The sequence below is a fragment of the Tympanuchus pallidicinctus genome, unplaced genomic scaffold (genome assembly GCF_026119805.1).
Source record: "Tympanuchus pallidicinctus isolate F22 unplaced genomic scaffold, pur_lepc_1.0 scaffold8, whole genome shotgun sequence".
Taxonomy (NCBI): Eukaryota; Metazoa; Chordata; class Aves; order Galliformes; family Phasianidae; genus Tympanuchus; species Tympanuchus pallidicinctus.
In genome coordinates this window covers 45159979-45304157 of record NW_026294802.1, presented here as the reverse complement: position 1 = coordinate 45304157, position 144179 = coordinate 45159979, and the positions used below count along the sequence as shown (strand labels likewise).

Sequence of the window (144179 nt, the reverse complement as noted above, 5' to 3'; positions counted from 1 at the left end):
AAAAAAGGGTAAAAATCATCTGATTAATAACGTACATAAGTTCTATGGCTCAAGGGAAAAGTGGGTAAATTCCACTCCTCTTGGCATTGTCTATACAACCTGCAAATTCTGTACAAGGATCATCTTATTTGTAGAGCACTAAGCAATACAGAACAAATAGATATGCAGATGTAGGTCTCCCTACAATGAAGTAGAAAGATCAAGAGATTAGATGCTTCTGGTCTGGAATTTACATGACGAACTGCTTGACAAGTTCTGTGAAATTCATTATATAAATTATTCAGTAATATTTTTCTTTCTTTTGCCAAATTTATAGAGATGGTAGAACAATTAGTAAATTATTCAGAGATAGATGAATCTCTCTTCAGTTCATTGGCACTAAAGCACTCTATATTGTATGCAGAATATCATATTCATTAGCAAGATTTCAAAAGTTAGTTGCAAATTAAACTGACATCTTAAAATTTTTTAAGTCATACATATGTTTATACAGGTATTATTATGAAGCAGATTCCTGCAACTCAACATGTCAGAAACATTGAAACAGAAATCCTTCTTTTACAATCAGTAAGAAAATTAATTCTGTCATTACATCTTGCATAATTAATTGCTTTTTTGTTCTTTGCTAGATGACCTCTGTAGGAAGATCTGTCTTGAATAATCCACCATCTGACCTTGACTTGGAAACTGTATTTTTAGGCATCTAGTACTAGGTGAGATGAATTTCACCAGATACTTTGGAACCAATGGACTACACAAATTCATAGTCTAATCAATAGTATTCATTATGAATAATCCAATAGTATTTTAAAAATCAATAGAAAATGAGATTTCCAAAAGTCCACAGTATTTCTGCTCCCATTAAAGTGAAGGGGAGTTTAACCAGAGACTTATGCGAGCAATAGAGAAGCAGAAAGGGGATCCTTTGAAGGCATATCATTTGGTTAACTCAGCAACATCAACTCAGGACTGAGTACTTTAAGAAGCCTTACCTTGTATCATAAATTCTTAAACCTAAACACATTCTTAGCTATTTCTGTGCATTTCCAAGGTGTGAAAATTAGTTGCATTCGTAAAGCTACTTTAGATTCAAAAGTTTTGATAGTCTTACAGAAACATAACCTAAATAAGAAAGCAGTAGTTTCTGACCCCTCACCAATCACATTCAAAGAATTAATTTCGTTAGAACAAGTCTTAAAATATTTCTCATTATTAGATCTTACTATTTTAACTGACGTGTAATTTCAGATCATACAGACTAAATGTGGGCTAGGTGTGCAGTAAAGCTGGTTTGACATCACTGTGTATAGAGAGCAAAGAGGACTATATAAATTGCCTTTCAAGCAGTACATTCCTACTAGGACAAGACTAACGTATCTGAGATGACAGACAATGAGGTCACGGAAAGTAATGTTAAACCCAACAAATACATTCTGATCAAAACCATTTTCTGCTACAGCTAGAAATGTTCATAAATTCTACTATATATTTATATCAATTCTGCTATACTCTATTATATGATACATGCTATCATAATGAGCATGATTTTTCTTATCTTTGGAGAGACTACAGTGTGGGACATTGAAACCCTACCCTTACAATTCTTCTATTCAAACTTAGCATAACAGACATGTACCCAGCTACAATACATGACCAGAGATTGACCTTCTGTGTTAGCCCATTTTCAGTGAGCAAAACCATTCTGCTGCAGCAGCTGATACAGAGTACTCTTTTAACTGATCTAAAGGAAAAAAAATCTCTGTAAATGCAAATCCAGATCTGCAACTACGGATCCAGCACAGTGCAGCAGTCCTCTGTTTATAACCAAACACATTGATATTCAATAAACAGTGCTGCATAAAATTTCATCTCCCTGTAGGGAAAAATTTGAACTTACTTTATTATTCCTTTGGAATATTTTAAATGAGAAAAAAATGAAGATAAACTGCAGTTGACCCTAGGCATTATAAATGTCATTAAGGCTCTCACTCTGTTAGGCCCATCTGTTGCTTTTCAGGCCAGCTATTCATTAACCTTATTAGCACCAGCCCCTGTAGCCTTGAGTTGACATTTCCCTGGTTAATATGGAAAGCCCATTTCCTAGCACACACGAAGAGACTAATTAAAGAATCTGTATGAATTGTCTAACAGATGCAGTAGGATAGAGCAATAACTGATCTGTGTTTTTAGAGATTCAACAAAAAATTTGTTTCTACAGGTTCCTAATGAACTGTATGTACTTATATATGAACGTGTAGCTTTGCACAGCCATTCTCCTAACAAAATAAGCAGAAAATCAGTCTTTTTGGCATCAGTAATAATCTATATCTGTTACAGCAATATAAGTCCAACTGGTGCACTATCAGATTTTGTACTAGATTTACTGATGAGCCAAAAAAACAACAGCAAATGTATTCACTCAGCAGATATGCTGAGTAGCTGAAAATTATATGAATACATAAACTGTTTATCACAGTTAACCCATTGATATGAAGTCACAATAAGGTGAATGGTTTGGTTTTTAGCCCCAGAGCTTTTTTATGCTGGGTATTCATGCCATTTTTCACTCCCACAGGGAATACTGTAAGTAGCTTAATTTGCAGAATGTGTTCAGAAGGAAATATTTTTTCTCTCTACATTTTAGATTACATACTGCAAGCTCAATCAAAATTCTATACATTTCTAAACATGCACACACTAGAACAAATGTTTTGGGAAGCAAACAATAGGAAATCCTTCCATGTCATAGTCCAGGTGACAAAACCTGACATTATTTCATATATTCAAAAGTAATTATAAGCTCTTTTCCGTCAAGAGGTTGTTTGCAATTATTTCTGAAAATCCTAAAAGTGAAAGTGAATTAATAAATGAGTTAAACTAGACAGGAGTAGTTCTTCAGTAGCCTTCCTTACCATCTCTTTGGCATTTCTGATTCGTCTTGTACCTGTGGCAATAGAAGGTAATTTTCAGATAATTTTTTCCCATAAGTGAAACGTCAGGGCAATTTATAGAGGTACCCTATTTCTTCTGACTGGTTTATTTAGTTAGAAGAAAGCCTTTTAGGATTTTAAGGTTAAAATTAAGACTGTCCTTTCTAAAGACACCCAATTCAGCAATTCAGCATTGTAATTAATTAAAAATAAGATCTGACCTACAGACATGACTACAGTTACGATTGGTAGAACATACTAGAAAGCATATAGCTGTCCAAATCCCTTTGATATGAAAAAAAAAAAAAAAGGAATAACAGACACATATGGTATGGATCTTATGCACAAATCAGTGAAATCAGAGGAAAGATTTGCAGAACATTCACCTTGTTTTGGAATGCATTGATTGTCTTCCATAATGGCACATATCAGTGGTAACATTACCACTGCACACTTCCTGCTATGGTTAACCCAGCAGGTAGCTCAGCACCACTCTGCTGCTCACTCATTTCCCTCAGAGGGCTGTAGGGGAAAATCAGGAAGATAATAACACAAGCACTATTGAGTTGAAATAAAGACATTTTACTAAGTAAAGAAAAAGCTGAACACACAAGCAAAGCAAAACCAGGAACCTCCCACCATCAGCAGATGATGTCACATCCAGTAATGCTGGGCTCATCACATGTAGTAGTTTCTTGGGAAACTGGCACCTGGTTCTGACCCCTCCAAACTCATTGTGCGCACTCAAAGTGAGAGATAGTGGAAACTCAAAGGAAATCATTAAGAATAAGGTCTGAGAAAAAAAAAAAAAGAGAGAGAGAAAAATAATCAATTTTTTTCAAATCTCAGAAAAAGTTTTAGATAACCTTCAGATCTGATTCAGGAAATATATTAAGAAATGCATTTATGAATGCCACTGTTTTTAGTTGGTAATAGTATTTTAATTGTTAGTATTAACAATGCCTTATAACACGTTAAAAAAAAAAAAAAAAAAAATTGACCAGAATTTCAATGAGATACAGAGATTAAAAAAACAGAAAGTTTCTGAGTGCTCCAGTGCATTCACTTCTCTGCAATGTGAGGAGCAGCAAGTTGAAACTTGGTAATGGAAAAATTTTCACAGTTCTGGTGCAACAGATGTTTTTGCAAGGGCTTAGATTCCTAGAGGTAACTACATCAGCTCCTTCATTCTAACAGAACAGCACATTACCCAGCAATCACATAGCAGCCTTTATGCGAGATTTCACATAAAAATGTAAGGCACCAAAAAGAGCAGTTCCACTTAGCAAGCTACTGTCTTTTTCTCCAATGTAATTATTTTTATTTTGTCCTTCATATGCAGCTCTTCCAATTTATGCAGCTGTGACAGTACATTCATCAATTTACTGGCATAAAGTTTGAGCTTTCCTTTAACTTGCATAATGCTACCTCACAAGTCAGTTCCTAATTGAAATCAAAATTCCTTTTACAAAGCCCTGTACATGCAGAAGAAAGGGCTCTGAGCTTTATCCTTTAAAATGGAACAAAGATAAAATATAGGAAGCATGAGAAAAATGAACATTCTTATTCTCATTTAAGATGCCTTTTTTTTCTTGTTTGTCTGCAGTCCTTTGTTCTGTGTCACAGTAAGGTCAAGCACAAAATAGCACCCAACTAATTCTTGTTAGTGTTACAAATTATTTAAGTAATATTAAAATTGAATACCATACGTTTTTTTCCAATTAGAAGTAAAAGTAATCTGTTTACTACTAGCAGCAAATAAAAGAAAAAAAAGTGGAGAATGTGAATCCATTTCAAAACAATTGCTCACAGACCTCTGACTCTACTGGAATATAAATATTTTCTTTGGAGCACTGGAAGTCCATCTCATATCCAGGAGAATTTAATACGTATTTCTTAAATAATCTATTTCAATGCATATTTCTCAAAGTCCACAGAAGCTCCTTCTACCTAGGAAAAGTAGAGGGCATGTATCTCAATTTTACAGAAATTGAAGAGATAGCTGTCAAGGTTTTAAGAGTGGAGGGAGCAGGTGAGTTTGTACTGCTTATTGCAAAAAAGCAACCCAATAACATCAACAAAGTCTTCCTTGCGAGCTAAATTATGTAAATTGAAGAATGCCCTTACTGTCAGCAGGTATATTATTTTGCAGAAGACAGACAACTGTGTTAATCTTCCTTCTGCTTAATCCCTGTCTCTTCACAAATAATCGTGTCGACAGTTTAAACTGATTTAGATGTGACTGAAATCAAGAAAAGGAGATAGTCTCAGGATGCTGGGGCTGATGCAGGCCTCCAAGAGGTAATTTTGTTTGTGCTGGAGAGAGAGTGTGGGAGAGAGAGTAAATCTAACAAATCTAACAAAGCAGCCCTCTGGCCCAGCCCTGAGGATCAAATCCAATTCTACCAAGATACACATTAAGCCCTGTCTATCACAGCTTTGCCCTTGAAAAGACAAATAATGATGAGATTCACCTCGTTGTGCTTGTCTCTGGAGGGAAGAGACAAAAGACATTTAAGGAACCCGAACTACTGCTCATTTTGAACATCTTTTATTATTTAATTCTTATTATCTTAGAGTGGGAGTAAAAACACAGTTAACTCTCTTAGTTTAACCACTTGCTGCCCCCTAAGTGAGAAGTAATAATCAATAGAGTAATGGATGCAGTCAATAACTGCGAAAGCTGTGGTCAGTATAACAGTGAATCATGCATTATGCATCTTGACCAAATTATTTATTGCAAAGTGCAGCTTCTGTATTTCTTTCTGGAGAAAAAGGACCAATTTCTAATTAATGCTATGCTGAAAATCACTGTGGAAAATGTTCTCAAAAGAGTGCCGTGAACCAAAAAAGCTCCAGTGCAACTTTGAATATTTAATTTCGTTGTTTTCTGATAGTACAAAATTTAGATTCACTCATTTTCCTTCTGTGCCTGGACTCCATCAAAACCTGTTCTTTTGCACCATTTTTCAGTACTCAATAGTTCAGTTTTAGATGAAAGAGGCCCTTTTCAATAAGGATTATTAGCATGCCACTCTTGAAGTTTTTAAAACAGAAATTCCATCATTTAATCAATTTAGCTTTAACTCTTATCTGATCAAATTAGCATTTGCTACACTACACCTAAATAACAAAAATAGTCTTAAAAATAATCTTCAATGCAAAGAAAATTACAATTACCTAGGTGGTCTGCATGATCACAGCTTGCATTTCTTTCTTAGAGGAAAACCAGAAAATTAATTAGTTAATGTTAGCGATACTCTTTGAAGATGAATAGCTCTGTGAAAATGCTAAGAATTATTACAGTTATTAGATAGCACAATTAGCCACAGCTCACAATTAAAAAATTGAAGTAATTTCACTGAACTACAGGAGATGCCATTGTTTGCAATTTGTTGGATCAGCTCCTCAGAGTCCATCTGTTGCATAGAGGGGAAAGGCAAAAGAAAAGCTGAGGTCATCAGTGTACAAGACCATGAGGCCCTATAGGAATAATCAAAAGGGTGCAGAATTCAGCACCCAGCAGTGGCCGCCAGCCATGCTTCAACTGAGGGCTGTGAGAGCATAATCCTTACTGTCCCATTTCTGCTAAGTACCTCCTTCCTTTCTATCGAGTTTCTCCCCCTTGAAATGAGAAGCATAGAGGAAAAATGTGGGAAATGCAATATGGGAAATGGAGTTTGTGTTTCTATTTTCTTTAGAACTTTTTAGTCTCCCTTGAAACGCTCCTAGTCAACTTCATCTCAGAATATTTCTGAGAAAAACTTGGATTTTGACAAAATAGCTTTTTAGTGTCAAACAAAAATGGACCTTGTCAAAATTGCTCTGACCTATTCTAGATGTAGTAGCTCACTCTCTGGGCCTTGAAGGTGCCTCTTTCAGTCGGCACTGTCTCTTTACACACAATAACTCTGCTGTATTTCAACACTTTTAGCTGTTTGTGTCCTGTGGAATATGTTTTCATGTTATTCAACATGGTACTGTGTGGTAATTGCCACCTAGAGATCTATTTTAAGTTTTTTAAACTGCGTTTACAACATCTGCTGTAGAATTCATTCTCAACCAGGTTTTTTTATTTCATGAAATACTATTTTTTTTTAATTTCTTAAGTGTTTTAAGATCATAGGAATGAAAGAACTAAGGATATAAAATACAAACCGCGAGTAATAATATTAGCATATAGTTCAGTGAGAATTAATTGACAAATTTAGATTCATTTTCAGTCAGCCACCTTTCCTGGAACTACTCATAATTCAGATATATTAAATGAATCCTTAAGTGTGGTATTTTATGGACTGTTGAATATTCATAATTTAAACTATACATTTTCTTAAGGTTGCTCAAAGGACCTGCATAGCAAAGTTTCTATTCACTGATTGCTTCATCATAAACCAAGAACTGATTGTGTTTGCAAAATCAGAAATGAGCTTTTGCCAGTACTTTCTCATCAGCTTTAAAATTCACTTAGAGAAAACACATTGTTGAGTGAACTACACTGTCTGTATACCTGCAACAATATTCTAACGTTAATGTGCAAGTGAAAAACAATTCCTGACAGCAAGTATAAACTAATCCCTTGCCATGGCCACCTTGGAGTTTCACTTTCTTTTTTTTTTTTTTTTTTTTTTGTGTGTGTGTGTTTACTTTTTGAGATTAATATAACTTTATATTGTGGGATTTCTTTCAGAAAGTGTAAATGTTATGAATGACTGTGAGGTCTTCTCAGAGACAGTGTTTCGAGTGCAAAAGAAACTGTCAGTGAGCAAAGATACAGACTCTTGAAAATGAAAAAATCATCCTGGCAATAGGGTTTGTGTTTGCCAAGATCTAGGAAATTTAGTGATGATTAAACAGTGTAAGAGGAAGCCTCAAAGCTGACTACATTACTGGAAAAAGTAGAAAGCTGTCACAATCCTGCAGCTGTGAGCTCTTTCTATCAAAGAATGATCTCTACAGAAATATCCAGTGCTCTGTACTGCACTGGGGAAAAACGATTAAGGGCAATGGCCACCTTATGTTGCCTGTGGTAAATGAAACCTCTTTAGAAAGTAAAGAATTTAGAGGTGGATGTCTGCAGCAGCTGAGCAATTCCAAGCCTTGTAGCACAAAACAGCCACACTTTATAACAATGGCATTAGACAAGAATGCCCTCTGGGGTCACCAGCCATCTTATTTGCCCTGATGCTACATCTATAACTGGATGCTGGGTATTGAAAGATTAATAATTCACCTTTCCAAATACAAGTAATAAAGGAGTTGTCTCTAGCTCAGAGTAAGGTGCAATAGCACAACATTATCATGAAATTTCATTATCATGAAATTTGATCAGCCAGTGTTCTTGCTGCCTGTTCATCCCTGAAAACTCATCCTCATGAGACTGAGTGCAAGGGCTCAGGGTTGTGAGAAGGGGAAAGTGTGCACTCACTGTTAGCTCGTGGCACAGTCAGTCCCATTCTGTAGGGAAATAAGAGATGTGATCTCTCCTGCTAGCTTTTTTGCTAGCTTAACAATGTGCAACATCTTCTAAAAAAGGAGAAATAGAAGGAAATGGCCCAAAAGGTCAAAATATTTTAAAGAACCACTTGTATAAACACAGATGGCATTAACATGCCACTAAAATGTGATGATAACACTTCAGTGGCTAGGAGGACAAGGAAGGTGATTGTTGCCCTCAACTCTGCTCTTACGAGGTTCCACACTGGAGTATTGCATCCAGGCTTGGTGCCCCCAGAGCAAGGATATAGAGCTGTTGGATCAAGTCCAGTGCAGGGCCATGAAGATGATCAGCGGGCTGGAGCACCTCTCCTATGAAGAAAGACTGAGGATTTGGGGATTGTTCAGCTTGGAGAAGAGAAGGCTGTGGAGAGACCTCAAGGTCTTCCAGTATTTACAGGGAGCTCATAAACAGGAGAAAGACCAACTTTGTACACATCCTGATAGAGGTAGAACAAGGGTGAACACCTTTAAACTAAAAGAGGAGAGATATTAGGAGAAAAAATTTTTCTCAGAGAATGCTGAAGCACTGGAACAGATTACCCAGAGAAGCTGTGGATGCCCCATCCCTGCGGCACTCAAGGCCAGGCTGGATCAGGCCCTGGGCAACCTGAGCTGCAGGTGGCAATCCTACCCATGTCAGGACAGTGGAACTGAATAGCCTATAAGTACCCTTCCCACCTAAGCCATCTGATGATTCTGTGATTCTATGACAACTAAATAATACATATGTAACCATCTTCATTTCATTCCATTGCATCATTAAAAATTCCAGAGCAATTTGAGTCTAACATGTAAAAGCAAATAACAGTAATAACAGTGGCCCTCATATTACAGCATTAAGCCTTATATTTTGATTTATTACTACTACCTTTGCCTGACACTAACTTCTTCAAAAAAGCTGTATTGTATGCACTTAACTGCATTTTTGCATTAAATGCATTTTATGCATTCAAGTAGAACTCCACAATAACTGAAATATAACTTGTTATTCCTCTGGTCTGGAATGCTTTATATCTTATGAAAATGTTAATTGCTTAGTAACAATTTTCTTCCACTTCTGCAATAAATGTTATCCTAGGAAATTTTTTATTCTTGCAGTGTGCCACACATAGACACTTTTTAAATAACTCTTGCCCCTTTACTCCTCACTGCTGAGACCTCACCTTGAGTACTGTATCCAGATGTGGAGTTCTTCATACAGGTGAGACATGGACCTGTTAGAGAGCATCCAGAGGAGGGCCACAAGAATGATCCCAGGGATGGAACATCTCTCCTACAAGGACAGGCTGTGAGAGAGATGGGGCTGTTCAGCCTGGAAAAGACTCCAGGGAGACCTGAGAGCAGCCTTTCAGTGTCTAAAGGAGGCCTATAAGAGAGAAAGAGACAGACTCTTAAGCAGTCTGTTGTGATAGGATAAAGGGAAATGGTTTCAAACTAAAAGAAAGGAGATTTAGATTGGACATAAGAAAAAGTTCCTTTACAAGTGTGGTGAGGCACTGGAACAAGTTGCCTAGAGAGGAGGTGGATGCCCCATCCTTGGAGGCTTTCAAGGTCAGGCTGGTCAGGGCTCTGAGCAACCTGATCTACCTTCAGATTTGTATGCTCTTTTGCAGGGGAGTTGGTTTAGATGACCTTTAAGTATCCTTTGCAACTCGAATGATTCTACAATTCTATGATTCAACAACATCAACAGAAAAACATCTTTTCATTTGTCCCATTTTCTGATATTTAGAGCTTTTTTTTTTTTTTTTTCCATCCTGCTACATTTTAAGGTTTTCCTATTCAGTCTGATTTTTGGCTGAATTTGCTCATTCTTGTTCTGGATATGCAACTGTCTTCATACGGGCAAAATTTAAGAACACTAGCCTGTTCTCTGCATCTCCATGAAGTTTTTATGCTTGTATTCATTATATTATAGTGTGTGAGATTAGAATACAATACTATTTAGATAGCCATCTGTCATAACTAGAGTGTAGTGGCAATATCACAATTTACTGTGGTTTCCTGACACTATTTTCCTAATTTTGACAAAAACTACATCTAATTTGTAAAGTGCCAAAACTTCTCCACTCCCATAAAAGTCCAGGCATTTCCCCTAATTCAAACTTAAGTCACTGCTTTCAAGCTCCATATACAAATAAAACCAAACTATGCATATGCATGCCAGGAAGATATTGGGTGTAGAGTGTTGCTTTGGCATTTGCAAATCTAACCCTCCCAATGTTACACACCCAAACCATCACTCTGAGAAAATAATCAATTTATGATACCAATTAGAAAAGTATCTCAGCATGTTCTCATGTAATAAGATTCACCAGAAGAAATAGCCTGCATGGAAGACAAAGAATACAACTTGCACTGAAAGCCATGCTCCAATAGGAACTGTCAAATTCTACTAGCTTGATCCTCGCAGCAGCTCCTGAACACTGCATGGAAAAATTTGTTCACAAGTATATCATGGAGGTGGGAGAGGGGGCTGACATCTTAAGATTATTCCATTATCCAAGTAGGTTTCTGTGCTAATCACAGATAGTAGCAAAAACAGTCTAGTTCTGTTTCACAGAAATAATGAGATTAAGAAAGGATTCTTTCCTCCTGTGCATGATGGGAAAAACCTAACTTCATATCTTCCTGATCACACTGTAAGTCTTAATAAAGTGATAGAAGTAATTACAGATTATTAGTGTTGATGCAATGTTCTTAGATTTCTGTAAGGCCTTTGACTTAGTACATTTTGATTACGAAATTAGAGCAACACAAAGCCAATGAGAAATTCATTAAAGGATTAAAGCTGTCTAATAGTTTGTTAAAGGGGTATGAATAGCTCCCAGCTTCAAGCATCTATCTGATCTGCTAGTTCTTTGGTTCCCTTCGTTCTTTCTACAAGCAGCAGAGAGAGAAAAAAGAATTTCCATAGAGGGCAAAAATGTAACTGATGCACTCCAAAATAGGCTTTTGAAGAACTCACTGCTGTTCTCTAAGGAACTTTGGGAAACTAATAATGGAAATAATTGAAATTACAGTGCATCAGGAAGAAAAGGTAAAATATCATCATTACTGCATCAAGAGTGGACAGCACTGTGCAATATATCTGATTAAACAGAAGTAAGAACTTCTGGTAAGAATTACCAACAAACTTGTGGCGGACATAAAAGTATGTGTGAAATGCAAGCATTAGGAACAGATCGCCAATACTGCAGCTGAGCATCATCATGAACACTTAGTACAGCTTTTGTATTTATTACTGAATTCTATACAGCCAAACTTACAGAATGGAAAAATCTGCCTCCTACTACTTATCTGAGAACAGGAGTATTGAGAGAGCTAACCATCTGAATAGAATTTCCAAGTTAAATTGTGCTCAAAAATGGTCGCATAAACTTTTTATGAGTGAAGAGGGTCTTGACTAGGAATAGGTAAGATATCTGGCAGTGGTGCAAACACCCACTGGAATATCATGCTGTCCAGTTTCAAGACTTGCAATAGGATGATAATTAAAAAGAAAATGCTAAATGAAGCTTTACTGACTGGAAAGTGCTTCTCACAACAAGTGTGCTGCAATAAACAATTTATTCTATCTGTCTTTATAAAGGAAAGGCTAGGTGATGGCACTCCCAAAGTCTCCACACCTACATGTCAAACAGGCATTTCATAAGAGAAGATTCATGAGCTTAGCAGGTTATTCTGTAATGTGATCCAATGATCTTGATGAAGCAAGCCAAATTCAGATCAAATACAAAGCATTAAAATTAAAAACTAATAAAACATTAAAATAATTTGCTACAGATTGTGGCAGACATCTCTGGAAACACTTTCAACAAGATTGGTCATTGCTTTAAGTGGAACATTCTAGTTCACATGGGAATTAATTCAAAAATTTCCAATGGACTGTGTTACACAGGAGGTTGCAGTAAATGATCACAATGGTTACTCTTGGTTTTTATAATCTATGACTCAAGCTGCCTAGCTGCAGGTGCACAAGGTAATAGACTAAGCTTCTCCTGTTCTTACACTGACACCTCCTAATTGAAGCTCCCAGCAAAAAGACTAGTGAAATAAATACTCATCCTGACATAGGTGGTTGGTGCGTTGGTGGTTTTATGTCTATATATCTTGGGTCAGAATTAAAATTTCCAACAGACGGGTAGTCTAAATCTGAGAGTATGTGGTTAAAGTGTAAAACACTCATTCAGCCCTTTCAAGAGTTGCCTAACACTAGTGAAGCAACTGAAAATGTGTATATATAGTAGCCAAAGTTAGAGATCACTGTGATAGGAAGAGTTAAAAGACTGATAAGCCCGGCCATTTTCAAGCTTCAAAATAGAACTTAACTAGACTGCCACTCATTAACAGCACACATGCCCAACTCTTACTATCAATTTTTATCAGTACATACTCAAAATATTCAGTCCTTAACAATTGTATCCTAAATAAATTGTGACTACACAGTACTCTACTGCAGTACGGTTAGCTAGATGATAGGAATGGTCCTTAAAAGGCTTAGCCACCTAGACTGAAATGATCAGGTCTAAGAACTCTTCATCAAATAGTCACCAAATATCTCTTAGGAACTTGAAAAAAAAGTATTAAGTTGAAAGCACTTGACTCAGAATTTTTATTTAAAAGAGAACAGTGCTGTTGTACCTGTTGGATCTTTCATGGGGAAAGATAAGATTGCCCGATGACATACTGTAATGGTGAAAATGATAAAAGAAACAGATAATCACTTTGTTAATTGGTTATCATAAGAGAACTGTCCTTCAAAACAGCCATCAAGTAAACAAAAGATTTCAGCTTTCTTAAGTGGCTGAATAAGCACCAGATTAAAGCACCTGGGCAGCTCCAGCATGTTTATTCTTCTCTCATGCATATGTTTCCTGATCTGCAGGTATTTTCATTTACATTGGGCTAAGACCTATTCAAATAATTAGGAGACTTTTTACTGAGTTATTTTGTCCTTAACACTATGTGAAAAGGATAAAAACCACCAGAAGTTCCAGCTTTCTGCATTTACCACATGGTATTGCTTTATGCTGAACAAGATAAGGAAAAGCTTTCCAAATACATAGCACACAAGTACCAACACAAGTGCTATTACTGATCAATTACTGCTAATCTAAAACCTCAGTTCTGGTTGTAGGGATGGAATGTCTTCTAGGTACAGTGTTTGGTTGTCAGTACCCACAACTCTTCTGTTGAACAGAAACACGCCTCGTTTCTGCACTACAAGTGAGTGTCCAGTGAAGACAAATCCAGGAGAGCATCAAAAGTTTTGGTATACTGCATACTTTAGATTCAAAACCATAAAACTCACGTTCAAAGCGTAGATCTCTGCAGCACCCCAATGAGGAATCAAGAGTGACAAACTCGTGTGCTCCGAGTTAGAAAATAGTTTTTCCATTGGCATGATGAAGGAAAAGGATCAGCCAAAAAGGTAGGAATTAATTCAGCATTTACCATTTCATCATCGGAATGGCAGCTGATGTTCATGAAGAGACACAAGGAAGCATTTAGTCATAGAATCATAGAATGGCTTGGGTTGGAAGGGACCTCAAGGATCATCAAGCTCCAAACCCCTGCTGCCGGCAGGGCCACCAACCTCCATATTTAATACTAGACCAGGCTGCCCACAGCTCCATCCAGCCTGGCCTTGAACACCTCCAGGGATGGGGCATCCACAACCTCTCTGGGCAGCCAGTTCCAGCACCTCACCACTCTCTTGGTAAAGAACTTCCCTCCTGATATCCAACCAAAATCTTCCCTCCTTCAACTCAAAACCCTTTCCCTTTGTCCTGCTATTAGCTACACTTCTAAAGAGTCATCACAAGAAAGCTCAAGACAGGATAAGAAATGTATTAAAGACACTACAAAAATTCCCATAGAATTGGTATACCTTAACTAATAATCTTGAGATTCAGTTTTGTCTACAAATTACTTAAATAAGCTGTAGAAACACCTTAGCAAACAGTTCAAGAAATTTCCCTGTGTTCTTATTTGAAAAGGAAATTGCATACTGGTTGACTTAATCCTTTCAGTTGCTGTAAATTTTCAGAGACTTTGTTGGAAAAGGATCAGAATCAGTTTTTCACATTCACTTTTCCAATGATCTCGGAATGTTGACAAGAAAAAATAAAAGGGAAAAAACTGTGCAAAGGCCATTGCTGTTCCCAGTGCATGAGGAACTGCTCACAGACTGGATGGAAAAGAAAGATAACCTGTTGTGCACACGTACATGCGAACACACAGCATTTGTGTATAGAAGTGTGTGTATATGTAGACAGATATCAAAAAGTGTACTTGCTACAGACAAAGCTTACCTCAAACAGACCACCAAGGGAATGCAGTCAGAAAGGAAGGAAAGAAGAGAAGTGCTGGAATTAGAATGTTTTTGAGCACCCTGAAGTTAGCTGACAAACATCCATTCCAAGCGGATTCAAACACTGCGGCATGCAGCAGTGGCAGACACTTGTGGAAAACAGAACAGTTTGCAACAGTAAGATCTGATGCAATGCAGTAGCTAAGGTAACATCCTTGAATTTAAGAATCAAAACAAAGAACTCAGGAAAAAAAAAAAAAAAAAAAAACTGAACAGGAAAAAAAAAAGATGAAATAGATGTGGTACAGCATACATAGCTTATTAAGTCAGTCACAATATTTCTGTTTTAAGCAGAGCAGCTACTGTTTTTAACCACAGATTTATGGTTTTTAAACAAAACTCCCGATCTCATGCAGGGTTAACCTGGATTTTAAATTCTCATAGAAACAGTTTCATATATTAGAGAAAACTCAATAGTTGGAAAATGGATTGTTTTTCTTCAGTGATTATTTTATTCCATAGATCACAGAGTTGCTAAAGGCAGTGGGACGCTCCCCTGTGGTGCTTTTTGCTTGGTATTTGTCAAGTGAGTTGCAGAATTGTTCATCCGCTACTAATAAACAATCTCATTAATGCTGTCTGAGCCCTGCTGCCTGCTCCAGCAAATCTGTCCAAACCTTCATAGCCCAGTCACCTTTGCTGCAACGCGCTTTCTCCCTGGCGAACAGGGAGAACTCCTCCTCCTGCTGCATTCCATTCCTCCCCCACTCTCTCTTCATGGTCCCAGCCATTAAATTAACACAAAAACAACGATGTAGAGAAACCAACATATCAATTTCAGAGGTGCACACTGCTCTCACAAATTACATTACACTATGCGATACAAACCATATGATCCAGGGACTGATATTTTTTCATCCCCCTATTATTCACAGGCTTTGTTACTCAATGCAAACAGTTCATTTGAACTCCAGAGAAAGCTGATCTAAAAGCAAGGATTCAAATCTCATTCAAGTGTACCTCTTGGTCCCCAGTTTAGGAAAATCACATTAATTTGGTCTGTTAAAGCTTAGAGTCCCTCCAAACACAAATAAGTCTCACGACTAACTCATTCCTGTTTTCTAATTAGTCAGCCTGGCAAAATCTACCCCTGTGAATGTTAGTGTGATGGGTCCCTAGAAACTTCCACTCCAGGTGGAAGACAGGTGAAATAATTAATAGTTTTCTGGAGAAGGCCCCAGAAGCATTTAACTAATTTTGTATCTCTTAATAGACAGGTAGCTAGATAGACAGTTCTATTTTTCTAAGATAAGACCCTTTGCTTTGAGAGTTTAGAAACTTTAGCTTGGTTTGTTCTTATTCAGCTTTTGTTTTCATCTTGTGCAGAGCCTTTACAGAGTGTATGTGTAAAAGACTACAGTTCAAAAAGATGTTTATCTGAGTTATCGAAGTATGAGAATAGGAACTACTAATGACAAAATGACAAGTCAAAATACCCTTATAAGGAAGGTCTACAGATGTAAAGATATTGGAAAAAGTGTTTATAGCATCTTTACAATGGAAATTTAAGATCTGAAGGCTTTGAAGCCTCGGGAGTGAACAAACCCAATGCAAGAAACATCAAAATAACAAGGAACTGTTACACAGAGTGTTTCTGTGCAGCCAGAAATCTCATCTCCTCTGTTTTGAGACCTGACCTACACACAAAACATCCAGATGACAGATTCCTTTGGGATTAGGGGCAGGCATTCATGTGTGTACGTGTCACATCATCCTTTTGCTCAGACTATGCAGGTACTGAAATTTCAGAATCCTTCTTGTACAAAATTGTGATGACAGACAGACACTCCTATCTGACTGAGATAGAGTGAATTCACAAAAGGTGTTAGTTCTTTCTAAAGGAATAGGAAAATAACTGTTTAATGAGGAGCTGGGTAGCATAGCTTTCCCTTCAAACCTTGCTCACAGCATCTAGGGCATCTGGATTTTTGCAGTCTTGCCCAGAATTATTCATACACATCAAATCTCATTTTATTCTTTGTAAAATATGTGTGGCAATTTGCTAATGCCAAAAGGGGGAAAAGGAGATGATTCCTTACCATTAGATTCAAAGTCTGCTTCAGTAATGAGAAGCAGAGATTTAAAAGAAGTGAGCTGAGTTCCATTAATGACATTTCATAAACTTTCCTTCTGCATTCTCATCCGAAACTCTGTCCTGCTCTGTACAGCAAACCAAGCAGCTGTCATATGACAGTGACACACCTAGATGTAAAATAATTCACTTGAGGCAGACAGAATAGGAAAAGCTTCATGTTCTGCTGTCATTCCTTTCTAAAACACATTTTTATACAGATTTATAAAACATAGAAGAGTTTTTCAAAATAGTTCTTCTTTAAAGGAGTAACCACAAGTGTGCATGCATGATGATTTTCAGTAATTATCTTTTAATGAATATATGTCTCTTCAACATAAACCTTGGGGAAGTTTGAAATAGACACTCAGTGACTAAAATTCATCATGAATTGAATGTAGGTACATAAAAAGTCCATGAAGCACATGACAAGTCCTGGAAAGAAATCCAATACATCCCACATTCTTCACTGAATGAGATACTTCTGGTATAATTGAGTGATCAGCTGACCAACCAGGTTTTTCATTACTCATATCCATCACAAAATCTTAAAATTCAATGAAGATGGTCCCCTCAGCTGTTACTACAAAGCAAACAATGAACGTACCATTAAAAAAAAAAAAAAAGTTTGGTCTTGTTTGCTTTAATTGTCTCTATTTGCAAAAAGGAACACTGCAAAAGGGATTAATAAAACACAGGTTCTCTTTTCATTTTATGAGGTTGCTGACCATCAGGGTGAAATAATCCTCATGAGTGATTATACTGAATAACCAGATAGTCAGTTATGCCATTTCAATAAAGCCTAATCCAAAACAGTCCACCAGAAGGAGACATAAATTAGGAAACAGAGTTACCATCAAATAAAACAATTTATTCCTCACACAATTTTCTTGTTATTGCCACTGTCCATTTTTTTTCTCACCTTTCCTGCTCATTGTGCCAAATCCAATTTCACTTTATTTGATCTCTTCCCTTATTTCTGTGTTACGCATTGTTTAATCATTTTCACCCTTTCTAAATATCATCTCTATTCTTTTTTTTTTTTCCTTTGCAATTATCTGATGGATTTCCTGCACTCATCTCTTTCCTATATAATTATTGTCTTGATTTCTGCATTCTCCTCTATACATTGTCTAAATATTGTTCACAATCTTCCATCATGAACATGCACTTCTAATACAAAAAATGTTTTTTTAAATTTTTCAGCTCAGTCGCATTCAGCTATGCTCATACTACATTGTTCTGATTCCTAGGTTTCAATTCCAACAGACATTAGCAATGTATGACTAAGTTGTTGTTAACATGCTAACCTTCTCAATTTAAAAAAAAAAGTTCACAGACAAGGAAGTCAGATGTTTGATACAACTAATGTTAATGCTTTCAGCGACACTGAGCAAATGAAGGGAGGATCTCTATTAAATATCAGCAACTTAGCAAAGATTGTATTCTTCACTTTTACATTGGCACAACCTTTTAACTTTCAGTTTTGTCCAGATTTGCACTTGCATGGCTTTGATGACTTTGAATAAGGCAGTCCTACACTGCACACTGAAGCCCAACAAGTACCTCTGTGCTTCTGCACTGACAGCTACATTAGGTGACATGCTGGCAAAACAGCTCAGGTCTGGAAGCAGTAAAACTGCATCTGGGTGATGCTGCATCTGACTAAATAAGCTCCATCTGCCTTACATGACTGAACTACAGTATAACACAGCTACACTTCACTCCTGGACCCCTGGGTCTGCTCTGGTGCCACCCATAGGCTTGCCTAAACCAGTCCAAGTATTTTTTACTTGATACAGTTGAGCTTCTAAAATGACCAAGGACAATTCTTCATCTCGCTGATGGCTTTTCATTACCTGAAAATAATCAAATTTAAATCCATATCAATAACAGTGATATAATTATGTAGTACTTAAGGAATAGCTAGTTAGGTTTAAATATACATTTAAAGAATATATAAAGAATATATATATATATATATATACTTTTTACTGTTGCTGTGTGAGAAGTATATGAACCCTAAAATAGGGATGTCTTTCTGACTAGAAACATAATGGAATTGCCCTGAATTCCATCTGGAAAACCATCACTGAGACACTATGGCTTAGAAATGGCCTGAGGGAACGTGTGTCTGGGGATCATCTCCACTATGGTCCGCTCTGTGGGCTGCAGGGCAACCTCTGCTCTGGTGTCTGCACTTTCTTCTCTGACCCTGATGTTCACTGGGTTGTATCTCACTCTATTTTTCTCACTCACCGAGGTGTTTTGCCCTTTCAACAACACATTTCCCCAAAGGCACCCCCATGCTGGCAGAGCGGCCCAACTTTGATACTGGAGGAGCCATTGGATCCAGCCAGAACCAGAGGTTTGGCATGGAGCAGCCTGGCCTCTCCTCACAGAGCAGTCCTGCAGGGGCACAGACACACAGCACAATATTTTTAAATTAAATTCAAATCAGCCCTGTGGTGGAGGCATGTGCTGTCTGTTACTGCCTGAATGTGAACACAGGGACATTAAATGTGCCACCTCAGAGCTCAACACCCCAAAACGTGACAGAACAGCCTCAGATTATAGCTTGTTGTCAGCCAGACAATTATGTAGAATCTGTCAGATTTATGTGATTTACACTGGCTAAGGCTGTGAACCATGAATAGAAGCAGCATTATTTGAGGGTTATGCAAAAACACAGCTGAGCAGATTTTTTTGCCATTTATTTTAGCATCTTTAGATGTTTTTGTCACTTTGTCCATGACCACAGAGAGATATACTTATTACTTCAAATGTTGTATTTATTACATTTTCATTCCTTTGATTTGTTTAGCTCACAACAAGGTCAGTAGGATGTTTTCTCTCTGCCATATTTCTTAGTTCAAAAATACACTGTGACATACTCTGAAAAATGTGCAACTACAATTACTGCATCTTCCCTTATGGTAATAAAACACTCAAATATCTTGCAACAGTCATGGCATTTACATCAATTTGTGTTTTAATACAGACCAAATAGCCTTATATGCTTATATTAGTGTTGTTTTAAGGACTGTAGTATGATAGATCCTTAAAGGATCTGAGCTGAAAGGTGAAGAAATATCTCCAAAGGATTCAAGCATATCACTGTATTCAGCAGCTCTAGCTTTAGCAAATGGCTCATTTTGAGGTATTACTATGAAGAATTAATACAGAATTATAGAATCATTTGAGTTGGAAGGGACCTTTAAAGGCCTAGTCCAACTCCCCTGCAATGAACAGTGACATCCCCAGCTAGATCAGCTTGCTCAGAGACATATCCAGCCTGACTTTGAATGCCTTCAGAGACTTCACCAGCTCTCTGGACAGCCTGTTCCAGTGCCTCATCACTCTTATCATAAAAGACTTTTTTCAAAGATGAAGAAGGAAAAAATAGAAATATATTAAAATGGACTGAAGAAAAGAGGAGAGAAACTAGAGGAGGAACAGAAGAAAACTACGACAAAATGCAAAATACCTGCTAAAGATGTTGGAAATTCACTAGTAGGGAGGGCAACAGAAATGTCCAATTATCCACCCATGCCCCCCCAAAAAACCCTCAGTTAGAGTAAATCAGCTTTTTAATACAAGAAAAAAAATGGATCATTTATCTTTGTATCAAAGAACTTCTTTGTTCTTCACCAGATCATTTCTCTCATAGTAAACTATTGGGTACTTTCATTAAAAAAAAAGTTTCTCCCTTTGACCTACTTTGAGAAAAGATCAAAAGCTAAGTTAGACTAATCAGAAATGTAAATTTGCTTGACCTCTCAAATTAGTATCAGACACAGATAGCCATTTGCACAGTATTGAAATTGCTCAGTATGTTTTTATTTTGGTTGAATTAAGTCATAAACTCACTGTAATTAAATATATTCCAGAATTATGTATTATGCATTCTTCAGCAGATTATACTGATGATAACCATGGTGTTGAATATAAGAACTGTGACTTTCTGTAGCTATATAATTTCGGTTTCAAAGATCTTATTTTATATTTACTTCATCTCATATTAAAAAAAAAAAAAAAACATAAAAAATAAAAAAAAAGAATCCTTTAGCAGTTTCATTTCTACTGAAGTTCTTTGGCCTAATCTGAATATTGTATAAGATGCCATTCACCACCAGAGGATTGCAAAAGGTCTTCTTTGAATATATCAACCTTCAAATGTCTTTATAAGACTTAAATTGTCCTTAATATAGTGTCTGGACTAAACTAATTATCCTGAACATCAAAAGGTTTCCAGAAATACAATCATTAAATATTTTTCCTTTTCTTGGCATTAAAAAGCAACTCCTGGCTTTATTAGCATAAGTTTTCTCTTTAATTGGGTGCTAATGATGGTGCTTTTTCAAGGATTTTCATAGCAAGTACCTTGGGGTAAATAAACACATAAATAGATTGGGTAAAGTTTGGGGCTGAAATCACAGGTTAACAGCATCATTATAAAGAGGATATACAATTACAAAACTATTTCCTTAAATCTGCTTTGGTGCTTTGCATTTCAAAATGACTCATAACATGACCAAAGATATTAATACATGCCCCCTTCCTCCCCCCAAAAAAAAAGCTTTTCTCACAGCTTGAGTCAACCTTGAAATGGCCATTTACTGAATTCTGGTAATGCATTATATAACAGCATCCCTGTCCACTGTTTTTCCCCTGAAGTGAATTCAAATTTGGATAAAATACTCTAGAAGAAAACTAGAAGTAAACCAGCTTCAAGCAAATGGAATCTGTAAAAATGTAAGAGCAAGATCTTAGACCTATGTGCTTGATACACATTTTATTCTTCCAGATATTAAATTGAAGAGTTTGCTTATTGTAGTCACAACTGGCATTTGTTGGTACCTCAAGTCCTTCTATGATTCCAATTATCTGCTATTTTGTTCTGAAAGATTTCACAGAAAAGATTAAATTTCTCTTTTCCTTTTTAAGTTATACGGGTTCATGATAAAACTTTTTCTTTTACCTTTTTCTTCCAGTAACACAGGAGGTATAGAGGACTGAGGGCTGTCACTGATGGCATTTTAGGCACAGGTTTGTCAGTGATAGAGTGCCACAAAGCTTGGTCCTACAATCTCTCAATCTAGTAGTACCACAAGTCATTATTCTTTAGGAAACCCGTAACAGCCTCCTGTCACCAACCTTCACTCTGTGAAAGCATTGTTTTCCACCAGAGAATATCTCTATTCCTGTTCTCAAAACGTAATAACCTCTGCTTAGATATTCCACAAGGAAAAGAACACGTCAAATTATTATGGTGTTTTATGCACTGACCTTAGCAGCAGTAGCTTTAACTGGAAAAATATTGCTGCCTAGTAAATATTCTTTGCTACAGAAGTGCTTTATTCTGTGTAGCAGGCTCAAACCTTCCCCTAGGAAGAGGAGAAACTGGAAGCAGGAGCTGCAATTCAGCTACTTTCCAGATTTCCTAGGCCAAGACTCCCTTTGCTTGACATTTTTAAATGCTAAATAACTATCACTCATACTAACTGGAAGCTCTTCATTCTTCAGGAATTATGATATTTTGATCAAAATGAAAAGGCTATAAAATATAAATAATGGAAAAAATAAACCAGAAAAATGGAATATTTTTTAAGTCCCCCTTCAGATTTTGTATATGTTTGTATGAAACAGATATAAGCCACTACATTGGTGAGGCACAACCTGTCCTTGGTGAACCTGCACTGGCTGTCAAGGATCATATTTTAATTTGCAGGTAATTTTTTCTAGCAGTCTTGTGGAAATACCAGCAGTAGGACCCACAATGCTGAAAATCTTTCAATCCTTAAGATTTTCTACAAACAAAAATTACAAGTGCTAAAGTTTTTGCTAAGCTGTTCCATGGCCTTCCTTTTTTTGTGTGTGTTAAAACAAAGCAAGATTTCATTGTGACTAAAAAAATGCAAATGCTACCTCAAATCAATTTCCATCTGTGATTGAATAAGGTGAAATTCTAACTATTTGATATGCCAGAACGAGACCTGATCCACATCCTTTGCAACCAAAAAGTTTTCTCATTCATTTCATTGTGCTTCTTGCTATGTGAATGCATCACCTTCTTTAACAATGGCCTCTGGTCTGCTGGCTTACTGCACTAGGCATTCAGCTCCAGATAATGTGGGGAATATTAATCATGTCAATGCTTTACCTCCTACTGCCCTGACCTTCAGTGAGGAAAGCAAAGATCCCAGAAATAGGATATGTGAAGCAGTAGATTAATTTGGTATGAGTCTTCTTCATTTTGGGCCAAAACCCGAGCCAGAATCAATCTAAAGACTCTATTTACGCCAATAGAATTATGTTATCTCAACCAGTTGAATACCTTTTCCAATAGTAGAATCTTTATCTCTCAGGAGATAAATGATAATAGGTTGTCTGAAATATTAAAAATAGAACAGTATATATATATATATATATTTCTGTATATATAAGTAAATGTTGACTCAAGATTATGTGGGAGAAAAAATATAACTATCATGATTGGAACCTTGCTAATTTATATATGAATAACAATTAATTGTATTCTTGCATGCCATTTCTCAGATCTCCACAACCTATCTTCTAATAATTGCTTGATTTTTTTCAGCACCTTACTAGTACAGTATTCTGAGTATTCTTATTTTTAAGGCAAGTTTTAGCCTTTGCAGCTACAGTAGAAAGGAAAAAAAAAAGTCTTTCTAATATTTGAATGACATTAAAAGTCTAAACAGCAAATAAAATAAAATACATAAAAAACACAAAACCTCAGAATATTGTTAAGAAACCCGTAATAACACTGATAATCAGTTTAGTTTTGAGACTCTTACTGCAGCTGTTAGTCCCATTTCACAACTCGGGAAACATCGGTGGAGTTTTGGATGAAACAAGGTGATCTCCCTTTGAAAACAAGCCAAGTGCTTGATCCAGAGGCAGCAGGGAGCAGTAAGGGTCTTGAAAGATCCAGATAAAAGCTCAGACTGTGTTCGTCTACCTATTAGACTTTATCATCACATAATGAGCTGCTGCATCAAAGTAAATTAATCAATCCTTACATTTTCAGAGTGAGTTTAGTGACAGGTTCCATTTTAGAAAGCCAGAGATCCCAGCTCCTCTGCAAAGTTCTCCAGGCTATTTAACTTTGTGTAACATCGAAGCAACAGCTGATAAGGCAAATTGATATGAAAGTAATATAATTAATTCCAGTATAAATAATGTAACAAATCCTCAGAGATTATTTAACTAAGCATGATACTGACAGTTGGCAAGAAGCATTGCTGACCAGGATAGAAATAAACTTTTGTTTGGAAAGCATTTTAATGATCTGTTTTTTTAACAGGGAATAAATGTTCATGAGATCTACTGTGTCAATAACTTATAATTTCCTCCAAAAGTGGCCGCATCTGAGGCAGGAGCTGAGCAAGCTGCCCTGCTAATGAGCCCAAGCCCTGTTTTGAAAGAAAAGCAGTGACAGAAGGTCGATAAAACTCTGACGGATGGGATGGGAGGGGGCTGCATGAGCAACCAACCGTGGTCACTTCTCAAAGCAGAGGAGCACCTGGCCTCCAGGGCAATCTCATGTGTTGACGTAAGCAAACACCTGCCATCAAAGGGTCTCTGGTGTTCCAGGAACCCATGGCCCAGGAGCTGCTCCACCATTTCTATACAGTGAGCGCATCAGACAACACCAACATTTACACTCTCTGATGTTTGCAAGATATTAGAAGGAGAAAAATACCTAAGTTGAGTAATGTAGCTCCTCCTGTGAAGGGAGTTCAGCTGTGAGGGGTGAGGTACAATGCAAGAAAGGTTTGGAAAGCAAGAACCCCACAGTCCTTCAGCTGTGTGCTGTGTGGCTGCACCTTTAGGGCTGAGAGCTCACTGGGGAAGGCCACTTGTGTGGTGGCACAAGCATGGGTTCTTCAGGGCACCTGGCCCCAGCTCCATCTGGGAGCTGCACTGGGGCATACCATACACACACCAACAGCGTGCCGCCCCCCTTTCCAAGTGCAACACCCAGCTGGCACACACAGACAAGCAGTGCAACAAAGAGGCTTTTGGACACAGCCTATGAGAATCAGTATCACTTATCAACTTTTTCTTTTTTTATTTTTGGTTTACTTTGTGAAGACAAAATCAATAAGCTTGTAGAGAAAAAAAAATCAATGAGTAGATGTTCTTTTCCTTCTTTTTCTTCCCTGCTCAGTGAAACCTCCCATTGTTTAACAGTGGGAGTTGATGCCACATGAGGAAGAATTGCCCTGAGATGCTTTGGAGCCATGGTGGGAGATGGTCATACAGTTATACCAACTCTGCTTCCCTCAGAGTAGAAAAAAAAATGGTATTTTAGTTCAGGTTCAGAAGAACAAATATTTTCCATGGTGTTGTTACCCAAATTTCAGTTTTCAATACAATGTGTTGTTTGGGGTTTTTTTACACTAATTAATTTTGGAAAGGTTTATTTCTTTTACCTGTACAATACTTTCAGAAGTAGCATTTTTTTCTGAGATAACATAAGGACTTTAAAAGGAGTGTATCAAACCAATAAGCACTCCAATCACTCCTTGCAGTGTGATGAATTTTTTATACTGTAAATATTTTTGAAAGTCTTTTCTACATTTATATTACTTTCAGTAATAGTGGGGGTTTTTTTGTGATAACCTACAAATCTGAACAGTCAATTAGGAAATTCATGCCCTCTGAAGTGATTTCTCTTTTAATTTATTTTTATTTCATGGATAATTTATATTATGGTTCTTAGTATATACAATAAATAAAAAGACAATATTGATAATGCATTTGTTTACTGCAGGGAAACATAATTATACTGCAAACAGTAGAGCTTTACCTGTAACAAAAAAACAGACTAGCCAATGAACACACAATCACCACAAAGTTATCATAAATAAATGGTTAAAATAAACTCCCCTCATGTGCACGTATTATGTTTCCTCAGGCAGTTTGGACTGAAGAAGAGCGCCTGCTGGGACATTTTAAGAATAAAAGCAATTAACACAAATAACAGCTGACTATTTACATTCTCAAGACCTGATCTCTCTCTTTTTAAAAACAATGGAAAGACTCCCCATTATGTAACAACACGGGATGAAACCTTTAATTTTTCTGTCACCTTTCTACAGTGTTATGTGGGAGTGGTGTCACTTTACCAGCATTAGAGATGATAAAGTGAAAAATTACATGGGTAGGTTTTTCTTTGTGTTCACATTACCTTTTTTACAAGCTTTAAACATGATTTTGTGGATCAGGCCTAATGTTCTCATTAGTATTTCTGACTTTCTTTAATAAGCACGAGATACTAAGGCAAAATTATTGTAGAATGTTCTAAATTCATTTCACAATCACTCTATAATTCAGCAATATTGGTTTCTGGTAAGCTTTTTTTTTTTTTTCCCAGAAATACTAGCTGAGATGTGCAACGTGATTGTTCATGTACATTCATGATGAAAAAAATATTGGAGGTCACGCGCAGAGGTGGGACAGATTTATTAAAACACTTTCTGTAATGTCTCATAAAACCTTAATATCTCCAAAATTAACTTCAATTGGAATAGCAATAAACATAATCATATAGGTGGAAACTATCTGAATAGCCATAAATAGACATTAATTATAAATACCAGTGTTTTGATTTGTGGTCAAAAGTGTGAAAAAGACTGGCAGTAGATCAAGTTTTGCTTAAAATTTCCTTGTCAGATCTGGAATGTAGAAGGAGAACATGATGGCAACATAAAAGAAATTTGAGAAATGAGGATATTTAGCTAATTTAGGAATGCAGTACTGAAAAGAGGTATGGAAGGAAATACAGTCTCATACCTTGGAGTAAGACTGATGTAGATCAAAAGTTGGAAGAGGGAGAAACCAGAAAAGCTATCACATCAGAGATGGTCAGGCTGATGGCAATTTTCTGCAGCTACATGCTGGCACTGGTTCCTGCCAGGCTGCCATCACCATCATTTTCTTAACTAATCAAAGGCTGCATCTGCCCAGATGTACAGAGGATGGGCATAGTGTCCAAAGACCTCAGAAAATGCAGTTCTCCTTGGCTATTTCAGCTTTTATCCTCTTTTCTGAAAGACATGGGTTTTGTCATTTTGGTTCCTATCAGCCTTTATCCTGTTAACTAATCCTGGTGAGAAAGAAGTCACGATGATCTCTATATACTTTGCACTTTACAGAAAGATAATAGCAACTCATTTTGATCCTCAGAAACCATCAGTAACTCTAAAAATAAAAGCCAGTGCAAGAGAAGACAGACTTATTAATCTTATTTTTGTTGCGTTTCTCCTAGATAATTTCCTTTTTATCCTTCATATTGGGATTTTGTCATTTCTGTATCACAAGCTCAAGTCTTGGCAGGTTTAGATGCCCTGCACCATAACAAGCAGGTACAGCTTGTTCACTGAATGAATGCAAATAAATTTCAAAACGAATATATATATATATATGTATATATATGTGCTAAAGTGAATAAATGAGTATTCAGCACTGTCAAAGGTTTGGAGGGAACAAGCAGGCAATCAGTGCGTTCAGGAGGCAGTGACACTTGTGCTCTGCATGACCCCCTCAAGGGCTTCCCACTGCCCCTTTGTGAGCTCATTTACAGGAAGGCTAAGCCATCCCCTAGGACTACACTGTTGTGTTCTCCATGTTAAATAGTCTGATCTTGCAATTGGCATAATACCTTTAAATCTGCAAATATCCCATGAAATAGATGAGCAAGGTTGTATAGGTGGTGGTTATGCTGAATTCAGTGAAGCCACACAAAGTTCACAAAGTTAAGAAGCTACAGTTGAGCTGAGTGGCTGCTACCATTTGTTTCACACTACGTACAGCTCTCTTTCAGACTCCCACAACTCTGGTTAATGCCAGTGTACATCTCAGGGTATTTAGCCATCTGTCCATGCGTCTTCATTCTTTAAAGTGTCAGGCACCCAGCAGCTGTGGACAGCCATGCAGCTGATCCTGCAACAGAGCCACACCCAGGGCAGAGCCATTTGAATGATACAGCAGTCTGCAGTATGAAACTTCCTCAGTTTCTTGTTTGCTGTCAGTGAAGCCTGCTGTATATCTAAAGAGGTGTTTCTGCCTACTTTCCATCTATTTCCACAAGACATCAGCAGGATGCCCACCCCAGGGCAGTGACTTACCAGGTTTTGCTCCCCTGACATCTCCGGAGAAGTGCAGCTGGACAGCTGTGCCTGTATGTGATGCAGCTGCTATGTGATGAAAGTCTGCAAAAAATCTATCTCTGTATGGATTTCTGAGCCATCCAGAGGAAGAGAAAGGCCATTCATAAAAAGGAACAGCAGTACTTTCAACTTTATGATCTTCTGAGAGGACATTTGGTTTTAAAACAGCTGTCAGGGCTTTTAACGCTGTGGTAGGAACAGGACTGAGCAACATTTACATCACCAACCAGATCCTGTAGTGCATCAAGCATGACATTGCTAGATGGGGGAAGTGATTGTCCTGGTCTACACTGTACGAGTGGGGACTCACCTTGAGTACTGCGCGCAGTTTTGGGCACCACAGTACAAAAAAGACATAAAGCTTTCAGAGAGTTTATAAAGGAGATCTAGAAAGATGGTAAAGGACCTAAGGGGGAAGACATGTAAGTAGCAGCTGAGGTCCCCTGGTTTGTTCTTCCCAGAGAAGAGAAGACTGAAAGGAGATCTCATGGTGGGCTACATCTCACGAGGAGAGTGGAGCAGTGCTGGCCTCTTCTCCTCAGAGGTCACTGATAGAAACCAACAGAAGCAGTGACAATATCAGCCTGGATATCAGGAAAAGGCTCTTCTCCAGAGAGTGATTGGGCACTGGAACAGGCTGCCAGGGCAGTGGTCATGGCACCAGCCTGCCAGAGTTCCAGAAGAGTCTGGAAAAAGCTCTCAGACGTATGGTCAGGTTTTTGGGTGGTCCTGTGTGGAGCCAGTAGTTGGACTGAATGATTCATGTGGGTCCCTTGCAATTAGGGATATTCTGTGATTCTGTGACTCTACATCCAGCTGACAATGTACAGTATATGGGTATGTTTTATGCTTTTGTTTAAATGCACAGAAGCCATTAAGTAGTCTTCGTGCTACTAAACAGTCTCTATGCTCATCTACTCTTTGTTTCAAAGCAGGCTGCTTGAATTAGAGTGAATCTCTCTCGAAAGTGGCTACGGCAAAAGGGCAGGGATTTGCATCGCCTGAGCTGCCACTTTTGATGGTACCAGAGCTCATCAGAACGTGCTGCTGCTTGCTTCAGGGGCGCAGGCTGCGGACCCCAGCGTGGCACATCGTGCTACAGATCAGCTCCTGGAGTTGCTGTGAACAGCAGCATGAATATTAGCAGAATAATTTGCAGAGGCACTCTCAGTCCAAGAATGCCATCTTGTGGTGTGTGGTTGCTGAAGGAAAATTCAAACTCTGGATTTGCTTTCAGTGATGAAGATAGATTTTGTGTAACACCTATTGCACTAAAAAAATAAAAATAATTTTTAAAAAAGATTATTTTAAAATCTTTAAGAGAAAAAGTAAGGATGTTGAGTACTCCTGAAGCAATCAGAAAAGCTGCAGTTCACAAATAAATATTATCTAATAATAAATATTTTACAGCTGCACTGTTTTACGGTTACAGGGAGCTGTTTTATGTGTAAGAATTATAAATTTGATTTTATGGTTTATAAATTCAGATATAGAAGTTAGATTAATATTTTAGAGAGTGTCTTGGTAAAGAAATCTGCTCTCCCAAGAGACATTAACAAGTAAAGCAGATTTAATGCAGGAGAACTGCTCTCCTCTTGAGTTACATGGTAAGTTGCCCAGGTTTCTTTGAAGATATCAGTGGGCATTAAATATTTTGTTTACTCAACATTTTCCTCTAAACTATTTGAATATATCTACATCCTAGTTAAATAATTTTGGAAAGGTGATTTAAATATATGTATGCACAAAAATTGGTGTAATAAGAGAAAAAATTAATCATTATCTGGATTAGAGAGTTGTATCCAGTAGGATGCAGCATTGAATATGTCTGATACACTTGATTTTGCCATTGCCACACTTTTTCAAACGGCCTGCTTTGTAAGCAGCCTGCCCTCCAGTTGCCTGATTGCTGGGCTTGGGAATCTGAGGCAATCAGATGCTCCCAACAGCAGGGCACATCTGGAGAATGCAAGTTCATTATGGAGAGCGATGAGCCCTGCTCCCTGCTCTGTCATCTGCTATCAAGGAGACTATTTCATCCAAAGATAAAAGCTAAGAGCATTGTTTTATGTTTTCCAAGGCCCTGCAGTGCGTGCAGCTCCTTCTTTATACTGTTATTGTATAACTTACTGTGAGCACTCAGAATGCCAAATGCATTTCAGAACCCAATGAACATATGATGAAAGGGCCCCTTGGTCAGTATCAACAATAAATTAGGGACATATGATTCAGAAGGTATAAAACGTCATTATTAAAGACATTACATTGTTATCTAAATTTATGGCATTTTTTCCACAGATGCAGTGCAAAACATTATATTTGAAATCAAATAATATAATAAGTAAGTATCCAACAATAATCAGCCATTAGCATCCACGTGAACTGAGTTTCTCTTTCAGGTTCATTGTCTTAAATGGTAAAACTTTAATATTTTATAATGTGTTACAGTTTGTTTTGGGTTAAATTTATAACACCAGCTAGCTAACTGTAAGAGAGTTCTGATGCAAGTTTATTTGTAATGTTTTATATAGCAGTTATTTGCTCTGAGTTAACTTTGCCTCTTATCTATTACTCTATTATTTATTTTGTTTATTAATACCTAGAGCTGATTCTAAGTTACACACACAGAAATTGAAAAAGAAGTTGAAAAATGCAAATAGATGAATTTTTAACAGTGAGCATTAATTTTGGCTTTCCATGATGAAATTCTTCATATCTGATTGTCAGAAACTCTGAACTTTGTACTGTTTAAATGAAAAAAAAGAAAAGTTGCACCTCTCTTAAAAAAAAAAAAAATCACAAATGTCTTGAAAGGGGGATGTAAGACCATTGTTGGAAACTATCAGCACACCTGAAAGCCTCAAGTCTGTGGTAACATGGACATAGAGCTCTGAAGAGCAAAGAGAAGGTTGCAGTATTCCAGTCCTTTGCAGCAAGAAAGAAAAACAAGCCAGGATCTTTCCACCAAGTATTAACTTTAGAATTCAGGTAGAGAAAGGCACTCCTATACTAAAATAATCACGTCTCAGTACAGAAATCACAGAGATCCTCTCAGCAGTTGTTGAACCTATAATCAGAGAGTAGTGGATATGCCGTAAACAGAACTAACAGGAAAGCAACATCCAATTCTGGTGTTTGTTGCTCTAAGTTTTTCAGTTTTATTATTTTACCTTTTGTTCTGTGACTTTGCAACTTTTCATATTATTCAATTTCTCATATGAAGTCTGAGAGCAGAACCAGATATTTTCAGACACAGCAATAACAACTGTACATCCTTTCTTGTGACATATTTTGACATTTATATTACCATCTTTCTATTAGATCATTGTCACGTCAGATGTCTCACCAAACTTCATAAAAAGGAAAATTGTACCTATATAGACTGACTGGACTTGAGTGGCTCGGGAGTGCATCTGCTCTGTAATATCCCTGAACATATCAGGTGCCAAAATTTAAAGTTCTGAAAGGAAGTTCTGACAATAACGACAACAAGCATTCAGCCTAATCCAGCACCAATTGCCTTTATATCAAAATGCTTCAGTCCATGAAAGAAAAAAAAGAATACAAAATCCTAAAATAAGGCTATCAGGGTGTAGTTTGTATTTTATGTTGCCCACGAAACTGGTGGCCCTTCTACCAGGTGCTACAAAGAGAAAAAATGTGAGGAATTCCGCTATGGGTCTCACGTAATAATTCCTCAATTGAATTTATAGGGAAATGAAGGCAGAATTCTGGTTTGTACAAATGAAAAATAAACTGTAAATGTCAAAAGTTTCATCTATTACTAGATAACAATTTATTTGGATTTTGCTCCTCTGGAAAAAATCAAACATCTATGGAAATGTTTATAGATATGTGTGTCTTGGTTATCAATAACATATACCCATAGTATTTTAACTTTCAAGAAAGGGCTAAACTTTTCTATGCTGAAGCCAACAAAAGTAATGCAAAGGCCATGCCCATCAACAGTTAGAGCTTTCCAGGTCTGGCACATTTTATTACTGAAAGTTGTATGTTGTTTGTTTTAACATCTGATTTTAGCATGCATTAGATCCTTGCGCTCCCTGGGAATCATTTTCATCAATCAAAGTAATGGGGATTTCTTGGGAATTTTTGTATGCACATGTTAACTATCTGCTGATCCATATGTTTGCTGCAGACACGTGCTGAAAATCACTTTAAAATTTCCTTTTATTAAAAAAAATCACAGCCATTGCTCAGAACTCCATTTTTCTGGAAGGACAAGCTTGATCTTCTGCATGCAGTTTAACAGAGCTTTTGTATTTGCAGAGACTATGAACCACCATCATGCTAACAGAGCAAAATATCTTTTAAACCATCTTTGAATTCCAGTGGGTTTCAAACAGGCTTGAAAAGAATTTCTGTACAGGAATGCAGGTTTCAAAGAGCCAAGTGCCATCATCTATCCAGCATGCCTATAAGGGAACACATTTCAGTCTGTCTGTTGTACTGAAAACTGACCTTAGACTTATTTGCATCCACATGTACCTGTGTAAGTAGATAACTTTGGTGGAAAGATGGAGATCATTTAAAGCAATGCCACAACATTAGCCTTGTCATTATTACTCACAGGTGTGCTTGGTTATGAGAATTCTTTGTGACTCAAAAATACATCAATCCAGTGTAACAATACACATTCTTTGTACTTTGTTGCTATCCATTTTTATGACTCAGCTGCTGGATTCTTCTGTGTGAAAATTCTGAGCCATTCTCAGTTGCTGTGAGTCACTTCATGGAGAAAAGCAGCTAAGGCAGAGGGTGCTATTTTCCACCCTCCTTTTTGGGCCATTAGCATGAGCAAGCTGACCAGTGCTCTAAGGCAAGTGATTTATTTCACAGCAGTAATGTCAGTTGTGTTCCCACAGAATCAACCAGCAGAAGAGACCTTGGTGAGCAGCTGAAAGATGAAGTGCTACAGTGTCTGTGAATCACAGAATCATAGAATCATAGAAACACAGAATGGCCTGGGTTGAAAAGGATCACAATGATCATCTAGTTTCAATGCTATGTGGAGGGTCGCCAACCACTAGACCAGGCTGCCCAGAAGCAAGGTGTGATTGCAGCACCATCCAGCAGCAAAACAAGTGCCACGTGTGGATCCCTCCTCAGAGCAGCACCACTGCAGAACAGCCCGTGTTCTATCCATGACAGACAGGTGCCCACAACACACAGTGCTCAAATAGCAGAGTCTTTTACAAATGTTTGGGCATTAAATCAGTTGCATAGGAACCACTTCAGCAGTCTCCCAGATGTCTCCAGAAAAAGGTGGCAATGTGTTGTAATCCAACAAGATTGAACTCCACTGGTTTATCACTAAGTAACTCAAGTTCTGCATTCAGAACTTTGTACTATTTTATTCAAAGGAAGGGAAATTGATCTTGAGGTTCTAATCAAATGATCCATGAAAGAAGGATGGTGGCTTGGTTTGCATCCAAAGAACCCATAGTTAAATCACGTAAATATTTCTAACAAACACTTTCAAAGATCTCGGAGAAGTACTGACTACCTGTCAAGAATAAGTAGAAATCCCTCCAGGCCTTGTTTTGGACAGGAGGCTGTGTTAACCACCTGTCTCTACATATGTCTGTAGAGACATGTGGGACCAGATCAGTATGACCTCCATGTTCTTTTAGATTTATTTTAACAGGCAATATGTTATGCTAAAACAAAGTGGTCCCTGTGGCATCATCCATCAAAGAGAATACCTGCAGCATAAAGAATAGGTCTTCATGGGGGAAAACACATGTTTCTTTTCAAAGTTGTCAATGTTTCTGAGTTTTTGCTAAAATAACATTTGGAGTTTTCTCTGGGTGAAAGTTGGGTGCAATTAGAAAGAGTGTGTTCATTAAAAGGATTAAAACAGGATTTGGACGTGAAGTTTAATCAAGACTGTCATGGAAAGAAAATCAGAAAAGGTTACATTGTTCTCATTTCTGGTACCAGATTTAAGAATCTTTTAGTTCTAGATTTCTTATCATACCTTATGAACAAAGAGACTTATTAAGGTTTTGGTGACATCTAAACTAGGTTTGTAGAACATTTTGGGTCTCCTTTATCTGTGTCTTTCAGGGCACATTCTGTATCACATTGGTTATACAGTATCATGTTAGCATAAAAGGATTTACACCTCGGCCGGAGACAACTTGCCTCTACAGAGCACCCTAATGAACCCACGCTAATGAACCATTTTTTAATTACAATTATAATCAAGTGCACCATACAATGTTATTGTAGAATGCATATGTTCTTAAAGGTTCAACCACTCTACTATTTTCAAAGATAACTCTAATACTGATAATATTATTCTAATACTACCACTGTCAAGTACTTTGTCATCCAAAGACTAAGAAATGCAATAAGGCTCATTATAAATATGCGTGGTAACAGTGCTAATGTGGATAACATTAGGCATATACAACAGTTGTTCAAATTAAATGTGTTAATTTTTAGCAGGTCAGACGGAGCATACTGAGCATGAATAAGTGCAGTTTCAACATACTAGTTTACTTCTGCTGTTTTCATTTTCCCAGCAGAAAAAAACTAAATCCTGCAAAAATTAAGAAAATTACTTATTTGGGTAACTCTCCTTTGATTACAGAAATGTTGATGATAATTTCGTCTCATAAAGATTGTTTATCTTTTTTTTTGCCAACAAAAATATTTGTAAATTTGGAGTTTTAAATTTCATCCAGAACTTTTCAAAAGCTTTTGACCGTTTTTAATATGTGGCATTTCAGTTTTCCACTTTGAAACATTTTACTTCAGGAGCTACTTATACTTAGTTTTAACTCTGTACATCCAGGGAAAAGTAAATATTCTTCACATCAGATGATCTTCACAAAAGAAGAGGAGTGAAGTATTATTATACAAAAAGAAAGAAAAGTGATCCGTCCAAAATAGTTTAATTAATTCCTGAGTTAAGATAGCAACTTGTAAAAAATCAGCTTTCACATACTCACATATGTATATATTTCAAAATTCATATACATCTCACAGCAAAGAAAGCTGGAAGTCAGACCTACCATAGAATTCTTATGGGTGCTAGAAGTCTCACAAAATCCCCCCAAAAATGTAAAGTGGCAAAAGTGTAAAGATATGAAGAAACAGTCAAATAATGGGGGGGTGGGGAGGGGAGGGAAAACAAAGACTAAATTTTGACCCGTTCTACAGCTGAGCAGACATATCCAACTCATCAGCTGCCAACTCTTGTGAATTTTCTCTTTTATAGGAATTCCAATTAAAATTAAAAGAAATAATTTTGATCCTTTAGAAAAATCCAAATTTCAACTTAAAAAGTATCATTTCACTTTGAAAAAAAATCCTAGATTTTGTTGCTAAAAAAGGCGACTTTAAAGTCTTGCTTTCATAGAATTTCTCAGTGGAGAAATGAAAGAAAATCACAATTATTGCTTCTTTTTATTCTCATCATTTTTGAATGTTTGTGATCATTCTTCTCATTTTCACTCTTCTTAAATTGCCCTATAGGATTCTCACATTTCAATGGCTATATGGCTGCATTTGTTTTCTATTGCATCTTATTGAATTACAGAGTGGAAAGGTCAAGTTACTAGAGATTTAACAGGCAGAATAACATTTGTAATGAAGGATCTAGGTTCAAGGTAATAACTTGTGATTGGAGGAATGGAAGAGATGAGTTCTCAAATAACTGAAACTCCAAATCAGCCATCTAAATCTAAGCTGCATGCATTTCTTACTGTTCGGGGCCTTTTTCATCTGATGTCAAACCTAAAACACCTTGACTGCAATTAAATCTTTTATTTCTTTTTTTTGTATAAAGTTGTAGTAGAAAAACATTTATTTGTGTTTAGCATTTACATGCTGAAGACTCAGTCTTACGATCTTGGAACTAATCACTACTAGGCAGCAATCAAACAGTCTCCCCTGCCAGTTGATAAATGAAATTTGTCCTGTTGCCTGAAAAAAATCAACACATAAGCTCCACACTGCATGAAACCTCCAGGAAGATGAGTATGGCAGAACTCATGCTGCTTTGTCTTTCCTGATCCTTCTTTCCTGAGCAAGAAAAGGACAGAAATAAAATGACTGGATGAGTAATATCATGAGAAGAAAACAGTTATTTTACTTTTGCAAGTCCAAGTGTTTCTCACCCACTTATTACTAAAAATGTAGGTGTTTAGCATATATGGCTTTCTTTGGTAAATCTTACTTATATGGGCCTGAATTCTGCAGTCAAATTTCTCATGTAACCATACAGGAGAGGAGTAGGACATTGGGCAACATCTATACTAGCAGCATCAGAAACTTGCAAAAATTCTCAGGTTTATGCAAAAGTCTTGGTAGGGTATGAAGTGCTTAAAATATTCTTTATGTGTATCTGTGTTTTAATGAACACTGAAGTGTAGAAGGAAGAAGAGGAAGAGCAGTGTCTGTCCTCATTCAAGAGTTTTGGAACATGGCTAGAGATTGCCTGAATCACTGCTCAGCTGTGTTAAACTTAGAGGCCTGTGCAGCATAAAAGGCACTTAGAATGAACAAACCCTATGTGAACTGGATTACATTATACAAGTTTGTCTATACAGCTATGCATACACAGAAAAACTGGATATACAGGTGGAGTTATCAGAACATTCCTTGTTATTAATTAGATACAGCTTCTTATTCCTAAACCAAGATGAACTGCCTTAATTCTTTGCTCCAAACTCAAATCAACTTCAGGGCTGCAAATAATTTCGAAAGGTTACATGGCATAGATTTTTTTTTGTGTACGTTCTCAAGATACCTGAAATTGCATGTTCCTTTGAGGTAGGAATCATTTCATACTATCTATTTCTCTAGCCTTGAGTCTCCAGATGCTTATGCAGGTACAAAAGAAAAGTTGTACTTTTTAAATTATGAAGCTAAAACCGTCATTTCAGCCCTTGAGTCTTTTTGCCACTTTAAAGCCTATGTTAACAGTAGAAGAAGCTGTTTTAAAATGCCCAACTTCAACATCAGCTTCCTCCCAGTTGTACTGTGTTGATTACATACACGCTAAACTGATGGATTTGCGACTCATTAGCCCCACAAATACCAATTAATGGAAAGTTTCTATGCATTTTAGAAGAAACTCTGACTAATGCATTTTGATACGCTGGGCATGCAGAGATTAATCAGCATGGGGAAACAGCAGCTTAATGAGCAGGAACCAGGGAAAGTGAGAAGTAATTTCTACCTCAGATTTTGGGCACAGAGAAATAACAGCACTCTAGACAAAAAGTATTTGATTTAAAAAAAAAAAAAGGGAAAAAATTGAATGAAGAAGCAAAACAGAAGAAAAAAACCCACCTCAATAAATGGTATCTCCTGTATTTCTGCAAGTGGGGTGATCTATCAGGCATGAGAAGTCTATCATAGCACAACGTGAAGCTAATTGGCTATACATTAAACGTGTAACATCACAGGGAACTGGACTGCTTTTATAGGTATATAACTGAATATAACTTGTATTGCAGAAATAATGACATTTGGGAAGTAAACAAGATTTTGAAATGAATAAATCCAGTTACTTCATAAGAAGATTTGAATCTTTAATGTGAGATAAAATGCCTTTTAGTTATTTTCTCCAAGACTCTGAAAAACTTGAGAGAGATGAAAACAATGTCAAAATCTGCACTGTATGTTTGATTTTGCTTTTCACTTGATGTCCCTAAAAATCTATGAAGTTAATTGCTTTCCTGAGGCCAGTTTCACTCTGGGAGTCCTCATAAGGCATGTAAAGAGACCTGTCCATTCTTGGTATGCAATATGCCTCTGGTACACAGTAGATCACATAAGAATAAAGTCAGAGAAAGACAGCAGCAAACATCCCTTGCCAGCTGAGCAGAAGGTCTTTCTGGGTCAGAACTCATGCCTCATTTTGAAGCAAAGTCACACAGATAAGCTTAAATCATCACGGTTAATTAATCTGCCTATAGTAATGAAAATTTTTCGCACTGCTGATGGAGTTATTCCACCTTAACTAAGCAGCTAAATCTCTGTCAGTGAAGGAGTTTCAATCCAGGTATCTTATTTCTCATGTTTGTTCCATGATCCATAGAGAAGATATTTGCAGAAATAAGTTAAAATTTGCCACCAGAAAAAAACAAAAACAAAAAAACAACATTTGATTGTGCTGTAACCATGAAGAGAGCAGTAAAGACAATGGTGTTAGATGCAGCACAACCAGATTCACATTCCTTGGCAAACTCAAGCAAGGCACAGCACTGATCCAACCTGTCCATACACACAGTTACTGCCAGTCTAGAGGGCATTGATAGGTGCTTCCTTGATAGGCTGACTGAAAAACACATCTTGGGACACAAAACACTCATTTACAGAACTAAAATTTCCCTTTTTAGTGGCAGTTTGGAGTTCAGCAAACTGATCTTTTTGATAAAATAAACTTCTAAATGGAAAAGTTGCTTAACAGTTATGCTATAGAGATCCATCCTTTTCCAGCATATCTTCCCTGGAGAAAAAGTCAGGATTTTATACTGCCACATCCTAGGGTGTCTCATGATTTTCTAAATAGTTCACTTCCATAATTTATCCTTCAAAAATTATCAGCTCTATCTGCCAAAGGTCTGTTACCATTAGTATTTTCTATATGATCCTTTGACATCATTAGTAGCAAAATCCATGCGGTGACTTCTGTTAAAGCTGAAGGACACTGCAAACTATCACTAATTTCTGCATTGCATAAATTAAACCATCCCAATTAGTTATAAATTGCGTGAAAAGCAATTGGCATTGTATATCATAATGTTTTCCATGCAAGTGTTGCATAATCCAAACAGAGATGTTAATCTAAAATGCATTAATTTACAAGTACAAACTGAACACAAATCTATCCTACTTAGTAGAATGCAGGAGTATTTACTGAATGATAAATATTCTGATTACCTTTATATTACTACATGTACTGTTTTTTGTTTGAGCTTTTAATTGTGGCATATTTTCTGGAAACGAGTATCTTTGCAGACTCATATTTGTCCGTAATATATAATATTTGTTTTAGAAGTGCACAGAAGTTCAATCAAAATGCTACTTAAAGCTTTGTATTTGATCTATATGTTCCTGCAGTTGTAAATCTCCTAGTGCTAGTTTTAAATAGTATGAGCATTTACTTCAGCAAACATGTTAGGGTGAACAGAGCACGGCCTAAATAAACTGTGTCTGATGTACCTTGTTGATCTTTGTTGTCACTGTAAGCTGGTGTTAATGGCAAAGCTATCCCACAAGAAAAATCATGTTTTCATCATTCTCCTAAATCTTTGTAAAATATCTGCAGTACGTGAATGCTCCCTCTGTCCATCAGGATGAAGGACTCGAATCCCTTAAAGATCACTGTGCAAATTCAGTGTTATCATTTGCTTAATACTCCATGTCTTCACTTTTCCAAAATATGGGAACATCATCTTTTTTTTTTTTTTTTTTAATTTTCATTCTTTTTACTATTTTAAAATACATTTTTTGGAACTGGAGTTAACAACTGTCACGGCTTTGCTTCAAGTTCTAGCAATATGAAGTGTACTGATATAGAAATTTAAAACATTCATATTTCAACTAGCAGATCAGGAAATGGGAAATATGGTTCCTAAAGGAACAAGCAGAGAGGGATTGGTAAAAAACACATTACAGCTGAATTTAAAACTCCTAAACTATATGTAGGAATTATTTCCTTTGGTAGCACTCACATGCTCTCCCAAGGTGTACAGTAGAATTTCTACTTATTTCAATCCCATAATAATATACCTGTATAGGCTGTACAATGTCATTAGCTAAAAACAGCAGTCAATATAGCAATTAATAGAAATTACCTAACATTTGCTTTATTAAGAATATTTCACATTATGCCTTGCATCTTCAGCAGAGAGAAGAGACTAGCAGAGTGAAGAGGTAATATGAACTTCAGACTGTCCCCAGAACTAATTTTAGAAGGACAGGTAGTAAAGCAGATCTGTGTAGTTCATTAACTACACCTAACTCTAGAACTGATTGAATACATCACTGTCAGCTGTAGTAACCTTGGACACAGAAGATACTGTCACACTAACTAAGATTAATGAAAATACTGAATGTTAAATGTGAAACAAACCAGAGTTTTCAAAACCAAAACTTTTTATTGCTGAGGTGTTAAAATTGTAATAGTTTATTTTTATGCAAATAGCTTTTAAGAAGCACGGAACATTTGATAGACACTTTGAGCAATTGCAATAATAAGACAGCAGCATGAGCAGGATCTCTGGCACCAGGGCATATGCAGCTGTGAGGAAATGCTATACTATTATCCACCACTGCAATTGTCTTTGACCTTATTTGTTTTTTATTCCGACTTTAAATTGAGAACTCTCCGCCCTCATTTTCCAGACAACTTCATATTTCTTGCAAATTAGGAAATTAGAACTTTAAAAATTAATTAATTAATTAATTAACCACTTGTTTCAATGTTGTCAAATTACATTTTATTTGGCTGTTTTAAAGTGTTAAAACACGTTTCTAAACTCTGCACGATGAAGAATGAGATGATCTTCACATTCAAGAAGGTATACTTGGTTGTACTGGGCACTCACCAGCAGATGAATGGAGCTGATCCTTCCCCTCTGCTTAGCGATAACAAGCCCACAAGTGTAATGCTGTATCCAGTTCTAACCTCCCCCACCATGCACCCAATACAAGGAGACATGGGCAGTACTGTAAAGAGTCCAGCAAAGGGCCACAACTATGGGTAAGGGACTGGAGTACTTTCCCATGAAGAAAGGCTGCGGGAGCTGGGATGTTTTGCCAGGAAATGGCTCATGGGGAATCTCATCAGTGCATATAAAATACCTGAAGGGAGAGTGCAAAGAGGATGGAGCCAGGCTCATTTCAGTGGTGCCCAGTTCTGGGACAAGAGGCAACAGATACAAACTGGAGGACAGGAGGTTCCCTCTGAACATGAGGAAGAATTCCTGTGCTGTGTGGGTGGCAGTACGCTGGCACAGACTGCCCAGAGATTATGGATCTCCTCTTTGGAAACCTTCAGACCTGCACATGGGCCTGGACACCCTGCTCTGGGGGTCCTTTCTTGGGCAGGGGTTGGGTGAGGTGAACTTTCTCTTGGCTGTTCTGTGACCCTGTGACACCGCCATCATGATCTAATTTTTCAGCAGTTCAATATGATCCTCCATTCGCCATACCTAAAGCTCTCAGAATCAGCAAAAAAACAAGAAACAGGGCTAATCTCATGCAGAGTAAAATGTAATACCCAAAATAAACATATTCAAGAAAACAACACTTAAAATGTATATGTACTTTTCTTCCTCCAGTCAGTTGTTATAAAAAAAACATTACCTATTTACACTGCTGAAACCCCCATTCAGAGATTAACATTTCCATTAAAAGTTAGGATCATTTTCTAACTCAACCAACAATGCAACCAAAAAACATACTTTTTCACCAGGGAACACCTGCTGACAAATACTGTTTGCCAATATTTTTGGAAGAAATAAGCATTTGTAGGAAGACGTAAACAACCATGAAGCAAATTAGATTATCTGATAAAGTTGATCTGAAAAGCTCATCTTTAAGCTTCATCAGCATCCTAACTGCATCCAATACACTCACTCCATAATCATCATACAAAAGAAGTGCCGTGGAGTAACTTTAATTTCACTTTCTTCTGGAATGTGAACATTATGGACTACGCCATTTCATTTCTGCAAATATGGAAGTCACAGAAAAAGCTGAAAATTTAGATTGCTAGTGAAATTCTTGTGCAATCTATCTCTAATTTCACCTTTTTTTCTGCATAAATCCACTCATTACTGTAATGGTTGTGTTTTTTTGTTGGTGGTTTCTTTTGGCTGGAGGGGCAAAGATAGCAGCTTTCACTGAGAAAAAAAGAAAAAAAAGTACCAGAAGCAACAGAAAAAAATACCTACTTCTTAGCTCAGGTCTTAATTTTACTTTCTAAATGAACTGCTGCCAAAATGCATCATCTTCTCCTGGTTTGGACACATAGAATCTCTTTAAGTTCTGCCTGTGCCGGTATTTAAACATCAGATTTTAAGGCTTCATGGAAGTCTACATGCCAGTCTGTGAACAAACTAATCCTGGGGCATCCACAGCATAAATAGAAAAGTCACACCAATTATGAAGTGAAGTATTAGTCTAAGAACTACTACTGCAAAATGAAAAAAAAAGTTCAGAAAAAAAAGAGAGGCAGATACACACAGATCTGGACTAATATTTAAGAATTTTCTTCCAGAAAGTGGGAAAATGCTTTGCGCTCTCCCTGCCCATTTCAGATGTTTGTTTTCCACCTAAGCATTACCCGTTGCAGTTTATTTCATCATATCCTTGTAGAGGCTTTACCTGTTCTTCACAACAGAAACATCAGAACATAAAAATGAGGTCAGCTTATACAGATTGCAAAATGAACAAGCTAAGCCAATAGAAAAGCAGTCTGGCCAAAGTCTGTTTTTTAGAGGTATGATCACACCTTTTGTTTTTAAATAAGTATCTATTATTCAATCCCTTCTGTCGATGTACTACTGGCAGAAAGTACAGTGGGATGACCAATGCAGCACTGGATTTTTAATTATATGGAAACAAACCATGAGAAAAGATCTTGAATAAACCTGAAGTACAGCTTGCATTTTCCTCCATTATCAACAGAGATTCTAAAGAAAGTCAGGGATCTCCAGCCTGCTCAGGTCTTGCTACTTGCTACTAGTCAGCAAACTTGCTGACTCATGGTAACTCTTAACCCTTCATCCGAATCACTGATGAAGATGCTGAGCAAGCCCAGACCCAGTACTGACACCTGTTGAACGCTGGTTCTTACAGGCCTCCAACCAGACTGTGCCACAGACGACAACACTGCCAGTCAGACAATTCTCAATACACCTCTCTGCTCATCTTCCTAAGCTTATGCACAAAGATGTTAGGGAAGGCACTGTCAAAAGCCATGATGAAGTCAAAGCACACAGCACCCACTGCTGTCTCCTCATCTACCCAGCCAGCCATAGCATCACAGAAGGCTACCAGGCTGGTCAAGCATGATTTCCTCTTGGTGAATCCATACTGAATGTTCCTGATAACGTTGTTCTCTATCAGTTTCTTGGAGATGACATCCAGAACAAGCTGTTCCATCAACTTTCCAGGTACAGACATGAGGCTGACTGGCCTGTAGTTTCCAGACTCCTTATGTCCTTTTTTGAAGACTGGACTGACATTGGCTTTTCTCTTGTTCTCAGGCACCTCTCCCATTCTCCATGACCTGTCAAAGACGATAGCGTGTGGTTTGGCAGTCACTTCTGTGGGCTCCTTTGAGATGGCTCACCTTCTAGCTCAATGTTATGGGAGGTAGATAAGCAACATTTGTCACTATGCTGGTCAGCTTGGCATATTCCTATCAGCCACAACGGCATAAGCATGGCCATTTTGGACCCCATCCCCTTCAGTTTAAAGCACACCTCACTAGGTTGGACAGCCTGCTGCCCGAGATTGCCCTGCCACCCCTCGACAGGGGGATCCCATCCCTCCCTAACAGGTTATAATCTTTATAGAAAGTCCCATTGCCATAAAAACCAAAACCCTTGAGCCAGCACCAGCCATGAAGTCAGGAATTGATGAACATTATGTACCTATTCCTGGTTTCCCTCCTTCCTTATACTGTCAAAATTGTAAAGAAGAAAACTTGGGCACCAGTGTTCTTCACTTGTGCTCCTGGCGCTCTATGGTCATTTTTGATTCTGCCCATATTCCACTTCTCATTGTCAGTTCTGTCCACATTAATTTTATTATAAATGATTGTTATATAAAAATGTACACAAGGAAACTGAAAAGTGTTAAGCACAGGGTGGACAGCAAATACTTCCTGCATTTGCACTTCACTTCTGTATGTATTACACACATAATTATTTTACCATTAAAAGACAATGACCTTCACCAATGCAATCGCACAAAAGAGCTTTCATTTAACCCAGTCCCCTGTGAATATCCACGACACGACCTTCCTTTACCAGCCTACAGGGCAGAAGAAGTGCATAATCTTTCACCTCCAAACTTGAATATTTTTGTTGGTAACTGCTGCGTGCTCAGCGTTCACGATGTCACCAGCACAGCAAGCAGCTCTGGGTAATGGTCTGTTCATAATGCTCGAGAATGAACCTGGAGCAGAACCCTCTGAGCAGGAATTAACAGCTAAATAAACTGTGTGAAAAGGGAACGAGGTAACGTGCCTGTCACATAAGATAGAAAGCCAGAGAGTCGGGAGTTGATGCTCTACATATCAGCTCTTTGGTGAAAAATAAACATCCCCAAACTTGCAGCAAGACCTGAGAAATCTATTTGTAATGGATTACAAAAAGTAGAAGCAGAAAAGACTGTTTAACAGCAAGAGGTTTTAATAGCAGCATTTTAAAAAGAAAATATTAAATATTTTTGTGAATGTTGATGGTCTGTGTGTATTGCTCCCTCTAGTGTAAAAATACAAAAATCACAACAAACATTGCAAAATCCACTGCATTTGGTAACAAATACAAACTTTTTTTTTTCTTTTTTTCTTTTTTTTTTTTTAAAAAAAAGAAAGTCATTACACCCCTTTTTTCCTTAAATATTTATAACATGATTTCTCACATTTTAATACAAGAGAGGACAAATTAACTTTGTTTCAGCTTCTGATCCGGGATAATCACTCTTTATTAGCTGGGGATGGTCACACCAGAATTGACAAGTGAATATACAAATCCACACCCTGCTTTTACTGCTGTGATGCTCCATGAGAAAACAGTAGGCTACTGCTCTACGCAAACTTTATGATGTTGTTCCCTTCTTTTTCCTCCACTAGAATACTAATTTCTACTCTATGATTACTTCAGTTACTAATGGTCAAGAGCAAGGTCTGAAACATAGCAAAACACATCCTCAGATACATACGCATTTATCTGACTATTGAGATAGGCCATAAAATTAGGAAATAAAGCAATTTTGGGGATCGATCTTCCTTTACTAAGTAAGCATGCATCTCTTTAAAACACATCACTGACGAGCAACAAGTCTGAGAAATCATTTTACATAGGAAACCAACCTGAAGAACCACTGGATAAGTTTACTTTGGCATAGTGTAGGAAAAGCTGTAGCCACTGCTGCAACCTGAGTTCTGGGACAGTTTCCACCACATGCACAGAAGAACAAAAAAAAATCACAGCCTTCCATGCCCACTTACTCCATTCACAGAGTAGTTTGTATAGGTATTCTCTCAAAATCAATAATAAGTTACCTTCTCCAAGAACTGACAGGAGATGCCTGCATGTATAACTTATTAAGTGGAAATTTATACTTCAGAGGTATAAAAGTTCCACCCATATGAAATTATCATCTTCCCACTCTGAACTCCAATTTATTTTCCCCTAGAACACATCTTCTCTTCCTACCAATCATTATTCGGTTTCACACACACTGATCTGGTGGCCCACATCTGAAACATGACCTGGCACAGGCTATCTTTGAAGGTTCTCTTAATAAGCAACCCTAGAAGATCAAAAGAGATCTACTGTCTCAATATTGTGCAAGTTAAGCTCAATTCCCATCAAAAATAAGCATAGTGAAAAGGCAGATCCTTAAAGTCATTACACAAAAGTACTAATTAAAGCAAATGAGCAAATTTTCATTTTATTTCTACCTGATGTGTGAATCGTTTCTGTCACAGCAGAACACCTGCCATCACTATTTCCCCTAAAGCAAAGTTTACTGTCAAGACTGGGAGAACTGTTTGCTCGATCATTTGTGAAACTTATCCAACTCTGCAATTACTGTCGTCCATTACAGGCAATTGCTCTCAGCCAGTAGGGCATAACTGGAATACTTAGCACACGGAACGCTCAGTAAGGATGGCAATGCATGCTGCAGCAAGAAAACAAGGTTCTGGAACTAGCACCTCTTCAACAATTCAGTCATGGATTAAGAGAATGGGCGCTACAGCAAAATTTCAGGGGCCAAATTCAGGACAAAATTAACAGTTGAGAAAGAAATTTTATTTCAAGCTTCTAAGGGGGTATTACAAACAATAGAGAATAAAAACATTAAAAACTATTTATAAAGTAACTGTCCCTTTAAAATAAAGACTCAAGCAGGTTTAACAATGAAGTATGCTATCCATGAAGTTTTAAAAAAAGGTTTAAAAAGTATTGGTTTTGCTGTATTTGCTAATCCTTTATAAAAAAAAGCTGGGCATAAATACTTGGTGCATTCATATGCATTATTTGGTGTTTCATATTATATAACTTGGTACAGTATTTAAGATATCACTGCAAAAGAGTTCAAACAGTGCATTTATAAATAATGGAGTCATTATAAATCACATTGCAAACATACCTTGCCATTTTCATTGTTACAAATTCTGTATTCTCAGTGAAGGTAGGAATAAAGTAGCTACAACAATCAATATCTTGACTTTATTTTTTTTTTTTTTAATATAAAAATGCAATTCTGGAAACCCCCCTCCTTCTTCCCCCTGCCCAAACATAATGCTTTACTTCTTAAAAATAAAAATAAAGTACTAATTCTATATACATCACATGTACCATACAAAAATGTATCCAAAGTTTCTATTGCTACCAAAGTGTTCTAAATTAAAAGTTACATAAATCCCCTCCGTGGAAACAGAAGATTACAAGTTACAAAAAAATCAAATTACACACAAACCATCAAGTTATTTTATACAATTTCCAATACATTTTTTCTCCCAAAGCAAGTTGTCTTCTCATGTGCCTGTATAAAAATGCATATCAATATATTTGTCAATTTTATTTTTCATTATAAAGCAAATTAATACATTTTCTACAATAAATAAAACACAGGGAGGCACATATATCAATAAAATAAAATCAATGGGAGATAAATGGGATATGGTTGTGAAAGAAATAATGTGCTTGCAGGCTTTAAGCCAGATTTGTTTAAAACAAAAACAATCTTAAGCTATTTTGGGCAACTATGGAGTGTTTTTGGTGATTTGCAAGTGATGTACATAGTAATTTTTTTTTTCCTTGATGCCTTTCTCACAAAGTACCCTCCAAAATAATGCAACTTCCTTTCTTAAAATACATATTTGTAATTGTAAATTTACATCAATCTTAAAATATGTGGTACTTTGTGCAAAGAGCAATGATTTACACAAACATTCAGAAGTCTTTTTCAGAAGCTACAGACCAAGGAAGAAATGATACAAGCAGCACCATATCGTATATGATTTAGGCAAACATATATTTGATGTAATTTTGATATTAGGCTTTACAATTCACTAAACACCGTAAGCTGGAAGATGGTGCTTAGGTAACTTAAACTTAGAAAGAAAGAAGAAAAAGCATGGAAACAAAAACCAACTCCCTCCCCAGCAAAATTATAAAAGAAATTAAAGAGCTATCTAAAATCAGAATAAGTTAAGTGTTGAATATACAGTTATGTACAATTATGCACACTATGAACAAGATGTTTTAATATGTTTAGTGGAAAATCCTCCAAACTATAATACGATAAAATCATTTGTCAATATGGCAATGGTGATTTAGAAGAATTGCTCAACAATTTCAAGTTTGCAGAATTGAGCCACTGAATCAACAATTAAGGGGTTGTATCTTCAATACATTCTTTCAGACAAAGAGGTTCTTAAGTAGAGTTCAAGTCTGTGGTACTTTTCATGCCTTGGTAGAATCTGTTAGTCAATATCACTGAAGTCACTGACTGGTTCTCCATGTACTCTACTCAGGTGGTTCATAGCACGATCAAAAGCAATCCTTACTGCTTTTCGAATGCTCGAGTTGCGACCTTCCATCATTTTTAACTTGTCTATGGTCTCATCTATCCCAAGGGGAACCATTTTGGATTTGGGAAGCCACTGCCTATAAGAAAGGGCAAAATAAATAAGTTAAATATAAAATAACATCATAAAGTTTGTATAGAACTGTAAGGCCTGCTATATCATGTTTCCCATTTAGTGGGTCAGATTTGCCATCTTAAATACAGTAGTAAAATTTCTTTTATGTTATTACTTATATTATGTATTTTAAAAAAAAAAAAAATACATAATATACCTTCCATGAAATGAAGAATACATGCTAATTCAACAGATAACATATCATTTAGTGACAAGTATCAACTGACTGAAATTAGCATGACAATTCATGCAATTTAATTTGGAATCATACAATCACAGTATATCCCGAGCTGAAAGGGAACAACAAGGATCATGGAGTGCAGCTCCTGGCTCTACACAGGACCACCCAAAAATAAAACCTTAGGTCTGAAATTATTGTCCAAGTGCTTCTTGAACTCTGACAGCCTGGGACCATGACCAACGCTCTGGGGAGCCTTTTCCAGTGCCCAATCACACTCTGGTGAAGAGCCTTTTCCTAATATCTAATCTGACCCTCCCCTGTTGCAGCTCCATGCTGTTCCCTCAGGTCCTGCTGCTATCACCAGAAAGCAGAGATGAGCGCTGCCTTTTCGCTCTCCTCATGACGAAGCTGTAGACCACCATGAGGCCTCCTCTCAGTCTCCTTTTCTTTGGGTTGAAAAAAACAAGGGATTGCAACTGCTCCTCATACGTTCTGCCCTCTAGATCCTTCATCTTCACAGCTCTCCTTTGAGTGCTCCCTAACAGTTGTGCCCTGCTTACATCATGGAGCCCAAACTTGCACAAAGAGCTCAAGGTGGGGCTGCACAAGCACAGTGCAGAGCAGGACAATCCCCAAGCCCTGCTGGCCTGGTACATTCCTGGGTTCAATATCAGCACCAGCTTGCAGATCAAACCAAAAGACTATTTAACAGTTTATATTATTACCTTTCAAACAGCCCACAAATAAGTACCTGTCATGGTTTTGTGATTTTTGGTTTTTGATATTCCACATCATAACATTGGGCACTGGGAGTTTAACTGTTAATGTTGTACCCTTCAGTAAAATATGTTTTAGTCCAAGAATTGACTTAAACATGAAATTTTAACGTTACAGTTGCTATAATCATGGGGAAAAATATCTTTAAGACAGCATCTTAATCATTTCTTAGATTTAAGCTATTGAGTTAAAATTTTAAGTCACTGCATCATGCAGAACATTTCAATAACATACCAACTTCTTTTATTGTCAAAAAACAGTACTAAGAATAGTTTCTCATCTGATTTGGTCTGCATTTGTTCTCCAATCTTCAGTACATCCAAAGGTGGCACTGGTATAGTAACACCATTGTGATGACCAGCAACACGAGGCATTTTAGGGTCAATGATCTGTAAAAGAGAAGAAAAGAGATTTCCTAATTTTTAAAACTACATTTTATGTAAAAAAGAAAAAATAAACCCAAACTGTATAACACATCCCAGTATGAATATTTGTTTCTGCAAAGAACAAGTCAGACACTCAAAATCTGAATCAAGAACAGCTTTGAACAAGGAAAAAAAAAACAACAAATGAAACAGAAAAAAAAACAGAAAAAAAATGTAACTTTCAAGTAGTTTGCATAAGCTATTTAATTATCAGAAAAGGCAACTCATTTTTCAGTGAATTGTATTGTGAAAATCACAAATGAAACTCCTTTGTAAGTAATGTACAGCATTAACAATTGCTCAACTGCCACCAAAAACAGTGTCTGTTCCATACACTTCCTGTCCAACAAACTCCTGTTGTTTTTCCAGCTTCTGCATTAGTATCTACCTTAATTTACAATAAGCTGGTAATGAAAATCAACAGAAAACTAATACTGTAGAGAATTCATAGAAATCACAAGAATCTTCTTCTCTTGACTGAAGTTAAAACATCAATCAACTAATCACACAGAGAACTATCAGTGTTTACGTAGAGCAGGGAAAAGGAGCCTTTAGGCACTTCCTACTTATGATCAATTTAAATCTAACAAAGTGCACCATTCAAGAGGCAATCAATCACAATATAAACATGTCACACCCACTGATGGGTGAAATTCATGCTCAGAACCTCATCTCCACTAGCTTTAACATGACTGCATAACTACAGTACCTGATCTCTCCAGTATATATATGTCAAAGCAGTCATATGATCATCTAGTTTATTTTATCAATAAGAACAGGCTGGACTGCTGGGTTGAGGCCAATGGGATGAAGCTCAACAAGACCAAGTGCTGGGTCCCACACTTTGGCCATAACAACCCCAGAAACACTACAGGCTTGGGGTAGAGTGGCATGAAAACTGCGTGGAAGAAATGGACATGAGAGGTGTTGGTCAACTCTCAGCTAAACATGAGCCAGCAGTGTGCCCAGGTGGACAATAAGGCCAAAGGCATCCTAGTGTGTATCAGAAATAGCGTAGCCAGCAGCAGCAGGGTAGTAATTATGCCTCTGTGCTCAGCTCTAGTGAGACCACACCTCAAGTACTGGGGAGTGTCTAAAGAAACTGTGACTCTAATCTGGAGAAGGCTCAGGAAAGACCTTATCACTTTCTACAACTACCTGAAAGGAGGCTGGAGAGAGGTTCTCCCATGTGATAGCGATAGGACTACATGGAATGGCCTCAAGTTGTGCCTGCGGAGGTTCAGGTTGGATATTAGGAAAAATTTATTCTCTGAAAGAGTGGTCAGGTGCTGGAACAGGCTGCCTGGGGAGGTGGTTGAATCACCATTCCTGGAGATGTTCAAGTAACCTTTAGATGTTGTAATAAGGAACATGTTTTAGAGGGGAAATATCGGTGTTAGGTTGGCCTAGGTGATCTTGGCAATGCTATGAAAGTGATGAAAACAGACTATATCTATAGCACCAAATGCCCAAAGCCATTTAGATACTTCATAAACAATATCTGCTCTACAAGCTGTTGATTTAAGCAGAACTGCATGTATTTCTCCTAAAACCACAGACAACAGCTTCAAGATTATGCATACAATTCACTGAATAAAATCAATCAATTTATAGTACCAAGTATTCTGTTTCTTTAATAAGCTTCAGAAACAATATTTTATACTCATTTTGCAGCAGAAAATATCTCTAACTCTAATACTACCAAGATGCCTGTCAAATGCTTATTCAGCTGATCCTTTAAACAAAAGTGTATATTGCAGTAACAAAGTCTAGTGAAATACATGCAGTAATAGATACCACTGGCTCAATATCTGTCTGGTATTGTAATAATTTTACAAATAGAATTCATGGAAAAGCTATAAAGAGGGGCAAATTGATCCCCTTTTACTCAGGGCAATTCATAACTTCCCTTTAAGGCTGAGCTCATGGATCGAGATTTTCAAACCATAAACAGTTTTGTTGTTGTATCAGTATGTACTGATGGAAAACTGTACACTCACCAGAGCTGGGTAAGAGGGATATCCACTGCATTTGGCCCATACTACTTTCAGAGGCTCAAGAACAGATGTTGCAGCATCAGTCGAAATCCACATACTGCTATGACCAACTTCTAAAAACAGAAAATAATTACATGTAAGATTAGTATTTTAAAGAACGAAGCCTCAGACAAATCTTTTGTAGTTGTTTTCTAACCAATAAATCAAACAAACGTATGCCAGTGACACATTCCATAGAAACATCAATAAAAAATAGCATTCCTACCACCTTTTCGTATCTCAGAGATTTCAGTTGCAGTATTTAGAAAGAAGACAGTGCTTGATGGCTTTTCAAGAGCCACAAGAAAATTTATTCCTAAATTATTTCTAATCTGCTCCTATTTAAAATAAGAGGTGCTTACTATGACATCTGATGTGCAAATATACATTTTGACACTGAGAAAAGAGCTAAAAGAAAATGGCTTCAAAACAAGCAGAAGAAGTAGTAGTGGGGGAAAGATTCTTGAGCTGATCGCTAAACAAAGAGGTCACACATTCTCCACAGTATATTCTGGGTCAATTTTCAAACACAGGCTTTCCATTCAATTATAGTTTACTTCAATTAATAATAGTATCAGCATCCCAAGAAAATACTGCACTGGGAAGTTTAACCTTAGAGATTCACTGTCCAGTAACAAAAGTTATCAAAATGCAATAATTCATAGTAACCTGCCACCACAACTTAAACTAGATGTTAGATATTTCCGAAGCTAAAAATTGTTACAGATTCTACTGCAGCTTTATACATCAGACGAATAAAAGAACCAAACACAATTTTCTACAGCATTTAAGACCTCAAATAAGTACTCAGAAGAACACGGGGATGTTTGTTATCAAATTCCAGAAGGCTTGCTCCACCAATGAAACTTTCAATCAGTAGATTTCATTACATACAACCATGGAAATGACTTATTTCTATTGGTTTTTGCCCTTTTTTAAAATATTTTTTTTTATTTTTTATTTTACTGAACTATGTAGCCTTGGAAGAAATGATACTAGATCTATTTACTGGCTTGTTTACTTGTTCCTTTCTATATATTTTTAGAATCATAGAATCATAGAATCACCAAGGTTGGAAAAGACCTAAAAGATCACCCAGTCCAACCGTTCACCTATTCCCAATAGCTCCTACTAAACCATGTCCCTCAATACAACATCCAGTCTTTCCTTGAACACCCCCAGGCTTGGTGACTCCACCACCTCCCTGGGCAGTCCGTTCCAGTGCCTGACTACCCTTTCCGAAAAGAGAGATTAGAGATTAGAGATTAGAGAGATTTTTTTCAGGATTTTCTTTATTTTCTCAATAAAAGCCGCAACATTCTTCAGATATATAAAAACATAAAATAAATTGAATATATAAGAATACATAAAGGAATTCTTATCCTTCAACAGCTGAATATATTAAATATTGGACACTATGGAAACACACGTCACTACTAGAATGGTTTATCAGGATTAATCTTAAAACAATTGATCAAAGTAATTTCAGCAATTCTGTATCTGTTTTATTAATATTAATAAAGCATTCACAAGGAAGCTGGACAAAGTTCTGTTTAAATTCATATCTGTATCTGCTACTTAAAAACAGTGCAGGCCCTCTTTTCTGGGACAGCTAATAGAAGAAACCAAAGAATCCTACATTATTCTTAGCTGCAAAATTGATATAAAATGAAGAAATGATATTTTAATGCAGTGTAGAAAGTGATACATAATCTAAATCTTGCATGCAGCAAGGCTTCTTCAGGGATTTCTCAGGTGTAAGAATAGGGAAGAATCTCAGAATATTTTTCTAGTAAGAATTTATTTCAAATGATTTTAGGGGTTTAGTATGCTAGCACACATGGTTAGTACTTTTCTTTCATGCGATACAAATAATTTATTTCCTCAATCTATAAGAGAGAATGCATTTAAATTTGCAGTCATGACAACGTACTCTTATGTTTTTTAAATAATAGTACTCCCAATGTGAAAACTGACAGTAACGAAATACCAAACACCAGACTTCAGAAACAATATAAAACAGTTCAAAGACAAGGATGTCTCATTAAACATTTCCTCCCCTTACATACTTTCTACTTCTTACAATACTTCAAAAACAACTGATAAGTCGGGTTTTCTGCATGAACATTCTCACAAAGAAGTTCACAGGCTGAACTTTTTAAGGGTAGGTTGAGCAAAACACCCATTAGGTGTCAGCATCACAAGCTTCAGGACTTAAGATACTTTTGCCTTCAGAAACTGAGCTAATAATTTCAAAACTCAGTATCTGCACAACTTTCAGAAAGGACAGGTTTTTTTCTGTACGGCAGTTACTAATGAATTTTGTTTTAAACCAGAAACTTCAACCTCAAATAAGAAAGCCTTTTTTGACTGAAATATGACCATAGTAGTTAAGAGTGCACAGTGCTGTAAGGTTGCTTTCTGGTTGGGTTTTTTTTTCCCCTTTAGAAACAACTTTGATGTTAACATTTAAATCTGCAGATGAATCCACAGACACTGAGCATATTTATGCTCCAAAAATGCTGCTAAGACAGTTGTGATTCCTCCAGAGCACACAGATTACTCTTTAGCACAAATGATATATTGAGGAGCTTCCCATTTATTGTCTTTTAGCTGAGCAAAATGTTCCCTACTGTCAATGACTTACCATCTGAAAAGAAGACCACGCAAAAGATAAAGTGATTTGAATAAAATGCCATGAAATGTTCCTCTACAATATGTTTCTTTACAACCTGTCCCCCTCCCCTCTCCAGAATGAAATGACTGAAGGGAGAAACAGCATCTAGACGTTGATAAAAAAAAAAAGTTGCTAAGATTTACCAAGGAAAGAAAAAAAAGTCTGACAAGGTGAAGAGACTGACTGGTAAACTGTGGGACAAAGAATTTACAAGCTGAGACAACAAAACAGAGAGAAACAGAAGCTAAGAACAGGAGAGGCAGATGAGAAGCTTGGATAGGTGAACAAGGAACACCTAGAGAAAAGGAGCAGGCAAGATTCAGGAGACAGGCAGAAGAATGCTCTGCCTCTTTGGCCCCATAAATTCCCAATCCTGCAAAGGAAGCCAGAACATAGAAATCTCAGCAAAGCCCTGTATATTGCAACTGTTTATAAAAACCCCTCATAGCACACATCTCTACTGTGCATGTATTATAGTGATATTATCGTCATTACAACATACCGTGCCAGAGGTTTCAAGAAAGCATCTTGTAAATAAAACGAAAATATGCTTTGGACCTTGGAACAGTGCAACTGTAAGCACTGTGTTTGGTCCTAAAGCATGGACACTACTGCCAAGCAAAATTCTTTGAAACAGTTTGCAAATCTAAGAAAATCATGGCAAAGTTCTAGTTATGCACAGAACAGAAGCAGCACAGTTCACTTCACTCCTGCTTGTTTATTCCTCTTTATCTGCCAGTGCAGACAGCGAAGAACTCAAATTAGACAGAATATCTATTAATATACAAAATAATGCTATTTCTCCTCCTTTTAAGCAACTGCATGGTATACCTGAGAACAGAGAAAGAGCTAAGATCAACGAGAGTTCTGAAAAAGCAGGTACAGAAAGGGGAAAGCATTAAATGCAAGGCTCCCCAGGACAAAATAAGAAAACCAAATGGAAAAAAAAAAAAAAAAAAGTCTTGTATAATAGGTTACCATACAAATAATAAAGATATAAACCCAAGAGTAATGAAACAGCTGAAAACAGATCAGCTGCAAGAAGGACAATAAAATGCATCATACTGGAAGGAAAGAACAAAATAAGACAAACAAAGAGACAGATACAAGCACTGGAAAGACATGAAAAAGTCCTGGTTTAGAGGAGAAAAGCTTCAAGGTCAGAAACTAACGACAGGCCTGCTAGACACAGCAAGCCTGATCCCCAGCATCAGTGTAGGAACACTGTATTCTACAAACACAGCTCTACTCACAGATGAGATAACTTGTATCTTGCAGTGCAATAAAAAATACACAAAAAAGGAAGATACATTACCAAAGCATAACATATTCCCTAAAATCTGGTTATTATACACTACACTCCTAAAAATTTCCACTTTTTTCCAACTTTTTTTTTTCCTAAATCCAAGCAAACCATGTCTTACTCATCAACTGACTATTCTGTCAATACAGAATAGTATGGAGGAGTAAGCTCTAAAACAAAAAATTTAGGAAAAATGCTAACAGACCCACTAGCAGTACGGTAGTTCAAGTTTTGCTTGTATTACTGGAGTAACCTAAATCACTTCAAAGATCCCTTACTGATCAAAAGGAACATCTTCTCTCTTTTAAGTTCTTAAAAAGTTGAAAGCAAAATCCAGCATTTTCTGCTGCGCTATCAACATCGCTTTCAGAACTCTTAAGATGTTTTTCAGCAGAGAAAATAATATTAGAATCAGTTAAACTAACAGATAAATTATGGTTATAGAGCATTATTAAAAATACAATCATTTATAGTTACCAGCTGCAATTCTTGCTGCTTTGGCATAGTTTCCATTTTCAATGCAAGATATCAATTCACTGCGATCCTCCAATGTGTGTCTTCGTATAAGTGCTGGTTTACCTTTACCACACTTTGGTAGGCTGAAACTGTAAAAGTATTAATACTGTTACTCAATGAATTAACATAGCTCATTACAAATGAAGATAATGATGATAATGAACATGAACTTAAAATTCCACAAGGGAAAAAAAATATCCTACCAGCAAACTAGTGAATTTCATGTGATAAAAATTAAACAACATAAAAACTAAAATTGGAAAGTACTTTTACACACATAACCCACTAGTTATCACCAAATTAAAACAGTACTCAATTGCACCTGAACTTTTGAGCATGTACGGCCTGCACCATGTAGGAGCAGCTGCTTCGCCTCCAGAGTTACAAAGGATACTGGCCAAATGGAAACCTCTGCTCCAACAGTCCCACTAAACCAAAATTATTATTTTCTTGCTTTTTTCATTACAAATCCAAACTCTTAAATTGTGAGAGCAATGTCTATACACAAAGTGAGGAAGCTGTGCTGAAGAGTTTTTATTGCACATCTGAGTTTTCTAGAGGAGATCTAGAGGAACTAGAACCAAGTTGTATCCTCAAAATATCGCTCACAAGAGATGCAATACTAAATTCTCTTTGTTTCTGAAAATCTGTTTGACACAAATGCATTAAAACCACTTCCTTGAGCAATTTAATACAAAACATGAACAGATAAATGTGTCTTTTAAAAACAAACAAAAAACCCAACACACGAGAAACTTCAAAAAAGTTTCATCTTATACAACTCTACGTCCTGTCCTACTGTAACAAACTCATTTCATCCATTACATATTTTCAAACTTCTTCACCTCTCTCATCATTGACAACTTAATCAAGTTTATTAATAACTGAAAGAGTATTGACAACTATCACCTACCATATTCCTACGCTAAGAGAGCACATATTAGCTACTGTTATTCCATGGATACTAACAAACCCATCCAGTTCTACACCAACACTCCACTGCCATGTTACTTCCTTCCTACTCTCATAAGCCCCAAACTGGAGACAGTAAAAAGGGCTGCTCTGAAAGTAATGCCTCCTATTTTATTGCATTGATCCACAACATCAGAGGTGGATGTCGTGGTATGACAGCAGTGACTGAACCTTCCTGACAATATTCCACTACATTTTATTGCTGTGTGACATATGGCAGCAGAGGGGCAGTCTGACATGGGAGTGTATACGAAGTTGTCATCAAATTCTTCCATGTGGAAAAAAAAAAAAATAGATGCTTTCTTAATATTTATGGAAACCAAACAGTGGATGTGAGCTCAGTGGGGTGGCAGATGGCACATTTCAGCAGTGGTGATAGTGGGACACCTCTGCTGGTGCAGGTTTTTATGAGTGGCATGCAGGTTCATCACTGGTAAAAATGCATAGCTAATAATGGTGACTTTGTTGAAATAGGAGGTGTTATATTTGTGCATTTTTGGAAGATGGTGCACTGTAAGTGATGGAGAAGTACACATCACTGGTGACAGTGGTGACCATCCTGACAGCCTTCTATTTTGCAAAAGACTGCACAAAGAGACAACGAATGCTTGGTATATAGGTATTATAATCACTGCAGAAACTAACCAGTGACCTGAGTCACAGATCAATAGTCTACAGTTTCAGAACTGTTGAATTTGCCTTCCCTGAGCAGAAGACTCAGTTGTAGATTGCTCCTTCTCATCATGCTTACAAATGAAATATTTGCATTTTTGAGTTCAAGACTGTGAAGGTAATTAAAACAAAATTCTATCCACATAAACTTGTGTATGCATCTATCTATATGTATTTATACTGAGCAGAAAAACAAGACAAGCACAGTTAATAACACGTTCTTAGATCTGCAATAACCCAAATAGAATAATGGAATACCCGTAATCCTAGAAAGCACATCAGGTTTGACACAGAACTGAGAAAACTGAAACTTTTTTTTTTTTTGTAAAATGTATGCAATTCTTCAATGTGTATCAGAAGCAGCAAAAAAAAAAAAAAAAAAATTGACAAATTCAACCTCAAATTTATAGTTGAGATTTAGTTTTACCTGGTGTTACACAAAAGACTGTTACTAGATGAAATACTAGATTCTGATGCACAGCGGCGACGAGGTTCAACTTTTCTCCCTGCAGAATCATCTAACGCTCTCTCTTTACTGCTGTCTCCAAAACCATTCGAAAGACCTACAGAACAACACAAAAATAAACTGCATCAAGCTGGAAAGCACACTGTTTTCATGAACAATTTTATATACACAAGCATTGTGTCATTACTGTTCTTAATTAACTGTTATACATTTTAATGTGATGAAAAAGAAAGAACAAAATAAAACAAAATACTCAAAAGACGAAAGTATTACAAATAGTAGGATCTTGTTATCCAGTTTTAAAAGTTAGGATGGAAATTTAGGTAACTGAAAAATGGTGAAGATCACAATATGGAAAATGTCAAATGGAATATCAAATTAGTCTCTGCAATGTTTCCAACACGTAGTTTACTACAACAGTCAGCCTGCAGAAGCTGGGTAGAAAAGCCAAGGAGAAAGAAATATTACACATCAGTCAGATTTACCATGTCAACAAAAGACTCATTTCAATACAGTTACCAACAGCAATCAAGAACTACTGAAAATTATTTTCAAATACATCAAGAGTGGTAGGGATTCTATCCTGAAGTTATCTAGTTCTTCCTGAAAGTCTTTTAGTAAACTGAAACTGACATCATAATGTCCATTTTCTGAGATCGAAACTTACTAGTATACATATGATTTTATTTTTACTATCTTTCCCCAACACAAGTTTAGATACTGCACTTTTACTTCACAATTTTAATGAAAATTTAACAGAGAATTCTTGATTTGATGAGCTGTCATTAATCCTTTTCTGGCTTGCCAATTCAGAAAACGCTTAGAGCTCGTTAAGCTATTTGATTAAACAGATCACTGAAAAGGTTTGAAGTAGCTTTCATAAGAATTCTGTTTTCTTTTTTATGATAGAATCCAACATCAACTCCAAAATATCAACAGAAAAAAAAATGGCTGAAGACAACAGAACTAATATGCAAACAGCTACTGCAAGCTGCAGATCTCAAAGAGAACAGAGTTTTAACATGAACTCATTTCTGACTACACTTATTTTTTGACAATATTTAAAGCTTTCACTTAATATTTATGGCCAGCATACTTCTCTTAATGCAAGAACGAACCCCTTATCGCAGCCATCCTATTATTGGTCTTAAAAGTCAACACGATTTTTGTTCATGGTTAATTAACTGATGCATTTTCACATGCATCTCTCTAAGGCACTGAGCTAAAAGAAAATTAAGACAAAATTCCTTTTGTTTTGCTTCAGTTTTTTCTACTACAAAGACTTCTGCAAAGAAGGATGACAACTAATAAGCTGAGCAAGTTACTTCATATTATACAGTTATTTCAACGTGTTCTCATTTAGTAACCTCACTCCCCCACAGATACAGAATTAGATTAACAATAATATTTAAGAGTTTAATCAGTAGTCTGTAATATTTAAATATGAGCACTGTTTTTCACTGCTATTTAGTTTACATTACAGAATATTTAAGAGTGTTCCTGAACTCCTATATTTGCCTTAACTCCCTACATAAGAAGAAAAAAAAAAAAAAGTAGGACTTTAGTCCTAGACTATGTTAAAAGACCTGTTAAAACAGAGCAGGCTTTATGAGATAGCTTAAACACCCCCGTAAAACTATCATTGCATGCTTTATATACTGTCCGAAATGAAAAACTGAACAACTATTCTATGAAGGTTAAAAAAAAATAAATCTCTCAGGTCTCTACAAATAGCTTTTCTATTCCCCAGTACATCAGGCCTATTTTTCAAATGAGTTGAAAAACTCACTCTTTGTTTTCATCCTGCCACAAGCCAGGCACACAATACTTATCATGCAGGCATCTAGTTAATGTACATCAGCTATCAGCAGAAACAAGTTAGATCACAGATTACATTTTAACTACATGACAGACCAAGTAAACATTGCTATCAGAGCCAGAGCAGGGTTCAGGTTCCCAATGGACTAAGAAAGTTAAAGGAAATATACATTCAACATCCTACGAGTATTTAAGCGTTCAACTACATGTATTCCAAATACAACTTACACCAGTGCTATACATGTACATAAGTAGGACAAAAAAGTGTCAGAGGTGGCTTCCCATTTTGATTGCTTCAGTAAGTTTACGATTATGCTGCTACTTCCATGGACAGTTCAGCATCCTTGGTTCCTTGCAACAGTTTCTTTTCATCTGCACCTCCTCAAGAGCAAGAAATCTAACTGTGATTAACTAGTTTGCAGGCACACACTGCGAAAAGCAACTGTGTGATTTCAGGACTGCTGACGTTGAGAAACAAGGAAAGCAACAGGAACATGCAACCACAGCAACAGAGACAGCTCTCTGCAGTCACAGTCCAGTTTAAACAGACTGCATCAGGAATATGAAAACCCATTCTACAGCAAAGTTCTTCTAATCTACAGAATGCTTGGCAACACTGGAGGAAAAAAAAAAAAAGAAAAAAGCCTGTTTTTCTGACTGTCTTTCTCCCCTTCCCCTCAGACACATTTCTCTCTAGCATGGGGAAGTACGAAAAGCAAAGAACACGAGGCCATCTGAAGGAACAGTTTTCCTCAATATCAAGCCTTTAACAACATCAGCTTACACAGACCATGAGGCTCAGTCTATGCAATGCGCTCTTAAAATATTGCCTGCTTCTTACAATTTCTTTAGAATGGAACACTTCAACACTTTAAGCAAAACACTCCTATCTTCTCACAGGTGCAGCAGTTCCCAAATGACCACATAACAGAGAAATCCAGGCAGCAACCTTTTTTTGCTTTATGATATAACCAACGTGCAAAACATGAACAAATATACTACGTAGGTCACTCCAAAAGTAATGCCTCCTATTTATTGCCACGAATACTACAACACATACGAAGAGCACAATAACACTGACAGAACAAATTCTACACTACAAAACTCTTCTTCAATACAGTTACCACCACTAGCTATGCATTTTTGACAGCAATAAACAAGAGCCTGGTAAAAATCTACACCCACTGTTGCTGTCACCAGTGCTGAAACACACCACCACCATCTTACTGCGCTCGCATATGCTGAGCAGTCTCCACTGTTGTTCAGCAAATGTCAATAAATGCCAGTGGATGCCATTCTTTTGGATGGAGGAATTCAACAACACACCTTTGCTTCATATGAACTTCCATTCATGTCAGATACCATTTTGACGGACTACTGCCATCTGTTACATGGCAACAAAATGCAACAGAATAGTGGGGGATGGCTCAACCTCTACTGCCATACCACCAACATCCACCTCTGACATAATGGGCCAACACAATAAAATAGGAGAAGCTACTGTCAGAGCAGATCATTCTCTATGCATTCTGTAACCAGGAATTTGTCAAAGGCCTTGCAGGTAGTCCAGGTAGATGACATCCATCGCCCTTCTGCCATCCACTGAAGCCATCACTCCATCACAGAAGTCCACCAGATTGGTCAGGCAAGATCTGCCCTTGGTGAAGCCATGCTGGCTGTCTCAAATCACCTCTTTATCTTGTATATGCCTTAACATAGCTTCTAGGAGGATCTGCTCCATGATCTTCCCAGGCACAGAGGTGAAGCTCACCAGCCTGTAGTTCCCCGGGTCATCCTTTCTCCTTTTCTGGAAAATGGGAGTAACGTTTCCCCTTTTCCCGACACTGGGGACTTCACTGTACAGCCATGATTTTTCAAATATGATGGAGAGCGGCTTGGCAACCACATCAGTCAACTCTTTCAGAACCCTAGGATGGATATCATCTGGCCCCATGGACTTATACACATTCAATTTCATGAGGAGGACTCGGACTTGTTTCACTATTAGAGTGGGACAGAAACCTCTCCTCACACCCTCACCTAGAGGCTCATGGTCCTGGCAGACACAGGAAGCCTGATCACACATGAAGACTGAGGCAAAGCATACACTGAGAACCTCAGCTCTTTCTATGTCTGAGGAAGCCAGTTCCCCATTACCTTTCATCATGGGGGGAACACTCTCCTTGGCCTGTCTCCTCCTGCCTATGTAACTGTAGAACCCCTTATTATCTTTCACATCCTTTGCCAAGTTCAGCTCCATCTGCACCTTGACTTTCCTAATCCTATCTCTGCACACATGGACAGCAACACTGTATTCCTCCCAGGCTGCACAACCCTGCTTCCACTTTCTGTACGTTTCCCTCTTTTCTCTCACTTTAAGCTACAGGTCCTTGCACAGCCATGATAGTTGCCTGCCTCCCTGTTCGACTTTTTCTCCTGGGGGATGGAGAGCCATTGTGCTCAGAAGGGTGTCCTTAAAGAGCTGCCAGCTTTGTTCTGTACCCATGCCTTGAGGACAGGGGATCCCACTCAGCAGCTCCTTGAGCACCAGAAGTTTGCTCTCCGAAGCACAGGGTCCTAGCTCTGCTTTTTGTCAGGCCCACATTCTTTAAGATCACAAACTCCAAGATATGGTCACTACAGCCGAGGCTGCCTCCAATATTAACATCGCTAATGTTCTCCTCTGCATTAGCGAGCACCAGGTCCAGTAAGGCTTTGCTTCATCTCGGGTTGGTCCATCTATTACCTGGACCAGAAAGTTGTACTTGACAGATGCCAGGAATCTCCTGGATTGTCTGCTACCCGCCATGCCGCTATCCCAGCAGATATCTGAGTGGTTGAAATCACCCATCAGGACAAGAGCCTGCAGGCATATCACCTCCTGCAGCTGAAGCAAGAAGGCCTCGTCAACAGCCTCCTCCTGATCAGGTGGCCTGTAACAGACCCCAGCCACCAGATGCCCTTTACTGGATCCTTGATGCCCTTTACTGGATCCTTGATTTTTACCCACGAGCTCTTGACCTTATCATGGCTGTTCCTCAGACACAGCTCTTCGCAATCTGTTCACTGCCTAACACAGAGGCCAATTCTGTCACCCCTCCTACCCTGTCTATCTCTTCTGAAAAGCCTGTAGTCCTCAATCAGGGTATTCCAATCATGGAATTCATCCCACCATGTTTCCATGACAGCAATTAGGTCATACTTTCCCAATTGTGCCACAGTTTCTAGCTCCTCCTGTTTCTTTCCCATGCTGCACACATTGATATAGAGGCACTTGTTGCCCTCCTGGAGGAGCTCTCCCTAGCTCCTTACCACCTCCCAAGGTGAGAGTGTTCCCATGCGCTTCTCTGTCACTCAGTACACGCCCTTCCCACATATCTAGTTTAAAGCCCTGCTAACCAGCCCAGCCGGCTTATTTCCAAGAATATCTGTGGCCCTTCTAGCCAGTCGGCTCCTATCCACCATCAGCATTCCCCCTTTCTCTTTATGGCTGCGTCCCAAGCCATAGTACCCAAAGCCCTGAGTGTGACACCATTTACAAAGCCATTCCTTCAGCGTGTCCATGCTCCTCCTTTTGTGTGGATCCCAGCCACCAACTGAGAGGATAGAAGGGAATACAACTTGCGCTCCCGATCCCTTCAGAAGTCTTCCCAGAGCTCCAAAGCCCCTTTTGATCGCCCGAAAACTTCTTTTGCCTACCTCTTCATTTCCAATGTGGAAAACTAATAATGGATAATAACCAGAGGGCTTAACCAGGGGCGTGATGTCTCCTAGCAACATCTCTCACCTGGGCTCCAGGCAGGTAACACACCTCCCTGTGGGATGGATCCAAGAGGCATATCGGGCCCTCGGTTCCCCCCAACAGTGAGTCCCCTATGATGACAGCCCTCTTTTTTTTCTTGACTGATGTTGTAGCAAAATGGGGAGCAGACTAACTTGGCCCGGAGTTTGCCCTGAAAAATCACTTGCTTCACAGTGAGATAACACTCCTGCCTGTGTAGTTGTGCCAATAGGTGGCTTACCATTTCTCCTCGTCTAAATAGCCCACGTTATTCACACACCCTGACTCCTTCTCTCCATCCCTAAGGCTTTTTCTAGGTAGGGGGCATGGATGTAGAGCTTGCTAGGCAACTAGCAGGTTGTCCTTAAAGCGAAGTTAAGACAGACTGCTTACATCAAGCAACTCAGAATCTTCTTATCTTTCCATATTAATTGAAGCAGGAAAACGTAACTTCACAAAGATGGTATAAATTTGGAAAAATGAGAAGAGGAACAAAACCCAAAATAATCCAAAGAGCAGCATGATGAACAAACATACTAAATGCTACCACAGAATACACAACTGTGCATTTCAGATTGCAATCTCAGTTTGTAGTTCTGCTGCAACAAATTAAATAAGTAGAACTTGTACAAAATTATTATAAAGCAATTAGAACTTATGCTTGTCTTTGCATCAGGCTATACATATAAAAAAAATGAGATATTGTGCTAGTGTGCTGTATTACCACAGCTGAAGAGCTGAGAACTGACAAAAACAGTTACATTTCAATCACTCCCAAAAAGTGGGAACATTCGAAAATGCACTTACATAACACTATTTTGATTTTACCAAGCCAGGACTAATCAAATCCTGACTTGTACACTTACCCAAAATGAGCAACAGTCTTCAGTGAAATACATATACAAAGAAAAAGATGCACAAACACACAAAATAAATAGAACATTCTACTGCACAATTTAGCTCTCCAAGGAAGATTTGACTGGGTTTTTGGGCAGGGAAAAAGATGAAGATGGAATATTCTTAACTAATTCGCTCTCACTGAGCATGTTCAGGGAAAAAGAACACTGGGACTGGTAAAAATCTGCGACTAATTTGCGTCACATATACTACAACATGTACAACTTCGGAACTTACGGAAATGGGGCATTATATTGAATGAAGAGCATAGTTTCATATATGTCAAAGACTTCCTCCAACAGTGTTTTTTTGTTTTGTTTTGTTTTAAGGATGGCTGGTTTCTCCAACATGATCCAAAATAATTACTTCAAATGTAATAGTCTTTCTGCGTTCCAAAATGATCATTTAATTGAATTCCATTCCATGTTGAGGATAACAGAAAATAATTAGGATCCAAAGAGATAAGTACCCAGCATGATATTAGTTAATATGAGAACCTGGAAGACAGTGAAAAAGCAATTAAGTCTCTCTGAAAGGTAACAGACCTCTTAAATAAATAAGCCATCCTTACAGCAGCGTCCAGAGACAGAATGATGTAAGTGTTCCATTTATTCTAATATTCTAATACTCAGCTTTAGTTTCCAAAGGAGGAAACTAGATTTAAAGGTTTCACTTATTTTCTATTTCAACAAAAAGGACTGAATCAAAGTCACTGAATGCATACAATACAATCTCCAAGTGTATGATATGCATCAAGAGCAGCTTTGAAATGGATCTAAAAATCGCCGTAACAAGAATTAGGAGAAGATGATCCTATTTTAAGTGTATGTAGGTATGCAGAGAGAGGGGATAAAGGGATACTTTAAGTCAATAAATAAATAATCAAAAGATACTGTACTCTTAACTGAGATCTTGAAAAGACAAATATTGTAGCAATAGGAAGACATCCAGAAAGTTTGTAGAAGTGAATTTCATACTAACCCTATGAATGCCTTTTTCCTACTGTAAACTCTGTGCAGTAACAATTTTAGAAACTATTAATTCTTTTCAGAATATTCAGACAAATATCTGAGCATGACAGAGTTTACAGCCCTTCAAACAGTCCTCACAGAATGCAGACAAAATGGGAATCAGCTCCTCTTAACGTGAAGATGCCAAAGTTTGGGGTGAAGTGCCCCCCCTTGGAAATGAAGGTTTTAAAACTGAAGGTATTTAAAATTTGGATATGGCCAACCACTCCAAGATGCAAAAAAATCCCGAATGTGAGCCTGATGTGGCACCTATGTGATGTACAGCAGATTTCAAGATCCAAAACAGAAAAAAAATCACCCCTGTTGGTTTAGATAATAAATACAGTTCAGTAGCTCATAGAGGACTCAGTTTGAAATGTTTCAAAAGAACGCTTAAGAATTCATCCTCTCTCTACTGCTTTGGTTTCAAAACTGGGAGTAAGAAGTCGCTACATATCTGTTAGAACAGCTGAATAAGAACTGCACAACAGAACGGAAAACTAACCAATATTTAATAATTGCAACTTCCACAAGACAAGGATTGTCTGTTGCACTTTTAACTGCAACACTGGGATTACTGTATTGCAGGATGATTAAGACAATTTAAAATACAGCTGAGAAGCAACACTAGTGGAAGAGTTTTTTAAACATTCCAGAAAAAAAAAAAAAAAAAAAAAAGAAGAGCTAGAGTACACATGTGGAAATCTCTTTTTAAAAACATTACTTTTTCCAGAGAGTATCAGAGTGTATCAGCTCTTTTGATGCACAGGACAAGACTGATGAGTGGCAGTAGTAGTCGGTATCAGCAAGTGCAAGCACAAACCTAAGGAATTTAAGACTGAGATTTCAAATTTAAAACTTGAATTCTTTAGTCAGCTTTTGTTGGTATGCTTTACGATATGCAAAATATACAGAGACGACTGCAAAATACAAGACCTAAGCGTGTATTTATAAACAGATAAATGACAGGCCATCCAGGACACAAGAAATATAATGACCACAGAAAGTCATTAACACTTAGGACAATTTATCTTGGCAAACTATTTATGAAGCCTTGAGATCAGATTTCTATGTTCACAGCCTTAAAATCCAGATATAAATAAAACAAAAAAAGAAAGAAAAACCGAAAGGTCACTTTTAAAAGCTTAAGTTTAAAAATATTATTTTTGTTCTCAATATATAATGTGAAACAACATGAGAATTACCTGCCAACTGATCTTACATAAAAAAACCAGTGCCCAGCAGTCTTTCATGGTTGTCCAGCAGGACCTACAAATGCAGACTAAGAACTTACTTTTCTTAAATTATCATCTTAAGGATTTTATGTGGAGATCTCATCCTTTTTTTTTTTTTTAATTCTTTGATGGTTAATGTTTCCCTTTAATTGAGGGAACATAATTACTGGTCATGATACCCAAAGGAAAAAAAACACAGACAAGTGAACTTCAGTGCTATTTTTATATAAGCACTTCCAACAATTGTGGCTTATAAAAAAAAGGCATGCCATTTACAATTTATTTGCCTCTTACAGGTGTTTAAAAAGCAAATTATTAATTTCTGTTTCATTCCAGAAGTGTGAATAGAAAGTGCAGTTTGCCCTATGCACACTTAAGAAACTATGTCTGATTAATGCATGGGAAACATGTAAGAGAGTTATCAGTTAAAAATTTCCCAAAACATTTTTACCTCCAAACAGTTCTGCTGACATTAAAAATCTACCTGCATTCTTAAAATTACAGGACTGCACCTACATACACGATAATGACTGGAACTCAGATTTTATGTACAGTACGCTGATGTACTGGGTCTGGCTAGCATGCAGTTAACTTCCCCAGCAGCAGTCCATACACTGCTGTGCTCTGCAGCTGTGGCTAGAAAAGTGGTGAAATTGCTCAATTGTTTTGGCTAGCGCTGAGCGGTGCCGGCAAGGCAACAAAGCTGGCTCTCAGGGCAAGCAGGCAAGATATGGAGAGGGAACAAGATGACTCCAAGTGACCAAAGGAATACTCCATACCCTATAACGTCACACTTAACAATAAAACCTAGGAGAAATGAGAAAGTGGCAGGAACATTTGCAACAAAGGCCTTTGTCTTCCAAGGCAACCACTTCATGTACCAAGGCGCTGCTTCCCAAGAAGTGGGTCGATACTGCCTGCTGATATGCAGGAGAGTAATTTATTTTTTCTTTTTCTTCTGTGTATGTGCCTATGCTGTTGTTGTTGTTTGTTTTTTCCTTTGTCATTTACGTGCACGTAACATGAGTTTTTTTTCTCATTATATTTTCTCTCTATTCTTTTGAGGAGGCAGAGTGAGAGAGCAAGCAGCACAAACGACTATCAACCCACCACAACAGACTGCATTCCACTGGCAGAATATTATTTTCTCAGCAGTCAACCTTAGTTTCAAAGAAGTTCACTAGGCTTGTTTTTGTCAACAGTCAGAGTTCAGTGACTCTTCAAATTAGCATTCATAGCTGAAGCACATACACTGTGTGCCTTGATCAACAAATCTGTGGATTTTACCGTCTCTAATGGGGTCTTGGTGAAATAAAATCTGAAAACCAGTTACCAAAGAAACTTAACTCAAAACACTACTTGGTACTGACATGCTTCTCAAGGTCTGAAAGACAAAGCAGTTATTATTTCCACCTCCTTATGCTGCCTGACATGTAGGTCAACCTAACACTGATTAATACTGTAGATATTTTATGGTCTTCAGCAACTACCAAAAATAAAGCAAACAGAAAAAAAACCCAACAACCAATTATTTACAGTAGAAGGTGCCTTTTCAGAGAAATCACTGCTTTTACTTCTTTTTCCTGAAAGATTAAGTAATTTATAGCAACAGTTCCTACTGTGATCTAGACACAAGAAAAACTTCAAAGAATAAACCGAAGAATTGCTACATGTAGGGAAGACAGGGAGATAATCAGCCCAGAATATCTTCTGCATATTTTCCTCAGATTTACAGTATTAACTGTCTTTTGGTAAATCAGCTGGAGATACTGCTGCTACTTAGAAGATACCATTGTAATTTCATGAACATTATGATTTCAGAGGGGACTGTGAGCATTAGAGAAAAAAAAATATAAGCAATTTTCATTTTCGTATTTTCCCATAGCACGGAGCATCAGTGCCAGTTGCCAATCACTGTACCTGTAGAAATGTTTACACACTCTTTTCCATTTTAAAAGTATACACAAACATAAATTCACAAATCAAGTTCTATATCATTTCTTCAATTTCTTTCTATTTTCTTCCTACTTGGCTCAAAGAATTCCTACTTCTTACTTGGCATTTCCAAGAGAAAAAAAAAATCTTGTCTGAGGTCTGACTTGAAAGGCTGAAGTCAAACTTTTTAGGAGCTTTTGATGAATTCACCTAACAACTCAGAGAAGAGGTTCTTCTTTGAGAGGGTATCATGTAACTGCCACTAACAATTTTCTAAACAATTTTTTCTCCACAGAAATGAGCCTTTAAACACAAGTTTCCTTTTACTTCCAATTCTTATCTCTGCTTACAGTACTGCCACAGCAGAAACTAATCAGTCATCTTCCCTTTGTACCTCTATTTTGTAGAGTATTTAAGTCAGCACTCCACAGTGGCAGGGTGTCATCCAAGTCATTGTAGAGGACTGTTTAGAAAAACATATGGGCACAGAAAGACTGTGTAATAAAGGGAATGACTGAAGGCTGATAAAACACTAAGTTGCTCCTGAACACTGAAGTTTGCTCTATCAGAACAGAAAAGGCTAGAAATGTATCACTGATGGAGGATTCATAATTTATGAGTGCAGTATTTTTTTGTTTTGTTTTGTTTTCTATTTCAGTGAATGTGCTGGAAAAAAAAAAAAAGAAAAAAAAAGAGCAGTAACATATAACCAACTGATTTGAAGACCAAACTAGACATAACAATTACATCTCAGAAGGGACAGATTCAGAGGCCATATATGATACAGTGACAGAGTACATAATGCCGAATTCCATAATCTCTCTTTATGAGAGAGCATCTCTTTATGCACATAACCATACAATTCTGTCATCCCCAAAGGATGTGAAGGAAGCAAAAAACAACGCAGGTGTGTGTGGGGGAAGAGAGGACAGGGAGCGAGATTTTCATATTGCAGTCAAACATTTTATGTCATATTACGGGAACCTTCTCTCCAATCATACTAGAACAAGCCTTAAGACACATGTATTTTTCCCTTACATGTTCACTGTCTGAAGTTAGTGTTGGAGGCACTCCATTCTTACGATTGTTCATTTCATCCAGACCTCCAGGCAAGTACATCCGAAAAGGGTCAAAGATAAGGCTCATCTGTGAGATGCTAATTTGATGAACTCCAGTACAAAGAACTTCATAATATCAAAGTCTGAATTTTAAGAAAGGTCATTTACACAGAGCACCACCACCAAGGCAAGTGTTATACTTAATTTATTAGCATTAAATGGATCTCCACTTTTTTTTTTTAATTTTACTATTTTTTAAATATATTCAACAGATCTCACAGTTCTTATCCCATTGTTTGCACCACAAAGAAAAAAAATGAATTAGTGTTATAGGCGACAGATGAAGCACACAGTGGGCTATGACATTTTATCTTTTAAAAGGCAAAGCCTGGGAGAAGAAATGAGATAAGCAGTCCAAAAAACTTGAAACACGGAAAAACTCTCCCACAATTTCAACAGCATCAAGAAAAAACAGAAGGGCATTTAGAATATATATATATTTTACTATTATTACAGAAAATTCAGTTATACTAATCTTAGAAAAGAATTGTAAATCAGGTGTTAATAATTAATATCTTTAAAATAACCCAAAAAATAGTGCTTTCAAGGAGATTGATGAGACTAAAATCCAAGAAAATCTTCTTAACTGCACACTTTAACTCACTCCACTTTCGTGAACGCAATTCACGTTAAGACACAAACGCTCTTCACCCTCCCCAAGTCCCCCTCCAAGAAACAGACATTTTCCCCAATAATTTAGGTAGTATTTTAGTCCAACTTAGCTTTCTCAGCCTGCTTGGTACTTACATGCTGCTGTGCATAGTTCTATCCTGACAACTAAGCAGTTGAGCTCCTGTAGTTTGTACACTGGCAAACTTAACAGGAAAGCGGACAATTCCTTACAAGCTTACACAGTCCTCGATGCTTTCTTCGAACATACACCTTAAAAAGTCTTATACTTTCAGCAGGCAGTTGAAGATTTTGGACATCACTAAATGATTAAATATCTAAATTTCAGATTTTACAGGAAGCAATCTGTATGCATTTAAAGAAAAAAAAGTAGGCATAATTCAATGCATAAGAGGATTAAAACTACTGACATCTAGACCAGTTACTGACTTTTACTCTTCAAGACAAGAATGACAGTGTGTAGGTTAACTAGACTTCAATAGTTCTGTTATCTGATTCCCACCAAGCCATCTCTGGCTTAGAATGTTGTTTAAAGTTTCAGTTAAGTTCTTAGATATGCATTAGTTTTATTATTTTCTCCCATTTACAGAATTGTGACTGAATTCTACACAGAAGTCTAACTCGTAACCCAGTTGACTTGTGTTCCAGAGTCAAAGATATAACAGAAATATCTTGAAGAATCCTAGAAATAACCTGTGCTCTGATTTACTCCAAACATAACCTGTCCTTACTACGTTAAAAAAAAGTTGAGTAAAAATGCTCATCACTACAATAAAAAAACAATGTATCAAGTACAAGTGGAATTCAAATACAGGTTACTTCAAGACAATTCTTATCTGCCAAAGAGCATTTTTTAACAACCAGGCAGAAACGAAGGTCAACGCTTGCTAGTAGATTTAATAGGCATAATCGTGTTTGCTGTATACTGACAACTACGTGCAAAGTACATACTGCAAAATGGCAGTTTCCCCATTCAACTTCAAATCTGCGCTTTTTGCCGCATTCATACTTGAATTCATGCTTGTGTTTGTTTCCGTGTCCTGAGAAAATCTGTGTAATGCCAAGTGTGAAGAATACTGAGTAACTGAACTTACACTAAAATACCGTATTACTGTTATCTAGCTAAGAAATACCAGAAAACCACTGTACTGCACTATAATAGTCATTATTTGCAACCTTAAACCTATGATAAGTTCAAGTGATGGCTTTACAATAGTAAATTTTGCATAGTCTGTTTCTGCGTAAAAAAAAAAAAAGAGGGTGAACGCAGTAAGTATAAATTACTACCCTACATTTATGAAAGGTGACCAATAAAATCAAGACCAACTTGAAAATTTAATCTGAGCTTGATTTACCATTTTTTAATTAAAAGGTATCATGAAACAGTTACTTTTTTCAGTTTATCAGAATTACATTCATTAATTGATAACTGATAAAAGCAAAGTTTCAAATGGTTAATAAAGCTATTCATTGATGAGCTCGATTCTCCAATCAATTTTTGGATGCTAACCCAACTTGATGAAAAGGATTCAGCTTTACAACAAAATATACGGCACGTGTGATGTAAGTACTTCATAAAGATCATTTACCTTGCAGTTAAGATTTGACATGTCTGAACTTGAAGAATTACAGTGATCTCCAGTGTGACCAAAATTTCTTAACTTCTCTTCTTTTTGACATTGTTAGATACTATACAAAGCAATAAGATGCCTCAAGCATGTATCAAACATTTAAAAACACATTTCCTTGTTACGTAATTTTCAATCTCCATATGGCAGCTATGAAGAAAGATGCATTACACATCCGTGGGATAATGCCCTAGAAGAAAACTACTGATCAATCTTTTTTTAAAAAATGATTCATATAAAAAAAAGAGAGCCAGAATATTAAAGACAGCTTTTGGTCTTTCTAGAAGTATTAAGTAATGCTGTGCAATAAGCAGTTATTTCTGCCAAATGCTAGAAATAAAGCTAGAGTAGAAACTGATCCATATTTTTTCTTTCTTTAAATTAACCGGCAAGTAGACCAGCCTCAACTGTACTTCTGGAGAGAACAGTAAATGGCACTTTATGAGAGTATGGCAGCATCAGACAAAGTAGGCATGGTTTCACCTAACTAGGCAAGCTTTGGAGACTCGTTCTGAATCTCATGCAAGAAAACTTAAGAGTGACATAAAAGGAGGCCTCCTGAATAAAAGGAGAGTGACAAACAAGTCATCCCCAAATAATGTGCAGGAAATAGGGAGGAGAGCAAAACAATCCACCCTATCAGAAAGGAAGGAAAGAGGAAAGAAATCTGATATGCACCCAGCAGTCTGGGTGCAGCTCTTGGTCAGTTATTCTTTCTAGAGATCAGTGTTCCCAAGCCTTGTATATTCAGTTCTTATGGATATTTAACATTCATACCAGTAAACCGCGCAGTGCGATAATAACTGAAGTTACAGTGATTGCTCATGAAGGAACCAACTCCAAGAATGTGCATAAGGAGCCTGAAGTAAGCCTTATCTGTTATGCCATGTCTTTGAAAGGAAAAGAGTCATGTCTGCTGAATTCTTTCGAAGAACGTTCTTCACAGTAGTACTAAATTAGAATTCAGTGAAAAAAAGAGACTGTATTACCGTATACATCATCTTATTTCTTTTGAAGCTTACCAGAACACAGACATCTGCATGAATCTACAACAGCTTGCATATGCAAAAGTAGAATAATTAACTAATACAATATCTTAAAAAGCAGATAAGACTTATGCTGATTTCTTGCTGAATGGTAGCTCAAAATAACTGTTAATTGCAAATTGCTCAAATTACCGTGAAGGCATGTTTGAAAATAATATAAGGAGAAAAATCTATGATGTAAAAGCAAAAATTTTGGTTGCAAATGAAAAAAAGAAGCACATGAAGAAGATTTAACAAGTTGGCACATTGGAAGAAACAATGCAAACTTCAAAGAAAACATGTACTTTTAAAGAAAACTATATTACTTTCAGGTGAAAATAACTTCCATGCATATTTGCATTACTTTCAGGAAGATTCTACAGATATTTTTTTAAACAGTAAAATAAAATAAAAAAACACCTTTTTGGATTTTATTCCTATCATTGATCTATATATTATATTTAAAAAAAACAAATCAAGAAAACTGAAAAAGCAGACAACCAAATGAAAAAACAGCCTGAAAATTCTGAAATGGAAAGTGTACTAAAATTAGAAGGAAATTAAAAAAAAAAAAATCAACCCTAACAACTTTGGATATATATATTTTTAAACATAATTAAAAGCATATTTGTCCTACATACATGTACTCCACAGAGAGAAAAGGAACATGATAGATTTTAAACGTAGTCAAGCAGCTTGATTTACTTATTTAAAGAATGAAGTCAGTTTTCTTTAAAAAAACTCATTTAAAAATGCTTAACATAAAAGTTTCAAGCTTAGGACTAGCTCCTTGCATGATCTAACATAAAATGATTCATTGTGCATATGATAAAATACAATCTGTAGAAAGATATATAATGTTAGTGTCTCAGATCAAAGATTGGTAAATTTGAATATTTGGAAATCAAAGCTTTTTGCATCATTAACACTGTTTTATGCACTTCTCTTATTGCACAGGCTACATGCAATTCCTTCTTCAGAACTGAAGTTCGGATCAGATCTGTGGGCTCTTCCCAAGCTTTCAAAGAAAGGAATGCAAGCGAAGGTTTTTCAATGAGGGGAAATAAACAAAAATCTAAGCTGAAAACACCACTGTACCACATCTTATTATTTGCACATTCTATTTTCCTAGCATTTGAATATTTTCCCTTCTTATTTGATCATTAACAACAAAAACTTATATCTTCTTAACAGAAGTTTTTAGTACATTCCTACGTCTTTCATTCAAAGTCAGAAAAATTGCATGCTCTTCTCCTATCTACATATGGCCTTTTCAACCTAACAATGGAACAGAGTACTTATTTCAGAAGGCAGTATAAAAGCCATAGGAAGTGCCACGTATAGCATTAAGGAAATACATCTATGTAATTTCCTTATGTTGCTGTTCCTCCTCAAATAGGGCTTTATTCAAGTACCTACAACATACAGACTATAGGTTGTCATGAGTCACAATTAATTGCACTGCACAACCAAAATAGCTTTGTTATACAAAGGTTGTTTAGGTAAGTCTTGCTAGGAGTACAATGTTGCATTTATTCTTTATCTATTTGAAGTGCATAGACTTCAGAAGAGAAGCACAGAAAAAAATCATTATCATTTGGGATTTTAACACTTCCATAAAATACATGGTTGTACAAAGCACCTCATACACTATCATCAGTTTCCCACTGTGAAAATGTGCTCAGAGTAATATTATAGCAAAATGAAGTCATATATGGAACACACATCTTCATGTTCCTTGTAAAAACCCAATTTTGACATCACATGAAATATCCTTTTAAGAGGGATATTTAAAAAATAAAAGCAGAAACAAACAATAACAACAGCTGATTCATATTTCCCACTGGATGCAACAAAAGGAAATCAGAATAAAAGTAAATAAAAATGAAAACATCACCCACACAGACATGTAAACTTAAAAGATTCCATTGCCAAAATGAAAACCGTGAAACAGGAAAACTTGGTTCACTAAGTCCAAATGCTAACATAAAAATGATTCAGTAATTTTCTGAACTATAGCTACATCTGATTACTCAACTACAAGGGAAATACTTGTGCTAGAATCGGAACATTAACAATTACAGGTAGGTTAACTTTTGAGATGCATCCATTCAAATAAGTTTTGTAACATTTACCTGTATCCAAGCGCTTTACAGGGGACTCATCATCAACCTCAGAATCTCCACAAGCACTCCTTGATCTTTTCCTTGGGTGCAGAAGTGTCTCCAACCTTGGAAGGACTACAGACAAAAAGGTTTTGGTCCCTAGCTGTGGAGAAGTTGGCTGGGTTTCAGTGTTCTTTGCAGACTTTTGGGGGCTTATACTTTTCGATTTGCAGAAGAGAATGGATGTACGTCTGTTTACATCAGTTGATGACTCAGCTACAGCAGAAACAGTCGACTCATTGAGATTACTGTCAAGTAAGTGTTCTGGAGTGTGTCCATTTATTTCTTTCTGAATGCAAGTGCTATATAATTCATTATCAAATTTTACTCTTTTGTAAAGCTTACTCTGCTCTGGATTGAGTTCTACTGGTTTGAGGGTTGGTGGTTCTGAATTAGTCTCCAAGTTTGAAGGAAGAGGTAATGCATCTGATGGTTCAAGTTTAGGGGGAGATTTATCTCCTGAAAAAATTATAAATAGAGTGTGATTTTTGAAAACTTGTAGTTATAAAGTCTATTATAAAACTCACTATAAATGTGCAGCCCACCAAATAAATTGTTGTTTGGAAACAAAGCATAACATTTTAAAAACAATTCTTGACTAACAACAATCTGTCCTAGTTAGTAGTTCCTACTTTTATACTGGGCATGTAACACGGATAGAAAAGTAGGTATTTATAGTTGGTGTTAACAATTTACGCTTGGTACTTCTTCTCATGCAGTTATGTTAGTTTCATTAACTAAGAAAACTTTTTTTTTTTTAAATAGAAAGTTGGGGTGGTGGATGATTATGTTAAAATGCACTTACACTGCCATTCAAGTAAAATATTTGATAAAATACATTATACAATTTTTTTTATATACACCTTACCTGCCTATGACAAATTTTAATCAGCTAATCATTTAAAAATTGTATCTGTAACCTGATCTACCAGAGTGAATTCAAGTGCAATACAAAATTTACGAAAGGCAATTTCTGCAAAGCTGCTTTACAGTTTTCACTAATAGTTTAATTCACAAAAAAAAAAAAAGCCCCCAAAAACTCTCTCTCTTTCTCCCTCTCTCTCTCTCAAAAAAAAAAAAAAAAAAAAAAGCCCCTCAAACAAAGAAAACACTCCACTCCTAAAGTCTTGCAGCTTTACTAGGCACTAGCTGGCAAATACAGATGTGACAGCGTAGACCTGACAGAAAACAGAAAAGACATCACCTACTAATTTTCTTTCACCCCTCCCCCTTTTTTCCCCATTATCCTCTCCCAGTTTATTTAAATAATTTCAAACTGAGAGAAGACAATAGAGAGACATAAACGTGAGCACATAGAACCAGATTCAATTTCTCATCTCAAATGATGGGAAAGAAGCATTCTACTGTTGTAGCATTCCTAAATAAAAGCAAGAGGACTACCCAACCTGCTGAAACAGAGACCTCAAAATCTTTACACTTCCCACAATGATCTTTTAAGAACTGAAATGAGACAAAAGATGGTGCTTATTCTGTAAGAACAACTGTATGATGCCAATGTAATGTTTACACTATCGAATGAAATTTTAAAGTTTAATTAATTTTGTGTCACCTGATGAAAGGTGACACAGCAAAATGTAACAACAAGGATTTAAATCCTCTATGTGTAGAGGCTTAAATACTACTCTTCTGTGCTTTGGTTTAGCAATGGTTACTTTGAAATTAATGACTTCTAGGGGTAAAGTGCCACGTCATTTAAGATACATCTGTACAGTAGCACAATTCATATTAAAAATACAGTGTTTAACAAATAGTGCGACTACACTCTCATCCTTTGAAAGCATAAAAGTATTACAACTGGTAAAAAACGTTCAGAATAAAATTTAGCGTTCAATTGTTACTTAAGTGCCAATTTGAAAAAGCCCATGGTTTAGAATATCCAATGTCACTGTCATTTTTGAACAAATTGTAATTTTCTCTCAATTATAGTTAAGAGAAGATTCTTAGAAAGATCTACGCACTGAAGAAAAAAAGACTATTCAGACATGAAAAAATAAATGTCACTGGATTATTCTGCTACTGATTTCTCACATAATCAGAGACTTAAAACAGAATTGCAAAATTACAGATAATTCACAGCACTTCTAAAGTCAGCTCTCATAAAGACCCTGGGCAGAGGATTCCAATCTAATCTGGTCCCTCTTTTTTTAGCAATTTGTTCTCTTTCCTCTAAGTAACTTCCACTTCAAAACTGCAGCTTGAACTGATAGCTAACTACTCTTCACTGTAACTGTAAAAGCAATGTCAATCAACTCTGGATTATGCCTTTATATATATATATATATATATATTTTAACCTATTATAAAATATAGAAACAGTTACTGCTCACTTTTAGGACTAGTATTTGCACATTAGCTGCAGAAGTTAAGGGCTGTGTAATGAAAATGTTAAGCTACAAGGTAGCGTACTTATATAACAAAGTACATTAAATTCCTAAATCACTATGTTCAGAGGCAACATTGCTTGAAAGAGGTTGAAATAAATAAAACACCATAGAACATCCTAAGAATTTTTAACAGCTTCAGAACAGGATAAGTCATATGTCTATTCAGCTATAATTTTTTTTAACTGCTGTCACTCAAATCTCAAGCGAATTATATATCTGAAAATCATTCTTAACCACAGTAAGAAACAACCACTATGTTACTGTTTGAATGGCAGTTAAGGACAGTCTTTTTATTCACTTCACCTCTCAAATATGCTGACAGCATTAATCTGCACTGGACTATTCTTTTTTTTTTTTTTTACTAAACACACCTGCACTTTCCCTTTCGCTCTTTCCTCCCCCCACTCAATGCTGTTATTCAAAATGAAATACATCTATAATGCTCCTAAATAAAAATAGGTTAGCTTTTCAGAGAAGAGCCGACCAAGAAACAGAAACTCAAAACTTCAATTTATTTTGCAAAGTGGACTTGATTGCATCCTTTTAGCTCTGCAACTTAGGTTACAATAGAAGAATCAAATACAACAGTGAATTGTAATATATAGTTAGGTGTTTCTAGCAAGTTGTTCTCAATGGAATCAGTGGGGCCTAGCAAAGAGCTGGTATAGTTCTGAAACCACTGTTTTGAGGAGGAAGAAAGGCACAAGGGAAAGGGCTGGTTAGATTTAGGTGCCTTAATTCAACAACATGAAGTTTGATGACTCCTATCAATAGGTAGCTACTGTTATTAAAAGGGAAACAAACACACAAACATATCTACTCTCCAAACTCCGCTCTCCCAGAGTCTTCGCAGAGGAGAGGATAGAAAAGCTAGAAAATGCAGTACAACAGCCAGCATTCTCAGCACTGTTGGCTTAGGCTCACATGATCCCCAACATATATTTTTTGGCATTTAAGTGGATTTGTAAAGTATGAAGATGCTTTCTACTCAGACATTCTCAATTCCTTTTTTGATCAGATTTTTTCTATTTTACCTTCTTTAATATCCAGATTTTTAAAAAGCCTTGCTATTGTGAAAGGAGGTTTTCATTAAAGGGATCATTCTCATATTCTTAAAAATTTATTGTACATAAGTAGTTATCTGTCCATTTAAAAATGAAATAAAATATTCAAGTATCCCGTTTAATTCACATGATTAGAGCATCTTTACTGAAGAACTACTAGTACTAATTAAAACACGGTTTAAAAATCTTACCTTCTTCTTCTCCATCTTGTTCTAGTGCTGCACTTTCTTCTTCAAAACTTCCAATACCTGATTCTATTTGAGGAGCTTGGTTGTGTTGCTGACTTAACTTGTTGCGAATACTGCTGATTTCCTTCTTTAACAGCTTTGCTCTTTTGCTCCTTGACCCACTGGATTTCATTGCACAGGTAAGATCAAGTTTTTCTAGCAACTCCCTCAGCTGTTCTTCCAGGGACATATGCACTCGGTTTGCAGGATTCAGTAACCTATCAACTTAAGTCAAAACACGTATCATTCAAAATGTGTTTAATGTTTCCAGATAAAATTCCAACAGGAAAAATGAGTAAGTAAACAAACAAAAAAAAATCACATGCTGACTAAAAAATGCTATCAAAAGCTACTTAGATTACAGTATTAGTTAGCTTCACTATCTTCAGTGAAGAACCTACGCTGGTGTAAGTTTCTATTGTACAATATTGCTACTGCTCTTCTTGAGTGGCATTTTTCTCAAGAAAGATAAGTAATAGAGCAAGGTCAGAAAGAAGACAATTAAGCTTTTCTAACCTATGATGTGATCTCTTTCTTGTCAAGGAACAGACCAAGATTACACTAATGTAAAAAGAATGTCAATCATTCTCCTTCATTTTCAAAATCTCAGAAAACCAGTCATTTTAAACATGCCATTTTAATTCCCAGCATTACAAGTGTCCTTGACTGTTAGAACTGAATAGGTTATTTAAGAATGCACTGAAATTTATGTGTGCTGGTAGTCATCTTCCATGTCCTATGACCATATATAACATGTAAAATAAGGCACTCAACTTAAAAACCTTCTTCATGCAACTTGTCAAATTAGGCTTTAACGCTGCCAAAGTAAGAATCTGGAAGACAACGCTTTCCAATGGCAGATCTAGTTGAAGAGAATCAACTTAATCTTTCAAGAACTGTTTGCAGTGGAGAAAAAGAATTATGGTGAATAACCTGAAGAGCTACAATTACAAACATCTGCATGGAATGCGAGGAGCCAAAAATGCAGGTTTTAATAATAATCCAAAAACCTTCTTACCATCTTCCCAAGAGAAAGGCTGTGGTGACTCAAGTTTAGGCCGTTCAGGTAAGTGCATTCCAGTTTCATTATCATAACCAATTCCTTCAGCATCTCTCCTAGCTTGCCTGAGAACTACACCTCCTTGATCTCTTAACCGCACTGCAGCTCTATAGAATATTGTGTCTTTTGCATTGTACTTCATACAGTTATCTATGATAAGATTGAAGTCTTCTTCAAATTCACTGAGGTTTTTATAGCCTTGAGCATCTAACCGTTTTCGCATGGTGGAGAAATCCATAGGATGTTTAATATGATCCAAATAGTCTGGAACCTTTGAATAAATATTTAAAACAGTGGGTAAAAGTACAATAAAACTTTCTTGATAAAGTAGTATCAGCTATTAACTGTTTTGCATGTTCTAAGAGAATAACAGCTCAAATTAATAAACGCAAAATATAGCTAAGAACAGTGTATCTTGAGATAGTAAACATTTACTTACCAACATTACATATTACATGACTTTGTATCCATGTAACAAACCACAGTTCTACTAACAGATGCTGAAACTACTCATTTTTAGAATTCATGTATGCATATGCATATATGTAGGTATATAAATGCATTTATACATGTATAAATGTATAACATATATATATATACTTATAAATGTTATGTGCATATGCAAATATACATGCAAACATATGCATATATAGACTACATATAACATATTATATATATATATATTTTTTTTTATTTTATTTTATTTTATTTTTTTTCAGGGTAAATGAAAAGGAGTTTTACCTCCAAGTGAGAATACAGCATCCACATTTCAATTTTTAAGGCACTGTTCAAATTTGCTTCATCAAATAATCAGGAAATAAGTACTATTAATACAGAATACTGCCACTTCATTCTGCACAAGTATTCACCAGAAATTACTTTGGTATATGAACATACTTTCACAGTAGGAAGTTATAAAAGGCATCAGAATGGAGGTTAGAAGGTAACAGTGCTACCAATTACATGATGCAACAATTTGCTTCTTCTACTGTGGTGCCACCAAGTCATAGCTAAACATAAGAAAACACTAAAAAAAATTAAGCTTAAAACATACCTCTTTAAGGTTCACTGGCTGAGCAAATATACGAGCAGAATCCTTTTCCTGCAGCTGATCCAGGACTGATCGAAGGAGGACAGTGAATGGAGTAAGCTGAAGTTCCATAGCAACCTGCTCAATTTTGACCTAAAAGAGTAATGAAAAATAAATAATTGCATAATTATTAAAATACTGTTCTAACCTAAGTTGTCTTGCAGCAGTAAAATATAAGATATGAAACACTATATAAAAACACTGCTTCAGCTGAAATATAAAAGAAAATAAGTTTTCAAAACTAATATTTCTACATCTTAGTATTACTTTCAGCATTATCACTTTGAACTGGTACGATGTATGCTTTCAATAATTTCTCATTAGCTCTTACTCCTCTGTTGCAGACTCAGTTTCAACTTCAGCTTCCCAGCTCAAGTTTTTATTTTATCTACAATGAGTTTTGCAGCATTATTTATATTTTTAACATCAATTCTTTATTTGAGACACTGTTAAATAAAAATAGGTTCATATTTGACAAGCAAAAGAAAAATTAAGAATTTAAAAGTAACCTGTTTAAAATTAAACTTCAGTTGTCAGCACTGAAATACTTTTGATATGGAAAAACGAAATTCTTATCACACATCAATGGTGTGAATATATAACTAATATAAACACACAAAGTGAGTTTCAAAAAAAGAACAATTAAAGACTCTAAAGGCAAACTTGTTACTTTCACAGTTTCCATAGAAAAATGTTATCTTTCTGCAGAATCACTTTCTCACATCTGAATCCCAGTTATGTTAACTCTAATGTCCTGTGAATTAGATGCAGTGGTCACTCATTTGTCAGAAAAATAAAAAAGTGCTGCTCAGAAAAGGCTTTTTGTTAGGAAAATGTGATGATAAATTTTGCTACAGCTCTTCAGAAATCAAACAACTTTGAAAATACAGCTGAATGGCTTGTTAAGTAATTGTATATATTTTAATCAGCTTGTGTGTGAGCATGCACACAAACAGCATACTCTTCGTATTGCAAAACCTGCGTGAGAATACTTAGTCATCTTTTCTTCAGAAAGGTCTCACCAAATTAAATCATACTCCATTTACCTGCTCTCTTTTTAATTTTTCACGCTTACGTATCAGCTCAATCAGTAAGCGTGCCCTTTCAAGATCATGACGCAGCCTTTGCCAGTACTTCAATTTTTCTTTTAAGGCTTGCATTTCTTCATCATCTTCTCTCTAAGAAAAGAATCAAAAAGATCGTCAGGAAGTGAAAACAACTGATCACTTTCTATAAGCTAGTTTTATACAATTCCAGAAGTGTAGTCACAGCAAAAATGAAGTTTGTTTATTTATTTTTTTTAAATAGAGCACTTGGTAATAAGGTTCATAATATCATAATACATAATACAGCTCCTAATACAATTCTACTTTTCAACTGTCTAGCTCAAAGCAAAATTTATATAACTGAAAAGCAGCCCTATAATGAAGATTATTTACACAAGAAAAGCAATATAGCAAATAACAACCCAGCTGCAAAATCAGATACAGTATTGTCACATCAAAACCCAAACCAGCAGAACTAGTCCTGAAGTACTCAGGTACTTGATGGTCTTTGCGGGTCCCTTCCAACTGAACTATTCCATTCTAATATCACCCAGCTTCTCCACAAATACCACATAAGCCTGGTAAAACAAAGTTCTCCCTGTGGTCAACACAGTCCACCTCTGCCACTTTCAGCCATGCTAATAGCACGTTTCTAACAGCAACAAGACCATTATGACTCCTGAATACGGAAAATGAAAAACAGTTTCTCAAATAACTTCAAATAGTACTACAAATAGGCAGTGTAACAATACATCAATAATGAACTGGACAACCTGTCCATAAATACCTGTAGCACTGTAGTACTTAGTTTGTTCTGCATACACAGAAAACAGTCTTTCTTGTTTGTTTTTACTATTTTTCATAAGAAAAGGTAAAACGCTGGAATAACAATTACAGTGTTAAATAGGGTTTTATAATTCACCAGAAACAAGGCTGTTAAGAAGTACAAGTCCTGATACTAGGACCAAGTACAGAAAATAAGCCTGCATTAGAGGATTATTATATTTTATGTGAATATCCTAACTAAGAATCCCAGGAAGAAATGGATAGCTTTGCATACTTGCCCAGAACTAGCATGAGGCAATATATATGTAGTATCATTCTTTTGATGGTTTTTGTTTATTTTAAACAAACAAGTGATAAATAAATTCCACCAGTTATAAAAAATAGAAGACAGAAGACTAAGGAAAACTGGCTGAACAGGTGAACAATAACCACGCATTACAAACAGTGACACTCATAGCAAAAACATCCCTAATAGCATGAAATTATAGTCCTGTAAAAGAGCTTTTTGAAATTTTTCAGCCAGAAGGTTCTAAAAATAAAACTGCAAAAAATGGCAGTTTAAAAATAGCTAACAGATATGTGAGTGCTGCCCAGTACTTTAGCACTTTATATATCTTGGAAAATGAGAGGCAAGTAGCTATGGAAGCTATGAAGTCAGTTTTATCCAAATCTCTGACTTCACTGAGACTGAAAATCTTTTACCTCCAACTAGCTCTGTATATTAGTACAGCAATCTAGTAACAAAAGCTCATTCCTTTTTTCAAAAAACATAATTGAAAAGTTCTTTCTGCTTTGAAAACAACTTTCTACTTCCCAATGTCTATTACGACTGACAATCTTTTTTTCTTTACATTAGTTAGAACTTGACTTAGACAAGTAATAATTTAACTGCTGAAGGTCCTAACGTTTCCAATTGTGATAGCAGTACAAATATTATTATTCGCATTTTCAGTTCCTTAAAATTCCAAGAGACTCGCTGAATCAGGATGTCTACACTGCCACTATGCCACTTTTGCATAGCGCTTAATCTGTGAGTGCAGATCCCATGGGGGGGGGGAGAAGAAAAAAAAAATCAACAACTGTTAATTGACATATTTACACTTTCTTTTTTTCCCCATAGTTTTAACTGTTTTTAAGAACTGAAATTTCGTTCTGGTTCCTGCCAAAAGCAGAAAGCTTGTTGTCTGTTTGCTTGCAGCCATATAATAGTCTGCTCTTTTGCCCTGTGTAATTGCATAATTCATCAGATTAGGGAACTGATCCTACTGAAAGTCAACAGAAACACACCAGTTTTAAGGTGGGTCAGGAAACCTAGATGCAACAAGAAAAGAATGCAACTCTGTTAGAGCAAGTCTGACATAGTTCATGTGAAACTTAAGTACTTCGCTAAATATGAAGGTGCAGTTGCAATTAAAAATATTTTAAGATTTTTTTTTGATTGAATCAGTTGTTTCACCTGGTACAGACAAACGTAACACTTACTCTCTAATGTACATTTATATCTGCTGATGTGACCCAAAACATCAACAGCACCTTCCTTGTTTTTTTTTGTTAAGCATACATAGCCTCCCGTCTCTAAAATCAGTTTGGCTCATGGTTCAATAGTGAGCCTCCAATTCTGCATCACTGCTATGCAGAGTAATGTTTAAGTTATACTAGCTGACACCAATCCTCTTTACACTTCATTACCTGATGTATAACACATGCCTCAATTGAAACAAATTCAGGAAAGCTGAAAAGAGTTCAACATTGGAGTGTTAGTTTCCACTATCTGCCTAGTGAAAATTCTGACTGTTTATTTTAAGAATTTTACTTCACAAAAGCTTTCTGACAAGCAGATCTTTATATGACTTTCTTATTAAATAAATCTTCCTCCAAATCTTTCTATACCAAATCCAGAAAGGACAGAGGTTAAATTCAGAAACTGTGATGTTTCATCTACTGAATGCAAAGCACTGTATTGTTTAGAAAAGCTAAAACCAGTATTTGTTAATGCTAAGAGGGACACATTTCTAACACATACAGATCATGTATCAATTGAGATCTCATCTTCATCCTCTCCCACCATAAAGGAATGTTACCAATTGCTATGTATCAGTAGGAACACTGTCACTGTACCAACAAATCACTCATGCTGGATGTGAACGTGAGGGAACAGCCTCATTCCTCACAGAGACTGTAACTTAACAAGAGCCAAAGAATTAATGTGATAGCGCTGCATCTTGATCAACAATTTCATTAAATTTCTGCTATTATTCATAAGCCAGCCAAAACCATTTTGTGTCTGCAACCAGTGTTCTTACTAAAGTCTTCACTGCAGATATGACTTTAATCAGCAGCGCTTTTATCACCTATTTTCTGAACAGCAGCTTCAAACAACCATTACAATACCAGCAATAGCTCAACTTTCGCACCCTATTTTTACTGAAAAATTATTTAAGTACTGGAAAAAAAAATAATGGGGCTGCAAGTTTTTTAAACTCCAGTATCTGTCATGATATTCTAAGCAGAGAAAGAAGTGACAGTATAAATCATTCTTTCAGAGGTTTCCTTGTTCCTCCAGCAGGTGAGGTGTTACATAAGCCAAGATCTTTGGGGTTTAGTGCTGCTCACTGATATATCATCACCTTCAAAAGCATATCATTACTGAGCTCTAACGCACAGTCATTAAAAAGTAATTTGAAACCATGGAATGCTTCTTCCCCCATCAAATTTGTTTTAGTAAACAAACATTACACAGGGATCACAAATACCTTCCACTTGACATTTTGAAATTGCTTTCAGAAATTTTGACTGGTAAATGCACACAGCTTTAAGAAATTTAATTTTATTTTTTAATAGAATGCATTTTATTAGAATAAAGCTTCAGCATAAAATTGTGCTTGTGTGTAACTCCACTGAACTGTGCCAAAAGTGAATCTAGGATAAGTTGAACCAACAAATCCTTGAACTTCATGTATTTCTCTTAGTTCTGTTATTACCAAAGAATATAGACAATAAGGTTCAAACTTCAACACTGTAAATTATTATGTTTAATCCTTACCCCATAAAATACCTGGTTTTGTAAATGTCGAAGAAGAAATTTGCTTTGAATCTTTTAATATATTTTAGAAATAGTTTCTTTTCTTTAATCTTTCAAACTCACAGGACACTGAAAAATTATTTCCACAAAGCATAATGAATCAATGAATAAAATCTGATCAGTGTAATTTGGATAGTTTTAGTGAATATTTTGTAAACATTTAGTAAAACATAAGGCTGTCTTACAGAAAAGTATGTGTGTGTATATATATATATATATACACATATATATATATCACAACTTAAAAGATTTATATATTGTGACCTCAGTTTGTAACTAGACGTTAAAAATAAGGTAAAGCTTTTACTCAGTGCTGAATAAAACTAAGTTTTTACTTGGTGCTATGTTTCCTGTTAAATTTTTTTATTCCCATCACGTACCTGTTGTGTGTTTCGTTGTGACTGCAAACTGGACTGTAGCCTTCTCAAAAGAGGAACACCATTCCTAGACAGCCTTTTAAGCAACCAGTAACTGTGCACTCGTTCAACAAACTGCTTCTTCCGCTGAATGGCCACCTGATTCATAATCTTATTTAATCTAAAATATAGAAAAATTGATATTGTATTTTTTCCAGCAAAAACATATTTGTCTTTGGAAGTTAAATATCAATACATATATAAACGAATAATGAAGCAACAGCAACAATCATCAGGCTAATTTCAATCAATTACATTACTTTCAGTACAATTATCTTGTAGCAGTAGACTATAATCAAATAGGTCAGCCTGATACCGTATTTCTATCAAATATATTAAGGTACTTTAATGCTAACTGATCCTAAAGGACATAAGTTTTTTCATGACCATCTATTTTCTGAAGAGCAATCCCAGTTTAAGGCAGAGAATAAATTCTAATGTTCATTTTAGAATAATTTTCTTATTGAAAATAAAAAAATAAGCTTGACAATATCTTCACACAGAATTAGTAGTTTATTTCAGACACAGTACATCTTCAAAAAGTACAGAAAACCCTTGATGGTTGTAGAAATTTGTCTTTGTATGATACTAATGCCTTTGCAAAATTAACACGAGATGTCCCAAGGCATCAACTACCTGTACTATTAGGAGGGTTGTTCACTCCCCTGGGGGCAAAGGGTGTGCCAGAGACAGAAAAGGATCTCCCCTGAGCTGGATGTAAAACAGTTACAGAAAGGATAATATGAATGAACATAAATCTGTTAATTATTCCTTCAGTATATTTCTTGTAAGAAAATTATACAATGTATAGCCATAGAGTTATCGAAGGTCGTCAAGTTGACTGTAACACCAAACCAAACAAAATTAAGTTCAAGAGAGGTGTCTGTTTTGTAGGACACTACCAACAGACATTTAAATAAAAATTCTAAGCATGCACATATGACTGTTTTTCAGTTTTTCCCTTTAAGTATTGGGAATGAAGCAGTATCTCAGCTAAGTGTCAGAAGAAATGTTTTCAAATACCTAAACAAACAGCAAAGTTGTGAAAAGTCTAGAGTAAAATGATTTTTAAGAATATTTTGGAAGCTTGTATGGTGTTTCACAAACAAACATGCATGCAACTCTACCCTGAGTTAACCAAAGGGCATCTGTCCCTAGCTGTTTTTCACTATGTACAAGGCAAGGTACAGTAGGTCTTCTCAAGACTATCCTAAATGTAGCTACAGAACTTTCAGTCTTCACAGGGTACAGGCAGTGCCAACAGAGGTCTTCAAAATACAGTGCCACTGTGTCCTTTGTTTCTTCAGTATTCTTGATAAATTCTAACTTAATCTAACGGAATCTTAGAAAGCCTGTTGAAGTCTTGTGCTGACTTCAGAGAATGTATCACACACAAAAAAAAGACCTTGCTGTGACCATAATAAATGTCATACACAACAGATACAGTTAATTATACAATGTACTAAAAAAAACAAAACAAAACAAAACAAAACAAAAAGCGAACAACAGCCAATCAACACCACACACACACACAGAAAAACTACTGCCATGTCACTCTCTTGGAAATAGCAAAACATACTGAAACAAGATAAAACATCAGCCAAGTATATGCTTGGAGAGATCTCAGAATCATAACTCTATATGAAGCAAAGTGCATTGGCAAGATGCCCATCAGATGTGGCAAGACTAACCAAACATCTTTAATTACAGCTTCGAGTACATTTTCCCATTCACATAATGAACCATTCTTTTCTAAGATAATTATGATAGCGAAGTGTTAGAATAAGCTCAGGAGAGATGCCTGCAGAAGATATCCAGCTCTCAAAATACAAACAAATAGAACGTAATTCACTGCAAAAACTACCTAGCAAGCTGTAGCAATCTGCTATGCTCTTCCTATGCTCCAAATAAAACCAAACACTGGCTGCTCGTATTTCATTTAGACACCGGGCTTCAGCAGTAGCAAACACTGCAAATCACCAGTTCATTTCTCAAAATACAGAGGTCAGATGTTTTCCACATGAAGAGCCTCCACAACACAGATTATCTGAATGATACAAGACATTATATCTGCTGCTATACCCTAAAACCCCACTAACTATAGCATAGCCCTGTGAAAAGCTTTTTGCTTAGTCAGATGCTTCCATCTGTCTTGATTCTACTGTTTCTACTGTCCAAAACACTTTAGATGACAGATGATACAACCATTTGGGAAAAATAAGACACCTTCTGCTGCAGAACCCTAGAAGTAGCACAGACAATTAATGCTTTTTGAGGCTCCCATTCTTGACATAGCCTCCTCAAAAGGAAAGTCTGGCTCGTGCTCACAAAGATACATTCAGCTGCGCTGAACTTGAATGCGTGAACTGAACTTACGCACGTGTTATGTACCAAACTTTTAGTCTCTTTCTACTACATGAGCTAGAATCAAAGTCTGAAAGTTAGAAAGTAGTTTCTCAAACAATTTTTTAAATCCTTCGAGGTCTTGAAGGAGCTTGCTGTATACTACACTCACACTGAACTGCCCCAAGAGATGTTAAATTATTGAAGAGTGTGAAAAACAAAAACCATGACACACACAAAAAAAACTTATTTATTCAGGGCAGGTAAGAGAGATCTGTTAGAAGAGTTAGTAGTTTTGCAGGATCTGACTTGCACAAGACAGGACTAACTGGTAGCACTGTTGGATTCCCCAGAAAGAAGTGAGACTTGTAGAGAAAGGTAGTTCACCTCCCAGAACTACACAAAATCCCATAGTGATTTATCTTTAGAAAAAATAGACAAGGCTCACTACATGGAACAGGTTTTTCTTTTTTTTCTCTATTGTATACATCTCTTTTGGGACTGCCAAAGAAACTAAGATTATTATTTCTGAGATCTTGCAATGATGGGAATGTAGAACACACATTTGGAAGATAATACAAGTAGTATCACCTCCTCAATCGCAACTGACCTTACATATCTCAGACAAAGTCACAGCTACAGTGATCACAGAAAAAAAGCAAAAGAGATCAGAACTGTACTTGGTGTCCATGTTTCTTAAATAAAAGGGAATTTGCTAACACGAAATGCCCAAAAAACCTTGTGAAATGGACCGTGTTAAATACTAAACATTATCCTTTCTAAATATTTCAACAACTAACACAACTATGCTAAACTCAGAGCAGAACCAGTGGTGCTTCCATGACACTCGGTATGTTAGGTAATAGGAGTGCTCAGTTTCAAGCTGGTAAAACTGACAGTAACAATACATGAACTGACAGTCCCAGACCAGCCATTTTCCTCAAGCAACTCTGACCACTGCAGCCTTTTGGATGCTCTGAGACCACCAGGCATACTCTTTGTACTCCTCACATTCCAAAACTAGGTATAAGAACATTCTTCAGAACTGCTGTGTTGGTGCCACAGACAAATGGGAAAGCTGATATAGTGCCCCAGTCCCATTTGTATCCAACTGAAAAGCACTGCCACGTGCAGTACAAACACAATGGAAAAGCAGCCTACAATGCCCCGCTTATCTTCAAAAAGAGAGAGGTACTTTTTCAGTGGAAGCTTTCCAACACCAGCTTTCGAAGCCTGAAACTATAGTCTGAGGGTAAATTACAGCGTTAATTACAACACGCTTACAAAAACAACAAAAGGATCAAAAGGATCAGAAGAGAAAACTTTCATTTTGAAAATGTCAGACAGACTAAATTTATGTAAATTAAATTGAAAGTTAATACGCAGTGTCTTCAGCCAGATCTTTCATTTTAATCTATTGCTCTATGCTAATCTGCCAACAGTGGTGCTCAATGAACTGGTCAAAGAGGAATAGGTTGTGAACAGTAAAATTCAGTTCTGTGTTTCTTCTTTTTTTTGTCTTTTTTTTTCCTTAAGCTAAATACCTAATATATTTTTCTCCAACCCAAGAAATTTGCTGCTGTCATACTAGCAAAGTCATAGCTTCCTCCTTCCTACTCACAACTGCCTTCCTCTCCTAGTTTCAGCTACATGTCACTGTGGCAGCTATGACAGTTACAAGAGTGAAAACAGCATCTTTGGTGACTAACCATGCAGCAGTTTCACACAGGAAAACTGCTGCTTTTCTATGAATCATCTCCAACAGCTCTGCAGACCACACTTGCTTTCTAACATCATAGAGTATTAAGTATTCTAATATCTTATGACTTCTACAGCATCTCTCTGTCCTCAAGTTTTAAAAATATAAATCAGAGAGAAAATTTCCACACTAAAGCTAAGCACGTTATTTTTCCAGTATTACTAAAGTAACTCCAGCCAAAGTCTTCACATAAGAATCAGTAAGAACAAACACCCACTAAAACCAATCATTTTTAATAGTATTTTACTATCTGGCCCGTGAGCCTCCAGTTTCGTCAACCTGTAATTTTGTATCTTCCTTTACCAATCATGGCTGTATTAAAGCTACATACAAAAGACCAGCATAAAACTGTACTTAGGATCACCAAAATGCCAATCAGTATACCCAAGGACAATAAAATGAAATCCCAGTTTGCTGAGGAAATAAAATACCCCTATTTTCAAATACAAATACTGCAGATGTGTTTTTAAAAGTTGTCACAACAAAACACAAGAACTCTAAATTGAATAAATTGTTACTGAGGAGACTCAATATCAAGAGGAGTTTAACTTTTAAATCTTGCTCAGTGAAGTTTTGCAGAACACAGTGAGACTCACGGGAAGCAGAGGGGAAAAAAAGACAACTACAGATGGTAACAGTGATTGCACTGACACTAATTGGAAGAGAATTAGCAGAAAAACAAAGTAAAAAAAGCTACAGAAGTTTCTATTTTGGGAGTTGGAATGAATTCTGGGGACTTGCCAACTATTCCTCCTAGCTCTGTACATGAAATCTTCAGCTTCTAGAGATGCACCAAAGCTTTATGTTTTAAAAATCTACCTAATAGATTTGTCCTGTACAATCTCTTTTTCAGATTCTCAGAAGATCTAATAATACAGATTTTATTCACTGGTACACCTTCTGAAGTCTCAAAGTGTCTTCAGGTTACTGGACAGAACATGAAGGAAACACTTTTCCATGCTTCTGAAGATTACGAAACTGAGCACCTGTATCTCTACTTGCACAAGCAGCTGCGAAAAGTTTCTCCGGACAAGAAAGTAGAGTGCTGAACTTAAGCGTTAAGAAAATCTACATAAATTCTGGCCAATTCCTGATTAGTTATAACCAGCTACTTAGTTCCTATCGTAACAGTTAACTTTGTCACCTTTCAAACTTTTGGATAACAAAATGAACAAAATTAACTAACTAAAACAAAACCCAGCAGTAAGAGCAGCAACAAAACGCTGCCTCTAAGGAAAACTTCCTTAGTGCTCTCAGTAAATCACATGCATATACTTTCACCACTTCCTATACAAATAACTTATGTAGTCATAACTTTTCAAGCGTTAAAAATATTTTTCTGTACTTTTTTTCTTGTATCTGTCACAACCATACTATATATGAGTTTGAACTATTATCTGAAAAGCTAAATTCCCATTAAAGTACTAACCTAAAGAATCAAGTAAAACTACCTTTTATCTGTAATAAGAGAAAACTTAATTTACTAATTCTTGTGCATTCTGTAGCTTGGGTTACTGAATAAAAAAAATTACAGGAAATCATTCTTCAAACAGTTCCTACTGAAATTCTTATTTTTGTACAGTACTTAAAAGATGCATCACTTCTCCTAACTGCCACAAAAACAAAGTTCATACAATTGGTGAAACACAGAAGAATTGAAGGGGGAAAAAAAAAAAACCAAACCAAAAAAACCACCACTTAAAATGTTTTGAAGTTTTACTACTGTTAAATTCAGGTAATGAATTTTAAATCCTCCTAACCGTAAATCAAATACTCGGAGGATCACAGGATGCTAACCATGCACCTGAACAAAATGTCTAACATATTTTAATTTCTATTTTAATCTTCACTGTTCTGCATATGTGAAATAAAGACAAAAAAGAAGGAAATTACATCTATTGATTTTTCCTCTATCCCCCCTGCAAAAAGAAAGTACTTAAATATGAGACATCCTTTCCAACATAAGGACGAGGAGGGGGAGCGAGGGCTGCCTCTCAGAAATCAGTCACATCTGATTTTTATTGTCAGATACACAAGTTACCTTATTTTTTTTAATGAAAACTTACTTTTACAACCTATTAAAGTCTTATTTACTTACACACATGTACTGATTGTTACTAGTAGAGCAACCAAAGTCAAAATTAACTGACTTGAACACAAGCTCTAAAGCCACTGTACCTTTTATCATCATTATTGTTGGTTTTAAATAGCACCGAGGCAAAGCTAGGAATCATTCTTCTACTCTTTTTCTGGTTTGGGTAGAATTATGTTTTTAGTGAAGAAAAAAAGTAGGCTGACTTCAAAAGATGGTTTCTAGATGTATCAGAAAAGGTTCTGATTTGATCAGTCCTACAAAAATCATCGGTGAAGTGAATGACTGCTTACATCCTCTTCTGCTTTACAACCAGGTGGTTCCACCATCTAATTATTAGGTACAACGATAAGGTGACATCGTGTTCTCCTGTAATTAAAGTATTTCCACATCATTGTGTGAAAACACACATACACGTATATTCAAGTATAAATAGCTAATAGATATCTGGACTTACATGGCTTCAGTTGTGTAACACTGAGCCTCAAAATATTACTCAATGCTTTTTCTAATGTTCAACTTCAAGTAGTATTTCTTATTCTGGTCCCCGTGCTTAGAAACTTTTAGAAGGCAGAGAAAATCACTGCTCTAAAACCCAGAAACTCATACACCACATAAATGATTAAGCAGCAACATCCATGAATACAAACTGACAGTGTCTCAAACTCTTTCCTAAATGTTCCCTTCTGGTTATGCTGTGTTTCACCACTCTCCCTTCAGTTATTTTTCTGGTCCATATTTCATTGTAGAGGCCACGAAGATTCCTGTGACTAGTATACCATGACAGCATTACGTTGTTATGAAATTCTAGTGGATAAATTATGAAACAATAACAACAACAACAACAAAATTGTTTCTGCATTGATATAGCATTTCAAGTGCTTTCTTAATTTCAGGCACTACATATACATCATGTAGAAACAGAAACTAAAAATGAAAGTATCTGCTTCCAGTTAACAAAATACCTACATAAATATTACAAAGGATCTCAGTGCGTGTTTCCAAAATACTGAAGATTAAGTATTTTATTTACTTTTCCCTCAGGTATATGCCCACAAAATTCTAGTTATACAACATTTTTTCAAGGACACAAATACTAATACTGACTTTGTTTTGCATAAAACAGTCACATCTTGGACACCTCTTTAACAGCACAAGATCAAGAGACTACACCAAAATTATGGTATTTGTACCACAGAATCAAGCACTGAAGAATAAGAGAAACACTGTAATGTTTGCTGTGAAAAACTGTAACTTATTCACAGGGTAAAGCAACTATTATAAAGGACAAAGATAGCCAACAACAGAGGAACAATTCACAAGAAAAGGAGTACAGAGCCAGCATTGGGCAACTCAAACATAAAGCAAGACTTCGATTGTCAACTCAACTGTATCACTATTTCCTACTTTGGAAGTTTTAAGACCTGAAATATAAAGAAAACACTTTTCATACTTAATTAGAAGAAAAAAAAAAAAAGACTCAAATATTTATACAACTACGTGCAATTCAACCACCACATACCATCCAATGAATATGAGCCCTGCACACATTCGGTGCAAAACCAATCTGCCACTGCTTCCAGACTGATCAGCTGGTGGCCGCAGGAGGCCCTGCACTCTGACTACTGTGTCAGTGTGCCAAGTACTGACCATACAGCATAACTGACAATTCAATACTTCATATTTAAAGAAGCATTGAATAGAATCTCTGAGTGAAGAAGGAGAACACTTACACAGCCAAGAAGGCCAGATGCAAATCATATCCACCCAGGAAATTTCCCCTGGTTTACTCCAAGTGCTAAGCAACTTACTGAGCAGAAAGCAATGAATTCACCTTAACACTCTAACATGACACACCACATCTCTGGAAGCAGACACCCAAGTACAGACATCCTGAAAAACTGAGGTACAATAAATGGATGCACAGAAATAAAGAAGTGGAAGCAAACATTCATCTCCTACTATTAATTATATAATTTGACAGCAAACAGTTTCAAGCACGATATTTGCTAAGAAACAATGGTAACTGGAAAGAATACAGGTCTCAAAGCCACTCACAGGAGAATCTAAGGAACAGAGAAGTAGATACAGAAATTCATGAGTTACAAAAAAATTGTGTAGAAATGATGATACTGTTTTACAACATTATTTTTAACGTATCTTAAAATGAATACAGGCATTTCAGAGAACAGAATTACTAAAATGGTGTTAGTAAAATGTTCATTTTTTGACATACATTCCTTATACATATAAGGAAACAAAATATATTCCTACTGCATTCAAATAAACACAAATGGCAAGAGGAGTTTCTCCAAGCAGGTATGTTCAAATTAGCATTTATGTAGTACTGCAGCTACCATCTCTAAAAACCAGCCATGGACACATGTAGTGTAGGTATTAATGAAGAAGAAAGTAAACCAAACCAAACACCTCCCCGGGCATTTCCTCAGTCTTCACAGATGTAAAGAACAAGGTTCATTTCAATTTTTTTAAGGAAAAAGAAAAAGCACCAGTGTTTACAGTTGGAGCATATGCGTTTCTTCTCTAAATGTGAATAGTTCAGTTGCTCTTCTTGAAAGTTTTCTGGAAAGGCAAATCACATTCCAACTCCAAGGAAAGAGAACAAAAATCCATGTATTTAAGAATAGATTAAAGGTACAATTTAAATGAAGACAGATGCAAAATGTTCCACATAATTCATTATTAGTATGAATTAGTATTAACTATTCCACATCAAAAACACAGCTTTTCTAAACAACAAAAAAAGAACAAAAAATTGGACGACTGAGGGTTGGGAAAAGAAAACTTTACCTTCTCATGTGCCCATTTCTATTTCGCTTTTAATTTAGATATTAGTTTTCTAGGACTAAGTTTATTCTTATCAAAAGGAATATTTAAGAGTCTTCTTGCATGACGACAATAAAATTTATAACAACGTTAAAAACTAAAGCAGTTCTAAACTATGGGTGGGGTTTTTTTTTGTTTTACATTTATGATATAAAGTAGCATTAAAATGTATTATCTCAACAAATATCCATGTATGCAGTAACATGAATCTGAACATACACGGAATCTCTCAGCAGAAAGAAATCTAGAAATCAACCGTCTTTGTATACCTGTTCCTGGCAACCAAAAACACTGTTAAAAAATTCTGATGATGGCATCCTTTCCGTGTCAGGGTCTGACTTTAACAAAAGTTATCTGTGGGAAGAATTGCCAAAGCTACAATTAAGAATACACATTCCAATTCTCAACTCTCATTTAATCCATGTTTTTTCTTTTGGCAAGTAGACATAAATACAAATCAATCAGGATGGTCTTCATTCAGTTAAAGGCAAATCATTTCTATAAACTTTCTCCCAGGGACAACAGTATTAGTTCCAACAACAATACCTATTGCTAACTGTCAACTTAAGCCCTTCACTGGCACATCACTTAAGAAAAATAATTCAATGTTACCAAGTAAGCCACGACACAGAACAGTGCAATCATCTGATAATGTGATCACACGGGAGCGAAAGGCTGACAAAATTAGTCAGTAAGTACCTACATACATCAGTAATTCTTATTACAGGAAAGGACTGCCATCTCAAAGCACTGTTTAGATTAATTTAACTAGTTTTTAAAAGTTCACTACCTGACACTTGGCAGCCACCTTTCAAAAAGCATGGTTTATTCATAGTATCTTAAGAGCCTCACACATGATTAACCCGCACATGGAACTGGTGCCTCTACTGAGAAACTTTTTATGTACTATGTATTAAATTCAGTAAGAACTTAATTCAAGGGTTAAACAAATATAATGCTGTAGTAGATGCTGAAAACAAAACAAATAATAAAGACAAACTTGGTTTTAGTCCCAATAGTCCAATTTAACGCTTCTCAGCACATTATGTTTGAAACGCTCAGCAGAGCCAAAACCTTGTTTTTCTAACCCAGAGCTTTATTCCATTGCTCAAATCCCATAAATATATATTTCCACTGCTGAAATGCATTATAACTCAGTTTAAGTGACAGAAATCTGAAGTGAGACAACACTGCTCTTTCAAACTACAATGTAGCTAATTTAACCAAAATTCATTTAAAAAATCTTTAACTCCTGAAATAAAAAGCATTCCAAAGCCACCATTATTTTCCAATTCTGTTAATTACATATGAAAACAGACTTTATAACATCCCTGCTTTTTCATTCAAGCATCACTTCACTAGCCTCACCAGATCTAGAGCCATCTGCCAGCCCCCTGATCATCACTGCTAAAATATAAAAATATGGCATGTTAAATGTAAAGGGCATCCTTCAGCTTCAATGTTTACATCTTGCACTTAAGTAACAGCTTCTGCGAAAACTGTGATACGCTAATAAAAGAATCAGCAGAAGTTCTTACAAAGGATAAATTCATAAGCAAACACATGGTGTTAAGATTAGAACTCTTTTGCACACACATTAGTTTTTGTTCAATGAGAAAAACTGTACCAATGTTATGGGACTACAGATCTGCTAGCATAATTGTGTGGGAGAGAACATTCATGTTGGGTTACACAACTGAGACTGCATTAGCTGAAGTATGATGGGTACCAAATTCACACAACTCTTCATAAACGCTACTGCATTTGCAAAAAGTAAAAGAAGATATAGGAAAAACTTCCTGAGAAATTATTTTGTAACACAAGGAAAATACCTGTTGGAAGACTTTTTGTACCTGCATAGATCATACAGTACATGCTTATATTTAAGTTAGACGAACTAAAAACAGTATAAAAATCCTATACATGCAAACCTGTTTTTCATTTTGGAACTCTTTAGTTAGGAATAGAAGTTCAGATTACCAGCTTGTAAAACAGTTAACTTTGAGCCTGGCTTTTTAAAATAAAGGTCAAGTACATATGCTATTTTGAATTCTGTGGTTAATTTTCAAAAGTACAGCAGACAACAAGAGAACAAACAACATGATTTGGTCTGACCAAAAAAAAAAAAAAGAAAAAGAAAAAGAAAAAGACAGGACTCTTACTAACTCCTCTAAAGAAGTTATGACATTTTTAACATATTACTGCTGAAGTGCAACATACATAATTTACATTAATCTTCTGAGCATGATCTTTAAGACATAACAGAAACGGACAAAAAACTTTTAAGCCTCCATCTAAAAGCAACAGCATAAAATTAAACAGATAAATTAAGTAAAGCTTTCTCTAACTTGGATGGTTTGCTTACCTCTGGGGGGGAATATAAGGAGCAGATACGGTTGGCATAACTGTACAGGGTTCAACAACTGTTTTCTTGGCTTTTTTTGTCTTTTTTCTGACTTTTGATGTAGACCTAGCAGTTCTGACTGATCCCTCCTTTCTACAAACACCGTTTTTGATTTCAGCTTCTCCATAAATATTTAGAGGTCTCCGTATGCAACCTGGCGGAGTATGTACATCACAGTAGGCAGTCTTTTTTACAGAGAACGTTGTCCCACTGCCAGTCAGTTCTTTCACAGGTTCCATTTTCATATACAGACCAGCCTTTTGAGCACATGTCACATGGAATGCAGTGTAGCAGTTTGCTTTGTGGCACTGGATGCAGGCACCAACACCTTTCTGTTTACAGAGGTAGCACGTTAACTTCCATCTGGCTGGGGGAATGTTCCTGACACCGTCAATTGGCTCAATAAAAACTGTATTGGCAAATCCAACCTCTGGAATCCACAAAGCACACACAACATGTCCCCAACGATCATCATCAGTCTTTTTAAAGGCACCTCCCTTGTTTGGGCACAGCACACAGTCTACAGGCCGAGAACGGGACTGCAGACAGTGTCTGCAGAGCCATTGGCCCTCGGGTATATATGGCACCCCATAGCATTCCTGATGTACTGCTAAATTACACATATCACAAAACAGGATTACATTGCTGTTCTGACATTCACCATCCATGCATATACAACATACCGCGTCTTCATCAATTAAAGACTGATGATCACCCTGTTTTTGGTTCTCACAATAGGACTCTTTCTCAAACCTATCCATGAGGAATTCAAACATGTTCTGGGAAACAACCGACACTCCATCGCTTTTCCGCTTTTCGTTAATTATTTCTAACCACGCATAATCTTCCTCATCCATGTCATACTCGACTTCATTATCAAGTTCTTCTGCTGACTTCTCAATGAACTTATAATAAACCGGAGGTCTCCGAGGAGCTGAAGGGGGACTGTACTCAACAATCCGTACTTTTGGTTCTGGAAGAGGAGCTGTTGTAGCAGGTATGCCATGTGAGCTAGGAAGAGCTTCATTTTTCTTTTTCACTTTGTTGTTTTTATGCCGTTTGCTTCTTAGACAAACTGGTGGTCTTTCACTATTTTCCTTATTGCTGTTGCATTCACTCATTTCCTGGGCTGTAAGATCATCTTCTAATATAATCTCTAAAGGATCAAAGATACTGATCCTATGTAGGCGACCTTCAATTTCTATTTCAACCATTCTTTGAGCTTGAGCGTACGTCAAGGTTTCTCGTGTAGGGGAGTGCTTAATACTGCATGGGGAAGAGGAATGCCTTGTTGCCGATACTCGATGACATCTTCCTTTCCTCCTCATTTGGTAATGTTTCCCTAAAACGAGAGTAACAATTAAAATTATAAACTCTGAAAATTTATGTAAGATTAGTTTTTTTTATAGCAAGAAGGAACTTCAGTTCTGTGGCCCCCAAATGACCTGTCCAGCCTTTCGGAAAAGGAAATAAAATAAAATATAAAAGACCCGGCTTATCTAAGCAAGCACAGCTATACACAGTACATAATATAAAAGTGCTTCAGAAGAGCTAACTGTAACAACTCTTGATAAGACAATAATAAAAAATGCTAAGATAAAAATGATAACTGTTACACTGTAGGAAAATCTTTAATACAGTATTAAAGTATAATACACTATAATACACTGCGTATGTGCAGTTTTTCTCAACAGCCTGAAATTTTTTTCCTCCAGATCTCACCTCCAAAAGAACTGACATAATTCTGGAAGAAAAGTAAGTCTTCCCTACAACTTTATCCCATGCAATTCGAAAATCATAACAACAACTCCTTGATTACCCCCATTCTCATAGATAGAAAAACATGCACACCTCCAAAGTTGACAAAGCTTTTCTAAACTAAAATTCTTTTGAGTCTACAGTTCTTTACCTAATTACATATCCACAGAAACGATTTCTGTATTTAAGAATTACAACATCTACATATCCAGAAAGTTATAATCAATGTACATTTTATTATTTTATTTAACTCCCACGTTAGTAAGCTGAATCCCATTCAGTGTCAAAACTTTCAAATATAGTGATATGCACAGAATGACAAGAACAGAATTCAGCTCATAATAAAAACATTGTGAAATATGGACCACAGTTAGGAAATACTCAACTTGTAAAGAAAATTTGATTTGTACTGAAAACATACAAAATGTGCAGCTGTGTGTGCATGTACACAGATACACACCCTCATCCCTCAACTCATTCTCATAGTTTTCCTCATAGTAAGAAGAGTAGGCAAATAAATTCCAGTCTTTCAATCAAAATCCAAGCTCTTTATACAATTAAATTGACAAAGCGTTCTAGTTTCAAGACACCTATTGGAGTAAGGTCAGCCTCTGTTACACTCACCATACCAAAAAACCTAGCTAGTTTCCTCCCTATGAAACACCGTAACTAGGACAGGAATTCAATTTGATTACAAAGATCCTAACTGAGAGCTTCCATGCTTACACCCTTTCAGACATTTCTTTTTCTATGAAGTTTGAAAAAATATTACAGAACTATTAATTTCAAGCCTACAAGGTTCTTCTATCTTTTTCCTTTTCTCTCTCTGATAAATCAGTAATAAAAAAACCATTGATTTTTAATTAACTGCTTAAACTATTATTACAGCCTCACCATTTTAATTCTTGTCAATCAGAAATTCTGCACTTCATTCTTCTATTAGTTAAAATAATTCTACTCACATTAACATGTCAAAAGAGCTCAAAGCATGATTATTGTCAGAGCAGTATAATTACTTCACGAAGAAAACAGCAAAGATCAGAATGGTTGACACGCAAAATACTTTTTTTTTTGTCAGTCTGTGATGCCACTTTCAACAAGTCTACTCTCGTAGTGCTGAAGGAACTTCTTTTAATGGAGGGCAAGGTAATGCAGGCAGCTAGCATTAAAAGTAGCCCTTCAGAGAGTCTTATCTGCTCTCAAACCAATCTTCTTTTCCCAAGAAGAAATTTAAAAAATGAATCTATGCTCCCTGCTATTCACGTGTGAGTTAAGTACCTTCCTCACAGATCTGACTTCTGTATATGTATCTCCTAATTCTCAGTACTTACTTTTACAGCATGAGCTCAAAAGCCAGTGCTTAATCATCACGTTTTTTCTTATCATTTTTATAAACAAGAGATTAATAAAAAAAGATTCTACCACCTCTTCAAACAAGCATGAAAGAAATAATAGCTTACTTCTGTTCAAAAACATAAGTTAGATTGTTTTTTAACTGCAGAAAAAGTTTAATCCGCTAACACTATTATACAAGGTTCAAAAACCAGAAACAACAGTTTATCTGAAATTAGAAGTTAGTTTCCACAGTTTCACAACAGATGTTGTAATGCAGAGGGGAAAGATAACAGTGATTCGCATTTGTTTATCAGCATGAATGAAGATTTTTCAGCTCAAACACACTGACGTGTAAATGTACAGCAACCCACTCATGACAGTGTGGTTGCATTTTATGGCATATTTTGGTAAAGGTATCGCATTTAGCCAACAAAAAACAAACAAACCAAAAAACCCAAATAAATTTAAATTGTGTTTACCTCACATTTAACTTCAATTTTGTCCAGATGTAAAGGTGTTTTCTTTTTGAGTATCTCACCCTACAACCATGAACAGACACACAACCAGCCAAGATGTCCATGAGGGCAGTTTTGAACTAATTACTGAGAGAGATGGAAAGTAGCCTTCAGAAATGAAAATCTGTGCTTGTTTGCCCACATTTAATTATCAAGCCTAGCCCAGAAGTAAGGGAAGGAGTGGAAAACTAGATTTCCATGCTCTCTGCCTCTCCTTGAAATTCTTAAGCACGACTGCAAGAAGGCAAAAAGAATAGGAAGAAAATATTTTAAAGCACATTCTTGCTTAGGATTACTGTCATAAATGTCAAACTGTATGAATCAGAATGCTAAAAAAAATGATTGAGCCATCATCTAAGCATCTTCCTTGTAATACTTGTCTATAAATAAAACTAAATCACAAAGCAGATGATAATTTCCTGGGAGTACGGATACCACACAAACTGTAACAGAGCAAACACAGAATTGGAACCAGTAGTAATCTGGCTTGATTTCATAAAAACTTAAGCATTAATAACTTCATGTCCCAGAAGCCAAAGAAGTGGCAGCTTTTTATCTTTCATCCTCCCCCAAAGAAAAGTATCAGCAAGTGTCCTATGAATATTCTGAAGGATGACTGCATTTCTGCATATAGAATTCATGATCAGCAATTACTTTGCTTTTCCTTGTTAATTAGCAGACACCTTTCTTCCGTCTCCAACATCCTGCAGGCGTCTCCAACATCCTGCAGGCCCGCAGGAATGAAGACCATGCATAGAAGTTTGAAGAATGCTGGACTATGACATCAGCTCCATTCTATACTGACGATATCACACCTTCAGCAAAAGGAGGCGATTCTTGTTAGCACTTTTCGGCCTTTCAGAACACCACAGATCAAACAGGGAAGTTTGCAGCTCCCTTCTCAGTGCTCCATCAGCTGCTTGGGCAGAGGCACAACCGGCACTGCCCCTCACCAACAAGAGTGCACGCAGACAGCTGTCTGTGCAGAATGCATACCAGGAGGCCAACATATTTTTTATTAAGACGCAAGAGAGCTAAAGCCAACAGGAAAAGTACAACAGCACACAGTTCTGATCACAAATTCCTGTCACAATTTCTGTCCCAGTTACCTTCCTCCTCTTCAAAACAATTGCCTCGGGTCCCCGCATCCCCTGCTCAAAGGAAAAGGGAATGCCGCTCTCAATAGACACTTTCATGCAGACGATTATAAAGAGAAAGACACAGGAATGCTCTTTAGTCCCAGACAATGAGGCCGGACAGGCAAACACCGCTTGCTGCATACGGGAAAGCCACCACCCAGGGCAGAGCGGCAGGACAGCAGCACTGCCCTCAGGGGAACACAAAGAATTAGCGTCCGCGGCGGCTCGGCTCGGCTCGGGGAACGCAGCGCGGGCCGCGCGCCTCCCGTATCCCGCCCGCCGTCCCGCCACAGCCGCAACTGCCCGGCCCTGCCCGCCCCACAGCCAACCCGCGCGGGGCTGCCCACGCCCACGATCCGCCCCCGCCGGCTCCTGCGCGAGCACTTCCTGCCCACGCCCAGGGAGCCCGCAGCGCGCACACACCCCTCCGCCCGATGGTTCCTGCCTGGCCCCGGCGTTCCCCCCTCCCGGCCCCCGGGAGGATGGTTCCTGCCCGGGCCCATCATCTCAGCCCTTCCCAACAGTCGCCTCCCTCCCCTCCGCGAAAATACTCGGCCCACAATATGGCGGCTGACAAAACAGCTCCAGCGGCGCCTCCCCCAGAGCGCCGCGCTCCGCTTCCCCCCGCGCCGCCTCGCCCACGGCCGCTCGTCCTCCGCACCGTCCCCCCGCGCCGAGCCCGGCCTCGCCGCCCGTTCTCCCTTTCCCCTCCCGCCTCCGGACCGACCGGCCGGCTCGGCCGCCACGCCGCCCGCCCGGCTTCACTCACGTTGTGGGAGCCGCGGAGCGCGGCTGACAGACCTCCCGCTCCGCCTCTGCGCCCGACGCTGCGGCCGGTCTAATGGCGGCGGTCCCGCCGGCGCTGCTGCCGCCTGCTCCCGCGTCCGGCGGTCGCGGGCGGGCGAGCGGGCGCTGAAGGGGCCGCGCTGCCCGCGGCGGCGGGTACCCGGCGCTGGGTATGGGGCTGCTGCCGCCGCCGGGCACAGCGCATTCGTGAGGCGCGGCGCAGGTCGCGGTCCGGCTGCGGGCTCGGCGCTCGGCTCCCCGGGCTCGGCAGCTCCCCTCCCCCCTCGGCACAAACAATGCGGCTTCACCACAGCGCTGCGCCGACGGGGGGGGGAGGGAGAGGGAAGGGACGTGAGGGCGCCAGGCACCGCCCAGCCCCGCCGCTGCCGCCGCCGCTGCTGCCACCAGGCGGGGCCTGTGCCGCCGCTCCCCCCGTCCCCGCCCCTCCATGGCGGAGCGCAGCGCGGGGCCTGGTGGAGGCATCGGGCGGCACGGGGCGGGAAGCGGCGGCGCTGCGCCGCAGGGGACGGGTCGGCGAGGCACGGCCCGGAGCTGCGGGCAGCACTCGCGCTGGCGGCACCAGAGCGCCTCGGCGCGCGTTTAAGTATCTCAACGCAGGGGAATTTAAACGGCAGCAAACGGAGAAAAAAGGGAGAAGCAGGCAGAGGTCAGGGCTGCAAAACCAGGTCTCCGAGCTACGAGTGATCGGTATTTATTATTTCTTTGGGCAAAGTTCAAGCTAGAGCTTAGAAAATTCGTTTCAGTTTGCTCTCCCAGGGTCTCTGGGTCATACTTACTCTTTTGGGTAACGATAACAACCTTACATTTTGGCCGAGCACAGTTGTGTCAGCTGTAGTTCTCCCTGCAAAGGCTGCCCTTTCTTATTATGTATCGTTTTTAGGAAAGACATTATAGCCCTATTGGATATGTGAAGGATTTTCCTGTGGGTGTCGATAGGACAGCTGCACCCACGCACTCAAAGAACCCCTTTTGAGCCAGCCAGGCTAGGACCAGCACTAATGTTTCATAGAACGGGTCCTGTATGCAGTAGGAACGAAAGCAGCAAAGAATGGGTACGGTCTTTGCTGCCCCTCTGTAGCGACCATCACTTCAGAACAACCTTCCAATTCTTTCTCACCCTGTTTCTACCACTGCTGTTTGCCTGCTCCCAGCAGCAGTCACTCTAACAGTAAATTTGTGCCTAAAAGATCAGAAATAGATACACCTATCATTACTTAGTTGTGGAAAGTCAATCAATATCCAGAGAGCTTAAGTCACTTATTTCAGAAAATTCTGTACAACAGGTAGCATCAGTAGCTTCCAACTCATTTTCCTTATCAGGTACCATCCACTGGGCTGATTTCTAGCAAAGCAGGAGCTTACAATAGCCAACATTTGAGTGTTGCACTCAACCTAGATAAAGTTTTTACAATCAAACTGACTCAGCAATCTCAATTTCTCAAAAAAAATACATAAAGATTGGATAAACTGTATAGGTCATCTGGTTGTGTGCTGCTTTTAAGGAATTGCTCTCTGGTTTTATCACTTATATGACCAAGCATACCATCAGTCTCAGAAATTTTACAGCAGATCAGTTGAAATGAATGAAGTTGCACTGGAATTCAGCCTGCAATAGTAAATAGGAAGCAGCACTCTAAATCGTGTATGTTAGTGCATGGTCTAGTTGTAAAAAATAACTAGAAATGATAAATACTGTCACGAAGCTAATAATAAGTATAATAAAACTCCATCTATGATAGAAAACATGTTTTTTTCCATCTTTTAAGTGATAATCCATGTGTATCTGTCCTGCAGCTGTACAAATGCTTTACAACTGGAGACAAGCTTTCCACAGAGCTTGATGGCATCCATACTCTTCCCATGTCTGATGGATGCATAAGTCAGTCTGGCACTCTTCCAGCTTCTTTTTTCTGCCAGGTATATTACAGCATTCCATAGCTGCACAGCCCTTCAGTAAGACAGCGCTCCATATATGTATTTGTTCCATTTAACTATCTTTTTGCTGTCTGATCTTATGCTTTATTCTCCAGCATTCTACTTATGTGACTTTCTTGAGATTCATCTTCCAGCTCTCCCTGCCCTGTACGTAGGGCATGTTTGGTAACCATGATGTGTCATGTCTGAAACTTCATGCTGATAAAACCAGGAAGCAGCACTTCCAAAATCATTTCATTATAGAGGCAACATCATTGATTGCCATAACCTATTGACCAAGGAGTTATACCACAGCCTGAATCGATCAGAATGATGTGTTACAGTGCCAGGACCTGATCTCCTATCTCCAGATCTGAAATGGGAGTCTTCTAATTTACTTTAGCATAATACAGAAAGGCCTCCAGGATCCTTAGATTCTCTGCAGTTTCAAAAGACTGCTGAACTTCATTTCCTGGTGCCTGTGCTGAAGATGGTGACTCCACTTCAAATTAATAACTTACGGGCAGGGTTCATCGCTGCTCTTGATACCCTCGATTATCCTCAGGAATGAGTGAGGTATAAGGACTTCTCCTACAGACCACCTAGGCTCTGACACAGAATGCACATAATCTTGATACACTGCTTCACAGCAACAGCACAAAGATCCTAACAGGCCTGACATGAACCACCTCTCACTGACGTTGTAGCCTACCAGATCAGGATCCTCAACGTTAGATACCAGTAGGTTAGCTCATTCTTTCAAAATGCAACAGTGCATGGTATTATCTGGTATATTTGACAAGACCTGAACACGCACTTCCATAATCTCAAAGATTTGTTTCCTTGCCTATTTCATCTCACTAGTGAGATGTAGCGCCTCAAAATAGTACTCATTCCATTTTTGGAAAAGGAGGCAACAACTCTAATGGGATGCCGCATAATTTCAAGCAAAAAGAAAAAGTTCAGAGAGCAGCAGAGACCCTCACAGTTTTGGTGGGTTTTTTTTGGCACTAGCTCAGTGAGTGTGTGGTTTTGATCCCACTTCATCACAATCTTCACACCCTTGCTTGGCAGCATCAAGTTTTGATTCAAGTTGCCAATACTGACTCACTCTGCAAGAAAGATCTTTATAGATGGGATATCTCCTGCTTACCAGTTTTCACCTGTGCTTGTTAACAAATTCTCAAGAGAAATACTTGAAAGGATGAAAGAATCACATAAACATTAAGGCTGCTCATCCGCTTTGGAATCCTCTTCCCTTGCAGAATGAAGTTTTGAGACGTTGCTACACAGCTCAAGTATATCACCTGCAGAGTAACATCTTTGTTCCAGATTAAAAGAGACCAACTTGCTGCTGCACTTAAATTTTGGCAGTGCTACTATTCTTCACTCGTGGAACTCTACTCTATTCTCCTCTCCCTGTATGAACAGCAGGCTGCCAAAATGAAAAGAAAGAGCCGGATCCCACTCCATACATTCTTTTGAACCTGCAAGAATCTTGAAATACAGGTTTTGGACTGCCATAACATACATTTGTGGGTCTTCATCCTATCATGACAATTCTGCCTAACCTTTCTAAGACTTGCAACAGCTCTGAACAATTCTGCAAACTAGACAATCCACAAAAAGTGGCTTCCCTACTGTGTGGTTTACTTCTTCACACTCACCAATGCATAATTAATATTCTCCCTGGAATACTGTCTAGTAATATACAACGTTACTATGGTTCCTCACATCCTGCAGGGACATCCTTTTCCATTTCACTTACCTCATCAGTTGTGCACTGACAGATTACTCAAGGAGCATGACTGTGCAGGGCCAGATGTTCTCAAGAGAAAGGTTGTTCCCAAACCTCATAAGCCAGGATAGCATGCACTGTGGATAGGATGCTCAACCCTACTGGGTTCAACACATTACAGCAACAAGCTGAGAAACCCACATTTGCCCTCAGTCTATGAAGTGGTATAGTTTCCCTGCATCTGTTAGCTGATCCTTGGGAACTACTCAACTGAAAGACAAATCCATGTACCCTATGTACCACTGATCCATCCGCTAGATATCATCAATACTTTGGCAGAAAGACTTATTTCTGTTTTGTACAAGATTGAGTGGGATTTATGGTCAAAAGCCCTAGCTGACAATTCCAAAATAAGAATGAAACTTTTTAGCTTTGAATATGGAAGAGAAGTCTAGAGCCTTTTTACCACTAGAGGATTAATGAATATCTTCTTTGTTCTTTGGCTAAGCAGCAGCATGCCTTTTCCTTTTTAATTCTTCTGGACATGTTTTGACAAAGGGTTAAGATGAAATAATATAGGTGTTCATCTACATTCACTAACTTCTATAGAAACAAAGTTTGTTTTGTTTCTTCTGGCCGCACAAACGTTCTATATGCATCATCCTTCTCTTCCCTGTAAAGAAAGTGGTTCTTTATAAAATTGATAAGGTGACCCTTTATTTCTCCAGAATAGTTCAAGGTGATCCAAAACAACAGCCTTCTCTGAGATGAGTTTCAAAACAGACTGCACTCTCTGTCAGTGCCTCTTGCGGTACTGATAAAGACTGAGCCCTTTTATCATCTGAGTTCCACCAGAACTCAAGCTACATCACTGCTCGCTAATAGCTCTGTAACTTGCATCTACTAAGCAGTCCTGTGGAATGTTATCTATAGATAGTACTGAAGACCATTTGACAGAGTGGTCTTTAAGCTGTACAGCTGCTATGCAAAGGCCCTTACCTTATTTCATTTAAGCATTTGGATGAACTACAGCTTGGAGTCGCCTACAGAAAGGTTTGTAGCCTGTCACTTGCAACCAGAACAATATGTTAAACAATTCTTGGAGAGGCAGAATTGACAGGGAAACCTAATTTCTTCCTTCTTTATCCTTCTTCTGTCTTGACTCCTTTAACACCACATACCTTTGAGATTTTGCAGTTATACAGATCTCTGCAAAATGTGCTCATAACATTTGTATGATGGAAGGAAGATGGGGCTTGAACTCCTGCAGACACTGCAAAGATGGGAAAAAAGAAAAAAAACAGTATTAAGATATATATATATTTTAAATATATTTATATATATATTAATATATTTAATATATATATATATTAAAGCTTATATATGTTACACTTCAGAAAAACATAAATCAGTAATTTATTTTCACAAAATGCTGCACTAAAAGCACAGGGCTAACCCATTTGCTTATCTGAAGGTTGTCTGAAGAGCAGAACAGCAATGTGTTTAATGAAGAGGATACCACACATGCATCCTTTGTGAATCAGGACTTATAACCACAGAACTTGCATCCACCACATTGTTGAAATTTCAGGATTTTTTTGAGGTAAGATTGAGAAGCAGATCAGGGAGAAGAAAATCTGAAATCTATGTTGCTTTTTTAAAGCTGATTATTTTTAAAAAATAAATAAAAACAAAACACAAAAATCCCAACCCTTTGAGTAAAATTCTTCGCACTCATTTATAATGATACTGTTATTTACAAAAGAGCAGACTGAGCTATATACAAGGAAATAATGCTACCCCATCTCTCATCATTGTCACTCCAGCATTAATTATTCAACTCGTGGTATTTAACATTTGGCACCTTCGATATATTCTGTACAGTAGCTTTACCTGCAAAAGTTTTTTGGGAAATTATCCTTGCCAAACGGTAACTGCCATCCTAATAACCCTTCATAAACAGGTGAATGATTTTCTCATTAGCCCCCTGAACTACCTCACTCCACAACCAGATGAGCACAATTTATGCAAATGTATATCAAAAAGCAGCCACAGAGATTTAAAAGAAAAAAAAAAAAGAGTGCTCTGCCAAAGAAGACTTGACACAATATATTTCTCATACCAATCATCATTTTTGATGCTTGTTCTCCTCATCAGGTTTGGGTTTTGGAAGATTTTTCATTTAACATACATTTGAATGAATTTAAGCAAGCACAGACCACGTAAACATCATGACTACACACATATTCTTAATTTCTCACAACCCTTTTCTACTCCCTGTTCCTCTCCTGTATCCTGGATTCAGCCTTTATTCAAAGAAAGAAAGAAATCTTGCTCACTGCCTTCATCAAGTCTGATAACTCAGAAACTTAATTTAATACATCTCAGAGTTACTTTATTTCTAATTTCTTACTGTCAGTATCAAAACTCTTAACATGTAACAAAGCACAAATTCTGAGCACTCTTCCAAGTTAGGTCACTCACAAAGGTAAACTACCAAGAAAGAATCCAGTGTTAATACTGAGTTAATACTGCAGCTCTTATATAATTAAATTAGAATTCAATCAGAAATGAGACAAATCCAGTCTTAATTAGTTTACTACCTCTTCCTCATTCATTCTGGAAGACAGACCTGGTCTGCACATGATTAAGATGATACGCAGTGGAAGAAGCATTGCTGTGAATCCCTAGTCATTTACTTCTGAAGTAATCCCAAAATAGATGGGCTCATTCAGAATTAAAGCCCTGTCTTCTCACCTACATGGGGAAGGGCTACAAAGCAAGGCAACATCAAAATCCAGGGAAGAAAAAATGAAATGAAAAAAGTCAGTCATGACTCAATACATGATATGCATGCAAACACAAACAAGAAAACCAGGAGTACCTCATTGCTTCAGGAAAAAAAAAAAAAAAAAAAAAAAAAAAAAGAAAAGAAAAAGAATCCAAAGAAAGATATGCCATGTTCAAAAAAAATTGATACTTGTATGTATCAGATAACAAGTAAGCAGTATTGAGCAGGTTTTCTTTGCCTTGTCTCAGACCTGGCTACCTTGGCCAGTGCCTGATGCATCTCTCTATTATTCATAGATATCTTCCAAAATCACATATATACAAATCAGTATATATAGTATGGCTTCATATAAGAGAGAATCTTAAGATGCAAAAAACAAAAGAAAACAAACCAAAAAAACCACCGACACAAAAAAAAAAAACAAAACACAAAACCAAAAACCCATGCCACAAAAGTAGGGTCTTCAACTGGAATATTCCTGATGGATGCATTCCAGCATCATCCTCACCCCACACAAAGGCCAAGCACAAATAAGTCCTCTGAATATCCTGTCATAGTACAACTCCTTGCCAAAATTACACACTTACACTGCTGATGTGCCATTAATACAAGATGATATAGAGATTAGCCAGATGTTTATAACAAATTAGGTAATTAACAGGAAAGCACAAAGGCATCATGGTTTTGACAGTGCATATTGCTTTATGTTGCACACAACCACTGTGTGATCGTTCACTCTTCCTTTTCTGATCATCCAGCTTGACAGCTTGGATATGACAAGTATAGCCAAGTGCCTACTGAAGTTTATGGAGTACATATGCTAAATATATAAGCACTCTCTTATGTTAAGTGTTCTTAGAAACCATAGCCCTGCAATACCAAATTGGACTTCTGAATTTAGTACTACTGATCTTTATCTTCAGGTTTTGAGTCACCACTGTCTACACAGAGTCCTGGAAGAGGATGTAGTCTATACAAGCAAAAAAAAAAAAATTTTTTTTTTTTTAAAAGCTTGCTTTATTTAATATATTATCTCAGTGCATACAAGAGGCAGTAATTATTTGTGCTCAAGTGTGAAGAATTATGATTTAATATGGTTTTTGTCTTAATGATTTCACATGGAAAATGCAATATAAGTTGTTTATGATGAAATTAAAGGCTTGAGTGATTTGGATATTAAATAAGCTTATCAGAGCAATTTTAGAGATAAATTCTGCTAAAACAAGGTAACACCAGCAAAATGCTTACTGCTCCCAACACTGGCATAATGTTGTGCTGGCATATTGGTAGTGTCTCCAGTAGTAAACAAATTCAGGAAGACAGAACTACATCAATGTTATCATTGCACTATCAATGTTTTCACTATCATGGATGAAAAACTCAAGAGTAGCTCAGTGGCTGGAGAGACTCTGGAACCACAGAACACAAAGCTCTGTTTGCAGCAACAGAATCTCTACAATCGTCTCATAACTTCTAACAGGATATTGACAGAGAAACAGATACATTTAAGGAATATTCATGTTCTGTCACAGTAGAAGATGACATTAAGCTGTCGTGGAGCTGCCAAACAGTTTTAGGCTTTTATTATGGCCTCCCTGGTATCGACAATGACAGTTACTTACTTACTGTTACTGCAGTGACATTTCCTTGTTTTCTGAACCTGTAACACCCATCCTCTGGAGAATCCACACAATTTCTTTGGGAGCATGATCTCTGATTCACAACATTCCACAAAACACAACAGGGAGCTAGGTATTCTGCAGTTTACTCCACCGACTGAGAAATGAATTTCAGATATTCATTTAATATCAGATCACTTTTAATTCACGTTGGCTTAAGTTAGAAGTGCAAATAAAGGCATTTATTCACAAAACCTGAAACAGAAAATTTTATAAAATAGAGGTAGGAAAATACTTTGAGGTTAAATAAGAATTTTAGTTACTTACTGTCAAGATGCCTTGCACAGACTTTTATAATATCCACCTTGTTAACGGATTACCCTTTTTTTTTTTTCCCCTGCATATTTACACCTGACTGAATGCTTTGCGGAGAATCTGCAGCCTCAGACTAGCACTTCAGCACTGCTGCAACACCCACCACAAGCAGGCAGTATGGAGCCTGCCCCAGGAACTGCAGTCGCTTTCTTTCTTTGCAATCATGTCATCAGATCACCATCATCTCTTTGTTTTATTCTTAGGATTTTCTTAGGATATTCTTAGGATTTAAAGAAATTATCAACTTTCATAAATTTCAACTTCCATTAACTCTTACTGACATTTTCATAACAAGTTGTATGAAAAAAATGAAGAGGTTCAGAAAAATGCTGATAGAAGCAGCGGAAAGAGCACAACAGAGGCTTCCTGACTAAGTTTACTGTACATTTTTATTCTTCAATTATAAACTGTAAACTCTTGAAAGTTAAAGCCACTACAAAATAAAGTAAAGCTGTCACATATTCATATGCCTTCCACGGCACGCTCAGAGTCCCCACAGAATTCCAAGTATAATTCAACATTGCTACAGTTTTATTTCATTAAGAGGTGTTTTTTGAGAAGATATACTTCTATTTTGTAATACTGCGTGCTAAACAATCACCACATTATCAGTTCACATATCAGTAGTAACAGTATTTTTAGCTAAGTTCCCATCTTTCATTGAGTCCATCTGATCAATCTGGCCAAGACAAAATTCTGCACTTAGACAGATGTTGCCATATTAATGCATTGTTGTAACATGGAAAACAAGTAACTTTGCCTTAAATCACTTTGGCCTGGATATTCTACATTAGCAGTTCAGCTGTACTGGTAAAAGCATGCTGTCAGTTGTAAGTAGAAGGACATGCACTCTTAATACTTACTTTGTTGCAAGTCTGAGCAGCAGGAATGAAAAAGACTTTGCACGAGATCTCCACAGGAAGCATCAACTGAAACAGAATCATCCTTTAGATACACAAATACTATAAAAGTACAGCATATACAGTGATATAGAAAAAAAAGTTCTGGAGCTCCACTAATCCAAATCAAAAGGGATGAGCCGATCTGTTGTTTTTGTTTTCCTCCAGATATTGATCTATGCCCAATAAAACATTTCTGACTACATTTGTTCAATTAAAAAACAAAAAAACAAAAACAAAACAAAACAAAAAAAAAAACAACAAAAAAAACACAGCTAACTGCTAAAGACAGCTCAGATCAAGAAACGTATACTTGCATAAACGCACTGGCTGGAGAGATGTAGCTTCTTTCTCTAAGCATTGTCTTAATTTAGTTTTAAAGAGCAGCATCTTACCATTACTGTTACTACTGCTTTTCTCCTGCCTGTATTGCAATGAACGACACTGAAGTCAAAGCAGCAGCCATCTACAACTGCCACCTGGAATTCGACAAATGCTCAAGCTTCACCACATCACATCTTCATCCATCTCTATAGAATAACAAGCGTTAGAAAACAGCACATCACCACACATCGCTCCCACCCTGACAGAGAAGCACAGCTCACCCAATGCCCTCACGGCATGAGCAGCTCTCCTCGGGCAGGAGGGCAGCGGCAGGGCGTTACCCAGGAGAACGCCCAGATGGCAAGCACGTAGAGTACCGCTGCTCAGCTGGAACAGACAGCGCACAGCCCTGACCCGGAGCAGCTCTCCCCGTGCTACGGGGGTGATCCCATCCAAACGTCGTGAGGCGCCCTAAAGCAGGTAGCGGGCAGCAGGCAGAGCTACACACAGCTACGCAGAGCCAAATGCTCGAAGGCTATTAGACCACAAATACGCGATCTTAATAAACAAACATACACAACAGCCATCGAATCCCCCGATACAGGAGAGAACGCCGCTCAGGTCAGCGGCGCCCACCCGCTCGGCGTGTGGCGGAGCCGCCCACCCGGCCGGGCCTGCAGCGGGTCCGAGTCCCGCCGCGGCCACCGCGGACCGAGCTGCGAAGCTCCGGCTGCCTCAGCAGGGAGCTGGGACGAGGCGCAGCCCCGACAACTCCCGTCCGGCCTCGATCCCGAGACACCTTTAGAGCCACAGCCGCCCCTAGGGACCCAGAGAAGAAGGCCGCATCCCGCTGCCCAAATCCCGATGGCGCAGTCGCCCGCCGCAGCCCCGGGGGCAGCCATTTTGCGGCCCGGCGGATGACATGTTGTGCGTCGTGCGTGCCGCCGCTCGACGGTTGCGGGGCCGCCCCCCGCGCCTGGCGCCTGCGCAGCGCGCCCTGTGGCGGCCGAGCCGGGGCAGCCTGCTCAGCGCCGCGGCGGCGGCGGCGGCGGCTGGAGACAAAGCGCCCAGCTAATGAATGGGACGGGCCCGCCCGGCCCTTCCTTTTAACTCCTTCGGGCCCGGCCGGGCGGCGGCGGCAGCGGCGACCTCCGGCTTTCCCTGCGGCGGCCGCCCGGGGAGGTGAGTGGCCCCGTTCCGGCACCGGGAAGGGGCCGGGCAGGGCAGGGCGCTCCGGCTCTCCCCGCCCCGCCGCCCGCCGCCGCTCGCTCTGTGCCTCCGCGGCGCCGGTGCCTCCGGGCCGCGGCCCCGCGCCCCGGGCCCGATAGCGCCCCGTCCCGCCCGGGAGCGCCCGCGGGACAGCGGCGGCAGGTCGGGCAGGGGGCGTGCGGCGGGCAGGAAGCGGGGAGTAGGCCGGCGGTGCGGGCTCCATTGTCTGCGGGGCCCTGGGAGGGGGCTCCGGCGGGCCGGGCTGCGGAGGGGGGCGTCGCTCCCTGGGGAGCCGCAGGGCCGTGCCGCCCCCCCGCCCGACCCGGGGTCCCCGCGGAGCCGTCGGGCTTTGTGCGGGCCTGCCGGGTCGGAGGCACCCCTCCCACCTGGCCCGGCCCTGCGGGAGGCCGCGGGAGCCGGGCCCCGGTGGGGATGGGAGGCGCCGGGACCATGTGGCCGCCGTCGGCCCCGTCCCAGATGGCCTCCGGGGCGGGGGCAGCCCCTGCGGGAGCGCGGAGTAGAGCCCGGGCTGCGCGGAGGGGCCAGGAGGGCCGGGTGGTCCTGAAAGCGTTTCTCCGGTACACGAGGGGACGGGGGAGGTGACCTCAGCCGCGGCGCATCTCTTCCTGCGCCGTGCGGGGCTCCCAGCCCCGTCCTCCTTAGGCAGAGCCGCTGTTGGTACGCGTGGAGAAAGTGCGCGGCTCTACTTCAACGCTCGCTCTTCTCATTCTCACTTCGGACGCCGTGGTTTCGCTTAAAGATGTCTTCTGTAACTTCCAGGTCTGCTCCGAGGCAGTGCTGACAGCAGCCGCCGGCTGTATTGCAGTGCTCACGGAGTTTGGAGGGTGTCGTGTGCTCCCTGTGCTGCACATGCACTCTGCTATAAGTGTGGAAGAGTTTCTTAATGCTAGGGAAGTCACAGCATTCAGAGAACCCATTTTGCTTTAGTGATGCTCAGTACATTACTGTGAGGTTCAGCAGTGTTTGGCTCTCCCTGTTCTTCCTCGGTGCTCTGTGTCAGAGACTGCTGTGCCGTGTTTCGGAGGTATCTCTGGGAGATGTCAGAAATTCAGCATGAGCTGTCACACTGCAACTGTCAACCCAAGCAGAGACAGGTTTCTGAGTCCCCATATCACAAGCAGGCTTCTCGGGCCGTGCTTTCCATATGGCCCATCGTGCACTTTGCTTTTTAAGAGAGAGTTTTAAGAGTTTTGCTTTTTAAGAGAGGGAACACGGTTATTTTCCTTTACAGGGTTTTTCAAGAATTTGGTGTCTGCCTTAAAACAAGCCAGGTATCCTCAGGATGGTGTTTGTGGGGTGCATGCTGGGGGCAGCAGAGCACCCAATATGTCACTGACTGTCCCCAGGACACCAGGCTGCTGTTGGAAGGCTCGCACAGGTACTGAGTGGGGGCTTTCTGGTTATTATGTGCTATGAAATTTAGTTTGAGGGAAAAAAGAATACATTGCTAGCAAAAGCAGCAGGAGTTCTTTTGTGGACTCCTGGAAATGCCGGTATTGTCTGCTGGGGACAGGATGGACTGGGACTTGAGGTACAGCATGCTCTTGTGTGTGGATGTCTCTGTCCTTTCAGATTTAGCCATCTGCATTTTCCTAACAAGTGCTGGGATTGACAGTGTAGAAGTTCTCTGGAGTTAAAAAATTGATAGAGAATAAGAAAAACAAAAGTAAATGAAATAGCTCGACTGCACCTCTCTGAGACATGTGTTCCCTACGCATTTGTGCTTTTTGACAACTGTAACACGTTTGCTGGTACGCTGTATGAAGCGCAATTGTTATAGGTTCCACTGTGAAGGTGGAAGTCAGCCTGCAGCAGTGGAGGGCTGAGCAGGTACTGGCTGAGCTTAGGGGCAGTGCTGAGCTCTTAGTACCCACTGTGTGCAGCCTCTGTTAGCTTCTGTTAGGCTGTTTTGACTCTTCTTAATTGAGCCTGCACTGGTTGCAGGCATTCTGAGCAAGCATCGTGTTTGCAGAAGGGCTCGTGGTGTGGGATTGTGGTGGAGTGCAGAATGGGGCTAAGTGCATGTGGTATATCATCAAGGCTTATCACTTGGAAATAAGAAAGCAACTGAACTCCACAGGTGTTTATTTGAAATTGTCTCCATCTTAGCTTTATGCATTACATGGAGTAAATGATACCATCATGTCTATCAGTGATTCTTAAGAACAAGGTGTTACCAGAGGAAGTCCTGACAAAATCCTGGATCATTAAGAATAACTGCTGCTTTACATGGCTTTTGAGTGTGCTGTATCTCTTCTTTTCCTATCCTTTTTCTTGGAAGCTGTTTTATTCTAATTTTGCACAACCCTAACCATGGTAAATTCTGTGAGATTTCTTTGTGGCTCTGAGAAAGTTTAAATCAAGAATTAATGTGGATGTTTTGGGTCGTATCTCCCAACACTTTGCCGTGTTTTACTACTCTGACATGGAGTCTTCATCAGAGCAGATTTTCTAAGTCCTGTTTTCTGTAGCTTGCTTTTAATTTGCACAAGTTCTCAACTTCCAAATGAGCATGAAGGGCTTGCTGGTGTAATGTGCAGTTAAAATAATCTGCTTTATGCAGATAGGTGAGATTACACATGCACATTAGCTTATTTTCAGACAGAAAACACTCTTATTCATAGTTTAGATGGGGTTTTGCACAGTGTGGGCCATAGTGTTCATAATGTGTAATTCATCATCAAGTTTAAACGCTTATTTTTTTTTCTTAAATATGGATAGTTTGGCTATTTTTATTAATATCGGCATAAATGAATGTGATTTGCATAGTATTTTCTGTTCTAGCATACACTTTTCAAATGGGCTTCACAAAAAGGTGTTCTCTTGCATCTGGCAAGTGGACACTGTTTTCTGTTCAGCTCTGCCTACTTGCTCTGTATTTGCTGCAAGCATCATCAATAACTGCCAACAGTTCTGAACTGTGAGATTGTTTAATTTCAACCAATTATTGAAAAAACGGAGTCGTTCTCATAACCTGAAGATAGCTTTTATGTGAAATATGGAGTGTAGAGCACACACAAGAAGAACTAAAGCTTTTATCATTTTTTTTCAAAGCATAGAAACTGCTATCCAGAATTACATTGTGATAAATATTTTAAATGTGTGGTAGCAGAGTTTTGTTTGCTGTTTTTGTGATGAGACAGAGTGTAATGTGATAGACTGTTAAAATAACAGTGGGGAAAGACCTTGGTTCTTAAGGGCCTTGTTTGTGTTCAAGTGTAATCATTCAGAACAAATTACTTTTTTTTTTTATACTGAACACACATTGGAGGGAGCGATATTAGCCTTCTCTATTAGCCTTCTCTATAACTTATGTAGTATTAACTTTCAGCATGTGTTGCCATAGGAAATATTACAGCATTACCATAATCTTTATTTAAACTCGCAAGCAGTGAGCTTTGGCCATTGCTGCTCCCTATCTCTGTCCTCTTCCCCCTCCCAGTTTGCTTTGTAATAACATGTAGGGCTGAACTATCATTCACTGAAGAATTAGTACCTCATTTTTATGGCTGTTTGAAAACTGTCTGGATCTCTCATTTTCCATATCCTGTTTGCTAGTTTGTCGTCACTTCTGCCCCACAGGTGTATTCTTCCTTCCATGCAGTGGAGTCATTTCTATTCAGTTGCTCTGATTTTCTGCTGTATGTGCTCTCCTGAATTTGTTCTTGCCTCTAAAGAAAAGATTAGATGCATTTAAAGTGACATTTTTCTTTGTAATTTTCACTAAAAGAAACAATCATGAGAACCCAAACATCAACTTGTTTTGAATGAAATGTTTGGCCCAGCCTGAAACTGTTTTGCAATCATCATTAATGAATGAAAGAACAAGAATTGAAGTTGCTGTTTGTTTTGTGTTTGTTTTTTTTTTTTTTCTTAGACACCAGGAAGGGTGAAGATGGTGCATTCGTACCCTTTCTTGCCTGTAGTCTGATGGCTCTGGAATTGCAAGGAATGTGGGAGAGCCAGGTTTGCTTCCCCTCCCTGCCCCAGGACCTGAATCCACATCTCCCAGAGCTCCCTAAGGAGCTGGGAGCCATGGGAATGGGGTGGGTCTGCTCACCTTGCTGTCACCTTCTGCTTTGTGCATGTAAGTGTCACCTTATAGAAGGGACAGCAGAAGGTCTCAGCAGTCAAGTTAGCAGGCACAGAGTTTGGGAGATGTTCTTACTTGCTGAACAGAGAGTATGGATCTATTTTTAAATGCAAATATCAGTAAAAGACCTTTCACGTAATACATCTGCTGATGTATGGGAGGCATGCAACCAGGATTTTCCTTCTCAAAAGGAGATTCTCAAAAAATACGTGTATTTTACACAATTGATTCACAGTCTAATGTGCAGTAAGCACTGATTGCTGGGAAAGATGCAGCCCTGTTGGCGCTTGGTCCAAATCTTCATAAGAGGATGACGCCTCATCCATTAAGCACTGCAGAATTCAGCTTTTTAAAATTCTTATTTAATTATTAATTTGCATTCGGGTTTGGAGTAGACAATGATGTGTACTGGATTTTCTGAGATTGCACAAGATACCTTGCTGGTGTTCTGGTGGCTTTTGTTTCGTTTTTTAATATATTGGGGCAGTGAAACAGCCAGGGACTCTTCACTGTGAAGCTTGTGTCTGTGTGGTCTGTGGGGCTAGAGAAATATGCCCTGTGATGGACCATTTTGCTGTTTTTTTGGTGCCTTGCCAAAATTTTGGCTTAATACACTCTGCTTGTAATCATTCCTTTCTTGTATGTAGGGAATGATAATCTTGCACTTATCCTATGTTATCACATGTTAGTTAAAAGCCATGCTAGGTGCAGTGTGTAAGCAATACATTCGGCTCAGGAAGGGAAGCAGAAGCTTCCAGGTGAATCCTGTAGTGCATTAAAAGGTGCTGACAGGCTCCCTTGAGCTGTTGTAATGTAGTGCAGACTACTTTGGTGAGAAGTGAGTTTGTTGCATTGGCTTCATTTTGGAGACTAAAATGGCATATTGTCACTCCTAAGTGGAAAAAGAATCCATGGACCATCAAGGCATGTACAAAAAATATCTTTTAATGGTTTTGCGTTTTCATTTTTGGTTTTGCTGTTTTTTGTTTTGAGGCTCTAGTATTGAAAACACCTATTTTTTTCCTGACACTTGTGTGACTAAATAAGGCCCCCACCCCCTTTTTTTGTTTCTTTTTTCAAAATCCCAAGTTTTCATGAATACAGCTCCTGGAGCTATGATCTAAAGAGAAATTTGAAATGTCCCAGGACTCGCTGCTATAACAGATGATGTGACTAAAAAGTTCTATTTAAAAGGAATTACTTTCTTCTTTTCCTTAGATACAATCATCTTTAAGTTTGAGTAACAAGTATTTAACCTCAAATGAAGCTTCCTGCATGCAGCAGAACAGATATGTAAGTTTCATTGTTTTTTTTTTTTTTTTCCCTTGTTTATTAGTTAGTGGATAGCTTGCTTGTTTGCTTAGGGTCTTACTTTATTGTTGTTAGTATTAATTTAGACTTAGACAATAGATAAGGGGCTTATCTATGAAAAAGATTCATTTATCTATAAATGAAAAATTATGTATTTGAATCGGCTTGTGTGGAGCTGAGTAATTTAGCAGGAGGTTTGTGTGAGTGTCTGAGATTTAAAAATTAACATTGTAAGCCTGGATATCTTTACAGTGTTACATTAATAGTAACTGGCGTATGATTTATGGTGCACCTCCTACTCTGTGGTAACAGCTGACATATATACATCCTCACTCTGCAGTTTACCTTCTGAAAAAGAGGGAAGTAACTTGCATGCTCTGCATTCATCCCATGCCCCAAGTACAATTGCCTCATTCGAGGGTTTTTTTTTGTTTTGGTTTTGCATTCTCACTGATCAGAGTAAACTTAAGTATTTTCTTCTAAGGTTTTTGTCTGAAACAATTCTTTTGCTTATACATTCAGTTTGAGTTGTGGTTACAGATTTTTGGAAGTGTAAAATCAATTTCATGCTTAAAAATATATGAAGATTAACAATTATGTGTAGATTAACACTGTTATTTTTGTATAGTGTTTCAGATAGTGCTACTCCTCCCCATTTCTCCTCCAATAAAAACAGTTCAGCTTTGGCTATGTGATTTGCTGACATGCATTTTAGCGTGGACAAAAAGTTTAAGAGGTAAAATGCTGAGCAAAGAAGTCTTGGTGGAGTCATGTAAGACTAACCTCCAGAGGAAAGTAGAATAAAAACATGATTCAGATTCATTTCTTCAGGGAAAGCTTTCCTAGATTGTACACGCAGAATATGTGGAGGATTTTGTTATGTACTAAGACTGCTTGTGGATGTTTATTTGTCAAGAGTGTACGCAAAAGTAATTGTTGGTGCTTTCGAAGTCCATAGCATAGCCAAAGAACTGGAAAGAGCAGTCATCGATTGCAGCAGCCTGTTGAGTCAATTCTTGATCACTGTAAAGGAATCTTAGAGAAGGGATGATGTTGCGTTTCACAGAATATTTAGAAGTTCACTCATATTTGATGCTGAATTACGCTCACCTAAGGATCACTTTGTTCTGTTTCATTGTGTGATGTCAAGCACTCTAGATTTTTATAGTTCTACCTAAAGTGGTTCTCAAGGCTAAAACCCTCCAACGAAAATATCCATTCTATTATCTGTCGACTAAAAATGAATATCTTGTGTTAGTATCTTCAATAACTTTGTTTTTATTACAATCCAGATGATACAAGTGTTGACGGCAGTTTGGATTGTTCTGGTTGACAGCAAAATCTTTAAGTGTTTAGTGCCAACACGAGCTCCAATAGAAAAATACATATATTTTATTACTTGTGTACTGATGTGTGTGTGCTTCTGCAAAATTCATATTTTTTTCTTTTTTCTTTAACTATTTTATTAATATTTTATAAAACACAACCATATTTACATGTTTATTTTGGGGAGTGTGAAATACGAATAATATATCATATAAAATCATAGAATATGCAGAACTGGAAGGGACCTGTGAGGTTCATGTGAGCCCAATTCCTGGCAATAGTGTGTAATACTATTTCTTGCTGGGGATTGCTTTTCTGCAAAGTGCTGGGCTGCAAAGGACTATCAAATTTAGCTTGCACTTAAAAAATTTCTCCTTGCTGTATGATAGTTGAAGACTAGCTTTGTTTTCCCTGTATGTTTCAGTGTATCAGTATGCAGAATGAAATACATTCGCCACTATAGATTGCACTGTACTGTGAATGCACAAATTGTTGCATGCTGGTTCATAGAGCTGAGTAGCATGGCCTGAAGAGCTAGCATTTTGCAAATGTTCCTTCCATTTGTCATGCTTCCTTCATTAGTGATTCACTGGGCACTCTTTTGGTAATGGATATGTATTCAGAGCTGAAAAGTTTCAGAAGATGGAAATATTAAGCTGTCAGTAGATTGGAAATACGATAGGTCAACGTCCTTTAAAGTTCAGCATGAGGATTAAAGCCTTTGAACTTGCATTATACGCAGTTTAGATAATCAGGAACTAGATCTTAAGTTCCAGGGATCCGATCGATCTCTTGGTGTGTCATGAAAAGCTAGAAAGGGCAGCACTGAACTACTACCTGTTTAGTGCTTCCACAGACTCTTCGCTCACAGCTTCTGGCAGCCTTTTATTTAAGTTGTGGGACTACAAAGCCATGCTGAAATCCAATGCAGATGATGGCAATTGTCTTCTACTTTCTGCTTTTATTCTGTGGTTCTCCTTCCTTCTTGTGTATTAAAGATGGGAACACGATATGCTGATAACAGTGATCCACAGACAAAAAAAAAATGGGAAGATTCTCACTGCATGGGAGGTTTTTGCTTGTTGAGATGTGTGTTAGTAGCCGCTTAAGCAGCAGAATGGGCCAGATTTCAGGGAGCCACACAGGGTGCAGACCGTACTGATGGCGGCATGCTTGCATTTGACACTGGGCATTTGGGGGAGTTGCAATTGCTTTATTTTCCCTTCATAATGGTGTGGAGTTCATTCTCTGAGGCTTACTGTGTTGTGGGGGAGACTGTAATCTGTTTAGGCCAGGAAATACAGTGGTACTCATGAAGATCAAGTCCTCATCCTTCCTCTTTCTCTAAATGTTTCTATTAATTTCCGTTTTCTATACATCACAAAATATTTGTTTTATTGTGTAATTATAGAAATCAAGCAAGTGGGAACAGCAGCGGCTAATCCTTTTCTTTACTTAATCTTGTACTAAAAATGTCTTAGCTCATACTCTGAAAAAAAATCCATGCATCCTTATTCTGTAAAAACTTACTTAAATTATAAGTTGCGTTACAAAAATTAAAGCTTTGCTTTGGTTAGGATAGGTTCTCCAAAAAACTTCCTTTTAAATTAAAATTGCATTTTTCATTATCTCCTTGCGCAAAATTCTATTTGCTTAAATTAGAACTCATGTCTACAACAACAGTATGGCTTTCCTATAAACCATTTATTTAGAGAGAAGAAGACTGAGCTATTTGTTTGCCAGAGACAGGAGTGTCTGTTTTGGATTTCCTGCTAATGCTCAATGTGATGCTAGTGGAAACAATGCCAGCTTTCCTGGCTGCCATGGCTGTGTCAGCTGTGCCTTTGCTGCACAGTCTCACCTTGTCTGGAAAAGGCAGAGAGAACATGTCCCACAGAGAGGTGAACGGGGAAAAGACCCTTTGTCATAGATACTAGGAGCAGCTTTGAGGTTATTGATTCTTAGAATAGGATGTCAGCAACATGTTGGATGTTGCTGATGAACATAGAATTTACTCAAGAAGTGCAAAAAAAAACCCAAAACTTAAGAATGGTATTGAAGAGTTCACTCCATTATGGGTATGGCTGATTGTACTTGCACGTGTTATGGAACCTTGTTCCTGTTCTTGTGCTCCTTGGCATTGTAAAAGTGTATTTCAAAGCTTCTTAAAAGTATCTGAGGTGGTCTTTTCTTTGCTTCAAGTGAAAAACAGAAGGATATTTTTCACACAGAGGGTGGTGACACACTGGAACAGGTTGCCCAAGGAGGCTGTGGATGCCCCATCCCTGGAGGCATTCAAGGCCAGCCTGGATGTGGCTCTGGGCAGCCTGGTCTGGTGGTTGGTGACCCTGCACATAGCAGGGAGGTTGAAACTAGATGATCATTGTGGTCCATTTTAACCCAGGCCATTCTGTGATACTTCAGATCTTCAGGGACTATGAATTGTGTTCTCCTTCTAACCTGCCTTGATGTGCACAGGATTGCAATTCCAGGGCTCAACTGTTTGCTATAAACGTACAGTACTGTATCTTATTACATGTATATGGGTAGGATGGAAAATCTCAAATTAGCACAAGTGAAGCTCTCCGAGTTCACTCTCTGAGGCAGTGGCAAGATGGCATTAATGTGAACACAAAGTTACGTTTAGTGGGGTGGTTATGAAGCGTTTTTAAAGCAGACCTCTTTATACCTGATCTTTGTTAGAGATATCACAGAATTGTAGGGGTTGGAAGGGACCTCCAGAGATCATCGAGTCCAACCCCCCTGCCAAAGCAGGTTCCCTACAGCAGGTTGCACAGGTAGGCATCCAGGCAGGTCCAGGCAGATATTCATGATAATCTTAGCAGTTCAAAAGATACTTTTTCTTTTTTTTTTTTTTTTTTTTTTTTTTTAATATAAAAAGTTCAAGCATTTTAATATTATGTGCTATATTCTATAAAAGATCCTATTTAGGTTTTGTGAGGCCTTTTTCTTGCAGTACTTCTGTGGATGTTTACAGCAAGAGTCCCAGGAAGTCTCAGTAGGTGTGGTGTGAGTCTCCTAACGCTCTTCTCATTCTCTGTCTACCTGAGAAGAGCTGAGAACCCCCTTTTTCTCCTTTACAGATTTCTCACTTTTAACTCTTTGGAAAAGCCCTAAAAATTCTTGAGGTTTCATTCTTGCTGAGCTTAAAGATTAGCAACTTTTTTTTTTTTTTTTTTTTTTTTAATTTAAAGAAAGTTACAGCAGTATCTGTTCGTTGGACTCATCGAGAGAGAAAACACAAACAAACAACTCATAACTTATTTGTACTTGAGCTGTACTCTGCATAGGAGGAAGAGAAGAGCCCATGGGCTAAGCAGAGGGATTCATCACTTGGGGAGAAGTGTCAGAGGAGCTTTGCTTCGAGTTTTCTGACACTTTTCTGAACCCTGATTGCTGTTCTGTAGCAGCATGGAATAAATATTGTGTCTTTCATCTCTAATTCTTTCAGAACTTATCTCTTGTTCCTGTGTTCTTGGTTGTGTTTTATTTCCTGTTCCATGATAATATTGATGCATGTTTCCATACTTCTGTTCTTATTTTTATCTTTGAATTTTAGCCTCCTATTTTGTTTTTAGAACACTTCCCTTCCCTTAGCCCCAAACTGTGCAGCATGAGATACCAAAAGCAGTTTGGTCTATAGAATTATTTAAGGCAGGATATCAAAACAGTACATACTTCATTTGTTTTAGGTTTTTTTCCTTAGTAAAACTGCTTTCTCTCTTCCAGCATTTCTGAGAATAAGCCCTTATTTTTTTTAGCATGTAATACAAAAATGCTAATGGTAAAAATGTCCAAAGGCATCTAAAATCTTCCTAGTTTTTTATCTTTTCTTGGAGCAACATTCAACTGATGTGTACGATTTACAACAATCCTACTTAAAGTTTATTCAAGTAATTGCTTAAAGAATCAGCATTTTTACAAATGAGAGGCAGATCTGCCACTTGGTGGGTGTGAACAATAGCATAGAAAGAGATCCTGAAAGTATTGCTTTGGTAGCATTGCACCAGATAATGAGGAAGAAGGTTCTTCAACTCTGAAGAGACGGTTTGGATCATAGACAAATATTGACATAACTTACTTACCACAACAAATCTGTTTTTTTTTTTTTTTATGAGCAGTCTCTCAGTAAAACCTGTGACAGAAATGATTAGCATATGTACAGCCTGCTTTTTTTTTTTTTTTTTTAATAGCTTGCAGCTATGGGAAGTTAGCAAAGGATGTGTGAAGGAAGTTAACCACTTTTGAGGTGTGATGGTATTTTTAGTGCACCAGGAAAGAAAAACTGTCAACAATTAAAGGCTTATCAGGTAGTTATAGGTGTAAATATATTACTGTGTGTGGTGATGGATAGTGTATGTTGTTACATACAACATGGTGGCATTTCTTTACTTTTTCCGTGTCATTTGAAATGCAATTGGTGTGTCTGAGATTGAACTTGTATTTTGTTGTGGTTAGTTTTGGCTGTTTGTTTTTATTTTTCTTTTAAGTAAATTGTTTGAAATACTGTGGGCTAAGAGTTTCTGGAATACCATGTTGTTGTTTTTTTATTATTTTATTCCCACCCCCCACTAACTTGTAGTCTTTTCTTGTATGTGCAGACATACTAAACTAGATGTCCCCTAGGGTATTGTAGGATTTTTCTCTACCAAAATGTTTGTATCAGTCTAAAATAGAATCTTAAAAATAATTACAAAAGCCTTTTTTCCTTTCCTTTTTTTTTTTTTTTTTTTTTTCCCCTCCTTTATAGAATCATGTCAGGAGTAGTTAGGGACTCAATGGATGTAAGACATAGTAAGGACAACTCTATAAAACTCATTTGGAATAGATTAAAAAGAAAAGAAAGACGGAAAGAAAAGCTCCTTCTTACCTGGGAGGGGTCATACTGGGAGAAATTTAGACTAGGAGCTTGTGGCTGAACAAGAGAAACCTAGAAACTACTATTTCATAGAATCATAGAATGATTTTGATTGGAAAGGATCTATTTCCAGTCCCCCTGCTGTAGGCAGGGACACCTCCCTCTAGACCAAGTTGCTTACCAACCTGTCCTTGAATGCTTCCAGGGAGGGGGCATCCACAATCTCACTGGGCAACCTGAGCCAGTGTGTCACCACCCACACAGTAAAGAATTTCTTCCTAATATTTAGTCTAAATCTACCCTCTTCCACTTTGAAGCCGCTTATCCTCATCCTCTCACTACATGCCCTTCTTAAAACTCCCTCCCCAGCTTTCCTGTAGGCCCCTTCAGGTACTGGAAGGCTGCTATAGAATCCCCCCAAAGCCTCCTCTTCTCCAGGCTGAAGAGCGCCACTTCTCTCAGCCTGTCCTCAGAGGGGAGGTGCTCCAGCCTTCTGATCATCTTTATGGCTCTCCTCTGAATCTGCTCCAACAACTCCATGTCCTTGCATTGAGGGCCCCAGAGCTGGACACAGTACTCCAGGTGGGGTTTCACAAGAGCAGATTAGAGGGGCAGAATCACCTCCCTGTCCCTACTGGCCACACTTTTCTTGATGCAACCCTGGATACGGTTAGCAATTGTCCTAATTGTTATATTCTGTCCCAGTATGAAGTTTGGGTGAAGATTATTCCTATCAACAAAGAGCAGCATGCAGCATTGATGGTGCTGTTTCCATCATTCAATCTCTTGTGTCCAGATGAGGCCCTTGGGGTTGCAGACATAAGAGGGTATTTTGCAAACTGGAGAGAATACCTTTTCAAAACTGCAGAAATTATGGGTTAATGTAACGTGGACTACAACTCATAGACATTCAGGATTAAAGGAAATAGCTGTAGCTCTGGCTTTCAGGTGTCTGGAAAGGTAATGGAATAGTAAAGACAGCTTTACCCTTTTTTCTCTCCCAACTGATCTCCACAAGTCATACTTTCCGTGAGGTCCAGAACAACTTGTTTCTTTCATTAAGCCTAACTTTCTCTACTTTGATCCCAATTATATAGTTACATCCATTAGTTCATGCTTGTATGTCTGTGCAGGTTCCTGTGAACTTCAGTGAGACCTAAGCATAGGACCCACATCCTGGCAGAATGTAACTAACATGCTAATGTTGATGTCTCTTCTAATGCCTCATCTAATCACTCAGTATCTTGCAAGCTTCTCTAGATCTATACTGCCAAGCCAACACCTTGTCAAAGTAAGTCTCTATAGAAAAAAATCTGTTACTGTTCTTAATTTTGCTACTTTGAGAAGTTTGTGAAATTGAGTAAAGTTTCTCTAGGCTATCCCTTCATCAGGATTTGTTAATTTTTACAGTTTTTTGGTATGGTGTTATTTTTCAAGAAAATATTACTTAATTAGCATGGTACCTGCCATTGAAGTGGGAGCTAATAATAATTTCTTAAAATGTGTCTTTCTCATTGCTTGTATAATTGTAAGCATTTTCTTTGCACTTGATGCTGTTAATGATGCCTGTAGAATTTCAAAAATAAACAAGATTAGCACTAGTCATTCTAAACCAACATCCATTTGTGCAAATGTTTGTGCAATTTGTTTTTAATGGGTATTTATCTACTTCCTACTCACAAAATCTGTCACTACTTTTGATTCTTGAAACTAGTAAACAGTTTTGCTTTCACTTTACGTCCATATTGTACATCTTTCTTTAAACCACTTACTCTTGCATTTTGCAGATATGTGCACGGTGAATAACTTAAACTTTGTAGCTCTGATTTCTCTAGTTAGATTCAGATTTGTTAATTTTGCAGTTAGGTTCTATAATATAATCAATTCCTTGATTATCACCTGACTACCCAAGCTAAAATTTTAAATTGTTTAAAACTTGCAGGACACTCTCTGTTTTAGAAACAAATAATCTGCTCATGATTCAGTGTTCCTGCGTGCTTTTCATACTTCTCTGTAAGGTAATACATGTCAGCAGAACCCCAGAACACTGATATTTCTCTCCTTTACCTTATTCATCCTGAGTTCTTCAGGTCACAGCAGTCTGCTGTGTCACTCGTTGGATCAGTGATGTTCTCCTGACATTTCTCATCAACCACTGCACACTCTCAGTAATCCGATTTTGAATGGAAAATCCTATAAAAATGTTTCTGCAGGCTTCTGACCACAGCAAGCCACTGGTTCTCTACTGCCATTTAGGGTCTAATAGTCCAAAAGTGGATTTGAGTAGATAATTGCTCTCTACTTTATTTTCTTTTTCCTTGAAGATGTTTTTTTTTTGTTTTTTTTTTTTGTTTGTTTGTTTTTTTTAATTTGCAAGAAGGCTCAATTAATAGAATTGTAGCTACTTTAGGTGGTCATAAGGAAATTCATAATTTGTTCTAGGGTACCATAAAATTGTAAAATTGGATGGTGTATTCTATTTGTTTTTAAAACCAATTGATTCTTGCAAGGAGTTGGCCTGGGAGGCAGAGATTAAAAATATCTCTCTCTTTCTAAACCTACACATGTTGAGGACTACGTTCTAACGAAAATTTCCTTTTCACCCTCAGGGGTGCTAAAGGAGAGAGAATTCAACTTAATTTTACAGCCTGACATGGTAAAACTCAATGTAATAGAGATCAGACTTGAATGTTTAAAAGAAAATTGAAAAAATGACATGCAAAGTCTTACAAGGAGCATCCAACTTCTGAAATTTCTTGGGAACCATGGACGCCTATCAAATAGACTGAATGTGTTTTCTTGCCTTAAACTCAGTTATAAATAAAATAGCGTAATTAATAACACTGCTGGTAGCATAGCCCCCCTACTAATGCTAAGCATGAGTACAGAAATAGTATGCAGTTGCAAAGGGAGATGTATGTTAATTGCACAAATAGGGGACAGAAAAACATGTGAATCAACAATTGAAGAATGAAAATCTGCAAGTTAAAACAAAGGATACTGAATAAGCAGGAAGCATTTCTGGTGGAACCAGAACAGTTTCTGGTCCTAAAGAAAATGAGATAATCATGTCAGGAGCAGATGAGATTACTTCCCACGCCTTTTTTTTTTTTTTTTTTTTTTTTTTTTTTTTGGTAGAGTTGATGACAAGCATCAAAAGCACAGCAAGGAAAAATAGGGAAGAAGGTCTACAACTGCAGTTCCTTGTTCAAGGCTAACTCTCATCTATTCACCTCAACTTGAACTGGGACCATCAAGGAACACAGTCATCAGTGTTTAACTGCCTGGCTTCTGCTCAGTGGTATCTTGTACCGAAAGGTAATTTAGGATAAAATGATTAGGACCTATTTGAATATATGGTGATAATGAATAGTAGTGATTAAGAACTAACCATTGCCAATGTATATTGTTAATGAACATCGATCTAGTAAGGTCTTGTTAGGAAGTTTGCAGTTGGGCTCCTTTATCTTCCCATCTCAGCAACCTTAAGTTCAGCTGCTTTAAGAAGTGGTTATTGGGGCAAGCACAAGTGCAACATCTGCATGGATTTTTTTTTCCTACAAGAGCCTAGAACTGTCTTTTTATTTTTTTGCCTTGATGTTTGTATTTGGTTTGTGTTTGCGAGTGGTTTTTATTTTCTTTTTCTTTATTTTTTTTCTCCCTAATGCGAAAGAAGTTAAGAGTTACAAGCTAGAACTGTGGTTACCTATTTTGAGATGAAGAAATTGTTTTCATCAGAAGCTGTTGCTGATGGGTATTTGCATTATATGTGAATCCAGCTAAGAATTTGTAATGCGCTTACTGTAGCTTGGCACTTAGATGCATAATTTATATTCTCTAAAGTCTGTGTGGAATATTTGCGAGACTTTCTATTCCATGATCCCATTTACAATAATTCACTAAATATTCATGCTTTTGCATGTTTGCAGTATTAATTCCACACTCAAAAATAAGATCAAAATTCACATTAAGAATTTAAAAATCCTATTTGATTGACTTCTGTTCAAAATGTTGACTGTCTTACGCTCTCATCCTCATCCCAGATGTATGTGCTTCCATATCATCAATATGGGTGTGATTGCTAACTTCCATTTCATTCAGTGTTATATTGAGGGCTGTAAATTTAGTCTCTGCTGCTGGACCTGATTTCACAAACCCGTGGAAAGCACTGGGCAGTGTGTTAGTGAATCAGCTCATGGAAATGTAAGGCTCTTTCTTTTCATTCTGGAGTTCTCTTCTGGTGTCTGGGTGTCTGAAAGTATTTTTTTTTTCTTTTTTTTTTCTTTTTTTTTTCTTTTTTTTTTTCTTCTTTTTTTTTTTCTTTTTTTTTTCTTTTTTTTTTCTTTTTTTTTTTTCTTTTTTTTTTCTTTTTTTTTTTTTTTCTTTTTTTTTTTTTCTTTTTTTTTTTTTTCCTCCCTTTGAGAAGGAGAAAGAAAACACAAATACTAAAACTTCTACAGAAACAAAGAGCAGAGTGGCTGCCTTCCTCTTTGTAAAATGTTGATGGCTCTGTCTCCCTTGTCTTTCAATAGCGGTAATAAGCTGATTGTCCTTTTATCTGCTTCTTCTGCTCCAGTAAAAAAAAAAAAAAAAGAGAAGTTATCACTACAGTATGTTTTAAAGAAGTCTGAAATCCAGGGAAAGCTAGTTGTTTGCTGTTCTGTTTAACCTCTCTTGCAAGCCAACTGTAGACAGAGAACAATTAGAACCACACAAAGCTACTATCTTGTTTGTCTAGATGCAAAAGAAATGCCTGTGTATACAACCTCAACCTATGTATGTATCTTGTAGCTGTGACTAATTTCACCTTTTGTCTGCTCAAATCCTCATTTGAGTAACATAAAAATTGTGTGATAAATTCAAATTTGTGTGTTTTATCTTGAGAGAAAAGTTCCATAAAATCAGTTCAGCACAAATTGGAAAATTGGATAGTGTAGCATCAGCTCTCTGGTTAAAAAATGTTTTTTGATGGTAACAAAGATACTAATAACTACACTAGTGATACAAAAGAAAAGAAAGGATTTGGCAAAATTTAGAATTCGGATATAAATGTAGGAAAAATAAAAATTCAAAACAAGGAGTGGCTGACAGATGCAGACATCTTCAGGTTTGTGTAGGGCTGGTGGGGATTTTTGCTTTTCTGACAAAGAATAGCTTTATGTTTGCATTTAAGTGCATATTTCTCTGCTAACGTGACTAAATGCCTGCTTGTCTTCATAAATGTCTGTAGATATAGGTAGCTGTATGGATTTGTGTATGTATGACTATGCAGTAGTTGAATTAGGATGCATGGTGAGGTGTATATATGTAGAAACAAACACAAAAGCAGCTGTGGACTGTAGATTTTTACAATGCTTAATCAGAGCTGAGTGCGTAGGTCTGTATTTGCCCCGTATTGCTCAATGTAAATAGATGCATTGAGTAAGTGTATGGTCTTGTTTTTGTTTTAAGGGGGAGAAAGGGAATAGCACTTGACTGAATTATTTTTACCTTAAAGAAAGTGGGGAAAAAATACAGAACACCTATTGCATGTTCATAATTCACATTGCTTACTAATTATTCAGAATGTGTCAATCAGCATTTGTCATCTAATTTTTTCTTTTCTAGATGGTGCAGAAGAATCACAGTTGTCCAATCGAGATGAATAGAATGGCTTCCTTGACCAAGAAAACAGAAGATTCGATTTTTAGGATGATATCTACAACATGAAGCATTCAACAGAAGCTGCCTTTGAGAATGTTCATCTATGACCTGAAATGTCCTGATCCTGGGGAAAAAGATGAGATTCCATTAATTAAGTCTATAATTTCTTAATGCATCCTTATGACTAATCATTTTTGCGTCCACACAACACGGATACAGAATTCATAAACCAGAGATTATTTTAACACGTAGATTTGTGTTTGTGCATTCAGTATACAAGATACATCGTTTTAATCAAATTTTACATAATCTTTTAAATTATCTGTATTTATTAATAAATGAAGACTTGGCAAGAGGAATTTGTCAGCCATGGAAAACAGTAAATCAGGTTCCCCCATCATGGATGGTAATTTCATCTTGGGAAAAATCAATAACTTGAAAGTAGAACAAGAGGAAGATGGCATTAACTGTACTCTAGAAAGAATGGATATAAAGACAGAACAAGATGAATTCAAACATGCAGACAGCAGTGATGAACAAGAAGACAAAGAAAAGAACTTCATTAGCAACAACCCTAGCAAATATTTATCTACAGAAAATGAAGATGATTATGGATCTCTTTTTTCTCAGTATAGTAGTACGCTGTATGATGTAGCAATGGAGGCTGTGACACAGAGCCTCCTTTCCAGCAGAAATATAAGCTCCAGAAAAAAGTCACCTGCTTGGAACCATTTTTTTATATCTCCTAGAGATAGCACTAAAGCAATATGTATGTACTGTATGAAAGAATTTAGCAGGGGTAAAAATGAAAAGGACCTAAGTACAAGTTGTCTCATGAGACATGTGAGGAGAGCCCATCCTACTGTACTAATTCAAGAAAATGGGACTATGCCAAATATATCTTCCTTTTCTTCACCTACATTATTACTGCCTCCTCAGTCTGCAGATATGGGAGATCTGAGTTCTATGTTATCCCCTATAAAACTGGTAAAGAAAATGGCTTCTAAAATACCATCTCCAGATCGAATAATTGAGGAATCTGTTTCTATTGTTTCTTCTGAAGAAATAGCAGATCTCTCTGTTTCTGAAAAGTGCAACAAAGAAGAAGTCATGGTTGGGTCATCTCCACAGCTGCCCAACAGCCAGTATGATGAAACTGTGGAGAATGTAGCAGAAAAAACTGTTGTAATTCCAAAGAACACATCAGGTTCTAGAAGGAGATCTGCTGTCTGGAAACACTTTTATTTATCACCGCTTGATAATTCTAAAGCTGTTTGCATCCACTGTATGAATGAATTCAGTAGAGGAAAAAATGGAAAAGACCTGGGAACGAGTTGTTTGATAAGACACATGTGGAGAGCACATCGTTCCATTGTCCTGCAAGAGAACGGGGGTGGTACCAGTATACCACCTCTCTACACCACACCTCCAACTCTGTTGCCTTCTTTGCTGCCATCAGATAGTGATCTGAATTCTATGTCATCCTCTCCTGGAAAACTAATGAAAGAATCAGCTTCTGTGTCCTCTTCTCCAGACAGAATCTCAGAGGAAATACATACTAATCTCTCTTCTGGAGATGTTCTAGTGGAAGACTCAATGCTGTCATCTTCTGATGACATAGGTGAAGTCTCATTTGTGTCCTCCCCTGAGAAACAGTGTGAGGGATTAGGCCCACTCATATTTGAACCTACTGCGGTATTTCAGCAAAATAAAAGGATTATGAAAAGGCTTAAATCAGAAGTTTGGCATCACTTTTCATTGTCACCTGCTGACAGTCTAAAAGCAGTATGTAGATACTGCAGTTGTATGATAAGTCGTGGTAAAAAAGGAGATGTAGGAACGAGCTGCTTGATGAGACATCTATATAGACGCCATCCTGATATAATTGGAAGCCAAAAAAGCTGTCTTGATGTTAGTTTGGCAAATTCTCCTTATGCTACTTTGGCTTCTGCAGAATGTTCATCCTCAAAGTTGACTGAGTTACCTACAATGGTTACACACGATAATCAAATTATTTTTCCTGTCAATAGCAAGAAGACCTCAAAACTGTGGAATCACTTTTCAATTTGTTCTGCAGATTCAACAAAAGTAATATGTATGCACTGTGGACGTACAATAAGTAGGGGGAAAAAGCCAACAAATCTGGGCACGAGTTGCCTTCTAAGACATTTGCAGCGGTTTCATAACAATGTATTGAAAACTGATGTCTCAGAGACTGTATTATCCACATCTACGGATAATCATATGCCACTGAGCACAGAATTATTAGCATCTTCAACTTTTGATGAAACCAATGACAAGTTTTGTGACTCTCACCCAGTTGCCAAAAAAATCACAAGTCTTGTAGCTGAAATGATTGCACTTGACCTTCAGCCATATTCTTTTGTAGACAACATTGGCTTTAACAGGCTGCTTGAATACTTGCAACCTCAGTATTCTTTACCTTCTCCATCTTACTTTTCTAGGACAGCAATTCCAGATATGTATGATAATGTAAGACAAATAATTATTTCTCATCTTAAAGAAGCTGAAAGTGGAGTGATCCATTTTACATCAGGAATATGGATGAGCAACCAAACACGAGAATATCTAACCCTTACAGCTCACTGGGTAACATTTGAGTCTTCATTTCGACCGCAGTGTGAGGATTATCACTGTTCAGCACTATTAAATGTATCACAGATCGATTGCGACTACAATGGAATCAGTATTCAAAAGCAGTTAGAGTACTGGTGGGAAATGTGGATTACTTCCATTGGCCTTCAGATTGGGATTACTGTTACTGATAATCACAGTATAGAAAAAACTTTAAATGAGGGTGATCATTCAAGTGTACAGTGCTTTAGTCACACTGTTAATGTCATCGTAAACGAGGCCATTAAAAGCCAGAGAATGGTTCAGAATTTGCTAAGTATCGCAAGAAAGATCTGTGAACGTGTTCATCGGTCAGCAAAAGCAAAAGAGAAGTTAGCTGAGTTGCAAAAAGAGTATGAGCTGCCTCAGCATCAGCTTATACAAGATGTTCCATCCAAGTGGAACACATCATTTCATATGCTCGAACGTTTGATTGAACAGAAAAGAGCAATTGATGAAATGTCAATAGAGTGCAGCTTTCGGGAGCTGATAAGTTGTGATCAGTGGGAAGTTATGCAGTCAGTGTGTCATGCTCTCAAGCCTTTCGAAGCCGCAAGTAGGGAAATGAGTACACACATGTCTACTTTAAGTCAAGTGATCCCAATGATCCATATACTTAACAGGAAAATAGAAATGCTATTTGAGGAAACAATGGGCATAGATACTATGCTGAAATCTTTGAAAGAAGCTATGGTGAGCAGATTGTCCTCCACACTTCATGATCCAAGGTACATTTTTGCGACGCTTCTGGATCCTCGCTATAAAACATCTTTATTTACTGAAGAGGAGGCTGAACAGTATAAACAAGACTTAATCAGGGAGCTGGAAATAATGAGTTCTACCTCAGAAGATGATAAACCTGTTTCCAATGGATGTGATATAGGTTCACCATCTACAAATTCGTATGGAGAAGATAATCTTTGGTCACTCATGGGTGACATGAAGAAGACGAAAGATCTGAAGGAGAGAGCAAAGTTACCAGAGGAAATGGTGCTTTCTTACTTGGAGGAAGAAGTACTCGAGCATAACTGTGATCCTCTAACTTACTGGAACTTTAAGAAGTCATCTTGGCCAGTACTGTCAAAATTGGCTGTCAGGTTCTTGGGTTGTCCACCAAGTATTGTTCCTTCAGAGAGATTGTTTAATACATCCAATGAAAGCAACAACTTTAGTCAGTCGAGATTAATGATTGAACACTTTGAAAAACTTATCTTTTTGAAAGTGAATCTTCCTTTAATATACTTCCAGTATTGAAACTAACGAACAAACTGCTAGACTAAAAATTTTGTTGCTCACTGGATAATAACTATCTGTAACTTGGATTGTTAAATTGCTCCAATAGGGGCCATGTATGACATCTAATCAGTGACTATAATTCCAAATTTTAGTTTCATTTTTTCAGCTTTCAATATGTCTACATGTGCCTTATTCATAGTACTTCAGGCCAGATATTGTATATATGTTTTTTTTAAAAGTTCACACTAGAGATAGACTGTCTTGTCAAGTTATACAGAATTATGTAGGTTTTAATCCGTAACTGTAAATGAACTTTTAAAAAGAAAAACTCAGTCATTTGTTTTAATAGGATGGCAAAAAAAAAAAAAAGAAAAAAAAAGATGTAAACAGTTCTATTCTGTAGTTTTTTATTCAATTATTATGTAAAAACCATAAACCAGGTACTGTATTTTAGTTGCATTGCTTTAATTGCAAAAAAAAAAAAACAAAAACAAAAAAAAACAACAAACAACGAACAGCTCTTATAGTTGTCAAAAGAAAGCTGTATACGAAAGATGGGATTCAAGCCATCTTTTTATCATACGATGTTTTTAGCTGCAAGCCCTAAAGAACTTAAAAGGATTAATAAGAGTCATTAAGGAAGATGTGTTTACAGGAGACTATCGATGTAGTATCTGAAAATAAATCTTTAATTTGAGATGATATGGAATGTCAGCTATACGACTGTCTGTCGTAAAACTTCCCATCCAGGGTTCTCCTGTTCAGGTTATACATTTAATGGAACGATGGAAATATTCTGGGTATTTATAAAAGCTCTTCAGGAGTTTTATCAAAGTTTATGAATTAATGCTTGTTATTTAATGCCGTGTACAAAAAAAAAAAAAAAAGCAAAAAATCTACAATGAAGACTATAAAGTCATTCTAAAGCCTTTTCTTATCTTTAGTGCATCAGAACTGTAAGGATCCCTATTGTATAAACTGAGCCCTTATTCCTAATGTAATTTCAACTCTGTAGAACAGCCTGTCTTAAAGCTCCTAGTACAAAAATAACTGATCTTCTGATTTTCAGTAATAGCCTTATGGATACGGTGCACTGCTTAGAATTTTATGTAGTAGGGTTGATTCTTAACTGTCAGAGTCCATCAGGCAAGTGGGATATAGAGCCCTCAAGACTTCAAGCAAGAAGAAAAATACAGCCAGCATTCTAATTTGAAAGGAATGTTCTCCAATGGTTTTTTAACTTTAGAAAGATAAATCTTCTCATTTCTGTTTTCATTAAATACTTTTTGGGAAAAAATCATCATTTGCCTATGACCTTTTAGAAAAGTTGTAGCTTTGTTAAAATACTGTACCTATGCCTAATCTAATTTTGCATTTACTATGTTTTAGTGTATTTATAAATGGTGAACTTCTGAAATTAAACATTTTATTTGCAATTTTCTAGTGGTAGTCAACACTGCCTTTTTTTTTTTTTTTTTTTTCCCTCCAGATGGGTTAAAGACAACCTTTGAATAAAAATTAATTGCTATAATTATAATCATAAATACACAACAGAACATGCTATGTGAAAAGATTTGTGTTCCATTTCTCTCTTTGGACTTGAAAAAAAATCTGCTGCTTTTAATTGCATTTAAAGAATTTAGCCAATTTGATGAAATCTTTCCCAGGTGATTTTTGGTTTCCACAAGATTTTTCTTTGAACGTTCTGTAGTTTCACATATTTTAATTGTTAGTCAGTCAGTTACATTCAGTTTTGGGCCCCTCACTACAAGAAAGACATTGAGGCCCTGGAACGTGTCCAGAGAAGGGCAACAAAACTGGTGAGGGGTCTGGAGCACAAGTCTTATGAGGAGCGGCTGAGGGAGCTGGGATTGTTCAGTCTGGAGAAGAGGAGGCTCAGGGGAGACCTCATTGCATTCTACAACTTCCTGAAGGGAGGTTGTGGTGCAAAAGGTTCTGGCCTCTTCTCCCAGGCAAATAGTAGGACCAGAGGAAACGGCCAGAAGTTGTACCAGAGGAGGTTTAGGTTGGACATTAGGAAACTTTTTCTCTCAGAGGGTGGTCAGGCACTGGAATGGCTGCCCAGGGAGGTGGTGGAGTCGCCGTCCCTGGCAGTGTTCAAGAGGCGCCTGGATGAGGAGCTACGAGATGTGGTTTAGTGCTTGTGGTACTGATAGGAATGGGAGGGTGGTTGGACTAGATGATCTTGCAGGTCGTTTCCAACCATGCGATTCTGTGATTCTGTGATTTAGATCTGTACTGTTATTAATAATACAGATATGTTACTATATTGTACGCTCAGGAAGAACTCGCACTGCATTTTGTGTCCATTATTTTATATGCTAACTTTAAATATTATCAACAGTCAGCATTTCCCTATTCCTGAAGGGTTAAATGAGAATGGGTACTCGGATATTTTTTTCTGCATCAGTAAAACAACTTGTTCTAGTTTATGTACACTTTGAATAAGGTGATTTTGAAGTAGCTTATTGAGAAGCATGCTTAAATAGTTACTGGTTAATTATTACCTCACTTTTTTCCTGCACTTTAACTGTGAATATAGCCTTGACCTTTGTGAGATGCTTAATATCTCCAAACCCAGAAAAAGGTATGTAGAGGGAGAAGAAACCTTGTGTTTTTTAATTTAACAAAGGATAATTTTTACTCAAGACTTGGAATATGGCTATGAATACAGCCTTAGTCTTAAGGCACTGTCAAGGCTACATTACACCCGCAGGAATATTGAACAAGTTTACCTGAAATTCCCATTTCTTTGAAAACGTCTTGGCTCCTCTGCATTAAGACAGTCTTTATTCCTTGTAAGTCTCACGTAGGAAGTTGCAATGATGGCATTTTAAGGTAAATTCCAGTTTTTTCTTGTGAAAGATACTTAGTTCTTTGTAAAAACATCTTTTGAGAGCACGAGAATTGTAGTGGCTATTTTAAGAAGCAGAACTTACTTATTCTACTTCATTTGCAAGTTAATTTCCTTTTCTGAAGGGCATTAACTCTTAAAATAGCAGTGTGTCAGTATCAACTTGGTTAAGAATTAATAATACGCTTATTAGAGGTTGCTGAGGTTGTGGTTTTTTTTTTTCACGTAATTAAAAAAAGGTCACTTAAACCAAGAGAAACTGAAAGGACAACACTGCTGTTTTGGGGATGGAAGTCTTGATCCTTTTACATGAGTTATGTGAGCATTTCCATCTCTAGCTGAGGCGATGACGCTGAAAAAAGAGTGCCTTCAAAAGAAGTGCTGAAAGCTTTTGCTGAAGCATTGATTATGGGTGGGTTTTGTGTTGATTTTATTTTGGAAATATTATTTTTAATAGAAGCTCTTAGCAATTGCTAAAAACTTTTTTTTTCTTTTTCATATTTGTAATGAAAATCCTCCATTAGAAACTCCCTTATTTTACCTTATAATCTTCCAGGCTTCAACAAAGCACAAGCTCTAGGAGTTTTCGTCAGGCTGGACCTATCCCTGCAGCAGTATGGTTCTCTAATGTATAATCTACAAGAGTGATATGAACTTCATTTAAACAGTTAATTTCAGTACGTTAGTAATTTCAGAAATAAATTTAGTGCAGATGGTACTAAAGATGTCATTGTAAGGATCTAATAGCTTTTGTGTCTTTTAAAAGGAGGCATAGGTGTGACCACTAACCACTGCAGCAAGAAATATTTTGCAGTACTAAAGGTAGGAAGGGGAAAAAATAGGTATCTCCAATAACCTGTCCAAAAACGTATCAGGTCCTGCAGGCGTATATAATGTATTTATTGAGATATATATTACACTATATGTTACACAATAATGCTCCTTCCATATGGCCCTTTCTTACTTGGCCTCTTTCCATACCCACCAAGTAAACCTGCCTGACTGCAGAATTCATCCAGTGACCATTTATTTAGAACGCACATAGCTTCTCCCCACTCTCCAAGAATAGCTTCTTACTTTACAAAGAACAGAACTCTCAGTTTAAAATGGTTTAAGTGTAGCATAAGGATGTGATTAATAAAATTCAGATAGATGTGACAGATATGCCAAGCTCAAAATAGATGGGTAAAGTGGTTGAGAGATCTGTCCCCTAAAACAGCTTTTTTTTTTTTTTTCTCTTTTCATTGCTTTACAGACTGGACAGTAACAAACTTTCATTTAGGGATTTCCAAACTGGGAAATACAAACCTCTAATTAGCAAATATTACTTTCTAATTACATATTAGATTTACTTTTTTAAAACCATTTAAACCAAATTTTAGTCTTCCCACAAGTACGTCCATCCTTTGCCTTATTCTTAGCAACAGGAGTGACTTTTTATCTTCCTTGTTTCGTTGCAAAGCTGACCCAAAGCTGCCTTGTTTCATAAAGTCGGTTAAGTCCCCGGTGACTGGAAGAAGGGAAACATCAGTCCCATTTTTTAAGAAACATAAAAAGGAAGATCTGGGGAACTACAGACCAGTGAGCCTCAGATCTGTGCCTGGAAGATCATGGAGCAGATCCTCCTAGAAGCTATGTTAAGGCACATACAAGATAAAGAGGTGATTCAAGACAGCCATCATGGCTTCATCAAGGGCAGATGATGCCTGCCCAATCTGGTGGCCTTCAATGATGGAGTGATGGCTTCAGTGGATGGGGAAAAGGCGGTGGATGTCCTCTATCTGGACTTCTTAAAGGCTTTTGACCTGGTCCCTCACATCTTTCTCTAAATTGGAGGGGTGTGGATTTGAAGGATGGACTGTTTGGTGGATTAGGAATTGGCTGGCTGGACACAGCCAAAGGGTTGTGATCAGTGGTTCTGTGTCAGGGTGGAAGCCTCTCACAAGTGGTGTCCCTGAGGGGTCGGTCTTGGGACCAGTGCTCTTCAGTGACACAGACGATGGCATCGAGTGCAGCCTCAGCAAGTCTGCGGATGACACCAAGCTGAGAGGTGCAGTCAATACACTGGAAGGAAGGGAACCCATCCAGAGGGACCTGGACAGGCTGGAGAATGGGCCCATGAAAACCTGACAAGGTTCAGTAAGGCCAAGTGCAGGGTGCTGCACGTGGGTCGGGGCAATCCCAGGTATTTATACAAAGTGGGGGAAGATCTCCTTGAGAGCAGCCCTGCGGAGAAGGACTTGGAGGTACTGGTGAACAAGAAGCTGGACATGAGCCAGCAGTGTGAGCTTGAAGCCCAGAAGGCCAATTGTGTTCTGGGCTGCATTAAAAAAGGGGTGGCCAGCAGGGAGAGGGAGGTGTTTGTCCCCCTCTACTCAGCTCTTGTGAGGCCCCATCTGCAGTACTGCGACCAGACCTGGGGTTCCCAGAACAGGAAGGATATGGAGCTCTTGGAGCGGGTCCAAAGGAGGATCACTAAGATGATCAGAGGGCTGGAGCAGCTCTCCTATGTTTAGGTTTAAGGAACAGGGCTTGTTTAGCTTGGAGAAGGCTTCAGGGAGACTTCATTGTGGCCTTCCAGTACTTGAAGGGAGCATATAAGCAGGAGGAGGAATGGCTGTTTATGAGCTGCATAGTGACAGGACAAGGGGGAATGGTTTTAAACTAAGACAAGGGAGGTTTAGGTTAGACGTTAGGAAGAAGTTTTTCACACAGAGGGTGGTGACACACTGGAACAGGCTGCCCAAGGAGGTTGTGGATGCGCCATCCCTGGAGGCATTCAAAGCCAGGCTGGATGTGGCTCTGGGCAGCCTGGTCTGCTGGTTGGCAACCCTGCACATAGCAGGGGGGTTGAAACTCTCTGATCACTGTGGTCCTTTTCAACCCAGGCCATTCTATGATTGTATGATAAAATGAACATGCCAGCCAGAAATGGCAACCACAGTGATGTACCCAACTTAGGTACCAGCTTGGATTCCAAAGGCTGGATCTATGCATAAGTCCCTGTTCTTTATTATTAACAATTTTTTTTTTTCTCTACATTAACCAATTCCTTCTTTTAGTCTCTGGAATTAAATTGGCAGTTCTAAAGGAAAGGATGGCCACAGTTTCGGAAAGTATTTTTACCTTCCACTTGCCTAACCGGACACCAGTCAAGCCTTGGTACAGAACCAACAGCAGTTTCAGCTGAAATAAAGCAGAATTTGTGCAAGACTGCCCATGACACTAAGATGAAGTTCAGAAAAATCATTGAGTGTCCTTGTTCTAAAAAAAAGTTCTGAAACCAATGACTAAAAGTAACTGTAATTGCTCATGGTCATCTAAGGAGCTGATATAAGGTGCATATAAAATGGCTTGTATTCTTAAGTAGAGGAATCATATGTATTTAAATAAAAAACAAAACCTTCACTGAGGCATTTTACATATGTCATTTAACTGGGAATTTTTTGCAAACATCACCATAATCTTTTGTGTCACACGCTAAGCATATACTGGCAAATTTCATTTGAGACATAGCTGTGACTAATTATGTAACCAGCTAACTGAGAAAGCTGCGGCTAAACAGACACTGGCGATAAACTCAGTTTGTGGTTTTGTTCTTTTCTTGCAAATAGAAAGTGAAGGAGGGAATTTAAGAATGAACATAATGAGGCGAGGAAGGCAAGACTGGACTTCTGTGTAGCTTCTATTATACTTGAGAAAGTGCTCAGATTCAAGGGAAATGCACACAGACACACTTGCATTGAAGCTGAGATACAGCAAATCGGTGCTTAAAGTTTATTAGCTGTCATCAGGCTCCTTAGCATTACAGACACAACTAGAGGTTTAGGAAGAGTCTTTGGCCCAGTTAGCTACAGCACATCTCCATCATGTTTGCCTGAATGTATAATGTGTCTCACCAAGGGAATACGTGAGCCTGGAGTGAGATCAAGGAGCGTGATCAAACTGTTTCTAACACATTACACAGTTACACTGTACTGAGGTTGTACACTAATGGTTTGAATGAAACTGATTAGAACCTGATACATGTTTTGACATTTCTCAGTTAACAGAAAAATGCATTTTGTTTGATCTATGACAACCATTCTCCAGCTGTCTTCTTGAAACTGCCTCCTCTTGAAAACCACAGCAAGTATATAGGACACGTACAAGGTAAACTACTGTATTTTTCCCCAGCTCTGAATGCTTACAGAGACATAAGTACTCTATGAGTAGAGAACACTCATAGATAATCTAAACTGGACACTGTTCCTTAATCTTTCCTTTTTATTTCTTGATGAAAGAGAGTGAGCTGTTGCAGTTATGTTTTGAATTTGCTTCTACTTTCATTATTGAAAGTACTGCCATCAGCAAGTCCTGCAATGTGCAACTACTTTTAGTTTTACCACAGGGGCTGCTCTAAATCTTGTGCTTTAAGACAGATTATCTGCCAACTCCAGGCCGTTCTTAATGAGAAAACGTGGTAACACACCTTGTCTGTAGGAAATTAACTCAAGCTTCAAACGTGATACTGTGCAACATTTGATGACCTCTGGGGAGTTTTTAACACTAAATTCAATCATTTACTACAGCACAATTATACACGTTAAATGCATTTTGTTTACTACTTCATTTTGCTTGACTGTCGTAGGCATAATTCACATATGGACTGTACTATCTGGTTTTTGGTGTTTTGGTTTTTTTTTCGTTTTTGTTTCTTTAGGTTTATTCAATCATTTAAATGTGCTTTCCTTATTTCATCTTCGTGGGACTTTTTTGTTTGGTTGGTTTTTTAAGAAAAGTTATACTCTAAGCCACAGCTATTTGTGATCAATAAAGACAAAGATTTTTTTTTTATGAACTTCAATAGTAACACAAAATTTATTATTACTTTCTAAGTTCCTACCAAACTCTCGAAATGTGTCTCCTCCCTGCACTGCTCATGTAGTAACTTGATGCTTCCTCCAACCTCTTCCAAGCCCCTAAAGGCAGAAGAATTTCTAATGCTGCACTCCAAGACCAAAAGGGGGTGGGAGACTTCCTTAATGCCCTCTTACAGCAAGGGAGTTTAAACCCACACTTTCTTCTATGCAAATATCCATCCCCATTAAAATAGAAAATGAGCTCTATATCTCTTGTGGAAGCTCTTTACTGATCTAAAGACAGCAAAAGACATAGAGATAAGAGCATTAATTTAAAAGAAAGGAGTTTACTTTCTATTCCAAGTACTGTTTGTTTGTTAAAAGCAGCCTTTTGGGGAAAAAAAAAAATCTGCAATACTCTTCTGTGCTACAGTTTGGCAGGTACTCCTTCCTGTTCAGGGTGCAGGCTACATTAATATTTTTGACCTATGTTGTGGAGGTCTTACATGTACTGGCTGCCATCAATTCATACAGCCACCAGTGCTACACTGCTGCACAAGTCACAGAATGGCCTGGGCTGGAAAGGTCCTCAAGGATCATGAATCTCCAACCCCCCTGCCACAGGCAGGGCTGCCAACCTCCACATTTAATACTAGACCAGGCTGCCCAGGGCCCCATCCAACCTGGCCTTGAACACCTCCAGGGATGGGGCATCCACAACCTCTCTGGGCAGCCTGTTCCAGCACCTTACCACTCTCTGTAAAGAACTGGCCACTCCTCTTCTGATGGAACCCAGGATACCATTTGCTTTCCGAGCTGCAAAAGCACACTGCTGGTTCACGTTAAATTTTTCATCCATCAAGACCCCCAGGTCCCTGTCTTGCAGGGCTGCTCTCAAGGAATGTTCCTTCCAGTCTGTATGGATGCCTGGGATTCCTCCAGCCCAAGTGCAAAACCTTGCACTTTGCTGTGTCGAACCTCCCTAGATTCACCCTG

General features: G+C 37.8%; 3 protein-coding genes across 18 annotated transcripts; 1 reads left to right on the top strand and 2 right to left on the bottom strand.

Annotated features, from left to right (window-relative positions):
• Positions 1-46093: 46093 nt before the first annotated feature.
• Positions 46094-114031, bottom strand: BRD1 (bromodomain containing 1). Of its 10 annotated transcripts, none has more exons than XM_052668803.1 (17): positions 113915-114031; positions 113187-113270; positions 112756-112821; positions 111525-111772; positions 108289-108380; positions 97863-99243; positions 86421-86577; positions 82173-82304; positions 81091-81219; positions 79995-80307; positions 78941-79201; positions 75251-75739; positions 58000-58135; positions 55890-56017; positions 51397-51506; positions 49206-49360; positions 46094-47978 (listed from the first exon to the last, which is right to left on the bottom strand). In XM_052668803.1, the coding sequence occupies exons 6-17, from the start codon at positions 99227-99229 to the stop codon at positions 47795-47797; spliced, it is 3561 nt and encodes a 1186-aa protein (XP_052524763.1). In that variant the 5' UTR covers positions 99230-99243; positions 108289-108380; positions 111525-111772; positions 112756-112821; positions 113187-113270; positions 113915-114031; the 3' UTR covers positions 46094-47794. The 10 variants fall into 10 exon arrangements, 9 of the variants coding, with proteins under 9 accessions (XP_052524763.1, XP_052524762.1, XP_052524764.1 ...); XM_052668802.1 differs by having other exon boundaries at positions 113187-113321; positions 113915-114030; XM_052668804.1 differs by having other exon boundaries at positions 113692-113979.
• LOC128073756 (collagen alpha-1(I) chain-like) lies at positions 113453-115262 on the bottom strand. The gene is made up of 3 exons (XM_052668940.1): positions 115059-115262; positions 113780-114982; positions 113453-113650 (listed from the first exon to the last, which is right to left on the bottom strand). Exons 1-3 carry the CDS (start codon positions 115260-115262, stop codon positions 113453-113455), a joined length of 1605 nt encoding a protein of 534 aa, XP_052524900.1.
• On the top strand, positions 114108-135978 carry ZBED4 (zinc finger BED-type containing 4). Of its 7 annotated transcripts, XM_052668811.1 has the most exons (5): positions 114108-114297; positions 119657-119731; positions 129093-129272; positions 129998-130157; positions 131562-135978. In XM_052668811.1, exon 5 carries the CDS (start codon positions 131967-131969, stop codon positions 135483-135485), a length of 3519 nt encoding a protein of 1172 aa, XP_052524771.1. In that variant the 5' UTR covers positions 114108-114297; positions 119657-119731; positions 129093-129272; positions 129998-130157; positions 131562-131966; the 3' UTR covers positions 135486-135978. The 7 variants fall into 7 exon arrangements, with proteins under 7 accessions (XP_052524771.1, XP_052524769.1, XP_052524776.1 ...); XM_052668809.1 differs by lacking the exon at positions 129998-130157; XM_052668812.1 differs by lacking the exons at positions 114108-114297; positions 129998-130157 and adding an exon at positions 114406-114486.
• Positions 135979-144179: the final 8201 nt, after the last annotated feature.

Excerpts from the sequence above, each read along its gene's own strand:
- BRD1 (XM_052668803.1), bottom strand. The coding sequence starts at position 99,229 with ATGAGGAGGAAAGGAAGATGTCATCGAGTATCGGCAACAAGGCATTCC. Across the intron at positions 75,740-78,940 it reads ACAAGATGGAGAAGAAGAAG|GAGATAAATCTCCCCCTAAA; the intron begins GTAAGATTTTTA and ends TAATTTTTTCAG. Across the intron at positions 49,361-51,396 it reads ATCCCTCTTACCCAGCTCTG|ATCATTGACCCTAAAATGCC; the intron begins GTGAGTGTACAG and ends TCTCTTTTACAG.
- LOC128073756 (XM_052668940.1), bottom strand. The coding sequence starts at position 115,262 with ATGGGTTCTCTGAATGCTGTGACTTCCCTAGCATTAAGAAACTCTTCC. Across the intron at positions 114,983-115,058 it reads GCGAAACCACGGCGTCCGAA|GAGGACGGGGCTGGGAGCCC; the intron begins GTGAGAATGAGA and ends GCTCTGCCTAAG. Across the intron at positions 113,651-113,779 it reads CCCGCTGCAGGCCCGGCCGG|CCTTCGAGCATTTGGCTCTG; the intron begins GTGGGCGGCTCC and ends GTGGTCTAATAG.
- ZBED4 (XM_052668814.1), top strand. The coding sequence starts at position 131,967 with ATGGAAAACAGTAAATCAGGTTCCCCCATCATGGATGGTAATTTCATC.